Source organism: Bubalus bubalis, chromosome 3 (genome assembly GCF_019923935.1).
Source record: "Bubalus bubalis isolate 160015118507 breed Murrah chromosome 3, NDDB_SH_1, whole genome shotgun sequence".
Taxonomy (NCBI): domain Eukaryota; kingdom Metazoa; phylum Chordata; class Mammalia; order Artiodactyla; family Bovidae; genus Bubalus; species Bubalus bubalis.
Genome location: NC_059159.1, coordinates 130,324,613 through 130,468,791, shown reverse-complemented (window position 1 = coordinate 130,468,791; position 144,179 = coordinate 130,324,613). Strand labels below are relative to the sequence as shown.

Here is a 144,179-nt window from a genome sequence, read left to right as displayed (position 1 = left end):
ATAAGTTCATTTTTGACCAATCCATTTGTTGTTTCTAAAACTTATGATTGCTGGGGGAAGGAAAGGGGAAAGGGATAGTTACGGAGTTTGGGATGGACACATACAAACTGCCATATTTAAACTGGATTACCAACAAGAGGCTTCCCCGGTGGCTCAGATGGTAAGGACTCCACCTGCAATTCAGGAGACTCGGGTTCGATCCCTGGGTCAGGAAGATCCCTGGAGGAGGGGATGGCAACCCACTCCAGTTTTCTTGCCTGGAGAATCCCCTGGACAGAGGAGCCTGGTGGGCTACAGTCTATGGGATTGCAGAGTCAAACATGGCTGAGTCACTAACACACACACACAACCAACAAGGAACTACTGCATAGCACAGCAAACTCTGCTTAATGTTGTGTGGCAGCCTAGGTGGGAGGGGCATTTGGGGGAGAATAGACACATGAGTATCTATGGCTGAGTCCCTTTGCTGTCCACCTGAAACTATCATAGCATTGTTAATTGGCTATGCTGCTGCTGCTGCTGCTAAGTTGATTTAGTCGTGTCCAACTCTGTGCGACCCCATAGACGGCAGCCCACCAGGCTCCCCCGTCCCTGGGATTCTCCAGGCAAGAACACTGGACTGGGTTGCCATTTCCTTCTCCAATGCATGAAAGTGAAAAGTGAAAGCGAAGTGGCTCAGTCGTGTCCGACTCTTAGCGACCCCATGGACTGCAGCCTACCAGGCTCCTCCACCCATGGGATTTTCCAGGCAAGAGCACTGGAGTGGGGTGCCATTGCTATATACTCCAATACAAAATAAAAAACTAAAAAAATCCTAAGTGAAAGAAATGTATGTATGTGGTTCTAGGTGATCCAATTGAATGTTACTAACTATTAGACTTAACATTCTAGAGCCTCTATAAATGGCTAAGTCACATTAGGAGCTTCCCTTCAAGAATGCTATTCTGGACTGAACCACTTATCCCATGATGACGGGCATACAAAGGGTTAAAGACACGGGGAGAAGGGAAAATACATGCTTTAGCGGAGGGACTAAGGAAGACTTCAGGGAGAATGTAGGACTTGAGAAACACATGGGATTTTTGACACATGAGATGGGCTCAGGTGCAGAGAATGGGGTGAGGTTCAGGGAAAATGGGATGGGAGTGATTTTGGATCAGAGATCCTGAGCAGCAGAGAGGTGGAGACTCATGCGACATTTGAGGCAGAAGTGGACTGGTGACCAAATGGTTGGAAGAAGAATGAGAGGGCCTGGGGACACATGCCTTGTTGATGATTCTGTTCACTAGATGAAGAGTCAGAGAAGGCAGTGGCAACCCACTCCAGTACACTTGCCTGGAAGATCCCATGGATGGAGGAGTCTGGTGGGCTGCAGTCCATGGGGCTGCTGGGAGTCAGACATGACTGAGCAACTTCACTTTCTCTTTTCACTTTCATACATTGGAGAAGGAAATGGCAACCCACTCCAGTGTTCTTGCCTGGAGAATCCCAGGGACGGGGGAGCCTGGTGTGCTGCAATCTCTGGGGTGACACAGAGTCGGACACGACTGAAGTGACTTAGCATAGCATAGCATAGCATAGCATAGCATAGAGGAAGAGCAGAGGTTGCCGTCTTGCTTCAGAGTGGTAAGAGCCATTCTCAGATGTAGGGTGGAGTGATGGAGCCAGATCTCCAAGGAGAGGCATCCACAAGACTTCCTGCCTTGGCCAGTGATCTTGTGCATGACATAGACACGTCCCTTGCCTTATATATATCCCCTGGGGCTCATCTTCACATAATTTACCTGCTCCCTGCTTTGTTAGTAAAACAGGGTTTGACATTTTTCTGGATTAGCTGGAGGGAGCATCTTACACTCTGCAAATGCTGTAGTATTAGCATACCTGTATTTTGCTTGTTTCACAGAGTTATTATTTCTTGTATTACCAAGTATATGACTGAGCCTTCAATGGAAATGATGACTAGACTTGAAGGAGTTGATCAAATGTATATTTTGATATATAATCAATGATTGTAATAGTGTAACTCTAGAAGGCAATGGCAACCCACTCCAGTACTCTTGCCTGGAAAATCCCATGGACGGAGGAGCCTGGTAGGCTGCAGTCCATGGGGTCGCTAAGAGTCGGACGCGACTGAGCGTCTTCACTTTCACTTTTCACTTTCATGCATTGGAGAAGGAAATGGCAACCCATTCCAGTGTTCTTGCCTGGAGAATCCCAGGGACGGGGGAGCCTGGTGGGCTGCCATCTATGGGGTCGCACAGAGTCGGACACGACTGAAGTGACTTAGCAGCAGCAGTAGCAAGCAGAGGGAGCAGAGCTTCAAGAATCTAGAGCGGTATGAGACGAAGCACTCCTGGCTGGTGATCTTGGGAGCCCAGGGCACTCATCCTTCATCCACCACTCACAGTATCTATGTGACTATTTCATCTTTCTGTGTGCCTACCTGTCAGGAGAGAAGACTGAACAGGATGATCAATAAGAGATCTCCAAATTCTGGAAGACAGTTTTTATGTCCTGTCTACCTACTGTTGAGGACAAATTTGACTGCCCCTAAGGCTGATGCTTGCCCCATGCTCACTCAGACAGCGTGGGCTTCTAGAGCCAGATCATTCTGAAAAACAAACCAACAAGCAGCTTTCTTGAAACAACCCAGATTGCTTGCTTAAACCTGCGTGCTGTGTGTGCTCAGTTGCTTCAGTCATGTCCGACTCTTTTTGACCTTATGAATTGAAGGTCACCAGGCTCCTCTGTCCATGGGATTCTTCAGGCAAGAATACTGGAGTGGGTTGCCAAGCCCTCCTGCAGGGGATCTTCCTGACCCAGGGATCGAAACCATGTCTCCTGCATTGCAAGTGGATTCTTTACCGCTGAACCACTGGGGAAGCCCCTGGTTAAATCTGACCTTGTCTCTATTCAAGGTTGAATCTAACAACCCCTCCTTGCAAATAGATTCATCTGTCCCATTCTTTAGAATTCACATATTCTTATTAATATACAATATTTGTTTTTCTCTTTCTGACTTACTTCACTATGTATGACAGTCTCTGGATCCCTCCACTTCTCTACAAATGACCCAGTTCCCTTCCTTTTTATGGCTGAGTAGTATTCCATTGTACATATGTACCATGTCTTCTTTATCCGTTCACCTGCTGATGGGCATTAAGGTTGCTTCCATGTCCTGGCTATTGTAAATAGTGCAGCAATGAACATTGGGGTGCATGTGTCTTTTTGACGTGTGGACATGGTGGGGGGGAGGGAGTGGGATTAATTGGGAGATTGGGATTGACAAATATATACTACCATGTGTAAAATAGATAGCTAGTGGGAAGCTGCTGTAGAGAACAGGAAGCTCCATTCAGCGCTCTGTGATGACGTAGAGGGTTGAGATCAGGGTGCCAGGAGGGAGGTTCAAGAGGGAGGGGATTATATGTATACATATATATATACTTTATATATACATGTATATACGTATATATACTTTCTGTTGTACAGCAGAAAGTAACACAATATTGTTAAGCAGTTATCAGTTCAGTTCAGTTCAGTCACTCAGTAGTGTCTGACTCTTTGCGACCCCATGAATCGCAGCACGCCAGGCCTCCCTGTCCATCACCAACTCCTGGAGTTCACTCAGACTCACGTCCATCAAGTCAGTGATGCCATCCAGCCATCTCATCCTCTGTCGTCCCCTTCTCCTCTTGCCCCCAATCCCTCCCAGCATCAGAGTCTTTTCCAATGAGTTAACTCTTCGCATGAGGTGGCCAAAGTACTGGAGTTTCAGCTTTAGCATCATTCCTTCCAAAGAAATCCCAGGGCTGATCTCCTTCAGAATGGACTGGTTGGATCTCCTTGCAGTCCAAGGGACTCTCAAGAGTCTTCTCCAACACCACAGTTCAAAAGCATCAATTCTTTGGCACTCAGCCTTCTTCACAGTCCAACTCTCACATCCATACATGACCACAGGAAAAACCATAGCCTTGACTAGACAGACCTTTGTTGGCAAAGTAATGTCTCTGCTTTTGAATATGCTATCTAGGTTGGTCATAACTTTCCTTCCAAGGAGTAAGCGTCTTTTAATTTCATGGCTGCAGTCACCATCTGCAGTGATTTTGGAGCCCAGAAAAATAAAGTCTGACACTGTTTCCACTGTTTCCCCATCTATTTCCCATGAAGTGATAGGACCGGATGCCATGATCTTTGTTTTCTGAATGTTGAGCTTTAAGCCAACTTTTTCACTCTCCACTTTCACTTTCATCAAGAGGCTTTTGAGTTCCTCTTCACTTTCTGCCATAAGGGTGGTGTCATCTGCATATCTGAGGTGATTGATATTTCTCCCAGCAATCTTGAAAGCCTTGACTAGATGGACCTTTGTTGGCAAAGTAATGTCTCTGCTTTTCAATATGCTATCTTGGTTGGTCATAACTTTTCTTCCAAGGAGTAAGCGTCTTTTGATTTCATGGTTGCAGTCACCATCTGCAGTGATTTTGGAGCCCCCCAAAATAAAGTCTGACACTGTTTTCACTGTTTCCCCATGAAGCAATTATATCCCCCCCCCAAAAAAAACCCAAAATGAAAACAGCAACAACAATCCCTCCCTCCAAATCTGGCTCTGTGTCTGCAGTTAAAGTTGTAGGACAGAATACCTTTACAAACTCGAGGCAGAGGAAGGAGCTGGCACAAGGAAGGAAAATGCTAGGCAGGGAGAGAAGGAAGAGAAGGTTCTGGTGGCTACCCTTGGACTTTGAGAACTGGAGGTTGTGCAGCCATGTCAGTCTGACCTCTGAACCACATTCAGGGGCAAGTTGCGTTTCAATAGAGTGTGACTCATCCTCTCTTCTTTGCATTTTCCCAATGAAAATTTCCCTCCAAGACATCCGAGTAGCAGAAATGATTGCATAATTGCACCCCTGTTCTATTGTTGCCAGGCTCTCCAGTTGCTTTCACCATTTGCTCCTCCTCAGTACCTGTTCACTTTCCAGGGGGAAAGGCTGCGCAAGAAAAATATTGCTGAAAAGAGGTCATGTCCAGGGAGCCAGAGCAACGCAGTCTACATTGAGATCACACCTGGGAGTCCCCTCCCCTGCAGGATGTTGGCTGGCCCAGCAATGGATGACTCCACTAATTAGTTCACCCCTTGGCCCCTGGGGCAGACTAGCCTTGACCTTTGATCTTTGCCCTCCTCTTCTCCCCACAGGCCATGATTGCTAACTGTACATGGCCAAGCCAAATGTCTATGAGAAAGCCCCCTTCTTGGCATTCCCTGGAGGCTGTGTGACAAATCAAGGTTACCTTGAAAGGAATACAGGCTGGAGGAGGGCTGATCTATCCATCTATCAAGATGTGAGTCACCAGCATGATGTCATCTGAATCTCAACTTGATTCCGTTAATTTTGACTGTGTAAGCACGTAAACTACCAGAAGCAAATGGATCATGTCCAGACGCAGAGGCACCCGCACTCGGGCACAGACACCCACCTGGATGCCCTCATGCACTGACACACATGCGTGCACACATACACACACACATGCACGGATTTATTCATGGGTCTAATATGCCTGGGAACAGGTCCTATGATTGCAACAGCTGGATGTGGAGACGGATGGCTCTTCTGGGCAGTGTTAATGAGGGTGACCTTCAGGTGGAAATCTCTGGGCTGCCTGGAGTGCAAGGGAACATGAGACCTTGGCACCCCTCTCTCTAGAAAGCATGGCAACGCTTACACAATTAGGCTTAATTATGTCCCACTCTGCCTTCTCTGAATGTTATTCCATGAGGTCTGGCTTTCTCTCCCCATGTTTTTCACAGATGCTTTTCCTGATGCTCTAAACTCAACTGGACTCCTGCTACGGTGTTTGGAAGCCAGCCATGGAGGCCACCATAATTGCCAAAGTCCCGCTTCCTGGCATTATCTGAGTTCTCCCTGTTCCTAGAGAAAGTTAGTCTCTATTCACTGCCCAGTGGGTCTTTACAGCACATTTTTATGACTTTAAGGCCAGGCCTGTTGACAAAGGCCATCAGGGCAGCTGGTGGTGTGGCTGTAGCAGCACATAGCTGGGCCAGGAGATGCAGCCTAGAGACCCAGTGCTTCTCTTGGCCTTAGTTTCTTCCTCTAAAAATGGGAATAAGAAAACCTGCCCATGATGGATGGCAGAAATTAACTATGGTAAAGCAATTATCCTCTGTTTATAAATAAATAATATACCATTAATAAAACCCCCAAAACCCCACCACGCCTATGGAGCTGCCTATTGGCCACATGATAGAAGACACTAGGAGGCATGTGACTATGGTGTCCATGGAGGCTTTGGCTTTGGGCAGAGTGGTGATCCCACCTACTTGCTTCAGAGTTGATTTGAAGTTCCCAGGAGAGACATGAGGAGAAGGCAATGGCGCCCCACTCCAGTACTCTTGCCTGGAAAATCCCATGGATGGAGGAGCTTGGTGGGCTGCAGTCCATGGGGTCGCTAAGAATCGGAACGACTGAGCAACTTCACTTTCACTTTTCACTTTCATGCATTGGAGAAGGAAATGGCAACCCACTCCAGTGTTCTTGCCTGGAAAATCCCAGGGACGGGGGAGCCTGGTGGACTGCCGTCTATGGAGTCGCACAGAGTTGGGCACGACTGAAGCGACTTAGCAGGAGAGAGCCTGCTGCTCCTTGCTTTTGTTGACTTTCCTAGAATGAGCCCTCTGAGGTATCTGGCTAGGGTGTAATCCATCACCTGCCTCTCAGAGGAATCTCTTATCTTGCCCCTCCTGCTCAACCCTGCCTTCCTGATATCTGTAGCTTCCAAGAGGAAAGGACAGGTGGAGAGGCCCCAGCATTGGTGGCTTTGCTGGGACTGATCTGGGAAAAACTCACCCAACGGAAGGGCCTGAAGGAAGCAGCTAACTGAATGCAAGACAAACTTCATTTCAGGGTGGATGGGAGCAAGCAGGCCCCATCCTGGAAAAATGAGCATTTCTCATGCATTGGGCCACCCAGTGGATCCACCAAAGACTTACAACCTGATGTGATCATAGTCTGATGGTTAGCTGAGGCCTGGGACAGCAGGAACAGATGAAATTCTTTTTCCATAAGAATTTCATAGAATCTTTTAAATTAAATATTGTCTTGCTTGTGTGCTGCTGTGTACACACCTGTTGCCTAAGCTTTGGGAGTAGCAGGCAGTGGCCCTCATCACAGCAGTTAATGACATGATGGCAAATGCAATGACTATTTAGGTGGCATGGCACACTTGCTAGGAGGAAAACCTCTGTACTCTTAGTGCCTGAATTTCAATCCTGACTTCACTGCTTACTAGGCACATGACCTTCTCTGTATTAACTAGCATTTTGAACCACATTTTCTTCAACTGTGAAAGTGAACAAATCAGTACCTGTTCCACTAGGTTCCTATGGGAATTAAATGAAATAATGCCTGCAAAGTAGTCAAAAGTCCCTAGAACATCCTGGATAATCAATGAATATTAGTTTTTATTAATTACATATTTGAAGTTTTAAGCATTCTAAATAATAATTTGTTGTTGTTCAGTTGCTAAGTTGTGTCCAACTCTATGCGACCCCATGGACTGCAGCACACCAGGCTCCTCTGACCTCCACTGTCTCCTGGGATGTATTCAAATTCATTTCCATTGAGCCGCGGATGCTATCTAACCATCTCATCCTCTGCAGCACGCCCCTTCTTCTCTTGCTTTCAATCCTTCCCAGCATTCAGGGTCTTTTTCAATGAGTCGGCTCTTTGCATCAGTTGGCCAAAGTAATGGAGTTTCAGCTTCAACATCAGTCCTTCCAATGAATATTCAGGGTTGATTTCCTTTAGGATTGACTGGTTTGATCTTGCTGTTCAAGGGACTCTGAAGAGTCTTCTCTATTACTACAATCGAAAACATCAATTCTTTGGTGCTCAGCCTTCTTTATGGTCCAAATCTAATAATTTCTAAAAAGGTAGGTACTAATTTATACTTCACAAATGCTATCACAAGTATTATATAATTTTATCCCGAACAATAATCTTGTATGTAGGTCCCCAAATCTCTATTTTAAAAGGAGAGAGGGAAGAAGGGAAGGAAGGAAAAAAAATAATAAAGAATTAAATTACTGTTCTGTGCCAAGTATTAGGCTAAGATCTTTTCTATAAGGCAAATACTATTATTAATGTGATTTTACATGTGAGAAAACTGTGGATCAGAGGGAATAAGAAATTTACTCAAAGACTCAAGAAAGGATAAAGAAAAAGGGATAAAGAATTTACAGTTTGCATTTTACCCATTTCTTGTGACAGGTTATTTTATAATATGTACATTTCATCATCAAGATTGTGTCTATTAATTCATGTACTGGTTTTATAGAAAAATCAAAATATATATCTTTGATGTTAATGAAAGCACAAGCAATGTAATGCTTAAAGTGAAAAGTACAATTTTTTTGTTATGGTTTTAACAATGTTATATGCAATAAGTTTTCTGATCAAACAGAATTTCTGAATTATAATGAAGTCTCATGAAAATAATTTCAAATATATTTTTCACTTTAGAAATCAATTTAGGCATCATGTATTAGAGGAAGAGATTCTGTTATTATGACTAATTTTTAAAAATTTTATAAAAAATCAAATCACTAACTTCTTGCCTCTTGCCTCTTCTCCAAATGTATAATAATAGATTTACAATGGTAATCAGCCTTGTTTCCTCTCGGGATAAAGAAGTGGCATAATAATATGAGTAATGGTAAGCTGCTGTGTAGCACAGGGAGCTCAGCTCGGTGCTCTGTGATGACCTAGAGGAGTGGGATGGGGTATGGAGGGTCAAGAGAGAGGGATGTATGTCTGCATATAGCTGATCCAGTTTGTTGTAGCAGAAACTAACACAACATTGTAAAATAATTATACTCCAATAATAAAATAAAAAGGAAATACATATGAGAAGAGTAATTTTGCCACAATCATGTTTAGAAACTTGTTGAAGATGAGGTAGCTGCGTGATAATGCTGTCACTTGGATAGATCAGTCTTTCTTTTCGTAATTTATGGGATCGTCTCTAAAAAGAATCAGTAGTTGTTAAAGAAGATTGGATCCTAAGGGTTCTCACACTAGGAGAATATTTTTTCTTTTCTCTTTATTGTATCCATGTGAGATGATGGGTGGGAACTAAATCTATTGTGGTAGTAATTTCTCAATATATGTAAATAAAACCATTGTTCAGTACATCTTCAACTTATGTGGTTATGTATGTTAACCATTTCTTGATAATACCGGAAGCAAAGGTATAACCCTGTCTTACATCAGTCATGAAATTTAACTTGAAATGGATGGAAAGTCTTAAATGCAAGACCTGAAACCATGAAACTCTTAGAAGGAAATATAGGAATAAAACTCCATGACATGAGTCTTAATAATTTTTTTGATATGATACCTAAAGCACAAGCAATAAAATAAAAAACAAAAATGTTGGCTGACATCAAATTAAAGATTATTCACAGCAAAGGAAATGATCCAAGTGAAAAGACAATCTACAGAGTGGGAAAAATATTTGCAAATCATGTTTGATAAGAGATTGATATCCAAAATGTATAAATAACTCATATAATTCAATAGCAAGAACCCCAAATAGCCCAATTAAAAATGAGCCAAAAGCCTGAATAGATGTGTCTCTGAAGCAGATATACAGAAGCCCAAAAGATATTTGAAAAGATGCTCAACACCAATAGTCATTAGGGAAATGCAAGTTAAAACCACAATGAGATATCACATCAAAACTGTTAAAATGGCCATCATGAAAAAGATGAGATAACAAATGTTAGTATGCATGTGGAGAAAAGGGACTCTTTTACACTGTTGGTGGATGTATAAATTGGTGCAGTCACTATGGAAAACAGTATAAAGGATCCTCAAAAAATTAAAAATAGCACAATATCATGATCCAGCAATTCCACTTATGGGAATATATTCAAGGGAAACAAAAATACTAATTTGAAAAGATAGTTGTACCCCCATGTTCATAGCAGAATTACTTACAATAGCCAAGACATGGAAACAATCTAACTGTCCATCACTGGGTGAATGGATAAAGATGAGTGTTTATATATGTGTGTGTATATATATATATATATATATATATATATATGCACACACACAATGGAATATTATTTAGCCATAAAAATGAGGAAATCCAACCATTTTTGGCACATGGATAAACCTTGAAGGCATTGTGCTAGTGAGGTAAATCAGATAGAGAAAAACAAATACTGTCCAATCTCAGTTGCATGTGGAATTAAAAAAAAAAAAGCAAACCAGAGTCATAGAGAAAGAGATCAGACCTGTGGTTACCAGAGGCAGAAGGTGTGGGGAGCAGGGATGGAAGAAAGTGGTCAAAAGGTACAAACTTTCAGTTGCAAGATAAATAAGTCCCATGGAGGTAGTGTACAGCATGGTAACTATAGCTAATGCTGCTGTTCAGTGCATAGGAGAGGAGTCGGAAGAATAAATTCTGGGGATTGTCATCACAAGGAGAGCACTTTCCCTTTTTTCTTTCCTTGTTTCTTTTCTTTTCATTCTATCTACATGAGAGATGGATGTTGGGCTGAACCTATTGGGGTAATCCTTTCTTAATGTGTGTACAATTGCACTCATTTTACATGCTAGCAAGGTAATGACAGAATGCTTCAAGTTAGGCTTCAACAGCACATGAACTGAGATCGTCCAGTTGTACAAGCTGCATTTAGAAAAGGCAGATAAACCAGAGATTCAAATTGCCAACATTCATTGGATCATAGAAAAAGCAAGAGAATTCCAGGAAAAAATCTGCTTCATTGATGAAGTGAAAGCCTTTGACTGAGTGGATCACAACAAACTGTTCAAAATTCTTAAAGAGATGGGAATATCAGACTATTTTACCTGCCTCCTGAGAAATCTGTATGCAGGTCAAGATTCAACAGTTAGAACCAGACATGGAACAACGGACTGGTTCCAAATTGGGAAAGGAGTACCTCAAGGCTGTATACTATCATCCTGCTTATTTAACTTATATGCAGAGTACGTCATGCGAAATGCTGAGCTAGATGAAGCACAAGATGGAATCAAGACTGCTGGGAGAAATATCAATAATCTCAGATATGCAGATGACACCACTTTAATTTCAAAAAGCAAAAAGGAACTAAAGAGCCTCTTGATGAGGGTGAAAGAGGAGAGTGATAACGCTGGCTTAAAACTCAACATTCAAAAAGCAAAAATCATGGCATCGGGTCCCATCACTTCATGGCAAATAGCTGGGGAAAAAGTGGGAATAGTGATAGATTTTATTTTCTTGGGTTCCAGAATCATTGCCACCCTGAAATTAAAATACACTTGCTCCTTGGAAGAAAAGCTATGGCAAACCTGGACAGCATATTAAAAAGTAAAGACATTACCTTGCCAACAAAGGCTGTAATCAAAGCTATGATTTTTCCAGTAGTCATGTGAGATGGACCATAAAGAAGGCTGAGCACCAAAGAACTGCTGTTTTCAAATTGTGCTGGAGAAGACTCTTAAGAGTCCCTTGCACTGCAAGGAGATCAAACCAGTCAATCCTAAAAGAAATCAACCCTAAAGATTCACTGGAAGGACTGATGCTGAAGCTAAAGCTCCAATACTTTGGCCACCTGATGCAAATGTTGGGAAAGATTGAGGGCAGGAGGAGAAGGGGGCAACAGAGGATGAGATGGTTGGATGGCATCATCGACTCAATGGACACGAGTTTGAGCACACTCCAGGAGATAGTGAAGGACAGGGAAGCCTGGTGTGCTGCAGTCCATGGGGTTGCCAAGAGTGAGGCACGATTGAGAGACTGAACATCAACAATGTATGTAAATCAAACCATCATGCTATGTGCCTTAGGCTTATACAGTGATGTATGACAATGATTTCTCAATAAATGATGTCCTCATGATGTCCAATGCAACTTAACCCAATAGAGAACAGAAGTGGGGATAAGATATTTGAGAAGATTTTTCTCCTCTGAAGAAAACATGTATTTAAAAAAAAAAAAGTTAGAGCATTTGAGTTATATACCTCAGCATCCAGTTAAAGAACAAACTAGCTAATTTAAGTTTCTATTGTAAATATATTTTATTTATTGAGATAAAATTTATATTTAGTATTATAAATGTCAATAGCACAGTGGAATATTATAGAGATTTTAAAAGAAAAATGCCATACATAAAACTTCTGCTGTATGTTTTTAACTGGTTTTAAAATAAAATTGTGAGATGTAGAATTTTTAAGTAGCTTTAAAATGAGATGTTAGCAATTGATTCTATAGCTTTGTATTGGGGTTAGCAATTGATTTGTGCAAGTGAAAATTGATCTACATTATGTAAAGACAAATAAATGTGGGCAGAGGGTGAAAATCGACATAGGAGAATCTAGTGGGAGTTTAAGAGGCTATATGTGTCCTTTGCTGTGTCCTTAGTCGCTCAGTCATGTCCGACTCTGTGATTCCATGGACTGTAGCCTTTCAGGTTCCTCTGTCCATGGGGATTCTCCAGGCAAGAGTGCTGGAGTGGGTTGCCATGCCCTCCTTCAGGGGATCTTACCAACCAGGGATCGAACCCAGGTCTCCCGAATTTTCCCCCAGTTGTACTGAGACTCTTAAGACTCACTTTAGCCATCAGAGTTCACCTTACCTGTTAGTCATCCTCGAGACTCCTCCCCTTCCGCCCTTCTCCAGCTATTCACACGGCTGTAAACGGCTGAAATGGCTGCTGGCTTGTGTGAAGAATGCGGCTACGGTACCATGCTCTGCCACGTAGTTTGGTAGGTCACTCTCCACAGTGATTCCCTAGGGGCCGTTGGGTGTTCAGGGAGTGAAAACTGAAGTATTCTAGGAATGGAAGAAGATTCTGGGACCATTTAGCTTTGGAGAAGAGTCTTTACATAGAGGAGAAAGCAATGCTTCTCTATCTGGCCATGCAAGAGAATTTCCCCAGGGCTTTTTTTTTTCTCTTATTTGAAGGATAGTTAATTTACAATGCTGTGTTTGTTACAAGTGTACAGCAGAGTAATTCACACACACACGTGTATATGGGGCTTCCCAGGTGGCCAAGTGGTAAAGAATCAGCCTGCCAATGCAGGGCATGCAGGAGACGTGGGTTGGGTCTCTGGGTTGGGAAGATCCCCTGGAGAAGGAAATGGCAACCCACTCCAGTATTCTTGTGTGGAGAATCCCATGGGCAGGGGAGCCTGGCAGGCTACAGTCCATGGGATCGCAAAGAGTTAGACACAACTTAGCGACTAAACAATAACAATAACAACACACACACACACACACACACACATATTTTTTTCTTTTTCAGATTCTTTTCTAATATAGGCTACTACAACATATTGGGTATAGGTCCAACCCCCAGGGTTTTTAAAAATATGAATACCTGGACCCATTCTAGAAAATCTAATTCAACAAATCTGGAGTAGGGCATTGAAAATCTCTTTTAAAAAGATAAATATTTAATTTGGGGATAATTTTTGATTTACGGAAAAGTTGCAAAGGTAATTTATATTTTAATCATTTTTTAAAATTGTGAAATATAAATCACATGTGGGTAAGTGCCCCAAACAAAAAAAATATCTTGGTGATTTATCACAAAATAAACACTGATGTCATCAGTAAATAATAGGACCTGATCAGTCTCCAAAACCTTACCCTGTGATTCTACTCTTTGCTCCCCATCCAAAGTTTTACCACTTAAGCCTGAACCCCTAAATTTGTGGTTTAATTTTTCATCTTGAAACACTTAGCCCCATTTTACCTATTTTGAGCTTTTTACAAATGTAATCACACTGAATCCACCTGCCAGTGAAAAAGACGTGGGTTCGATCCCTGGATTGGGAAGGTCCCTTGTAGAGGGAAATGGCAACCCACTTCAGTATTCTTACCTGGAAAACTCCATGGACAGAGGAGACTTGAAGGCTGCAGTTCATGAGATCACAGGGTCAGACATGACTTAGTGACTGAACAACAGCAATCACACTATATTCGTTCTTTAGGGTCTGGTTTCTTTTACTGGACGAGATTCATTCATGTTATTATACATAGAATGTGTTCTTTTCCTCCGTTCTGTTCACTACACCATGCTATCCAATGCAGTAGTCATTAGGAGCATGTGGCTATTTCAATTTAAATTGATTAAAATGAAACAAAATTAAAAACCCAGTTCCTCTTTGGCATGAGCCACATTTTCATAGCCACATGTAAGAAGCTACCATATTGGACACAGTAGAACATAATATTTTCATCATCACAGAAAATGCTTTAGGACAGCTGTGCTGTAGAATATTCAATTTTCTGAATATATCCAAATTTACCCATTCTACTACTGATGGACATTTTTTTAGTTGTTTGCAGTTTTTGACTATTGTGAATAATGCTGAGAATATTTTGGTCTCTGGTGTGTGTGTACAAATATTTATGTTAGGTGTGTACCCAAGAGGAGGATTGTAAAGTCATGTGCTCAGCTTTAGCAGAAAATGTCACACTGTTTCCTTAATATTTATAGTATTGATAATTGCTTAAAATTAATACTCCTACCAGAATCTTTTTTCAAAAGCATCCCAGGTAATTTTAAAGTTCAATCAGGTTTGGAAGTGACTGGTAGTTTTTTTCCAAAGGAGTGGGTTTTGTTTTTATCTAAGAAAGAGACTTCTAACTAATGATGCAACTTGTGTAGCTGTAGAATGGACTCTCAGGAGAAATACCTTATCAGGTAATGAGTGCCCTGTCTTAAGAGGTATTCAAGTAATGCTGTACAACTCTGATACAGCTGCTCTGAAAATAACTCCTGGACTTAGTAGAAAGCTTTCCTCAGTGATGTAGAAAGTCCTTTCTGGCTCTCAAAGCCCCTGATTTCATACCTTTTCATAGCCATGGTTGGTGAGATACTTGCTGGACAGTAAAACTCATCATAGTTAGGCAGCAGGAGAGAGAAAGGTCTGGTTCCAAAGACTCAAAGATTAAATGCAGATTGGATTATTGTCTTGTGATATGAAACACCTCGTTCTCACTTAGACCCACTGTCCCTACCTTGGCTCTTGGGATAATGGGAAACTTGGCTACTCACTGTCAACCTCTTTTATATGTCCTCCTTATTTCTACTTTAATGGCTTTATTGGATATGAGCCTATTACTGTAACTGTCTCAGATCATTTGGGAAAGCAGGTGGGGCATCAGTCATTACACAGTAAAGATGCTGTCACTCTAACATTGCCTAGCAGTCTGCTTTCATCCATCCCTGTGCTCTCTCTCTCTCCACTAGTCTTCCTGCTGCCCCTGGAATTCTCTTCTACCCTTGAGGGGTTTAGAAATGAAGGGGTGTATTTTAAGTCACCAGAGGAATAATCCTCCCACCTTGGCACTCAAGATCCTGTCCTTTGGGACAGAATGACTTCCTAGTAACTCTCTCAAAGACTGATTGTTTCTTGTAAGAGTGCTGTTAGGGGATTTGGGGAAAAAGGTCTTAAATCTCCCTGGGTATATGTGAGTGCTGAGGTTTTAAAGGGAAAATGAGAGGTGAACAGAGCTGATACCCTGGGTCTCTGCTGGTCCTGTGAGTGGCCATGACTTGTGTTCTATTATACTGATTGTTGTTGTTGTTCAGTCGCTCAGTTGTGTTTGTGTTGTTCATTTTTGACCCCATGGACTGCAGCCTGCCAGACCTCTCTGTCCTTCACTATCTCCCAGAATTTGCTCAGACTCACGTCCATTGAGTTGGAGATGTCATCCAACCACATCATATCCTCTGTCATCCCCTTCTCCTCCTGCCCTCTTTTTGGCTGCAAATAATGTAATCAATCTGATTTTGGTATTGACCATCTGGTGATGTCCATGTGTAGAGTTGTGTCTTGTGTTATTGGAAGAGGGTATTTGCTATGATCAGTGTGCTATCTTGGCAAAACTCTGGTAGCCCTGCTTCATTTTGTTTTCCAAGTTCAAACATGCCTATTACTCCTTAACCAGTAGCAATGCTTTGCTCTGTATCTCCGCCCTGCTCATGGATCACCTTATTGGTAATTTCTTGGTAAAATCCACCCAGTTAGGATCCCAAACAACCTGTGAGTATAGCCAAAACTAGGACAACATAGACACAAGAACATGGTACTACCGGATGTTGGCACCTAGATGGAGAAGCTCTATACAGTCAGCAAAAACAAGACCTGGAGCTGACTGTGGCTCAGATCATGAACTCCTTATTGCCAAATTCAGACTGAAATCGAAGAAAGTGGAGAAAATCACTAGACCATTCAGATATGACCTAAATCAAATCCCTTATGACTATACAGTGGAAGTGAGAAATAGATTTAAGGACTAGATCTGATAGACAGAGTGCCTGATGAACTATGGATGGAGGTTTGTGACATTGTACAGGAGACAGGAATCAAGACCATCCTCAAGAAAAAGAAATGCAAAAAAGCAAAATGGCTGTCTGAGGAGGCCTTACAAATAGCTGTGAAAAGAAGAGAAGTGAAAAACAAAGGAGAAAAAGAAAGATATACCCATTTGAATGCAGAGTTCCAAAGAATAGCAAGGAAAGATAAGAAAGCCTTCCTCAGTGATCAATGAAAAGAAATATAGGAAAACAATAGAATGGGAAAGACTAGAGATCTCTTCAAAAAAATTAGAGGTACCAAGGGAACATTTTATGCAAAGATGAGCTCGATAAAGAACAGAAATGGTAGGGACCTAACAGAAGCAGAAGATATTAAGAAGAGGTGGCAAGAATACACAGAAGAACTGTACAAAAAAGATCTTCACAACCCAGATAATCATGATGGTGTGATCACTCACCTAGAGCCAGACATCCTGGAATGTGAAGTCAAGTGGGTCTTAGGAAGCATCACTATGAACAAAGCTAGTGGAGGTGATGGGATTCCAGTTGAGCTATTTAAAATCCTAAAAGGTGATGCTGTGAAAGTGCTGCACTCAATATGCCAGCAAATTTGGAAAACTCAGCAGTGGCCACGGGACTGGAAAAGGTCAGTTTTCATTCCAATCCCAAAGAAAGGCAATGGCAAAGAATGCTCAAACTATTGTACAATTGCACTCATCCCACATGCTAGTAAAGTAATGCTCAAAATTCTCCAAGCCAGGCTTCAGCAACACGTGAACCATGAACTTCCGGATGTTCAAGCTGGTTTTAGAAAAGGCAGAGGAACCAGAGATCAAATTGCCAACATCCGCTGGATCATTGAAAAAGCAAGAGAGTTCCAGAAAACATCTATTTCTGCTTTATTGACTATGCCAAAGCCTTTGACTGTGTGGATCACAATAAACTGTGGAACATTCTGAAAGAGATGGGAATACCAGACCACCTGACCCACCCCTTGAGAAACCTGTATGCAGGTCAGGAAGCAACAGTTAGAACTGGACATGGAACAACAGACTGGTTCCAAATAGAAAAAGGAGTATGTATGTCAAGCCTGTATATTGTCACCCTGCTTATTTAACTTATATGCAGAGTATAACATGAGAAATGCTGGGCTGGAGGAAAGCACAAGCTGGAATCAAGATTGCCAGGAGAAATATCAATAACCTCAGATATGCAGATGACACCACCCTATGGCAGAAACTGAAGGAGAACTAAAGAGCCTCTTGATGAAAGTGAAAGAGGGGAGTGAAAAAGTTGGCTTAAAGCTCAACATTCAGAAAACTAAGATCATGACATCTGGTCCCATCACTTCATGGGAAATAGATGGGGAAACAGTGGAAACAGTGTCAGACTTTATTTTTCTGGGCTCCAAAATCACTGCAGATGGAGATTGCAGCCATGAAATTAAAAGATGCTTACTCCTTGGAAGGAAAGTTATGACCAACCTAGATAGCATATTAAAAAGCAGAGACATTACTTTGCCAACAAAGGTCCATCTAGTCAAGGCTATGGTTTTTGCCATACTTTGGCAAAAATACTTTGCCACCTAATATGAAGAGTTGACTCAATGGAAAAGACCCTGATGCTGGGAAAGATTGAAGGCAGGAGGAGAAGGGGACAACAAAGGATGAGATGGTTGGATGGCATCACCGACTCAATGGACATGAATTTGGGTGGACTCCGGGAGTTGGTGATGGACAGGGAGGCCTGGCGTGCTGTGTGATTCATGGGGTTGCAAAGAGTCAGACACGACTGAGCAACTGAACTGAACTGAATTCTATCTGCTAAAGTTTTGAACCAAGGGATGAATCAGACTTTGTCCACTTAATTTTTTGAATGGAAGGGACCAGTCAAGCCAAGAGAGAAAATCCTAGGAAATAGACTTAGAGCATCTGGGGAGGCTTGGTGAATGTGCTAAGTCACTTCAGTGTGTCCAACTCTTTGCGATCCAATGGACTGTAGCCCACTAGGCTCCTCTGTCCATGGGGTCCTTCAGGCAAGAAAATTGGAGTGTGTTTCCATGCCCTCATCCAGCGGATCTTCCCAACCCAGGGATCAAACCTGCATCTCTTCTGTCTCCTACATTGGTAGGCAGGTTTTGATGACTAGTGCCACCTTCTTATTGCCATTGGTTAAAAAAATTTTTTCCCCCTTAGGAGGCTGCAAAAGAGAAGCTGTGATAAGATGGAACTTGAGAGATGGGCAAGGTCAAATGGAGAGCCTCTGTTTACTCCCTGTGGTTTTTAGCCTGCTCCCTCTTTCTGAGCCCTCAGATTTCCTGAAACTTCAGGAACAAAGACAATCAAGAGGTATGTCAAAAAAACGCCCTTGTCCCAGGAGACGCACTGGCCTTAATTAGCTGGTACCCACAGGATGTTCTGAAAATGAGAAATGCCTAGGATTATGATCTATCGAATGTCACATACAAATATGCTCATGTTCCCATTATGGATGTGTGTGTTGCAAAGTTGCTCAACCAAGTGTGACCCGTTTGGTGGTTTTAATTACAAATATCAATAAAATTGGTTGATATTTATGGGCACAGACCCTTCAGATCAGGAGTAAGGAAGCTAATTGTGTAAGACAGTGTTGTGATTGAACTCCGAGGGAGGCACGGGCTCCTGCTAGCTGGGTGCGATGCTGAGACAGCTCCAGTCTCCCTGTGTTAATTAAATGTGATGAAATGAATATTAACTTGTAAAAATAGTCAGGCATGGGCTGGGTTTGCTCGGTAGGTGAGGCTGAGGTGGGGGACGGCATTGCGGTGGATGGACTCAAGGCTGTTGTCTTTGAGAAAAGCAAATTTTGCTCGGTGGTTGTCAATCTTGGCTGCACATCAGACTGCCTGAGGGGCTTCTAAAATCTGCCAAGGCCTGGACTGCACTGCCAGAGACTTACCTGGGGTGGGGTCTCTGGGTTATTCTAATGACTGGTCAGGACTGAGAACAACTGATGTAGGGAAAAAAGTTCATGCTGACAAATGAGACTTTGAGCCAGCTGTGTGTCCCTGAGTCTCTTGCTCGCTGAGCCTTAGTTGTGCTTTGTTTTGTTGTCTGGAAAAGTGAGGTTAATCAAAGCTACATTGTATATCTGTGATGAAAAAACGAGATTCAAGGAGTGAAAGAACTCGGTACCTAGTGGAGCCTCAGAAGAAGGTAGTTTGTTTGTTATGACCTCTCAGTGCGCTTTCTATACTGGAAATAGAGTCTTTAGTCTCTTTAAATCTAATGAGATAAGGGTCTGTTCAAGAAACCCCAGAACCAATTCAGGAAACTCATCTTTAGAATTCCATCCATTTAGAACTAATCCTAATACCAAAATCTGCATTTGGATTCTCCTAAGAAACAGAACTGATAGGATCTCTCTATGTCTATCCCATCTCCACGTCCATATCTGCATCTCTATCGTCATCTCCATCTCCACAATCATCTCCATCTTCCCACCCACATTTCCATCTTCATCTATCTATGTATGCGTGCATACACAAACAAACACAAACATACCTAGAGAGATATTTATTATAAGGAACTGGCTCATATTATAAGTGATTATGGAGACTGAAAATGTCCACAATCTACTGTGTACAGACTAGAGACCCTGGGAAGCTGGTGGGTTAGTTCAAAGGCCTGGGCACTGAGGGCAACAGGAGATCAGTGTTCTAGCTCATGCAGTCAGGCAGGGGTGTGTGTGTGGGGGGAAGGATCGGGGGAAAGAGAATCTTTTCTTCCTCTACCTTTTTGTTCAATTCAGTCTACAAATTCAAATGATGATCTCTTCTGCATTAGCAACCTCACAGGCATATACAGAAATGACACCTTACCAGAGATCTGGGCATCCCCTGATCCGGTCAAGTCGACACATAAAATTAACTATCACATCATTCCTGCCTAAGATTCAAGTGCACGTGGGCTAGGATGATTCAGAATACTGCAGAGGCCTGGTGGTTTAAGCCAATGTGAATTCTTCGCTAAGTGCTGATGGAATTACCCAGGAGAAGAACTCAGTCCTTCAACTCTTTTGTTCTCCTTAGGAACAAAGGGACATGTGAAAGCAGGTGGGGGCTGGGAGTGGCGGAACCCTACCCTGTCTTCTGACTTCCAGCTCCTCCTGCTCCACTCTGGAAACTTGCCTTTTCTGTCAACTGTGAGAAAAGCTGTCATGCTTTTTTTTTAGGTGGCCTATGATGTGGTCCTGCGTTGGCAGTCCATGGGGTCACAAAGCGTTGGACATGGCTTAGTGATTGAATAACAACAGCAAATGATGTGGTCCCTTGAGAAGGAAGGAAAGATGGTGTGATAGACTGCTTCTCCAGGAGCACACAACGTTCATTTAATGTCATGTCTTCTCTTCTTGAAATCTACAGAATGCAACCAAACCACCCCCCTCCAAAGGCTCCATTGTTTCCTCTCTTACATTTGGTCACACTGTTCTTTCACCTGGAAAGTCCCTCTCTGCAACATCCACAACTCAGCACCTCTGAAAGCCCAGAAAAGAAATGCTGTGCTTTCCATGAATCCATTCTTGAAATGTGCTCTTGGGAAACTACCATGACAGTGTGTCTATCCCGTATAGTCACGGGTCTCATTCCTACCCACTAGACTGGATACTAATCAGGGCCGGATGGAGCAGAGGGAGGAGTCAAACTCAAGCGTCAAGTCCATGTGGGTCTGAATTTCATCCATGTCACTATTAGCTTTGTGATTCCAGGAGAATCATTCAGATTCTCTAAGCCTCTGTGTACTCATTAATTAAAATGAGAAAATAATTCCTACTTCTCAGGGCTGATGTGAGGATTAGTTTGATACATATTTATGAAAGAGTCTGCCAAAGAAAGGTTTTCATAGATGCCTGTGGAATGATTAAATAAATTGATATAAACTATCTGGCATGGATATTAACAATTTTTCACTTACCCTGTAGTTAAAAATTGCATTTCGGAATGGTGGTGGTGAGGAATATATGGATTCTTTTGAGATGTCAAAATCCCAAGGGATGAGTCTTAAGGTGAGGAAAGAAGTTACCTGGGGTAACACTCCTTTCACACTCATGCGTGACTTACATTCATATGATGATATCTGGCATGTGATTGGTGCTCTACAAGGGGCCGCTGTATGGCAGTTGTTAGGATAGTATTTGTATTAGGAATGGCAAGTTAGCATGACCCTGGATCCATTGTGTCCCACAGTTAGTGACAGCAAGTTGGTATTTCAGACCAGGTTTTCTGTGCCAAGTCCAACCCATTTCCTGTTGTATCACAGTCCTGGGCAGCCTGTCTTAGCCCAGGATCACAGCATCACTGAGCAGGACTTTGCCATTTGCCACCGTGAAAGCCCCCTCTACTCCTGGGTTTTCTAGAATCAAGCCTGGCTCCTTTCTGGCCAATCCCCACCAGACTCCATTTCCCTTATCAACCTGCAGATCACCTCTCATTTGTCATCTTTATTAGCTTTTAATCTCCCATCAGTTTAGTGCTGAGGTTTAAGAGTAGGATTAGTGGGGGGAGTTTAATTGGATGATCTTCCACGGCCCCTTGAACATCAGATTCAATAAAAGTTTATGAAAAGATAAAATCGCAAAGGGTTTTATAGCCCCAGACAGAGCAAGAGACTGGAGCGAGAACAAGGTGACTGTTTTTCAACCTCATATAATCCGTGTTTCGACTTGATTAAATGAGGAAGTGAGTTTTCCATCTCTTTCCCTTCCTCCCTCTTTTTCCTTGGGTACCATGAGCCTTTTCTGCCTTCTGTAAGCAAGAAGCCCCTTTCTGCCAGGCTCTCATCGCCTCTTCTTTGATTCTTTCTGACAGGAAGACTAATGAAACCTGGGTGCACCAGAAAATAACATTTATTTCATGCAGAAATATGCTGATCCACCACTAAAGGTGGCAGAAATGATGCATCTGATAGGAAAGAGACCAGTCTTCAGGAGGGGAATGTGAGGTCCAGGAGGAAGCAGGAAGGAAATTTGAACCATCTTGAACCCACCTTCTCCAGCCTTCCGTCCTCCATTCATGCTGTATCACTTCTTCCGAGGGTTAGGCAACCAGACAGTGAGGGTGGGGTGGGCAGCAGAATCATTTGTGAATGTGTTCATTTATTAACTCAGCAAACATTTGTTGCAGGCATGCTATGTGTCAGATGCTGTGCTAAACCCTGGGGATATCAAGGTGAATAAAGCGTGTTCTGCTGGCGGGAGGGCATAGTCTGTGGAGGAGATGGACAGTTTGAAAGGGAATTAATTTTGCTTTTTACAGCCTTAGAGATGGGTCTTGTGGGCTTCATGGCATGACTGTGATCTTGCAGCAGAGTTTGGCTGTCAGACCTAGGCTGTCAGACCATGATGCAGGGTTTTGCACAATAAAGGAAGAAATAACTGGGGGTTCCTAAAGGGAATCTGATGGGTGGAGCTAGGGGAGGGGGCAGGAAGAAGAGCCAAGGAGTGGCTGTTAGTCGGTGGACTCCCTGGGGGTGAAGATGTAACGGAAATTTCCTGGTGTGGATGGTCTAAGGACATTCAGAGTAGTCAATACTCATTAATGCCTTGTGGAGATATTTATTTTTTTATTCTGTTCATTCAATAAAAGTAAAAGCCCATAATCATGGGTGACCATGAAGTTGTAGCTTCCCAGGAATTCATAGAAATCTAAAGCTGGGTTTTGGATTTCCACTGGCCACAAATTGAGGTTTAAGCCAATGGTAAGTACCAGGAGACCCTCAGCGATGTGTGATTTACACAGCTGTTATTAACTACTAGGTGAAAGAAAGACGATGGTATAAATGAAAGGCAGCGCTTGAGGGAGTGAATGAGCAGTCCATCTGGGAAAGGGGTGTGCTGGGCGTCAGAAAAATCTTGATAAACAGAATGGGGATAGAGGAAGGGCACAAAGCACCTTACGATAAAAAAATAGCCAGGAGACAGGAAATGATAACAGTCACGGAGGTTGGGATACCCGAGGGAGTTACTAGGGCTGAAGGGAGAGTTGAGGCTGCTGGATGGGGTGATGGTGGTAGTGGTGGGGGGGAATCTTGGAAGACCTTTGATGCCTAATAAAGGAGCTCAGATGGTGGTGGTTGGTGCTGGACCACTGAAGAGGGTATGGGGGAATCAGAGTTACATGTTCATCTTAGAGCTATCACCTTGGCTCCGGGTAGACGATAAACTGGAGGGGAGTGGGGCTGGGGCCAGGGTGGCCAGGCCAGGGACAATAGTCCAGGCCCAAGCATAGGTGGTCACAGTACACACTGGGAGTGGACAGGATGGAGGCATGTTCCAATGGAAAGTGGAAAAGCCTTTGTAATTGGTTGAATGTGGGGGTGAACACAGAGGAAGAAGTTTGTGTTTCCATGGTCTCCAGACTGAATGCCAAGGTGGTGAGCTGTGTTATTCTTTTGCGGGAGGTAAGCAGGAGGATGTTCAGATGTGTTTGGACAGATGACTTTTTGTTGTGTTGAGATGTAGCTATCTGTTAAGCAGGCAGATGTGCTTAAAGCTATGTAGAGGGAGGAGATAGTCCTGGAGGATGTAGAGTGGTTAAAACGAAAGAGGGAAGAACAGATAATGATGAAGGGAAGGGAAGGAGGAAAAAAAAAGTGACCATGGATTTCTGACTTTGTCTCTGACAAAGTTCTAGGACCTGTCTTTTTCTACTACCTATGGATGGGGATTTTTTAAAAAGTCTTAACTGTGACAATAAAGGAGGATGATTCTATGTTGTCAGCAGACATATGGGGCAGGGGTGGAGTTCCAGGTGCATGTGTGTGTGCTAAGTCGCTCAGTCATGTCTGATTCTGTGTGACCTCAATAGACTGTAGCCCGCAGGGATCCTCTGTCCATGGGATTCTCCAGGCAAGTATACTGGAGTGGGTTGCCATGCCCTCCTCCAGGGGATCTTCCCTAGCCAGGGATTGGACCCATGTCTCTTACATCTCCTTCATTGGCAGGCAGGCTCTTTTACCACCAGCGCCATCTGGAAAGCCCAGGTACCTTGCTCTTAATGGTGGGGTCTGGTGAGGTGCACGCCCACCTGCTTATTCCTGAGTAGAACCCCATGGCCACAGAGTCTGTGTGTGGCTCAAAGTGAGAATAGCCTGGTGTGAGAGCTAGATGTTTGATTGAAGCTGTTAGAGTAGAGGTGGATTCAAGCTTTGTGGTGCTTCAGGCTATTGTGATCTTTTAAGAAAAAGAATACAGAATTTTGTGAATAAATTTGGATATTGAACTTTGGAATGCATCATGGACGTGAGAAGCTTTGAAGCTTAAGCTCTGTTAGCTTCATGGTGAGTTCCCCTTGACTTGGGAGACTTCCAAGAAGCCCAGGAGAGGCTCATGGGTATTGAATCTGTGTGCTGTGCTATGCTCTGTGTGTGTGTATGTATGTGTGTGCATGTACTGCATTGATGTATGAGGATGAGCTAGGAAAAGTGGGAACTCGGGACTGGGTATTTTAAAAATTGTGTTCCATCCAGCAGGGAGCTCACATGAAGATGGGTCCTAAGAATATGTGTCAGGTCCTTACCCTGGAAGTCAGCTGGTACGCCTATCTGAGATAAGATTGACATAAACTCTTGTTACATGTTTAGGAGCCCAGTGCTTTCCCCAAGACTTCTGCAAATCCCCGAAGGATGTACATTCTCACAGTCCCTGAGCCTGTTCTGTCACCAAATGAGTTGTGGACCCTCTCAGTGTTTTTCCTCCATCTCATGTTGACTCAGACATGGAACTCATGCTTTTTCTATGAGTTACACAGATGTATAAACACTCATTCACTCACATCCACAAGTCTTTACATAGGAGGCAGATTTTACTGAATAAAAGATGGATATATTGGAGTGAAAGTGAAAGTCGCTCATTCATGTCTGGCTGTTTGTGACCCCATACACTGTAGTCCACCAGGCTCCTCTGTCCATGGGATTTTCCAGGCAAGAATCCTGGAGTGGGTAGCCATTCCCTTCTTCAGGAGATCTTCCTGACCCAGGGATCGAACCCGTGTCTTCTGCATTGGCAAGTGGATCTGAATTACAAGCAGATTCTTTACTGTCTGAGCCACCATGGAAGCCTATATTGGAGTAACAAACAATTTAGAATTGAACGTTAGCCATCTCGAATTATCATTTCACTTGGCCTTCCCCTCTTCCTTCCTGCCTTTCTTTCTCTACTCTGCTCTTCCCTTATTCCCAACTCTTGTTCCTTGCAGTTTAATGGTATCTTTGATCCTTGTAACCCAGTGCCTTCTGGGACTTACTTTCCAAGCCAAGCGTATTAACTACTGCTGTGTAACAAACCACCCCCCCCCCCCCAAATTCTATGTCTTTGACAACAATCATTTATTATTTCTAATGAGTCTATGGATCAGCTGGGTGGTCCTGCTGACCTTGGCTGGGAACATTCATGTATAGATTGTCAGCTCGTGGGTCCTCTTGGTTGGTCAAGGATGCCTTTGACTTTCTTCCATGTGGCTCTCATCTACTCTCAGGCCAGTCCTTGACGTGTTCTCATGGTGGTGGATACGCAGGATAAAAAAGAGAGTGAAGAAGTGCAAGAATTTTTTCTAGCCTCTGCTTCCATCTCTTTGCTATCTTCTCATTCACATGGCCCTGCCTGGAGTCAGTGTGGGAAGCACTGCAGAAGGACATGGCTACTCACAGCATGGGAAGCTGGGGATGTTAGTGCAATCCATCATTCACACCATGTCTTCCAAGAAGTATTTTCCTCAGCAAAGACTGTTCCCTCTCTAGGAGGCATGCTGGTTCCAGCTGTTAAGACAATAGTTTGTTTCACTCTGCTACATCTGGTTCCTGCTTTGCATCTTATTACACAACAAAATAGCCCAGGGTATTAAGCTTTATGGGGGCTTAAGTGTTTCCACATGAAAGGCAAATATTTGTAGGTCATTGATTTATTTCTCTAAATCTTACAGGCGGATCTAACCTCTTTTTATTTTTAAGAGTCCTGCCTAAGTTCCAATGACTGTTGTTGTTTTTTAATTTTTACTGGAGTATAGTTGCTTTTTGGGCTTCCCTTGTGGCTCAGATGGTAAATAATCAGCCTGAAATGCAGGAGACCTGGGTTTGATCCTTGGGTCGAGAAGATCCCCTGGAGGAGGGCATGGCAACCCACTTCAGTATTCTTGCTTGGAGAATTTGATGGACAGAGGAGCCTGGTGGGCTACAGTCTATGGGGTCACAAGGAATCGGACATGACTGAGTGGCTAACTCTATAGTTGTTTTACAGTATTGTCTTAATTCCTACTGTACAGCAAAGTGAATCAGCTATGCTGCTAAGTCGCTTCAGTCATATCCGACTTTGTGCGACCCCATAGATGGCAGCCCACCAGGCTCCCCCATCCCTGGGATTCTCCAGGCAAGAACACTGGACTGGGTTGCCATTTCCTTCTCCAATGCATGAAAGTGAAAAGTGAAAAGTGAAAGTGAAGTCGCTCAGTGGTGTCCGACTCTTAGCGACCCCATGGACTGTAGCCTACCAGGCTCCTCTGTCCATGGGATTTTCCAGGCAAGAGTGCTGGAGTGGGGTGCCATTGCCTTCTTGTATACATATATCCCTTCTTTTTGGGATTTAGGCCACCCTTTTTGCTAATTGCTAAGTCACTTCAGTCGTGTCCGACTCTGTGCGGCCCCATAGACGGCAGCCCACCAGGCTCCCCTGTCCCTGGGATTCTCCAGGCAAGAACATTGGAGTGGGTTGACATTTCCTTTTCCAATGCATGAAAGTGAAAAGTGAAAGGGAAGTCGCTCAGTCGTGTCCGACTCTTAGTGACCCCATGGACTGCAGCCTTCTAGGCTCCTCCATCTGTGGGATTTTCCAGGCAAGAGTACTGGAGTGGGGTGCCATTGCCTTCTCCGAGGCCACCCTAGAGCATTGAATAGAATTCCTTGTGCTATACTGTAGGTTCTTCTCATTAATTACCTATTTTATACATAGTATCAATAGTGTATATATGTCAGTCCCCATCTTTGGAGAACAGAGGAAGGAGATAAAGCTGAAGTTACTTTGCCAACATTTCACATCCCTTAGCCAAAAGGAGACACTGAGGCAATGCAAAAAAATCCTGGTGATTCTGAATTCTAAGAATGCTTGGACTATACACATTCCACAAATTAGCACAAGGGCACACTGGACATCCATTGTCAATGCAAGTCTTGGGAAAGTCTCATTAAGGAGGACATTTGGGAGTTGGGAAGATGAGAATCAGGGTTTCTTCCTCACTGTTCTCATTTTATAGGAGAAGGTATAAGCTTGAGTATGGGGATTCTGTTCTGCATGCTTCCCTTCACCACATCCATCTTAATCGAGGGGTGTGTGTGTGTGTATGTGTGTGTATGTTAGAGAGAGAGATGGCATGCATATATTCATATGTCTATACACATATATCAACATACCTTGGGGCTTTCTGATGAGAGATATTCAGCTTTGACACTGCTTTGCTCTGCTTTGTGTTAAGCCAGACAATAAAAGAAATGATTAGGGGCTTTCAGAGCAAGTACCTGACAATAGGGAAAGGTGAATGTGGGCTGATTGAAGCTCCATTTCCCCACTTCCTGCTGAGCGGGGAAGGGCAGCCCAGGCTGATGCAGCACCTGCATTTTGCAGGACTAGTCCCAGGCTGAAATCTTCTCCTCACTTCTCCTCCTCTACTTCCCCCTCCCCACCCCAGGGCCCTCAGGGTTGGTTAAATTTAGTGTTCTGGTGAATCCAAATCCATGCGATTTCTTCCAGGACTGTGAATCTAAATGTCACCCTCACTGAACAATTGCTAACACATTGTGCTGATGGGGGTTGTTCAAAAGCTGTGTGACTGGGAGGAAAAGGAAAGAGGAGGTGAGTCTGGGGAAGGTGCACAGAGGAGGAAAGAAAAGAGATTTAGGGATATGATGAGTGTGATTTTCTTCTCCCATGGTCTCCCCCAAAACCAGCCCAAATGAAGAATTGATGCTTTTGAACTGTGGTGTTGGAGAAGACTCTTGAGAGTCCCTTGGACTTCAAGGAGATCCAACCAGTCCATTCTGAAGGAGATCAGCCCTGGGATTTCTTTGGAGGGAATGATGCTGAAGCTGAAACTCCAGTACTTTGGCCACCTCATGCAAAGAGTTGACTCATTGGAAAAGACTCTGATGCTGGGAGGGATTCGGGGCAGGAGGAGAAGGGGACGACAGAGGATGAGATGGCTGGATGGCATCACTGACTTGATGGACGTGAGTCTGAGTGAACTCCAGGAGTTGGTGATGGACAGGGAGGCCTGGCGTGCTGCGATTCATGGGGTTGCAAAGAGTCGGACACGACTGAGCGACTGAACTGAACTGAGGATATAGCTCCTGGAGCAAACCTTATTGAGTTGCAGCGCCTATATAGGAAACCTGAGAAATAACCAGGCATTCACTTTTCACTTCATGCATTGGAGAAGGAAATGGCAACCCACTCCAGTGTTCTTGCCTGGAGAATCCCAGGAACGGGGGAGCCTGGTGGGTTGCCATCTATGGGGTCGCACAGAATTGGACATGACTGAAGCAATTTAGAAGCAGCAGCAGCAGCAGAGATGGGACTGGTTGTTTGTTATAAAGCTCTCCTCCCCTTCTCTCAAAACTTAGGACATTCCACTTGGAGTTGAGTGGGACTGCTATTAGACTCGGAAATTCTCTTGAGGGATGTCTTGGGTTCAGGGGAGTTGGGGACAGGGTCGGGTAGGGTGAACAGCCATGAAGTGAAGCCACCTAGACCTTCATCTGTGCACAGCCACCTGTCCATTGTGTGACCAGGGATTTACTACTTCGTTTTTCTTATTTTGTTAAATGGGGACAAGTATCTGTTCTGCCCACTTTGCAGGATATTGTGATAACCAAATAAGATGATGTAGGAGGAACTCTTAAAAAGAGCTCATCTGGGCTCCATTTGTGGAAGAAACTCACGCCATGCCTGGCTCGAGGTGAGTGGACATTTCAAAAGCTAGGGAGGCATGCAGGCCCTCAGCTCTGGGGCAAGACTTCTGGGATAAAACCCAGCCCCACCCATGGCTGACTAGCTTTGTGACCTCAAGGAAGTCCCCATGTCCTTTGGGTGCCTCAGTTATGTAATCTGGAAAGAGAGAGAATAACCATCCTTACCTCTTAAGGTCATTGTGAGATTTATTTTTTTTAAGATTTTTTTTTTTTTGACTTGGACCATTTTTAAAGTCTTTATTGAATTTGTTACAATATTGCTTCTGTTTTATGCTTTGTTCTTTTGGCCAAAAGGCATGTGAGATCTTAGCTCCCCTACCAGTGATTGAACTTGCACCCTTTGCACTGGAAGGCGAAGTCTTAACCACTGGATCACCAGGGAAGTTCCCTCTTGTGAGATTTAAATGAGTTAAAGCATTTAAGTGCTTGTGTATCTGATGTACTTTGTCGCTTAGTCATGTCTGACTCTTTGTGACCCCATGGACTGTAACTCTCCAGGCTCCTCTGTCCATGGAATTCTCCAGGCAAGAATATTGGAATGGGTTGCCATTTCCTCCTCCAGGGAATCTTCCCAACCCGGGGATCAAACCTTCATCTCCTGCATTGACAGGCAGAGTCTTTAACACTGGGCCACCATTTAAGTGCTTGCTGCTACTGCTAAGTTGCTTCAGTCATGTCCGACTCTGTGCAATCCTATAGACGGCAGCCCACTAGGCTCCCCCATCCCTGGGATTCTCCAGAAAAGAACACTGGAGTGGGCTGCCATTTCCTTCTCCAATGCATGAAAGTGAAAAGTGAAAGTGAAGTCTCTTAGTTGTGTCTGACTCTTAGCGACCTCATGGACTGCAGCCTACCAGGTGCCTCCATCCACGGGAGTTTCCAGGCAAGAGATTTAAGTGCTTAACACATAGCAAATAATAAGCCTTCAGTCAAGACTGGCTCTTATGATATATCTTTCCTGGGGTATCCTGCTTTGGGACCACAGAGTCTGTTCTACAAAGATTTTCAGAGGATGATCTTGGGAACTGGAATTAACACATGCAATGTTCCCAGCCACACACTGGACCTGCCATCATGGTGCTCCAAGTGTGCTGTTTCTGTCCTCCTTTGTCACATTTGACCTCTCATTCTACTGACCTGTGGGCCTTCTACTGTGTGAGTGAGAAAGAAATGACTCAGAAAGACCCTGATGAGAAATGGTATCAGTGACCCATTGTTACAACCCCATAATATGCAATCCCATATTCTTCGGCCCTGCTCAGAATACTTCCTCATGCTTTTTGGCCTTGATAAGAAAGGAACCCATAATTGACAAGTACACATTGCTGTGTTTAAAACAGGCACACAACAAGGACCTACTGTATAGCACAAGGAACTCTGATCAATACTCTGTAGTGACCTAAATGGAGGGCTTCCTTGGTGACGCTAGCAATGCCTGGTGCCTGCCAATGCAGGAGAAGTAAAGGACGTGGGTTCGATCCCTGGGTTGGGAAGATCCCCTGGAGGAGGGCATGGCAACCCACTCCAGTATTCTTGCTTGGAGAATCCCATGGACAGAGGAGCTTGGGGGGCTACGGTCCATAGGGTCGGACACTACTGAAGTGACTTAGCACATGATCTAAATGGGAAAAGAGTTTGAAAAAGAATTGACACATATGTGTGTATAACTGAATCATTCTGTTGTACACCTGAAACTAATACAGCATTGTTAATCCACTGCACATGTGTGCTCATACATGCTCAGGTGCTCAGTAGCGTCTGACTCCTTGTGACCTCATGGACTGTAGCCCACCAAGTCCCTCTGTCCATGGGATTCTCCAGGCAAGAATATTGGAGTGGGTCGCCATTTCCTACTCCAGGGAATCTTCCTGACCCAGCGGTATGCCAATATAAAACAGTAAATAAATAAATATATTGTTTTCTAATCGTTTCTGGTTAAAAAAATAAAGAAATCAATAAAGAGCCAACAGCAGTCATCCTCCTCCACACAGAGAGCTTGGGGGAACTCACCTCTCTGGGCCTCAGTTTCCTCATCTGTTAAATGACGTCTTCACCAGGGACCCTTCTACCGACCCATGACAGCTTTGAATTCACTGTTCCCAGCAAATGACAGGCCCCGGCCCCTCTCCCTGTCTGTGTCACTGGTTATTTTACTTCCCTTTCTGTTTATTTCTCCCTCATGAACACACCAAGTGTTTCTGTCATTTCTGAGAATCCAATAAACTGCATTATTGGGAGGAGACGGGGAGTAACACACACAGGCAAAAATCTGTTTTCACATGAATGCTCAAGGCAGTCAGCCATGATGGGAAATGAAATGTGTGGAAAAGTACAGGGTGAATAAAGAGGGCTTTAGCAAAATGATGAGTCTTTATCGCTTGTGCCTGCACGTGATGCTGTGTCAATACGTTAGCCCAAAGGCTGCTGCGTGTCCCTGAGTGGCTTCTGCTGTGGAGGTCTTACTTTCAATCCCCCCAACAGGTTGCATTCTGATGCTGAAGGACTCTTGGCATTTACCAAGGATCCCTAAGGGTAGAGCAAGGAGAGGAGGGGCCGAGCCTGGCAGTGGGATTCAGATCAGGCATCCGGAGTCATTTTCATGATATAGAGGATGCTGAGACATGGTCAACACACTCTCCTCTGTCAACTGATGGAGTGGAAAGGACTCTTAAAACACAGCCCTGATGGCCCCAGATCACAGCTTCTCTGTTCAGTGTCAGCTTGGCTTAGTACCAGGTGCAGGGTACTTAGAATCAAGAACTGTGTTCAAGTTAACACTCAGATCCTGACACTCACTGTAGCTGGACCAGATGACAGAGATCAGTCAGCCCGTCTCCTGCTCCCAGTAAGTGTCACTGACCCAGGGACTAAAGCTCATGATTTTACCAAGAAGACAGTGCCTATATATTTTCACTCTAGACAGAGTTTTTTTTTTTTAAGTTAAAAGCCTTTATTTTCTAGAGCACTTTTAGGTTTAAAAAAATTGAGTAGAAAGTACAGTGAGCTGCCATATATCATTCCCTCTTTCCCTTCTTGGTTTTCTCTATCAACATTTTGCATTCGGGTGGTACATTTATTACAATTAATGAGACAATATTGAACCATTATTTTTAACTACAGCCCGTACTTGACACTCGCTTCACTCTTGATATTGTACATTCTATGGATTTGGAAAAACATGTAATGAGATGTATCTACCATTACAGTATCAGATAGAATAATAGTTTCATTGCCCCAAAGATCCCCTGTGCTCTGTCAGTTTATCTATCTTTTCTCTCCTTTGCAACCTCCTGGCAGCTACCAATCTTTTTACGTCTCTGGTAGTTTTACCTTTTCGATAATGTCATAAGGCTGAAATCATACAGCATGTCACCTTTTCAGATTGGCTTTTTTTCACGTACTCATAAGCATGTAAGTTTCCTCCATGTCTTTTCCCGACTGGATAGCACACTTCCTTTTATTGCTGAATAATATCCCATTTTCTGTATGTATCACAGTTTGTTTATCCATTCCCCTGTTGGATATCATATTTGCTTCCAAGTTTTGGCAATTATAGGTAAAGCTTCTATAAACTTATCTGCGGGTCTTTGTGTGGGCATGGTTTTCCAGCTCATGTGGGTAAATAGAAAGCAGTGCAATTGCTGGATGATGTGGTAAGAGTATGTTTAGTTTTTTAAGAAACTGCCAAACTTTCTTTCAAAGTGGCTGTACCGTTTTGCGTCACCACTAGCAACAGATGAGGGTTCCTGTTGCTCCGTGTTCTTGCCAACATCTGATGCTGTCAGTGTTTTGGATTCGGGTCATTCTAATAGGTGTGTAGTGGTGCCTCATTAACTTTATTTTCATTTTCATGATGACATATGATGCTGAGCAAGTAGGAACAATGTCTATATATTTTCCACTCTAGGAATAGTTTTAACAAGCTCATTTATCTTCCCTACCCCATCCCCAGTCAATAGAAAATTAGGGTGAGTCTGTGGCCAGGATGAGAGAAGCAGGCTCACAGCTGCTCAGAGCCTTGAGTCCTAGGTTAGGACTCAGAAGACCTGAACACTGGTCTTATCTTGCTTCCCTGTGCTGCTTGACCTGAAGTGTCACTTCACTTTTGGGGCTCAGCCTCCTCACCTGCAAAACATGACTCTTGTATTGGATCGGGGGTTTGAAGGGCTTCTTTTCAGTCAGCACCACCAGCTGGAATGAATGGGAAGAGGCACGCAAGGCTCTGTGTTGTGATGGAGAGGTGCTGTCTAGCCACACACCTGCCCTTCTTGAGAATGATCTCAACCTCACATCCTGTTTTCAATTCCATGCAATTTAAGTGACAACTGACAGTCTAGCAAAGAGAATGGGAAGACAGATGTTAAAACACAGATGCCGTGGCTCAAAAAGTTCCCTAGTGGGCAGCCTGTGTTGCGGAGTCACTCTATTCGAGTGTAAACATCACAGGCTGGACCATGAGCTCTGCCAGGAACAGAGAAATCTACCCATCTGTCCTCTGGTGCCCAGAGCCATGCATGGGAAGGTGCCTTGCTTATGTTTTCTGAGCATCTTGCAGATGCCAGGCATGGTTCTAGGCACCGAGGACAAGGTCGGGAGCAGAGACACAAAAGTCCGCATCTTCACGGCGCTTCCATAACAATCATGTGGGTGAATAACCAAAAAGACTAATCTGTGCTCTGTGTATTCTGTTTCTGAAAGCAGGGAGTTTCGTCCTATTTAGGAAAATGACCACTCTCTACATTGAAAATTAAAATGAATTTGGGGCCCTGGAGCACCTCATAGCATAGAGGTGCTGACACAGTGGCTGTGAAGGCTTCGATATGTTTTTCTGGCCAAGCAGATGGATGGCTGCAGCCTGCTGTGTCAGCCTGACCTCAGCCCAGGCCAGGTCCCCAGCAGGGCTCCAGGAGCCTTTGCAGTCCCAGGGGCTTCAGACCCCCAGTCCTCTGAGAGTGTAGGGGAGTCTGGGCAGGACTCCTTCCCAGTCTGATCCCGGTTTCCAAGAGAGGCCTAGGTTCTTCTGAGGACTGATGTCCCACAGCAAGCGAGCTACAAACAGCCTGTGCAGCCGCGGATGGTGAGGCTGCCGTGAGCTCTGGCCTGAAACCTTATCTCCCCACAATGTCCCAGGGAGATTATTAAACCTACTTGAAGACCCAGTCACTTTCCTAGTTTCAGAATTGTGTGTAAGGGGTGGAAAAAGTCTAAGCAAGCAAGGAGATGCTTATCGGGGTTTGTGTGCTTGGTGAACTCTTCCTTCCTAGCTGAGTGGTTTTGTAATGGCTTTCTTTGTGGCAGAAAGAAATAAATTTCCCTGTTTTTTTCATCCTGAACACTTGCTATGAGTAGTGGCCTTGACCCTGCTGGGAGGGACAGGAGGAGGGCTTCAGTCAACAGATGGACGGCCCCTCGAGGTCTGGACTATGCAGGTAGCTCCTGAGTTGCTGGAGGGTCTCTGGGCACTCATGTGGCCATCCCTGAGGACAGGACAAGTGGCTGGAAAGTGACGGGTAGGTTAGGATTGTGTGGTTGATAGGAAGTGGTGGTCACAGGGTGAGGAGAGCTGTAAGAGTTGGAAGCAGAGTTGGAAGGCACTGGGGGCACTCCAACCAGAAAAGCTAACAGCAGTGGAAGAGTTGGAAGAATTACAGCTCAGCATTGTGGAGGGGGGGGGGGGGGGCTATTTAGTGTAGAGTAAATGGCTCTGAAGCCTCCAGAATTCTCCAGGGCCCCTCTGAGAATACTCAATTATTAGCACTTTCACAGACATGATATCTTTTATTTGTGACAGTGGCTGGGTGATGGGACCAGAGGGGACCAAACTGCAGAGCATTTTGATTTGGGGTCCAGTGTCGTTTCCACTACACCTGAGCTGCTGCCAGTCACTGAACAATGATGGAGTCATAATGGAGTCAGGATGTATGGGGAATTACTTTCACCCAAATGATAGAAGGAAAGAAAGGAAGGAAGAAGAAGAAAAAGAAAAAGAGAAAGGAAGGAAGGAAGAACAGAATGAAAGATAAAAAAGAAAGAAAGGAAGGAAAGAAAAGAGAAAGAAAAAAGTGATAGGATGAGAAAGAAAGAAATAAAGAATGATAGAAAGGAAGAAGGAAGGAAAGAAAAGGAAAGAAGGAAAAAAAGAAAAGAAAAAACAAAAGAAAGTAAGCTTATGCTTAAGAACATCAGTTTCAGTTGTCTGGAAACTTTGCTCACCTGTTCTTTGATTTCCAACAAAGAGGCATCAATGAAGCATGATTGTGGTTCAGTGTTTGCAGTAAGTTCCCGGCAAAGTTATTACACCATGAGGCACAAAGCACACACCCAGCTAGCCCCCATAAACCACAAATTCAAGTGCACACAACGGGAGACAGCTGAGCACGTGGTGAAGATGCTCCTGCCGGTCTGTACCTTCACCTGGAGTAGGACTCTGCTAACAAGACGAGGCTGCCTCTTGCAACCAGGTGTGGGCCTGTGTGGCCCACACAGTCCATTCCCATGATGATGAGACTGATAAAGACAGTGGTTAATGCATGATGGTTTACTGTGTGGCAGGCGCTGCTCCCAGAGCTGTGTGCACAGTAGGTTATTTAGGCTTTACCAGGGCCCTCTGGGGGAGAAGGCAAAGGGACCCCACTCCAGTACTGTTGCCTGGAAAATCCCATGGATGGAGGAGCCTGATAGGCTGCAGTCCATGGGGTTGCACAGAGTCGGACATGACTGAAGTGATTTAGCAGAGGCAGCAGGGCCCTCTGAGGCAGGTCCTGTTTTATCAGCATCAGTCAAGATGAGGACACTGAGGAACAGAGAGACGTGCTGAAAGGGTTTGATGTCGTTGGTCAGATGACATCTGTCCTGGGCCAGGTGGAGAGATGGACTTCTACTTGAAGTTCAGCCAAAACTTGATTCCTTGGTCCATTGCTTCCCTCCCTCCTTCCTTTCATTTCTTCCTTCTTGTCTTCCTCCCCATTCTCTTCCTTCCATCCTTTTCTTTCATCCTGCCACATTTCTTGCTTGTCGACTAATTCCAATAACTGTGCGTGGTTCTAGGAATACAAGGATGAAAAAGCAGTGGCTCTTACTTTTAAGGAATTCAATATCTGGGCAGAATTCACAGCTTGGCAAGGAGATGCAGTTGTGGGTGTGAGGGGAAATGAATTAATCAGCCCATTTCCTACCAAGATGGAATAAATGATGGTTAGAGTGGAAGGGGAGTGTGGGCTACCTGTAGCTGGTAGGGAAAAACAGAAAATGGATGGTGATGGGAAAATATCAAAGGATTTCTTTGGATGGGGACTCCTTCATTTATTTTTATCTTTTGGCCACTCTTCACAACATGTGAGATCTTAGTTCCTTGATGAGGGATTGAACCCCTACCCCTTGCACTGGCTGCACAAAGTCTTAACCATTGGACCACCAGGGAAGTCCCTCAAAGTGTATTAAGAGTTTTGCAGTTTAATGCATGCTGGGCCTGCCATGGGCTCCTCTGTGACACTGTAGGAGTTGTTTTCTTCCACAGACACCAGGGACCTGATGGTGGTGAGGTGTGCAGGGCATGGACTGGTAACGACACTGCTCTGATGCTTGAGGCAGGCGGCGGGTGGAAGGACTGTGCTCATAAAGGAACTAGACTGAAACGGTAAACTTTTCATGTGAGAGAAGATGATGAGGGAAGAGAAATTCCCTCATGAGTCCACAGGGCTTTGGATAAAAGGCAATGTTTTAGGGAAATATAAGCTCCTTTTATCAGTTGGTCCATTCATAGATGCTTCTTAATCTTGGAGCAGAAACAAGGCAGTTCCTAAAGGCTGAGTAGAGGGGATAGGCACAGAGAAACAGAGCTGGGGGCCCTATCTATAGCAGTCCTATGGTCTGAGGCTGGGTCGAGGGGCAAAGCAGGGAGTTACCAGGTGTGAGCTCTCCAATGCCCCCAGTGCCCACTGTGCCATGCCTGGGGCAGGAGAGGCAGGCTGGACTGGGCTGGGCTAGCAGGTGGGCAAGTGGGGGTGGTGGTCCTTTTAATTTTTATTTTATATTTTGTCCATGCCACATGACATATGGGATCTTAATTTCTTGACAAGTGATAGAACCCAGGCCTCCTGCATTGGAAGTGGGAAGTCTTAACTGCTGGACCACCAGGGAAATCCCAGGGAAGGAGTCTTGAAGGAGGTGGACCTTAAGGGAAGAGTAGGATTGAGTTGGTGGCGGAGAGGATATTTTGGGCTGAGTTGCTGAGAACAGTTTCTTCAGGATCCCACAGAGTGGATGTGAAGAGAGGCTGCGGGAAACAGCAGATGGCAGGGGTGCCCGGGGGAGGGACACTGTGGACTGTCTCTCCCTCCTGGAACAGGTGGGTGGACCTGGGCCTCACTGACCTCCAGCGCTGGTGAAAAGGGTGTGAGGTGGGAGGTGGAGGCTGGGAAGTGTATTCAGGAGGGAAGTCTAGTCTGGTGGTAAAATAGTTACTATTTTGCAAAGACTGGAAGGAAAGATTCCCTTTCTTTGGGCCATTCTTGGAGAACAGAGCAGGGCTCAAGTCTGAATGAAGGTCTGCGGAAGCTCATGGCTCTGGTAGGAAAGCAGCATCTACTCTGTCAGTTACCGTACTGTCCCTCGCTTTCACTCGTCTGCGTGTGTTACTCTCTGTTGGTTAGTCTGTCTGTCTTTCCAGGCCTGGTTTTCTTTGCATCACCAATCACTTTCTGTTTTGGACCATCTGTATATGCTTCCTCTCTCCCCCAGGCTCTTTGCCATGTCTGTCACTTTACACATGCATGTGTGTGCATGTACACGCACGTAGCAGGGCTGGGAGAGGATTCTTGGTGATGTCAGTTTGACCTATATTTTGAGGACACGAGACTATTAAAGATTTAATGCTTGGACAATGGTTAGTGCACAGACCCCATTTTAGAAACATATGCAGAATGCTCCCACTTCTGTGTTAATGTGTGGGGGACTGCATTTGTGTGCATGCGTGTGTGGCATGTTTAGGTGTGCATGCGTGTATGTGTTTGTGTGTGCATGTGTGCATGCTCAGCGTCATCTGGAATGAAGCCATCCCAGCTGAGCACAAAAAAGAAGAGATAGTAGGGCTCTGTTCAAAAGGAAATTGGGCAATTTTTCCCTTTCTACCTTCCAAGAGCCGTGGGATAAGGGGCAAAGGAGCAATGTGTTACCCCTAAAGGAAGCATTTTCTATTCTCTTGGAAGATCAGCCAGTCAGCAGACCTGGGAGCAGGTGCCATTCCCAGCTCCCTGCTGGGTCTTGGTCTAGGGTCTAAACCAGTGTGAGACGTGGTCTCTTAGAGAACTTACACAGTATCTCTCTTTGTAGGAGACTGTGCTCAATGAGGGAAAAACAACAGTCCAGCTTCCTAACATATGGGTGAGGGGCCACCTCGGCCACAGGAGACAAGTCGGACCAGACAACTTTTCTAGAATCTTCTGGCTCTGAGGCTCTATGATGTGAAGATTCAGACCCTTCAGTGGGCATTTATACCCCCACACGCCCTGGCCCCCACGTGCCTTGCTGGCCACACCCTCCATGCTGCCCTCAGTCATATCCTTCTTGGAAACCCAACCTCTTGCCATTCCCCTCCCTTTTTACCCAAACCTCCTGCCATCCTTCCCCCTCCTTTTTTTACCCATCACCCAACTTCCTGACTTCCACACTCCCACCCAACTAGGGCCACTGACACCATCTCTCCTCCCTGTGGGTGCCCTGGCCTTGATCCTCCTGTAAACTGTATCACTCTAGACCAGTCATCAGTCACCTGAATAAGGCTTCCCTGCCCCCCAACACACTCCCCAGTGTACAGCAAGCTAGGCAAGACCTGTGTCACGGTTTCCCTCCATCTCTATAGTGCCTGCCTAGCACGGCCCTTTCTCACCCAGATGTTCCACAAACACCTGTTGGATGAGCGTGTAAATTCAGTTAAGTCAAGGGATTCAGAGTGAGCGTGATGTGTATGGGGAGAAGGGAATGGCACCCTACTCCAGTATTCTTGCCTGGCAAATCCCATGGACAGAGGAGCCTGGGGGCTACAGTCTATGGGGTCACAAAGAGTGGGACATGACTGATTAACACACACACACACAGTGTGTGTGGCTGGAAGAGTGAGAAATCTCCTGTTTTCAAAACAGACGTGATGTAGCAACTGAGTTTAATGCATAGTCCATATGACTTTCCTCTCATGGAGAATTTCAACCCATAGTTTTAGCCCCCAGGACCCTCCAGCCTCATTCTTGTGCCCTTTTTGACTGTAACTTGGTAGACTTCTGAATCCCGGTGTTGAGCTGTGTGATTTCCTGTCCTCAGTCTTATCTGGCATCGCTGGAGAGGAGCTGGTGGTGGGTCTGAGAGAACCCCGTGAGACTCCTGGCACTCCTAGGCCAGTGGTAGGGTGCCATCTTTTTGTTCAGAGCACACAGCATGGATGCATGGCGTGTCCAGGATCCCAGCCTGCTGGGGTGAGCACTGCCTTGGTCCTTATAACCTCGGGGCAAGAGCCTGGACCTTTCCGGTGTCCTATCTTGCTTATTTTTATAGCGATGTTCAGTGTGAACTAAAAATGCTGCTGAGGTCACCTCTTCCAGCCTGAAAGCAAACCTGGAACTCTGCATGGCCTGCCATGAGCTGCTCTGGCCCTCAGGGTTCTGAGTGTCAATAAGGAAGCTGGGTGGGGATGGGAATAGCTGGTGACTTACACCAACAGGTAGGTGCTGCTTCCATGGTGACATCAGGCAGATGCTGATTCCTGATGCCCTCTGCCGGGTGTGGGGACTGAGGGGTGCATGCCTGGGCTGGAAGGAAGGAAGGGAATGGGGGGCTGTCTCTCTCCTCTGTATAATAGCCTCCTTCTGACAAGGAGCTTCTGTTCTCTTCCACTGGAAAGCTTTTAAGAACGCTGAAAAGGACAGGCAATTACAGGAAGGTTAGGTGCGCCTGATTGGATGTTGTTACAAATCACTCATTGTCATACACGGGCGTTTGGAAAGGAGGCCATCGGGGACTGATTGCCGTTTAGGGTAAGTGATTTCTGTTTAGAGTGAGCGAGCAGATGAAGGCTTGGCTGGCTTTTGCTGTCCTTTCTCCTTGTTTGCTGCTGTGGTGATAGTTTTTCCTGGCAAGGAGGGGATGTTGGAGATGGGTGTACAAATGGGAAGGGGCTACAAATCAGCCTTGCAATCCCACCTCTGCCTCATCCTAGTCTCTATCCTACTGATGGGGAAAGTGAGTCTATGGAATCAGGAAGAGATGGTCCAGTTTCACATGCGGGTTGGTGGAGGTGCTGGACTAGAGCCTGTATCCAGACCTCAGGCCATGTTCTTGCTGACAGCAATGCCCCACGCTGATGGCCCTCACTGGGACCTGGTGTTTCTCTCCACCCACTGTGTATGTAGTTATGTGGTTTGGATATATCTCACGTGGCAGCCTTGCAACTCCAGGCACCACACCTAGCTGCACCCACAATCTGTTCCTCTGGATCCTCTCCTGTACTGTCGCTTGGGATTTCCCTTGACCTCATGATGTCCCCAGGAGGCAGGAGGCAGGGAACACAGCTGGACTGTCCTGATGTTCCTAATTCTAGCGCTCTGTCTCTTTCACTCACACCCCCTCCCTCCCATACCTCTTCTACTACTGTGTCTGGAACACCACTATCATGGGGGAACATCTTTGGATCTTGAAATCTATTCCATCTTCTGTTGTTGTTCAGTTGCTAAGTTATGTCCAACTCTTTTGCAGCCCCATGGACTGTAGCCCGACAGGCTCCTCTGTGCATGGGATTTCCCAGGCAAGAATGCTGGATTGGGTTCCCATCCCTATTCTCCAGGGGATCTTCCCTGGACCAGGGGTTGAATCTTCATCTCCTTCATTGGCAGGTGGACTCTTTACCACTGAGCCACCAGGGAAGCCCATCCCATCTTTAAGAATCTAAATGAACATGCAAGTATTTTGGGAAGGATTGCTCTGTAGCAGCCGGGTTACAATGAACTAATAGTAGAGGATTCCGCAGAGTAGGTGGAGGAAGGAAGAAATCATAAAAAAACAAAAAACAAACAAACAAAAAAACCAAAACCACTTTGTCAAATCCACAACAGTACGAGCACAAATTCTTCCACAGTTTTACAGAGGAAAATGAGACAGAATGGTCAAAGAACTAAGATTGTATGCCTCTAGTCTGCCAGTGTTGAGTATGGACTCATGGGTTGAATTGTGTCCCCCTCCAAGCTTTGCTGAAGCCCTGACCCTCTGTATCTCAGAATGTGATCTTATTAGGAAACGGGCTCTTTACTGAAGTAATCAAGCAAATATGAGGTCACTGCTGCTGCTGCTGCTAAGTCGCTTCAGTTGTGTCCGAGACAGCAGCCCACCAGGCTCCCCTGTCCCTGGGATTCTCCAGGCAAGAACACTGGAGTGGATTGCCATTCCCTTCTCCAATGCACGAAAGGGAAAAGTGAAAGTGAAGTCGCTCAGTAGTGACTGACTCTTAGCGACCCCATGGACTACAGCCTACCAGGCTTCTCCACCAATGGGATTTTCCAGGCAAGAGTACTGGAGTGGGGTGCCATTGCCTTCTCTGAGAATATGACTGGTATTCTTACATAAAGAGGAAGGGGAGGGATAAATTAGGTGTGTGGGGTTAACAGATACACACTACTGTATATAGGATAGATAAACCATAAGGTCCTATTGCATTGCACAGGGAACTCAACTCAGTATCTTGTAGTAACCTAATAATGGAAAGAAGCTGAAAGAATGTATATGTATATGTGTGTGTGTGTACATAAGAAAGTGAAAGCATTAGTTGCTCAGTCATGTCTGACTCTTTGCAACTCCATGGACTGTAGCCCGCCAGGATCCTTTGTGCATGGAATTCTCCAGGCAAGAATACCAGAGTGAGTAGCCATTCCCTTTTCCAGGGGATCTTCCTGACCCATGGATCAAATCTGGGTCTTCTCCATTGCAGGCAGATTCTTTACCCTCTGAGCCACCTGGGAATTATATATATATATATATATATATATATATATATATATATATCTGAATCACTTTGCTCTACACCTAAAACTAACAACATTGTAGATCAACTATACAATTTAAAAAAGGGATGAAAATTAGGAGACAGAGGCAGATATACACAGAGACAGACTGTGAGGTGACACAGACAGTGACATGTGAAAGCAGAGATCTGAGCAAGGAGGGCAAACGATGGCCAGCCAAGCACCAGAAACTGTAGGAGAGACCTGGAGCAGATTCTCCCTGACAGCCCTCAAGAGGAACCAACCCTTCTCACACCTTGATCATGAAGTTCCAGTTTCCAGAACCATGAGAAAAGAAATTTCTATTGGTGAAGTCCCCAGTTTGTACTTGTTAAGGTGGCCCCAAGACACAAATAAAGTGTCCTTCCTTCCCTATTATCTTTCTGTTTTTACCTCCCATTGTTTAACTGGACTCCACAGCCATATTTAATTGGGGTGAAAATCCCCTGGTTGTGTGACAAGTGTTAATGTTATCAGGATTTCTGATAAAACATGTCATGTTATGTTATGTAGTATAGTCTGGGAGACGATCCTAGCATCTCCACTCCCAAGCAAGGAAATCCATCCATTTAACCATTTGACAACCATTTGCAGGGGACTCAGCACCATGTCCTGTGATGGAGACGCAAGGACACACAAGACACTGCCCTGATTCTCAAGGAGCTCACAGAGTCTGGGGGGGAAGCCACTTGTGCAGGTGGGTAATTGTGGCATGATGCTGGGCTGTCATGGGGGTGAGCACAGAGTGTTGTTCTGGGAACAACAGAACATGGGAGAGGTCCCAGGAAGAGACGGAAGGAACCAGGGAAGGTGCCTGGAGAAGAGGCCATGGAAGCTGAGTCTTCAAGAGGCTTTCCAGAGCACCAAGTGGGAGAGGCTATTCCAAGCAGAGGGAGTATCATGAGCAAGAGAACAGGACATGTGACTGAGTGTGCACATGTGTGTACATGTGTATACCTATGTGGGTATGTGCACACATGTGTGTGAGATGGCCTGTATAGCCATGGACTGTCTATGTACACCATGCTAACCTCTGTAGGGCATGGCCAGCAGACTTGTGCATGAGCTGAGTGATGCTTGTTTCTAGAATGGATCTGAAATCTGATTCCGAGCCTCTCTCTGGTATGTGGGCTAAGTCTGGTTCTCTGTCTTCAGCCACCAGAGCCGGTCTCTATCTTGGTAGTGTTCTTTGCTTATACTTTTGGAGGAAAGTCTCTGGGATTCTTTTTCTGATAATCTTCCTCTTTTAGGGAACTTTCCTTTTAATTTCCAATTCTTTAAGCTAGGATACCCAAGTTTGTGCAAAAACTTCTTTTGCATCTCTAGACCAGTGTCTTCCCAGCATACACATGTCATCTTTTAAGCGTTTTAAAGAAAGATTTATTTGTTCACTTATTTTATTTTTGGCTTCCCTGGGTCTTTGCTGCTGTGCACTCAGGCTATCTCTGGTTGTGGTGAGCAGGGGCTACTCTCTAGTTGAGGTGTGTGGGCTTCTCAGTGCAGTGGCTTCTCTTATTGTAGAGTACGGCCTCTAGGGTGTGAGGGTTTCAGTAGTTGTGGTGGATGGGCTTAATTGCCTTGTGGCATGTGGGATCTTCCCAGAGCAGGGATCGAACAAGTGTCCCTTATACTGATAGGCAAATTCTTAACCTTTGGACCACCAGGGAAGCCCTTAACTTTTTTATTGGAGAAAGAACATTGATCAGTTGGGAAGCTGGGCACATCTCTTAACAATGCTTAGGAGCAATGCTGGCTACTTACTGCATTAATGTGAGAGGCTGAGTTGGAAGAATAAGAAAAAGACACAGGCTTGAAGCAATATTTGACTATTTGAAGCAATAGCTTAACACAAATACTTAGCAACTTGCAAAACACACCTGAAGCCCAACTTTCACATATGAAACATTCTCACAAAATCAGAGCAGGCTTTCCTGTACACATTGTTCAGCGATCAAGCTTTGAAAAGCCAGATGAAGAACGCTATCAGCATTGATGATCAGTGATTCAGTTCAGTTCAGTTCAGTTCAGTCGCTCAGTCATGTCCGACTCTGCGACCCCATGAATCACAGCATGCCAGGCCTCCCTGTCCATCACCAACTCCCAGAGTTCACTCAAACTCATGTGCATCGAGTTGATGATGCCATCCAGCCATCTCATCCTCTGTTGTCCTCTTCTCCTCCTGCCCCCAATCCCTCCCAGCATCAGGGTCTTTTCCAATGAGTCAACTCTTCACATGAGGTGGCCAAAGTACTGGAGTTTCAGCCTCAGCATCAGTCCTGCCAATGAGCACCCAGGACTGGTCTCCAGATACAATTTATTGTGTGTTCACTGTGATTGATTTTATGGAAATGGTTACTGGACCAAGAATGAGGAGACCCGATGCTGGTTCTGTAATGACCTTGGGCAAATCACTCCCATTCAATGGAGCCTCAGTTTCCCTATATGCAAAATGTCTTGTCTAATTATAACATTCTGTCATTTTTCCTTTGTGTGTTCCATCTTAAAGGCCCTGGAGATGTTAATTGTTCTCACACGGTCATTTGTAAGTCAGATAATGTGATTATGGCACATATGATAGAGTGAAATTCACCACCTGGTCCTTTGTGGCTAATAAGCTAAGAGTTAGGTCAAAGGCGTGTGTGTGTGTGTGTGTATGTGTGTGTGTGTATCAAAATCTCCCTCCTTTTCCTGAGGCTGGGAGCTATAGTGGAGTTCAGAGGTCAAGTCATATCACAAGGAATGACTATCTCAAAGAACGTGGTGTAAACAAGGGCATGGAATGAGATTGGAATCCTGGCTCCGCCACTTGCTAGCTATTAGCAACTTGCAAGTTACCTAACCTCTAGGAATCTCAGTTTCTTTATTTTCAGAATGGCTATAGCTGCAGAGTTGTTGTGAAAATCAAGTTGATTTATTCAACACATATTTGAGTGCTGACTGTATGCTAGGCATTGTTGGGGGCTGGTAATCCCAGATGAACAAAACAGACTGGATTCTTTTCTTTTAAGAAGTTTATCATTCAGTGGGAAAGACAGGTAATCAAGAGGTAAATAAATACACAAAAAATAATTAGGTGCTATAAAAACAAATAGAGTGTTAAGATGGAGAATAATGGCGGGAGAGGTTCCTAATTTATTTATGTCTTTATTTATCAAGTTTTCACTTTTTAGTCACGTTGAGACATGTGGCATCATAGTTTCTGGGTCAGGGATTGAACCAGTACTCCCTGCATCAGAAGCATGGATATTAACAACTGGACCACCAGGGAAGTCCTAAGAGGTTCCTAACGTAGATGGGGTTGTCAGAGATTTCTCTGGGAAGGAGGAGAAGTTGGCCACGTTGGCCTAAGGTGTTGGCAGGTGCACAGATGGGGACAGTCTAAGGAGAAGTAACAGTGTGTGCCCTTGAGATGTGAGAGACTGAAAGATATGGTGTGCCCACAAATGCCCTGCCAATGATGTGACGCTGTAAGGATATAGGAGATTCATGTTAAATTACCTGGTGCCGTGTCTCTGGCTGCCCTTACATCGTCCCCATATTTCTGCTCTCTGTCCCTTACACAAAGTGCCCCACTACAGTGTGTGCTGAGGACGACTGCCCGGATGTACTTCCCAGGGGGCACAGTGGTAAAGAATCTGCCTGCCAGTGCAGGTGAAGCAGGAGACACGGGTTTGATGCTGGGTCAGGAAGAGCCCCTGGAGAAGGAAATGGCAACCCACTCAAGCATTCTAGCTTGGGAAATCCTTTGGGCAGAGGAGCCTGGTGAGCTATAGTCCATGGGGTTGAAAAGAGTCAGACACGACTGAGCACGAATGCACGCATTGCACAGATGGCATTTTCTCCTTTGTGGGTAGATGAGTGTGGAGGAAGGACAGCGTGCGTGAGTTTAGCTTGTTCCCATGTGTGCCTGGGAGAGCAAGGAGGAAGGCTGGCCTGTCACCAGCTTGTATGAGAACATCACCTGGATCACTCGTCTCGGTGATTAAATTAAGCCAGTTTCACAAATAAAATCAGTTTGCAACTCCGAGTGGGGGACCAAGTGATCTGGCTTGCTTTCCTTGCTCTGCTTTTTCCAAAGATAAAAAGGCTTGCAAATTGTGACATCCATATCAAATGCTAATGGCACGGTGGGGACTCTCCAAGAGAACTGATAAACTTCTCAGACGGAGGGCAGACTATTAAGAGAGAACAGCTCCAGATGTAATTGTAGGTGCTCGCATCCAAGGAACGCTAACACTTTTGAGTGCTCAGAAGTGAAACTCCAGGAAATAAAAAGCCAGGGAGGCATTTGATCCAAAAGAAGAAAACAAAAGCAAGTCACCTTCAGTTTTCTCCAAGGATCTGAGCTCCAATGTGACAATGCTAGTAACAAAACAATACCATCTGAAACGCAGGTCATAACAAAACAACAGAGACACCTAGTCTAGAAAAGCAGTACGTGCAGCCCTCCTAAAGCTTAGCGTGTATGTGAGCTCAGTCGCTCAGCTGTGTCCAACTCTTTGTGACCCCACGGACTGTAGCCTGCCAGGCTCCTCTGTCCATGGAATTTCCCAAGCAAGAATGCTGGAGTGGGTTGCCATTTCCTCCTCCAGGGGAACGTCCCACCCAGGGATTGGACCCCTGTCTCCTGCATCTCCTGCCCTGGCAGGTGGTTCCTTTACCACTGTGTCACCTGGATATATCGGCAGGACTGAAGAAGGGAAGTCAAGTCCTAGACTGGGGACGTGTTGTGAAATATCACATGACTCTTCAGTCACAGCAGGACCCGGGATGGCAGCACCCAGGCCTTGGGTCCCCTTGTCCTTCTCTCCTCTGTACCATATTCCCCACCACACATCCAGGGCAGGTGGTGCTTGTTGTCTTCTCCATTTCATGGTGTGGGGCCAATACTATCCAGCATTATAGAGTCTGAGAATCAGGACATGAAACCTCAGGTGTGTAATTGATCCAGTTCTCCTTCTGACTTGTGCCTGTGCTCTCAAATGTGAACAGGCATTGGCATGTGCCCCCTGGGATAGGACCCAGGCACTGGTGTGGTGCAGCGGGCAGCTACATCCCCAAGCACGTGGGCTCTCGACTCTGCCTAACAGCCACAAATAACCTCATTAAAGTACCCACCTTAATGGGGAATAAATTGGAGGGTCAGGTTAAAGGAGTCCATGAGAGCAATATGCCAAGTGTTCCTTCGAAGGAGACTTGGTGGAAGGAGAGCTGAAGTCCTCATTTCCAATTAAGGTCATTTCCCGCCATGGCTCTTGGAGGAATTGATGAGATGAAGGGGTGCTAAGTAGGATGGAGCTGCAGATAGAAGTATCTACTCGACACTTCTTCTAGTGAGACAAAGGCTAGACATCAGCCCTCCTTGAGCCTTTGCTCGTCGCCCAGGACCAGCGCTGCCCAGCTCAGGGGCTGCATGGTCTCACTTGGGCTGTGTTCTGCTACACGTGTTTCTTGATTGTGCTCTGGCTGCACCAAATGGACTCTTTTCTGTCAGAATGAAGAAAGCCGAAGTCCAGTGAGTTGGTGGTCCCCTGCCCCCTACTCCCCACCTACCTTCTAGGGAATTAACACAGAGCCAAGGCTCATAGCCCTTTAGGCATCCTTTCCCACAGGTGTCTATCCAGGCGTGGCTACTCCCCAGTCCTGGTGCTGGGCCCCTGGAAGGCAGGCTTCTGATAAGACATGATTGCTTTCTGTCCCTGGTCCCATCAGGCCAGGGGCTCCTCTGCTATTTCTGTGCCATTTTTTGAGGAATGGGGATTATCCAGCTGCTTCATTGTCCTGCTAGAGCATGGAGTTGCTGCAAGAATGAATGTCACTCAGATATACTATTTCCACTCTATGTGCTCATTCATGCCCAACTCTTTGCCACCCTGTGGGCTGTAGCCTGCCAGGCTCCTCTGTCCATGGAATTTTCCCAGGCAAGAATGCTGGAGTGGGTTTCTGTTTCCTACTCCAGGGGATCTTCCTGACCTAGGAATCGAACCAGTGTCTCTTTCATCTCCTGGATTGGCAGGCAGATTCTATACCACAGGTGCCACCTGGGAAGCCCTCCTTTTCCCTCTGAGTTTATTCATTTCTGTAGAACCCATGCATCAGAAACTGAATTGTGTGTACCATCAACTTTAGATATTGACACCTTAACTCCCAATGAGACCATGTATATGGAGATGGGGCCTTAAAGAAAGTCAGTCAGTTCAGTTGCTCAGTCGTATCTGACTCCTTGCGACCCCACGAACCGCAGCACACCAGGCCTTCTTGTCCGTCACCAACTCCCGGAGTTCACCCAATCCCATGTCCATTGAGTCGGTGAAGCCATCCAACCATCTCATCCTCTGCCGTCCCCTTCTCCTCCTGCCCTCAATCTTTCCCAGCATCAGGATCTTTTCAAATGAGTCAGCTCTTCACATCAGGTGGCCAAAGTATTGGGGTTTCAGCTTCAACATCAGTCCTTCCAATGAACACCCAGGACTGGACTCCTTTAGGATGGACTGGTTGGATCTCTTTGCAGTCCAAGGGACTCTCAAGAGTCTTCTCCAACACCACAGTTCAAAAGCATCAATTCTTTGGCTCTCAGCTTTCTTTATAGTCAAACTCTCACATCCATACATGACCACTAGAAAAACCATAGCCTTGACTAGATGGACCTTTGTTGGCAAAGTAATGTCTCTGCTTTTTAATATGCTGTCTAGGTTGGTCATAACTTTCCTTCCAAAGAGTAAGCATCTTTTAATTTCATGGCTGCAGTCACCATCTGCAGTGGTTTTGGGGCCCCCCAAAATAAAGTCAGCCATTGTTTCCACTGTTTCCCCATCTATTTGCCAAGAAGTGATGGGACCAGATGCCACGATCTTAGTTTTCTGAATGTTGAGCTTTAAGCCAACCTTTTCACTCTCCTCTTTCACTTTCATCAAGAGGCTCTTTAGTTCTTCACTTTCTGCCATAAGGGTGGTGTCATCTGCATATCTGAGGTTCAGTTCAGTTCAGTCACTCAGTCGTGTCCAACTCTTTGAGACCCCATGAATTGCAGCACACCAGGCCTTCCTGTCCATCACCAACTCCCGGAGTTCACTCAGACTCACGTCCATGATCTGAGGTTAAGGAAGTAATTAAGGTTAAATGATTTTCTAAGGGTGGGGCCCTGATCCAATAGGACTGCTGTTCTTAGGAGAAAAGAGGCACTAGAGATTGCTCTTTTTCTCCTCAGAAGCACAGAAGAGTGGTTTTGTGAGGACGCACCAAGAAGGTGGCCATCTGCAAGCTGGGAAGTGAGGCTTCACCAGAAACCTACCCTCTGCACCTAGGCCTTGGATTTCCAGGCTCTAGAACTGTGAGAAAGTAAGTTTCTGTCGTATAAGCCTCCAGTCTGTGGCTCTTTGTTCTGTCATTCTGAGCCAACCAATCCACCATCCTCAGAGGGGATCTGGAGCATAATGTTGTCTGTTCTATGTACCCTTAAAATCTCTGATTCTTTTAAAATTTTTAATTAATTATTTTATTTGACTGTGCTGGGTCTTAGTTGCTGCATGTGGGATCTTTAATTGTGGCATGTGAACTCTTTAGTTTCAGCATGTGGGATCTATGTTCCTTGACCAATGATTGAACCCTGGTTCCCTGCATTGGGAGTTCGGAATCTTAGCCACTGGACCACCAGGGAAGGCCCTGAATATCTGATTCTTATCCTATCCCCTGGGTCAAACAGTGTGCTGCAATTTAGTTGTAAAAATAAGAATGGAGTCAAATGATAAATTTAGGAAAAAAAAATCACATTGATAAAGGATTCATAGCTGTAATATACAAAAAGCTCTTAAAAACCAACAAAAAGGTAACCAAACAGAGAAACACATAAAGGATTTGTATAGGCAACTCACAGAAGAGCAAATCTAAAGGCCAATAAACACATTTTAAAAATGCTCAAACTTTACTGCAAGTCAGAAAAATGCAAATGAAAGTAGAATTTTGAATTATCGCTTTACACTCAGACTGGCAAACAGGAAGACCAATAATATCTACCGGTGGAGGAGATGCAGGGCAGAGGGAATTTACACACACATTGCTGAAGGAAATGTAAACTGTTTCAGTCTTTTTAGAAAACAATCTGGCAATAGCTAGTAAAATTAAAAAATGCATATCCCCTTCTACCCAGCACTCCCACTTATGGGAATTTATTTCATGGAAATAAAAGTGGTGGTGAGTAAGAATATATATGTAAAATTGTTTCAAAGAGAGTGCTCATCAGTGGGGATAATTGAATAAATTACAGTACACCCATACTATAAATATTATGCAGACATTAAAAATGAATGAACTCTCAATCCAATAATTTGGAGAAATTTATACAAAGTGTGAAACAAGCAGAATGCAGAAAAGTGTGTAAAAATGATCTTTTTTGTAAAATAATGACAATCTTTCTTATATAAGTATATGGGTTGGGAGGAGAAAGGAAAGGAGTAAGCCTTTACAAGTCTCCCCCCACCAAGATACTGATCTCAAATAAACACACACACACATACACACACGCACACACACACACACAGATGATGTTTATGAGAAAATGAGCTTGTAGGATATGATTCTATTCAGTAATCCAGGATACGTCAAGACAGGAATGAAGAATGGTCTCCAAATCATTATTTCTGGGTTGAGAAGCTTTAGATAGCTTCTGTTTTTACTATATTTCTGTGTACAGTTTGGTTTTTCCAGTAGTCATGTACAGATGTGAGGGTTGGACTGTAAAGAAGGCTGAGTGCCAAAGAATTGATGCTTTTGAATTGTGGTGCTGGAGAAGACTCTTGAGAGTCTCTTAAACAACAAGGAGATGAAACCAGGCAATCCTAAAGGAAATCAGTCCTGAATATTCATTGGAAGGACTGATAACTGAAGCTGAAGCTCCAATACTTTGGCCACCTGATGTGAAGAGCCAACTTATTGGAAAAGACCCTGATGCTGGGAAAGACGGAGGGCAGGAGGAGAAAGGAGTGACAAAGGATGAGATGGTTGGATGGCATCACTGACTCAATAGACATGAGCTTGAGCAAACTCCAGGAAATGGTGAAGGACAGGGAAGCCTGGTGTGCTGCAGTCCATGGGGTCACAAAGAGTTAGACACAACTGAGTGACTGAGGAACAATAACAATGTATGGTTTGAACAAATTATAATGGGCATTTGTTTTTATAATAATAAAGTATTTTACTTTTTGAGGTATGCTTGATTAGCCCACCTCTGATAATTCCCTCTTTTTCTAGCCCAGCCCACTGCAGGGTTGCACAGAGGTCATTTCATTACTCTTCCAGGATCGGGGACATGGGAAAAATCACATATTTCTACTTTCATTTGCATCGGGGACATGCACTTTCTGAAGAAACTCAGGTTTGAAGCATCAAATCCCATCTCTCCCTTTCAGCCCCATCTCCTGATTTGGATCCTGATGACTAAGGAAGGTTTCAGGCTTTGGTGATATGTCATACAGGGTCCCACCTCCCACTCAGGACTCTTGTGCCAGCTTCCTTTGAAGCTCTGCAGGAGCCAGAGCCCAGTCTTCCTGGGGTCCTAGCCTGCTTTTCTGGATTCTGTTTCAATTTCCAACTCTCTCCCTCAACTCATGACCAGTGGTCCTCCTTAGTTAGGAATCCCAGGAATTCTGCTATCTCTTTGTCAAAAATGTCTTCTCAAAAGCTTTCCTTAATGCTCAAATTCCTTAATTTCCTCAATTCCCTTAATTTCAAATTTTCTGAATCATCTTTCAGAGTATTTTTTTTCATCTTTTTTACATTTTTTTACATCTTTTCAGAGTATCCCTTGGTTCACTTAGGTTTTATCTTCATGTGTGTGCATGCTAAGTCACTTCAGTCGTGTCCGACTCTTTGTGATCCTATGGACTACAGCCCGCCAGGCTCTCCTGTCTATGCAATTCTCCAGGCAAGAATTCTGGAGTGGGTTGCCATGCCCTCCTCCAGGGGATCTTCTTGACCCAGTGATCGAACACGCATCTTTTGTCTCCTGCATTGGCAGGTGGGTTCTTTGCCCACTTGCCACCTCGGAAGCCCTTTGTCCTCACATTCCTATGCTACTCCTGATGTACCTCCTCTACTAGGAGGTCCTGGCTGTTTGGACAGGGCTGGGAGGAGGATTCCAGAAGGTCTCATAAGGTCTCCCCAGGGTAGGGAGGTGGAGAAAACCCAAGCCAAGACCCCCAGGAGGAGCACAGAGAGGTGCCATAAAGACTGAAGACACACAGCAAAGTGAGAGACAGATATGAAATGTGAAAGTTTACAGTTGCCACATTAAAGAAAAAAAGAAAAAGAACTGAAATCAATTGTAATGATACATCTGATTTAACCCAATCTATCCACCAAATGCAATGTGTAATCAATATAAAGAATTTGCGGTGAGATATTTTACATTATTGTTTTCCTGCTAAGTCTCCAAAATTGGATGTGCATTTCATACTTCCAGTGCATCTCAATTTGGCCAGCTACATTCCAAGTGCTCAATGGCCTCATGAGATCAAAGGCTACTATGCCAGACAGCACAGAGTCAGATTACCTCTGAGGTCCTTTTCAGCTTTAACATGATAAGATTTTTTTTTTGGACATTGCTACTGTAGACCAGGGATTGACAAATCTTTTTTGTAAAGAGTCCGACAGTAAATATAGAGACTATAGTCTCTATCCCATTAACTCAATTCTGCCACTACAGTGCAGAAGCAGCCAAGCACAATACAAATTAAGGGTCACCAAGGGGGAGAGGGAGGGATAAATTGGGAAATTGGGATTGACACATACACACTACTGTATATAAAATAGATAACTAATATGCGCCTACTGTATAGCACAGGGAACTCTACTCAATACTCTGTAATATAGGAAAAGGATATGAAAAAAGAGTGTATATATATATATATATGTGAAGGGATGGACCCAAAGCAAAAACAACACCCAGTTGTGAGTGGGACTGGTGATAAAAGCAAGGTTCGATACTGTAAAGAACAATATTGCATAGGAACCTGGAATGTTAGGTCCATGAATCAAGGCAAATTGGAAAGGGTCAAACAGGAGATGACAAGAGTGAACATCGACATTCTAGGAATCAGCAAACTAAGATGGACTGGAGTGGGTGAACTTAACTCAGATGACCATTATATCTACGACTGTGGGCAGGAATCCCTTAGAAGAAATGGAGTGGCCATCATGGTCAACGAAAGAGTTCGAAATGAAGTACTAGGATGCAATCTCAAAAACGACAGAATAATCTCTGTTCGTTTCCCAAGGCAAACCATTCAATATCATGGTAATCCAACCCTATGCCCCAACCAGTTATGCTGAAGCAGCTAAAGTTGAACAGTTCTATGAAGACCTACAAGACCTCCTAGAACTAACACCAAAAAAAGATGTCATTTTCATTATAGGGGACTGGAATGCAAAAGTAAGAAGTCAAGAAATAGCTGGATTAACAGGCAAATTTGGCCTTGGAGTACAGAATGAAGCAGGGCAAGAGAACACACTGGGCATAGCAAACACCCTCTTCCAACAACACAAGATAAGACTCTACACATGGACATCACCAGATGGTCAACACTGAAATCAGATTGATTATCTTCTTTGCAGCCAAAGATGGAGAAGCTCTATACAGTCAGCAAAAACAAGACTGGGAGCTGACTGTGGCTCAGATCATGAAATCCTTATTGGAAAATTCAGATTGAAATTGAAGAAAGTGGAGAAAACCACTAGACCATTCAGGTATGACCTAAATCAAATCCCTTATGACTATACAGTGGAAGTGAGAAATAGATTTAAAGGACTAGATCTGATAGAGTGCCTGATGAACTACGGATGGAGGTTCATGCCACTGTACAGGGGACAGGAATAAAGACCATCCCCAAGAAAAAGAAATGCAAAAAAGCAAAATGGCTGTCTGAAGAGGCCTTCCAAACAGCTGTGAAAATAAGAGAAGTGAAAAGCAAAGGAGAAAAGGAAGGGTATAAGGATCTGAATGCAGAGTTCCAAAGAATAGAAAGGAGAGATAAGGAAGCCTTCCTCAATGATCAATGCAAAGAAATAGAGGAAAACAATAGAATAGAAAAACTAGAGATCTCTTCAAGAAAATTGGAGATACCAAGGGAACATTTCATGCAAAGATGGGCTCAATAAAGGACAGAAATGGTAGGGACCTAACAGAAGCAGAAGATATTAAGAAGAGGTGGCAAGAATACACAGAAAAACTGTACAAAAAAGACCTTCATGATCCAGATAATTATGATGGTGTGATCACTCGCCTAGAGCCAGACATCCTGGAATGTGAAGTCAAGTGGGCCTTAGGAAGCATCACTATGAACAAAGCTAGTGGAGGTGATGGGATTCCAGTTGAGCTATTTAAAATCCTAAAAGGTGATGCTGTGAAAGTGTTGCACTCAATATGCCAGCAAATTTGGAAAACTCAGCAGTGGCCACAGGACTGGAAAAAGTCGGTTTTCATTCCAATCCCAAAGAAAGGCAATGCCAAAGAATGCTCAAACTACCACACAGTTCCACTCATCTCACTTGCTAGTAAAGTAATGCTCAAAATTCTCCAAGCCAGACTTCAACAATATGTCAACTGTGAACTTCCAGATGTTCAAGCTGGTTTTAGAAAAGGCAGAGGAACCAGAGATCAAATTGCCAACATCCGCTGGATCATCAAAAAAGCAAGAGAGTTCCAGAAAGACATCTATTTCTGCTTTATTGACTATGCCAAAGCCTTTGACTGTGGATCAAAATAAACTGTGGAAAATTCTTCAAGAGATGGGAATATCAGACCTCCTGACCTTCCTCCTGAGAAATCTGTATACAGGTCAGGAAGCAATAGTTAAAACTGGACATGGAACAACAGACTGGTTCCAAATAGTACAAGGGGTACATCAAGGCTGCATATTGTCACCCTACTTATTTAATTTATATGCAGAGTACATCATGAGAAAACCTGGGCTGGAATCAAGATTGCTGGGAGAAATATCAATAACCTCAGATATGCAGATGACACCACCCTTATGGCAGAAAGTGAAGAACTAAAGAGCCTCTTGATGAAAATGAAAGAGGAGAGTGAAAAAATTGGCTTAAATCTCAACATTCAGAAAACTAAGATCATGGCATCCAGTCCCATCACGACATGGCAAATAGATGGGGAAACAGTGGAAACAGTGTCAGACTTTATTTTTCTGGACTCCAAAATCACTGCAGATGGTGACTGCAGGCATGAAATTAAAAGACATTTACCCCTTGGAAGAAAAGTTATGACCAACCTAGACAGCATATTAAAAAGCAGAGACATTACTTTGTCAACAAAGGGCCATCTAGTCAAGGCTATGGTTTTTCCAGTTGTCATGTATGGATGTGAGAGTTGGACTATAAAGAAAGCTGAGCGCCGAAGAATTGATGCTTTTGAACTGTGGTGTTGGAGAAGACTCTTGAGAGTCCCTTGCACTGCAAGGAGATCCAACCAGTCCATCCTAAAGGAGACCACTTTAGGTGTTCTCCTGGGTGTTCATTGGAAGGACTGATGTTGAAGATGAAACCCCAATACTTTGGCTACCTGATGTGAAGAGCTGACTCACTGGAAAAGACCCTGATGCTGGGAAAGATTGAGGGCAGGAGGAGAAGGGGATGGCAGAGGATGAGATGGTTGGATGGCATCACTGAGTGGATGGACATGGGTTTGGGTGCACTCTGGGAGTTGGTGATGGACAGGGAGGCCTGTTGTGCTGTGGTTCATTGGGTTGTAAAGAGTTGGACATGACTGAGCGACTAAACTGAACTGATATATACGTATGATTTACTTTGCTGTACAGCAGAAACTAGTACAACATTGTAAATCAACTATACTTGAATAAAAATTACTTAAAATTGTGTATATTAGAAAGCAACATCAGTAAAGTGTATTATGGACACTAACATTTATGTATACTTTTTATGTGTCACAAAATAATCTTGTTTTTATTTTTTAAAATTATTTATAAATACAAAAAGGCATTCTTCACTTGCAAGTCATACAAAAATAGGTGACGGATCAAATTTGGCTGACCTCTGGTTTAGACCAGTCCCCTAATTATAGAATTGGAATTGTTCATGCTTGTAGAGAGCGGGCTACCCAAAGTCAAGGTCAGCTAATACTATAGTTTACTAGGTTGTCTGCCTGTTTCTTTACTTCTTTTTTTTCAATAAATAAATAAGATAGTAGGTGTTCCTCTATGGATAAAAATACCACCCTCTGAATGTTTAAAGTCCAGCTAAAGATGTATTTATCATGGCTATCCTTTATAAAAAATATAAATTTATTGCAAATCCTCCCTAAGACTTCTTCCAGTTAAATCCAACTAAAAGAGGTTCAAATATTTCTGTTGGCAGTTTTTGTGTCTGCAGCATCTCTTCTGGCCAATGGTAAGAATCTCCAAGACTAATGTTTGCTAGGAATTCTCAAGCTCTAACAAGAGAATGAGGCCTCTGTAGGCTCTTAGAAAATACCGCCATACTCGCGGCAGCTGAATCTGGATGTATCTGTTAAATACCGAATGCAGAGAAAAGTTAGAGTTTAGCCTCCATTCAGTTGGCAAGAAAAACCTAATTGATCCTTCTTGGGCAGTGGTTTCCATCTCCCACCCTCAAATCCTCTTAGCAGGGCTGAGTTGGGCACCATGCTGGCTTTCCTGGTCCCATTTGTGATTGCTCCAGGATCAAGTGGCTTTCAGTCCACTTGAACTTCAAGTGTGTTCTGGGTAGAGATTTCAGCAAGAACAACATTTCATGGCCCTCAGTTCCTTCATCTGATTGTGTCCCAAATGTGTCTTGCATTTTACCCCCTGATCATACCTGGCCTTCCATTCTCAGGTGAATTTTCAAGTCTCTTCTTCCAGGAGCATAGGATCTTGTTGAGGCCTGTTTAAAAATATGATCATTACCAGTTAAAGATATCATGAAATGCTGAAGGCATAGTAATGTATTGCTGTGGTTGTTCAGTTGCCCAGTCGTGTCCTACTTTTTGCCACTTCATGGACTGCAGCACTCCAGGCCTCCCTGTCCCTCGCCATCTCTCAAAGTTTGGCCAAGTTCATGTTCATTGCATTGGTGATGCCATCCAGCCATCTCATCTTCTGATGCCCTCTTCTCCTTCTGCCCTCAATCTTTCCCAGCATAGGGGGCTTTTCCAATGAGTCGTCTGTTCATATCAGATGACCAAAATATTGGAGCTTCAGCTTCAGCATCAGTCCTTGCAGTGAAAATCATGGTTGATCTCCCTTGAGATTGATTGGTTTGATCTCTTTGCTGTCCAAAGGACTTTCAGGAGTCTTCTCCAGAACCACAGTTAAAAGGCATCAATTCTGTATTTGTGTCTCTAAATATTATGGTCTGTAGATTTTAAATTTTACATGAATTATATCATAATGTATTATATTCTTCTGCCACTTTAAAAAAACTTTGTTTAGGTTTTGCGTTCTACTTAAAATTATGTTTAAGAGATTTATTCATATCATATATTAATTTTCTTTTACTCCTAAATAGTTTTTCATTATATGAAGTTTCCAAAATTTATATGCCCATTATCTTGTTATGGGTGTGAGTTTGTTTCCAGTTTCTGCTGTATAAATAATGCTGCATCGAATATTTTTGTACACCTCTAAGAATCTAATATACACTTTTAATTGATTTCCTAGGTTTTAAGTACACACATCTTAAACTTTGCTGTGCATGAGTGCAAAGTCACTTCAGCTGTGTCCAGTTCTTTGCGACCCTATAGATCATAGCCTACCAGCAAGCTTGCTGTACGGTGCCAAATTGCTCTCTAGTGTGACTGTGCCAGTGTGTGTTAGTTAAACATTCCTATCTCTCCATATCCTCACCAACACTTAGCATCATGAGACAATCATTCTCTGTTGTTGTCATTAATCTGATGGATAGGACATGGTAGCATCTCAGATTGCGCATTTTTCTGATGTCAAGTGAGCTTGAGGTTTTGTTTTTTTTTTTGTATTTTAACTAGATCTTTTTCTTCTGTGAATTGCCTGTTCATATCCTTTGCTGTGTTTCTGTTGGGTAAGTAGACCATTATATATTTTGAAAAATGTAACTTGAGTTTGGTGATGTGGCTTGCAAAATCCTCTCAAGCTTTGGTTTGTCCTTTTCACTTTCGATACAATCTTTTGACAAATAGAAGTTTTCAGCTGTAACATGGTGATAAGCTGCAGGGCCACAGGATGGTGTGGAAACGGTGTACGGGCAAAAGCAGGGGGTTGCGGACATGTGTTTCTGTGACTTCCTTTCGCCTTTAGCTCATGGAACTTCTATGCAGATTAAGCAGAGCCATAGACTAGAGGCAAAGAAGGCAGCCTGTGTTCTCTGTTTAGTGATTTTTCCAGGCACTTAATGTACTCCTTTGAATCCCATGGTAATATTTGCAAAAAGCCTCAATCGTAGAATAACTTAATTAAACATTACTTACAAGAGTTTAATATTCATTATTTGGCTTCAATTACTGTCTTTGCCCCTCCCCTCTGTTCCCCCATTGGAGTGCTCCCTCCGTTTTCTCATTCCCAGGGTCTAATTAGGCTAATGGCTGGTGCTTGCAGTGACCTTAGGTCTGTTGAAAAACGAAACAACAGAAAAATGAAGCCTCCCTTTGGTTTGTCTTCCCCGATAGTCTTTGTGTGTGGCAGCCTCAGCTCCTGAATTCCATATTTCTTTTCTTTTCCAAATGCCTGATCCCACTTGTGCTGCAAGCGGAATTAATGCTGTGTCTTTGAAAAAGGCTTGGCAGCCAAACTGCAACAAACACAAGAGGGCTGGGGCTTTGGAGAGAGGGAGGAGTTGGAGAAAAACTCTGGACCTCCCAACACCTACCCAGCAGCAAAGACTCCCACTCCCTTGGCTGGCTGCTGGCAGGGAAAAGCTTTCAAAGGAGTGGGGCACATACACAGAGCAAGGCGAGTCTTTCTTACTCTTCTTTTCCCTGTCTTGGAGTTGACTAGCATCCAGGGCTCCCCTCTAAGCAGGTTTCTTTTTTTTAAAATTTCTTTTTATTTACTTATTATTTTTGGCTTCACTGGGTCTTTGTTGCTGTGACTGGGCTTTCTCTAGTCACAGTGAGCGGGGGCTACTCTCTAGTTGCGGTGCATGGGCTACTCATTGAGGTGGCTTCTCTTGTGGAGCACTGGCTCTAGGGCGTGTGGGCTTCAGTAGTTGCGGCACACAGGTTTTGTTGCCCGGCATCTTTTGTTGCCTGGAATCTTCCCAGACCAGGGATTGAACTGGTGTCCCCTGCACTGGCAGGTGGATTGTTAACCACTGGAGCACCAGCGAAATCTCTAAGCAGGTTTCTTCAATAGATTTGATGAGTCTTCCCAGCGGCCTGCTGCTGGCTGCATCTGCTGCCTCTGGTTCCAACCCCACAGATGGACCATGTTGCTACCAGGGCTCAGGGCTCATCAGGAGGGGAGGAGGCCAGGTACGAAGATGTTTTTTAATCTGGTTTAAAGGTCAAACCTATGCGCGCATACAGAGCCCCTTTAAGGGGGTGTACATGGAGCTGGGTGTTGTGGGAGATGCAAATATGGAAAGCTTTCCTCTCTGGGGAGACAGATAAGCACTGTCAGAACTGCACTCTCAGCCAGTTTGCCAGAGCAGTGAAATAAGCTTTATCAGAGAGTACTGGGATCCTTTGGCAGTGAGGGACAGGCTCTAATGGAGGCTGGGTGTGAGGAGGACTGTTTATCTGCGCTATCTGAGGCATGACCAAGGGGTAAGAAGGATTCTGAGTTTATCGCAGGGAGGGTTGGCATTCTCAGCCCTAAAAAAGGAGACATGTTGAAGGCATGCTGTGTTGGGGTGCAGGGCTTAATGCTACACATACCTGGAACATCAGGGGGTGCTTTGAGAAAGCAGGAGGGAGGGGTGCCTGGCAATGTGTGAGGGGATTCAAAAGTATGAGAAGGTTCTAAAGCAGGTTGGTCCTTGGTCAGTGCAAGCCTTGAAACGGTGTTAGGGCATTTGGTCTTTATGCTGGGAATATAATGAAGGTTCACACATAGGGGATGATGGAATCATACATAGGTTTAGAATCATACTCTTGACATGGTAAGCCAGGGAATTCATGAAGGGAAAGAGAGAGTCAAAGCACAGGAGAGATTTGAGCTAGAAGACTAGCTGAGAAATATAGCTCGTGTAAGTGGAAGACGAGAGGTATGGGATCTAGGTTACTTGGGAAGTAAATCCAGCAGGACTTGGTAACTCAGGGGATGTGGGGCTGGTTGTAGCTGGTCAGTCTTGACCATGAACCACACTGAAAACTCCCATGGGGAGGAAGGACCCACTGATGCTACCTGTAGGTCAAAGTTAGACAGAGCTACCCAGACAGAGGGATAAAGTCAGGGTAAGGGTGTGATAAAGCCAGAGGTCCAAGAGCCAGATCTAAGGAGACTGAGGCAACTCAAGCTTGATGCAGCCTATCCAGAGTCAGACCTGAGGGGGCAGGGTAGGGTGCAAGGAGAGGGCCTGGAGATGGTCCCAGGGAGGGGATGAGGGCACTAGGACCTCGGTCTAATTAGGGGTTCAGGACCCGGTTTCAGAACTAGTGAAGAGCCCAGAATGTAGCTGTGGCTCAGATTTCCCCCACTCTTTGTTGGATAGATTGCCCACCTATGGCTTCTTACATACTTATAGGCCAGGATCACCACAGATCACCCTCAATCAGGAGTCACAGAAGAACTCTAGAGCCCATCCATAGGCAACAGAGGATCCCACTCCCATAATTTTTTTTTTTTTGCAATTGCCCATTAATGTGTAAGATCCTGAGCAGGTAAGGCTTTGGATATATGGTTACTGTTGGGGTCACGGGTCAAGGTCAAGGATAAAGTGAGGGGAAGTCACTTGTCCCCAGGATACAGCAACTGAATGGCAGATTGGGACTATAATGTAGATCTTTGAACTTCTCCTATGGCTCTGTGTAACAGGACCAGAGGGCATCCTCTTGATTGCTCTTCGGTCTGGGACGCCTGGACCTGCCTGTACTGATGGCACATCTGTGGCTGAAGCGCACATTCAGGTGGCTCTTCGTTCTTGTGATTCAGCCCCAGAAGACTGGACAAATTCAGTATGGTGGAGAGGTGGTTGTAGGCAAATACAGTGAGTTCACAACTTGTCTGCCGTCTGCTAGCTGTTGTGTCTTTGTGTAAGCAGCTTAACTTTTTTGTACCTCAGTTTCCTCATCTGCAATACAAATAGCATGACCATACATCCCCACTAGTCTTGGCTAATATTTGTTGTCCTAGTATTATTAATGGTGCTCCTTTTCACTAGTTATTATTAATTATTAATGGTGCCTCCTTTTACTGTCAAAGTGTCTTTGACAGCATCTTTAGATGGTAAATCATATGGTTACACCAAAATGGGAGGTAAGATTATAAAAAACAAGTATATGAAAGCTCTTAGATTAGTGTATGATTATATATATATTGGATTTCCCTGCTGTCTCAGATGGTAGAGAGTCTGCCTGCAATGCAGGAGACACGGATTTGATCCCTGGCTCAGGAAGATCCCCTGGAGAATGGAATGGCAATCCACTACAGTATTCTTGAGAATTCTGAGAATCTTGAGAAATTTTATATACACATATGTATGTACATAAAATTTCATAATTACACTTTAAGTGACTTGACTAGCTAAATGCTTGGTATACTAATAAGTAAATAGTAAGCAGTTGATTGATTATTGATAGATACAAAGTTCCTAAAACGTAGCCTTTGTTGGTTTATTGCGGAGGCGATGCTGGGACAATTAGGATTAGTGAAAACAGGGAGAATTAAAAAAATATTTCTTCTTGTCACCCATTCCTCGACTCAAATGGAGCATTCTAATTTATAGGAGCTGTCAATCTCATTGCTTGTTCATCCTTTGGCTAGTCTTTTAAAAAAAAGAACACAAGTCTTAAAATCATTCTTGAAAAAAAATTCAACAACTCAAATCAACAACCACACACACAAAACCCAACAAAAAGACCCTTCGGCATATCAAGAAGATGCTGATATCAAAAGCTGAAATAGCTTTTCCATAATGCAATGAAATATATTAAATTCAATAGACATCAAAGGAACTTCGGGAGCAATTGCTGAATTTCCGAAGTAAACAGGGCTTTCAAAAGAAACAAAAACAGCGCTGGGATCTTGGGGGTGGGAACACATTTTGAGGGTGCAAAGCATGGAATCCCCAGGCTCTTGATCAAAGGGTGAGTTCTTTAAAGAGTGGTAATAAATGAAGCCTTGAAAACTGTTTTTGATCCCAAACTGCCCCAGGTACAGGGACTGACTGCAAATGACAAATCCATTTCCAAATAAGGGAGGCCGACAATTCTCTGTTTGCAGGCTTACATTCTGCAGGTTATTCAAAATGAGGAAATAATTCCAGACAAAAGGGATCCAGATAAGTAAAATACAGTCTCACGTGGGCTGCAAAGCAGCAGAGGGCCTTTGTGTCTGCAAGAGTTTAATGACAATTCTGGCTCCCTCAATCTTGGAGACATTAACTTTTTAAATTTAAAATGTGTGTGTGTGGGTATACCAGTCACTGTTGTGCCTGGGTACCTGCTGAGAAGAAGAATGGATGCTCCTTACAGGGGAAAACTATGACACGTGAATTGCTCTGTGGAGTTAATTCCATGTTTTCAAGGAGGGTGGGTATGTTCCTTGTGGAGTTCTTTGAGATCATAGACATAGATTCCTGGAAGCTGGGAGTCATCAAAACCACCTCTTGTGGATCACAGAAATAAAATGGAGAGCTAAACAAGTTTAGCTAAACAGTTAGCTATACTGGTGACTTCCCTGGTGGCTCAGACTGTAAAAGAATCTGCCTCTAATGCAGGTTTGATCCCTGGGTTGGAAAGATTCCCTGGAGAAGGGAATGTCAACCTACTCCAGTGTTCTTGCCTGGAGAATTCCATGGACAGAGGAGCCTGGTGGGCTATATAGTCCATGGGGTCACAAAGAGCCACACATGACTGAGTGACCGAGCACTCACAGAGCTGCCATGTATGAGGGTTCTAGTTGCTCCATATCCTCACCAACACTCATAATGATGGCCTCTATTTTTTTTAAATTAAAGTACAATTGGTTTATAATTTGTGTTAGTTTCAGGTATAGATCTGTTGGTCATCTATTTTATGTATTCAGTTCAGTTCAGTTCAGTCGCTCAGTCGTGTCCGACTCTGCGACCCCATGAATCGCAGCACGCCAGGCCTCCCTGTCCATCACCAACTCCCGGAGTTCACTCAGACTTAACTCTATTGAGTCAGTGATGCCATCCAGCCATCTCATCCTCTGTCGTCCCCTTCTCCTCCTGCCCCCAATTCCTCCCAGCATCAGAATCTTTTCCAAGGAGTCAACTCTTCGCATGAGGTGGCCAAAGTACTGGAGTTTCAGCTTTAGCATCATTCCTTCCAAAGAAATCCCAGGGCTGATCTCCTTCAGAATGGACTGGTTGGATCTCTCAGTCCAAGGGACTCAAGAGTCTTCTCCAACACCACAGTTCAAAAGCATCAATTCTTCGGCGCTCAGCTTTCTTCACAGTCCAACTCTCACATCCATACATGACTATAGGAAAAATCATATCCTTGACTAGACGAAACTTTGTTGGCAAAGTAATGTCTCTGCTTTTCAATATGCTATCTAGATTGGTCATAACTTTCCTTCCAAGGAGTAAGCATCTTTTAATTTCATGGCTGCAGTCACCATCTGCAGTGATTTTGGAGCCCCAAAAAATAAAGTCTGACACTGTTTCCCCATCTATTTCCCATGAAGTGATGGGACCAGATGCCATGACCTTATTTTATGTATAGTGGTGTATGTATGTTAATCACATCCTCCTAATTTATCCCTTCCTTCTTTGGCAACCACAAGTTTGTTTTCTATGTCTGTGGGTCTATTTGTTTTGTAAATAAATTCATTTGTATCTTTTGTTTTAGATTTCACATATAAATAATATCATGATATTTGACTTTCTCTGTCTGGTTTACCTCACTTATCATACTGATAATGACAGATAAATGGATAAAGAAGATGTGGTACATATATATGATGGAATACTACTCAGCTATAAAAAAGAATGAAATAATTCCACTTGCAGCGATATGAATGGACCTAGAGATTATCATACTAACTGTTTTTTTCTAGTCATTCCAATAGTAGTGTAGTAATACCTCCTGTGGTTTTAATTTGAATTTCGCTAGTGACTAATGAAGGGCTTCCCTGGTGGCTCAAATGGTAAAGAATCTGCCTGCAATATGGGAGACCTGGGTTTGATGCCTGGGTCGGGAAGATCCCATAGAGAAGGAAATGACAACCCGCTCCAGTAATCCTGCCTGGAAAATTCCATGGACTGAGGAGCCTAGCAGGCTACAGGTTCATGTGGTTGCAAGGGGTCTGACACTACTGAGCGACTAACACTTTCACTTTCAGTGACTAATGGTGTTGAGCATCTTTTCATTTGATTATTTGCCATGTGTATATCTTTTTAGTGAAGTGTCTATTTGATTTTCCCCCAGTTTTTAAATTGAATTGTTCATTGTCTTATTAAGAAAGTTTAAAGCTAGTGCTCATGGAAGGTATCTTTGTAAAAACATCAAACTAGAAACGACCTTAATATTCATTAACAGGTGAATGGACCAACAAATTGTGCCATAGCCTTAGGACAGAATTTACCGAACAATAAAAGGATGCATTGATATACATGGATGTATCTCGAGATAGTCATACTGAGTGACAAAAGCCAGATAAAAAAAGAAGTACATTCTATTTGATTCCAAAAATATAAAATTCCAGAAAATGCAAACTAATTCACAGTGACAGAAATTGTATCTGTGGTGGCCTAGGGATGGGATGAGATGGGTTGGTGAAAGATTACAAAGGGGCATGAGGAAACCTTTGGGGGCTAAATACATTACTATGTTGATTGTGGTGATGGTTTTAGGGGTGTCTATAAATGTTTGTGTGTGCTCAGTTACTTAGTTGCATCTGACTCTGGAACCCCGTGGACTTTAGCCTGTCACGCTCCTCTGTCCATGGGATTTTCCAGGCAAGAATAGTGGGGTGGGGTGCCATTTTCTCCTCGAGGGGATCTTCCCAGGCCAGGGATCGCAACCCAGGGATTGATCCTTCTGCATTAGCAGGTGGATTCTTTATCACTGTGCCACCTGGGAAGCCTGTATACAAATGCTAAAACTTATCAAATGTAAATTGTAAACATATGCAATTTATCGTAGTTCAATCACTCCTCAATGAAGCTATCATAGTAAAATAAAGGAAAAAAGAATTTTGTAATAAAATGCAGATTCCTAGAGCTCACCCAGAACTCTTGGATCATATAGGGTCCAGGAATCTGTGCAGAAAGTGAATGCCAGTTGTGCTGTAAAAGGAAAACACACTAGTTTGGGCATCCAATAAAAGAAAAAAAATAACCCACCTAGATTTGAATTCTCCATTCACCACTTACCAGCTGAGTGTGCCTGGAAACCAAAACCACACCCCTTCTCTGCATCTTAGTTTTCAGCATCTCTACACATGGAGTAATAACCAGAAAAATATTTTCCCAGTGCTCTTGTGAGGCTTACACTAAGTAACCCAATGGAAGTGCCTGGCACCAAGTGGATCTCCATAAATGTGGATTCATTTAATTCCCACTTTCCCAAGAACTCCGCCAAAAAGAGTGAGTGGTTAGCTCTGGGACTGAAGCTGAGGTGGGGGCTGGAGAGTGTGTGTCTGTGTGTGTGCACACGCACGGGTGCCTGGTGAGGCTGTCTCACTAGCCAGGGCTGGCCTGAGGGTCCCGGAGGATTCTGGGAAAGGATATTAGCATCCTGGCTGCCTCCGCGGACTTCGTGACTTCATGAATCCCCCACTACAGAGCATCAGGGCACAACCCCTGCTCCCACAGGGACTGCTGTGATTAATGTTTGTTTTCTCCTGCATCAGAGCTACAGGCTGGAAGCTTCTCTCCTTTCCTGCTGTTCTTTATCATATCGTTAACTGGTTAACGGGCTCAGATGGAGCAGCCAGAATCAGAGGCAGCCAAAGTGGGCACTTTTCTTCACTTCCCTTCCTTTTCCTCTCCCTTTGTGAGCTCTGTGCTTTCACTCCATTGTGTCAGAGGAGGGGCTACAAAGGCCCTTGGGAGCGCGTGCGTGCGAGAGTGTGACACACGTGCATGCACACACGCTCACACACACACACTCACTCACTCTCCTTCCATCCGGGGCCAAGGTGATGAATTGCGCGTTTGAAAGCCTCCTTATCGCGGTGGCGCACATGTGCTGGGATGTGTGTGCCTGCGTGAGTGTGGGAGGAATGCAGTGGGAAGCTCGGAATGGGAAAAATAGAGCTCCTTGTCCCTGCCCTCTTTGTCTAGATGAAATTTCAGATGCTGCTGGGTGTCTTGTCAGCAAGTCTTTTGCAAAATAAATGGAGGTAGTATTTATTTTAAAAAGCTGATTTGCTCAGTATTTAGCCCACAGAGAGGATGTGTACAAACATTGATGAAATGCCTGCTACTTCGTGCAGCTGGGGACTCTCAGTCCACTAAAGAAAAGACAGCCAAGAAGGAACTAAACAAGCCTTTATTGAGTGTCTACTGTATACTGCATCCTTTCATGCACACGATATTTCATTAATTTTTAGAACCTTGCATTTATTTTGCCTGGTGGCATGCAACTGAGTTAAAAGTACCCCCCCCCCCCCCATCCTCCTGTAAATCACCGATGATCTGATGTGCAGAAATGGCCCTCTACCAACGAAGCGTGGGCCATGGTGGGCAAGCAGTTGTAAAGCAGTGTCTTGGATTTATAGAGCGCTGTATTTTCCTAGTAAATCAGACACTTCTTTAAAAAAGATTATTTACTGGTTTCGTTAAAGATACACTCTACTTACTATTAGGCTGCAGGCTACACTACAGAATTAAAAGGGAAAAAAGGGCAGGCAATTAAATAAGTTCTTCTGTTCTGGAAACAGCTCTGTAAAACAAGATGCACTAATTCTCCTAAGACAAGAGCAGGCATGTGACAGAATTCTCCTGCCCATCTCTTTTTTTCTGGAGAGTTATGAATGTGGGACATTGGCCCTTCTGGAACTTTCCATCCTTGTTTAACATATTGCCATGCTCTCTTCCTAGCTGACTGCAGTGATAATTGTATTGGAAGGGTTCAATGCATGTACTTGTCAGAAAGGTTATTATGAGAGGGAGAGATTGAATAGGAAGCATGAATGGGTTGGAGATGAACAATCACGGGGTGAGTTAATAATATATATACGATGCTTTAGTGCATGTCTCTTCACCCTTGTTTCATTCTGACAGACCTCCTGTAACACAGGTAGGTAGTGGCAGTCCCATTTTACACAGGAGGGAACCGAGGTTCAGTTTAGAAAAAATTTAAAATGTGCTGAAGGTCAGACAGTAGTAAAACCAGAATGCTGGTATCAGGTGTTCTGACTCCCTCTATTCTTTCCTCAGTGCCTGGGACAGCATATTTTCTTTCTTTTTTTTTTTTTAATTGGAGTATAGCCAATTAACAAGGTTGTGACAGTTTCAGATGGACCGCAAAGGGACTCAGTCATACATATACATGTATTCATTCTCCCCCAGAAGAGGCATTCTATTTTCTGAGACAGAACTCCAAGCACATGGTTTGAGAAGGCTGAGCATTACAATATTTGCATCAGAATGATCCTGGCAAATTAAAGTGTTCCATCTTTACAAGGATGCCACACTTCTGGGCTCAAACCCACCAAATGTGAGCCATGGAAACCTCACAGCTGGGAGGCTATGGGTTGACATGTAGAGAGATCAAAATGAGCCAGAGTCTTGGCATCTCCTTCATCCCTGGAACCATCCAAGCAAATGCCATTTCTTCTTTTTGGTCACCAGATGGTCTCCCAGTGTAGACAGAACCTTAAAATACAACAGCCTTGAATCTGGTTACTGATTTATGTGTATCACGGGCTTTTATTTACCTATTTGAAAATTGGCATTTTGTCTTGGGCAGCCCTGCCCTGAACTCCTAGCCATGCTCTTTGTGACTTGGCAGCCAAAGTGAAAGAAGGAGAAAAAGATTAAAAGTTAAATCCTCACTTGCTTGTCTGTTGGCAAAAAGCAAAGTTATATTCCCACTTCATTGGAGTGATTCTGTCTTTGGAAGCCAATTTCATTAATATTTAATAATAGTGATAGCATCAATAATATTAATAGAATCCTTTCCAAATGCATGGAACTTGGGAGTTTGCAGAATGCCTACTGAACGGCTGCAGACATCGCACATTCAATTTGTCCACATTGAGCTGTTTGCTTTGCTGTTGCCTTCTTTTGGTGTTCTCTGACTCAGGAATTGTCCCTACCCTGGGTCCTGATCTCTACTGCTCTCTACACCCAAGCAATTTCCCAGTGATGCCCGTTCTTTCTCCGATTTTTCTCAACTTATCCATCTTATCCTCACTGGCAACTCCAAATCAACATGGAGCAGGACAGGCCCAGCCTTCTCCCATGGAAGTTGGAGAATGTTTTCATTTTTTACTTTAAAAAAAATTAAGAAGAAAACTTCTTATTTGTGTTGGGGTATAACTGATGAACAACGTGGTGATGGTTTCAGGTGGACAATGAAGGGACTCAGCCAAACATACGTGTCCATTTTCTCCCAAACTTCCATAAGAAGGGAGTTTGAAGAACATTTTTACAAGAGGTACACATGTTGAACCCTCTCAGTACCAAGTCTAGACCTGGACATACAGGCCTGGGTAACTTGGCTGTGGACACTGGTCTCTGGGTAGTTGGATGCTGCCATTTGGGATTTGAGATGCAGGAGACAGGAGGTGAAGTTTCCATCCCTGAATTGGGAAGATCCTCTGGAGGAGGAAATGGCAACCCACTCCAGTATTCTTGTCTGGAAAATCCCATGGACAGAGGAGCCTGGTGGGCTTCAGACCATGGGGTTGCCAAGAGTCAGACATGACTTAGCGACTGAGCACGCATTTTGGGACTTGAAATTTGGAGAAAGAGCTGCAAATAAGCAGGGAAAGTTTGAAGCTGATTGCAGTCAGCACCAGCGCTTCAGCAGCATCCATATAAAGGCAGCAGAGGCAGGGGTACCCATAGCCTTTGCAATGTTCTACCTGCAGCCCTGGGGGGAGCATCCTAGCTGCTTGGTCCCTTGAGTAGTTGCTTCTGATTCTCACTCATTTTCTTCTGTTAATTCTGTGAGCTACCTGGTAGCATTACAATAATTGTTTAATTTAACTGGGTTAGTTTCTGTTGCTTGCAACCAAGGCCCCTGACTCTGACATGCTTCTGCATAGAAAGCCCCTACTGTGTGTAAGACATTGTGTTATGAGGAAAAATAGGAAGAACATGGCAGCCTCGCAGGCTCTGTGAGCACACAAGTGCCTGCTGACTACTGTCTGGGACATAGTCGGGCGACATTGGTATGAACTTTTCATTAATTTGGCCTCACCCCCTCCAAACTAGTAAGAATAGAAGGAAGACTCAGAGACACAGCACTGAAAGCATTCGGATAAGAAAGGAAGTTTGCTTGCAGAGGAGGTTTTACAAAGACCAACTTGTCAAATACAAATTATGACATCTATTTAGAGGGGGAAAAAAAGCACAAGATTTGCAAAGTTACCAAGTTTATAGTTAGTCTGTTATTGGTGGACAAACAACAGTTTTATTATATGTTTATCCTGTGTCCCAAGAACATGATAAATCTTCAATTATCAGCTTTGAAAAATCAGGTATGAAACTGTTCTTTTAGTTATTTATAGGAGGGTTCAAGCCTTCCTTTCTTTTTGAAACTAGAACTGGACAGGGTAACCCTGTTTTTGTTCTGTTATGTATGGGTGTACAGTTGGTTCCTGCTGAGAAGGTAGGCAGTGTCTATCGCTGTGAACATTGAATTAGTGAGTATAGAACTGCTGCTCCCAGGGCAAATACAAGGCTAGTTTCCTGTCAACCGCTAGTCACAATATTTTCATCAACTGACCACTATGTAAGCTTAACTTAGGTGTGTTTCTGTTCAAAGACACCTTAAAAAAATATTTTTGATTAATTAACGTTGAATTCAAAGCCAACACACTAAATCTCATGTCTGAATGAAGCCTATCAGACACAGTTAATTTCTCCATAGGGTGAATCACAGCCTTCTTTGTACTTTAGAACCCTAGGCCACACTCTAGCACTATGCTTGGGGCCATTTTAGACAGCAAAATCACCACCCAAAAGCACAAAAATGCAAAACATGTGGAATTAGATAAATTTTTAAAAACATTTATTTATTTTGCTGCACTGGGTCTTAGTTGCAGCATGTGGGATCTTTGCTGCAGCACATAAACTCTTAGTTGCAGCATGTGGGATCTAGTTCTCCGACCCAGGATTGAACCAGGGGCCCCTGCATTGGGAGCATGCAGTCTTAGGCACTGGGCCACCTGGGAAGTCTCCTAGATAGACTTTAAAAAGAACCTTTGTTTATGGTTTTGGAGGTGAAACAAAAAGTGTGTGTTCCACCTTTGCTGGGGACAGATGTGTTGGACGACCTCTGACCCTCTGCATCATGGCTCCTTCATGCCTCCTTGACCCCAGTTTGGACACTGCTGCTGCTGCTAAGTCACTTCAGTCGTGTCTGACTCTGTGTGACCCCATAGACGGCAGCCCACCAGGATCCCACATCCCTGGGATTCTCCAGGCAAGAACACTGGAGTGGGTTGCCATTTCCTTCTCCAATGCATGAAAGTGAAAAGTGAAAGTGAAGTCACTCAGCAGTGACTGACTCTTAGCGACACCATGGACTGCAGCCTAGCAGGCTTCTCTGTCCATGGGATTTTCCAGGCAAGAGTCCTGGAGTGGGGTGCCATTGCCTTCTCTGCAGTTTGGACACACCCCCAGTTGATTCACTGTCTTTGGTTTTCTTTCCTGCCAGTCCCGCTGGGCTGTGGGGCAGGGGCGGCTGTCCTTCCTAACCTTCCTCTCCAGAGGGTCCTCTGAAACATGGTTCTGTTTCTTCTTCCTTCTCCCCATCCCTCCTCCTCCTCTCACCTTCTCCCGTTTACCTCCCTCATCTCCCCTTGTTCTCACTTGGCTTTATCCAAGTAGGCAGCCCAGTGGATTTGTACCAATAAGAAGCAATCAGAAGCAGCCATAATACTTGCAATCAATATATAATTGCATCAGGGTTATTCCATTACCTCGGGCTGTGCACGCTGATTACCGCCGAGGCCTCGTGATTCCAGCAGTCATTTCTCTCGGCTTCGGGGTTTGGTGGAGGAGCAGGTGGGAGGGCTGTGAGGCTGAGTCCAGGGCACCCTCCTCAGGCCCTGGAGAATGCAGGGTTTGGCAGGGTCCAGGTCAAGAGAGACACCAGGAAACCAGACCCAGGCTGAGAGTCTGCTGGGCTCCAGGAGGGTGGCTCCAGGGTGGCCTGTGGTCAGACAGCAGCATCCGTGAGATTAGAGAAGAAGGTGGCAGTCTGGTAGCAGTTTGGAATGATTTTCTTGGATAGAGGGTTGTGCCCCATCATGGACCCCTGTACCACACTAACTGATGTTTAATTTATATCCCATGTTTCAGTGCATATGTGCTAAGTGGTGTCCAACCCTTTTGAGACCTTATGGACAGTAGCCCACCAGGCTCCTCTGTCCCATGGGATTCTCCAGGCAAGAATACTGGAGTAGGTTGCCATGCCCTCCTCCAAGGGATCTTCCCAACCCGTATCTCTTGTGGCTTTTGCATTGGAGGCAGATTCTTCACCAATGAGCCACCGGGGAAGCCTGTTCCATCTTTCGGTACTGACAGTGTTTCTTCATATGCAACTTAACAGCAACTCTGTGGGCTGGTCATGGTAATTCCCATTTTACAGATGAGGAACCTGAGTCCCAGAGAAGGGACAGGGCTCACTGCCACTCAGCTTGGAAACAGAGAAGCTGTGACAAATTCAAGATGGACTTTAAGGTTTGAATTCAAAATTAAATTCAAGGTTTAGGGTGATTTCTAGTATCCAGAAACAGTCAATCCAACAAGCAGAAAACCCCGTTGCTTTTTTAGAGCACTTCCAAAGACATTGCATTTGGCTTTTTCAGCAATTGTATGAAAAAGGTAGCAGAGTATATGATGCCCATTTCACAGATAAGAAGAATGAGGTTCAGATTAGGATGATTAACTGTCTTGGTTTGCCTGAGACTAAGGAAATGTTCCTGGGATTTTCAGAGCTAACCAGGTAAGTTCCAGGGCAAGTTGGTCACCTTTGTTCAGGTAGAGAGCTCTGTTGATTTAGTACAGTGGCTGAGGGATTGGTGTCATTCCCATAGCTCTAAATTAAACGCTAGTGTGAGCATCCCTGGTAGCTCAGTTGGTAAAGAATCTGCCTGCAATGCAGGAGATCCTAGTTCATTTCCTGGGTCAGGAAGATCCCCTGGAGAAGGGCATGGCAACCCACTCTAGTATTCTTGCCTGGAGAATCCCATGGACAGCAGAGCCTGATGGGCTTCAGTCCATAAAGTCACACAGAGTCGGATATGATGGAAGCGACTGAGCACACACTGTACACTGTGGCCTGCTTTGTCGTTGGTAATAATAGCAGACTCTTATATAACTGTGCACGTATAGCATGCTCGGCACTGTTCCAAGAGCTTTATGAATAGTAACTCTGTGTTTGGGAATCTTCAGATAATTCTTTTGCACAGAAGAGAACTGAAGCACAGAGAGGTTAAACACTTTGTCCAAGAGGTTAAACACTATGTCTAGTGAGTGCAGGCTAGAACCAGGATTGGAATGTATAATAAGTCATATGTCTCCTAAGTCATAGGTTTCTACTGGCTCTTTAATTTTGGTTAAATGCTGAGACAACAGCAAGTATTGTCAGTATGAAATTAAAGAAAGTAAAACCGAGACAGAGGGTAAATTCTTGTTAAAAGAGTGGATAAATGAATGAATGAATGGGAAGATTCCTATAACTGCTAAGATTACAAAATAAATGATACCAGATCTCCTCATATATGATGACATACTAGTCAGCAATCAAAAAGAAACAACAAAGATGAAAATTAAAAAAAAAAACCCACAATATGTTGAGGAAAAGAAGCCTGATGCAAAAGCCAAGTTCCTATAAAATTTAGAGTTGATGAAGTTCAAAAATAGAGCAAATCTACAGTGATAAATTTCAGAATTATGGTTACTTATGGGAGGCGGGTACTGACTGGAAGAGGACAGGAGGGAAATTTCCAGGGGGATGGAGATGTTCCATGCCTTGATAGGGACACTTGTCACATGGGTGTGTATATTTGGTGATACTCACTGAACTTGTGCACAAGAGATCCATGCATCTCATATATAAATTTTACCTCCAAAAAAGAAAAAAAACTCAAAAGAACAGATGAAATGAAAGAGACAGGATATAAAACTAGAGGTGTCTGATCCTAAGGGTGTGGTCTATCTGCTCTTTGGATGTAAAGGACTTCCATCTACAGGCCATCATAAATTGGGGTCCAGGTGGGCCACCAACATTAGCATGGTGATCACAGGTGAAGGAACCATGAACGTCTGAAGCCAGTTGAGCTGCCTTAACTATGTGCCTTCTATGCGCCGTGCTGAAACAGCCCCTGCATGTGGAGATGGATTAGGTCCAGCCCCTGCCTGGAGCAGCTTCCAGCTGGAGAGGGGGCAGTACAAGGAAGACTGACCACAGGTAACAGCCTCATAATAGTCCTGGGCAGGACTCGCAGGAATGGGGATGCTGGGCATGTTACAGAGTGACAACTGTAGGGAATGAGGATGCAGTTCATCTACTCCATGTGGAATATGAGGTAGGAGCATGTTGTGTGAAAGAAGGCTTCCCTGGTGGCTCAGACGGTGAAGAACCTGCCTGCAATGTGGGAGACCTGGGTTTGATTCCTGGGTTGGGAAGATCCCCTGGAGAAGGAAATGACAACCCACTTTAGTATTTCTTGCCTGGCAAATCCCATGGATAGAGGAGCCTGGAAGACTACAGTCCATGGGGTCACAAAGAGTCAGACATGACTGAATGACTAACACTTGTGGAAGAAGCAGAAACTCAGGAACTGCAGTTGGGGTACCACTTGGGAACCGGGTCATCAGAAAATCTGATATCTGTTGAGTCTCAGGCACCAAGTCAGTGTGGTCTAGCTCAGCTTTTCTCCTTACCAGTGTGAGACCTTGGGTGGTTGCTACATCCTCTGTTCCTTGGTTTCCTCATGCAAAATAAGGATGGTGGGAATAATGACAGTACTTATCTCTGAGAGCTAAATTATTCAGTATATGTATACAGTTAGACATCAGAGTTACTGTAATCACAAGTCTTAGCAGTTTAGAGCTCTTAGGAAGTGGCAGTCCAGTAGTTAGGAATCTGTGCTTTCAGTGCAGAGGATGCAGTTTCAATCCCTGGTCAGAGAACAAAGATCCTACATGCCACATAGCCTGGCCAAAGGGGGAAAAAAAAAAAAAAATTAGAGTTCTTCTAACGGTGCTCACTGAAGGCACATTTGGCTGCCAGTCCTGGGCAGGGCTTTACCTGGAGATTGTGGTTAATTAGCTCTAGGGATGGGTTGAGGGGCATGCATGACAGGCACTAGGTGGGTCCTAATGAAAGAAATTCCATGGACGGAGGAGCCTGGTGGGTTGTAGTCGTGGGGTCACAAAGAGTTGGACATGACTGAGAATGCACCACCAGTGAAAGAAAGAACAAATTACTATTATCCCAATTCACAGGACAACATATGAAGGCCCAGGGAAGCAAACAGTTGCCTGAGACTGCATAGCCAGTTAGTGACAGACCTGGGGCTACATGTCAGTCTTCCTGCTCCCTTGTCAGTACTGCACACACCTGCTCAGACCTGCCACGCTCTGCAGCTCTCAGGACTCATCACCTGGCCCTGTGCAGGGGTGACCTTGATCAGGAACCAGGGCTGCCTGTCTGATCTTCGGTTTGTATCCTGTAGGGCATCCTGCCTGGGACTTCGCTGGTGGTTAGGCTACATCCTCATTACATTCTGGCTGGTATTTATGTCAGAGACACCTGTCATCATGTCACCTTGTCACCTTGATCACATATTTAGCTGTCAGATGCAGAAGCTCAGTAGCTGAGAATCTGCCATTTTTACAGAGCATGTTGTTCTTCACTGGGAGTCTCTGATCTTGACCCCAATCTTTGCTCTCGTTTTCATGTCTTCAGACCTGGCGGTTTCTGTATCAGCAGCAAGTGTCCCCTGTCCCATTTCCCAAAAGACAGAGAGAGAAAAGAGCAGGAGGAAGGTCTTTAGCTAATAACCAGGGTGGGGAGGGACAAGGAGCCTCCCCCCACCAGGAGACTGACAGGGCAGAGCTATGAGGAGTGGGTGTGGCAGCAGCAGGATGGTTGGCAGTGGAGATTCAGGGAGGCAGAAGCCGTGGCTGCAAAGGCTAGAGGCAGGGTTGGGGCAGCAGGCTGGCAATAGCTGGCCCAAATTCCTGCATGGTCTAGTGTGATGGGACTCAGGGCATGTCCCCCATGAGTAGCCTTCCTAACATTTGCAACAAGAAATTTCTGAGTACTGGACTCCTCTCAAAACAGAGAAAAATAAGGGGAGTCAATTCTCATCATTATACTGAGGCAGAATTGGTTGAGTTGGTTTGTTTCCAAACTCATTCATTCATTCACCCATCCATCTATCCATCCATCCATTCAACAGTGACTGACAAGTGATAAATATAGCTCCTGTTTTGCATCCAGAAATCAGAAAAAAATTTTGGCTAAAATGGAGATTAGAAAATCTTATTTGGGGTTGGTAACACAGATTTTATAACATTAGTTTCCTCCCTGTGAGATTAAGAAATGCCTTAATACATCATAATCAATAAGATACATGAAAATGGTGTATGGTACTATAGGAGCAGCACATTTAAGACCTACTCAAGCATGGCATTGGTAACAGATGTCCATTTTTAGCCAGAGGAACCAATCCACTCTTCTCTGCTGAATTTGAAGGACGTAGTTGATGGGGGAAGTCCTCTTGGACCCTGAGAAAGTGCCTTGGTTTTCTGTGAAGACTCAGTGAAGCCTCTGCCTCACTGACCTTGGGGCCCTGAAATTGGGACTAGTTGCTGTCACATGTCTTGTAGCGCCGTATCTAAGAAGAGGCTTTCACAAGTGTCCAGGTGCTGATTGGCTGGTGTACAGCCTTTCATGCATTTAGAGTTGGTGTTTCTGTCAAGGATGCCAGTGTGTGCCATGATGTGATTAGCGTCAGAGGTATTTGGTCTCTCTAAGGTCGAGCAATGTGATATTCTGTTGAGTATTGCTAGGACATGAGAGTGTGAGCCTTACAATTTGCTGTTTGTGTTGAAACTCTATACAACCTACTAGCTGAGAAGTGTGCAAGGCCCAGAGCAAACCGCATGTCCTCCCTGATGACAACCATTGGTCTGGGGGTGAGAGAGTCAATTCCTAGGCAGGTTGATAAGAAGTCCAGGGGTCTCTAGGAGGAGAGAGGGGTCTGGGGTTATTGAGGAGGAGAGAGGGGTCTGGAATTCTCAAGGAGGAGGAAAGGACAAACTTTTTTTTTCCCCTCTACATTTCTTAGTCTTAGTCACATAAAATGGTTTTCTCTTTAAGCCTGGAACTGATGATTACACAACAAACAAGGTTTAAACTCTGTACCGCTGCTAAGCTGCTAAGTCACCTCAGTCGTGTCCGACTCTGTGTGACCCCATAGACGGCAGCCCACCAGGCTGCCCCGTCCCTGGGATTCTCCAGGCAAGAACACTGGGGTGGGTTGCCATTTCCTTCTCCAATGCATGAAAGCAAAAAGTGAAAGTGAAGTTGCTCAGTCGTGTCCGACTCTTAGCGGCCCCATGGACTGCAGCCTACCAGGCTCCTCCGTCCATGTGATTTTCCAGGCAAGAGTCCTGGAGTGGGGTGCCATTGCCTTCTCCACTAGGGATTATATAACAACAATGTATCCTGCTTGAGGACAGTTTCTTTCCTGAAAACCGGAGTGGATCTGGTTCAGTTCAATTCAGTTCAGTTGCTCACTCTTGTCTGACTCTTTGTGACCCCATAAACCATAGCAAGCCAGACCTCCCTGTCCACCAACAACTGCCAGAGCCTACCCAAACCCATGTCCATTGAGTTGATGATTATCTAACCATCTCATCCTCTGTTGTCCCCTTCTCCTCCTGCCTTCAATCTTTCTCAGCATCAGGGTCTTTTCAAATGAGTCAGCACTTTGCAAAGTATTGGAGTTTTAGCTTCAACATCAGTCCTTCCAATGAACACCAAGGACTGATCTCCTTTAGGATGGACTGGTCCAAGGGACTCCTTGCAGTCCAAGGGGCTCTTAAGAGTCTTCTCCAACACACAGTTCAAAAGCATCAATTTTTCGGTGCTCATTTTTCTTTATAGTCCAACTCTCACATCCATACATGACTACTGGAAAAACCATAGCCTTGACTAGACGGACCTTTGTTGGCAAAGTAATGTCTCTGCTTTTTGATATGCTGTCTAGGTTGGTCATAACTTTCCTTCCAAGGAGTAAGCGTCTTTTAATTTCATAGCTGAAATCACCATCTACAGTGATATTGGGGCCCCCCCAAAATAGTCAGACACTGTTTCCCCTGTTTCCCCATCTATTTGCCATGAAGTGATGGGCCCAGATGCCATGATCTTAGTTTTCTGAATGTTGAGCTTTAAGCCAACTTTTTCACTTTCCTCTTTCACATTCATCAAGAGGCTCTTTAGTTCTTCTGCCACTTTCTGCCATAAGGGTGGCGTCATCTGCATATCTGAGGTTATTGATATTTCTCCCAGCAATCTTGATTCCAGCTTGTGCTTCCTCCAGCCCAGCATATCTCATGATGTACTCTGCATATAAGTTAAATAGGCAGGGTGACAATATACAGCCTTGATGTACTCCTTTTCCTATTTGGAACCAGTCTGTTGTTCCATGTCCAGTTCTAACTGTTGCTTCCTGACCTGCATATAGGTTTCTCAAGAGGCAGGTCAAGTGGTCTGGTATTCCCATCTCCTTCAGAATTTTCCACAGTTTATTGTGATCCACACAGTCAAAGGCTTCATGGATCTGTTAGGATCTTTCTATTGTTAAGTTCTAATCCTGTTATCCTAAAATATAAATTATGGGACTGGGTCTGGAAAAATTTTCACAAACTTGAGACATTCTTTTGATTTATTGTAATAACTAATTTAAAAAGTATATAATTCCCTTGCTAACACTAGCAAGGGAGGCACTTACCATCTCCCTTCTGAAGTCTATATCAGAAGCTTTCTCTGTCACTGTTCTTATTTTAATAAAACTCTGCTACACAAAAGCTCTTGAGTGATCAAGCCTGGTCCCTGGTCTCCAAGCTAAATCTTCTTCAGAGATCACAAATCCAACATCATTCACCATAAGCTATCATCTTGGGGGTTCGTCTGGGATCTTCAGGGCAAAGTAAGAACACCCAGAGCTGTAGCCTCTCTGCTTTCTTAGTATACACGTATTCTGCTTTACTTTACTAACTCTTTGGTGTGCTTGTGTGAATGAATGACATGCCCTGTATGAAGCAAGTGATGAGCCCTGCTCTGTGGTTTCTTGGTGCCTTGAAATGACTGAAGCAATGAACCAGTGAAGTTGCTCAGTTGTGTTTGATTCTTTGCGATTCCATGGACTGTAGCCTACCAGGCTCCTCTATCCATGGAATTTTCTAGGCAAGAGTACTGGAGTGGGTTGCCATTTCCTTCTCCAGGGGATCTTCCCGACCCAGGGATCGAACCCTGGTCTCCCACATTGCAGGCAGATGCTTTACCATCTGAGCCATCAGGGAAGCCCTGCCTTCAGTAGGGGAGCCTTATCTGGTGTTTATCCCGACCTGCCAATGCCAGGAGACACCCAAGGTCCCTGTGAGGGGAGTGACCAGAAATGGGAAAAGCGTGTGGACTAAATTTTCCTTTCTCAGTCAGCTTTTCCTGGTCTCTTCGACCATAGTTGCATGGGAAATTACAACTACTAACCTAATCTGTCAGGTCATAGACTTTCAAGGGACTTGTGATCCTTGCTGTTATTATGTACTTTTACTTAGACCCCATGTATGGAGGCGCTTAGCCTTGCTAGACTAGGCAAGCCTTGCTAAAAAGTTAGTAAGAGCACGTTTGGGAGCAGGGTGGAACTCTAGCTCCAGGAACATCTCTCAGGCTAGAGGTCACTCTCGTGGCTGCCTGCCTCAGGGGCCAGCGATCTGAAAGTGAGTCTCTGTCAGGGCTGTGTCTCCTCTCTATGTGCACAGAAGCACTGCTGGTGACCGTGAGGGTTTTGAGGACACAGATCGGGAATTGCGGCATCTGGTCAGATTGGAAATGCAATGAGCTTCTACCTTTGGTAGCGCTAGCTTTTAGCAGAACAGAGAAGACTCTCGGATGGCTTCTGTCTCATCTCCTTAGGTATTTCTTTTGTGGAAGCTGTGGAAATGAACTGGAAGGATTGGCTCTAGTAGCTTAAGGACAAAAATCACTCTTTCCTCGCTGGCCAACCCGCCACAATCTCTCTTGCTATCACGTATACTGGTGAGGTGACACTCTGAAGGGACATCTTGGTTGTTGTTCACCCGTTAGTGACTCACCACTTCTACTGCAGTCAGGACTGTACTCAGGAACATGCATAGGCACATGAAAGATGGATACTTCCCCTGGTAGTACTAGTTTGGGAGGCATTCCAAAAAGCTACTCTGCTCCACCCTGAGTGGCATCAGAGGAAAAGGGCAAATCAAACAAGGGTCTTGATGGTATGGAACTAAATCAATCTGGGATGCCATCATGTCTACCCCTGATGCATCTCCACCCCACCTCAGTGGTAGAACCAGGAGGGACAAGTAAGATGTCTGCATTGGTAAGGGACAGACTAAGTCCGACCAGGGAGGGAAAGTTTTGGTGGAGAGTCTGTCTACACCCCCATCTAGAGCGGGGAAGGACGCTTCCGGTGGAAAAAAGCCACAGCTATGGATGTGCTTTTTTCTCTTTTACAGATCAGAGATAGCAGTTCCAGAACAACTCCTTTAAAATGTATTAAAAAAAAAAAAAAGCTGGGACAAGTTTGATCCCCAGAGTTTGAAAAGACATGCCTGATCTTCTTTTGTGATACTGAATGGCCACAGTATCCTTTGGAAGATGGGGAATGCTGACCTGTTGAAGGATCTCAATTATTACTGTTTTACAACTAGACTGGCTCTATAGAAAATAAGGGAAATGGGTAGAAGTGCTTTATGTGTTGTTCTTTGTCTCTCTGTGAGACATGCCAGATTCGTGTCTTAAGGGTGTAGATTTGGGTGTGAAATCTTCAGCTGCCTCCTGTTCTCTTACTTTATCCCTGTATCTGGGGCTCCCAACTAAATAGAGTGAGTCAGAGCACCCTTCCAGAAGGGGTTGCTTCAGTCTCGGTAGAAATTCAGTCAGTTCAGTTACTCAGTCGTGTCCGACTCTTTGCGACCCCATGAATCACAGCACGCCAGGCCTCCCTGTCCATCACCAACTCCCGGAGTTCACTCAGACTCACGTCCATCGAGTCAGTGATGCCATCCAGCCATCTCATCCTCTGTCGTCCCCTTCTCCTCCTGCCCCCAATCCCTCCCAGCGTAAGAGTCTTTTCAGACAGTCCCAATTCATAGAAGTCTTCACAGGACTAACTTTATTACCTTACTTGGAGAGATGTAATGTATGTCTTGGGACAGATGCTGACTCCTGACTCGAGAGCTCAAGTTTTGGGAGAAGCTACTACTTTTGGAGATGAATGGCTTGAACATAAGGCAAAGGGAAGGAGGGGACACGAAATAGCCCTCCTCCCTATTGGGAGCCAAGCAGTTCCCACGACAGAGCCAGACTGGGACTATAACATGCCTAAAAGAAGGTGGGATAAGAACCAATTGCTAGATGTATTCTTGAAAGACTCAAGCAAGTGCCCACTAAGACTTTAAACTATGCTAAGTTGACTGACAAAGAACAGAGAGAGAAGAAAACTCCTGATAAATTCCTAGATAGACTACAAGAGGGTCTCTGCAACTTTACTGATGTTGATCCCGAAAGTACAGAGGAAGGAATGATCTTAAAGACAGATTTCTCACTCAGTCAGCTCCAGATATCTGCCTTTAAAAAACTGTACAGCTGGCTCAGATGGTATACCATGGTAAAGAATAAAAGGAGGAAAATAGGAAGAAAAAAAAACAACAACCTGGCAAAAGACCAAAGCCACAACAATGGCTGTTAGATCCACTCTGAAATAGCCTGAGGAAAAGTGCCCAGAGGAACCCAGGTGGGAAGGGGTGGGCTTGTTATTACTGTGGAAAGGAGAGGCATCTCTGGTGGGATTGCCCTCAGGCATCTAAGCTGCCCCTGGCTCCATGTGCAGTCTGTAAAATGACCACACCTGAGGAGAGACTGCCCTCAAAGGCATAGGCCCCAGGGGTCAGACTCGAAAGGCAATCGGGACTGAAAGTAGCTGGGGGTCCCCACACAACTTTTCATCCTAATTACACCTGTGGAGCCCTGGGTATTAATAACTGTGGGGGGACAATCAGTTGATTTTTTTTGGACACTGGGGCAACTTTCTCTGTGCTCATTGAAGCCCCTGGTCTGCTTTCGTCCCAATCCACTACTGCAATGGGACTGTAAGGATGAGCCAAGCGCTATTATTTCAGTCATCCTTTAAGCTGCAACTGGGAATCTGTGCTGTTTTCTCATGAGTTTCTGATCATGCCGGAGTCTCCCTCACCCCTTCTGAGGAGGGATATACTGAGCGAGGTCCAGGCTTCTGTTTTCATATGAAGCCTGCCCTTTCTCTCCCATTAATTGAATAAAATGTAAATCCTAAAGTGGGCAGATGGAAAAATTGTGGATTGAGCACAAAATGCTGTTCTTGTCTTTATCAAGCTCAAAGACCCTCACCTATTTTCACATCAAAAGCAGTATATCCATTAAAGCCTGAGGTGTTAAGGAAGGGCTAAAACCCATCATTGAGAATTTAAAGGGGCAGGGGCTATTAATTCCCTGTAACAGTCCATATAACACTCCTATTTTGGGTATAAAAAAGTCAAATGATAAATGGAGACTTGGTCAAGATATACAAATAATAAGTGTCTAATCCTTATACTTTATTGTCTTAAATTCCTAAATGAGCCAAATATGACTTTAAAATAATTGAGAGGATTCTTGGGCATTACAGGCTATTGCTGCATTTGGATTCTGGGTTATGGGGAACTTTCCCAGCCTTTATATAAACTTATAACTGAGACTCAGTAGGCCCAAACCGACAAGCTGGTTTGGTCCCCAGAGAATCAAAAGGCTTTTTAAGGCTCTTCAAACTGCTCTCTTATAGGCTCCAACTTTGAGCTTGCCTACAGGATCAGAGTTTAGCTTGTTACTGAAAAAAGACTATGGCCACAGGGCTTAAGGGTAATTGTTACTATTGTTTTGCTAATGCCTAAAGCTCCTAAGTTTACTAATGGGCAAAATCTTACTGTACTGACTTCTCATGATGCAAGTGGGAGCTTAAACTCCAAAGTTCAGAGTGACAATGGCTCCGTCTTTAAAGCTGCTGTAACTCAAGGGATGTCAAAAGCTCTAGGAATAGAATATCCCGTATACTGTTCCTGGAGACCCCAATCTTCAGGAAAGGTTGAAAAGGCTAATGACATTAAAAGACATCTGTGTAACTCAGGAAACACAAGACAGTTGGTTTAAATTTCTACCCATAGCTTTAATGAGGGCTCAAACTGCCCCTACGAAGAAGGGACTGTCTCTATGCCAGACTGTTTTTGTGCACAGATATTGATGCCTTTGAACTGTGGTGTTGGAGAAGACTCTTGAGAGTCCCTTGGACTGCAAGGAGATCCAACCAGTCCATTCTAAAGGAAATCAGTCCTGGGTGTTCATTGGAAGGACAGATGCTAAAGCTGAAACTCCAGTACTTTGGCCACCGCATGTGAAGAGTTGAAAAGACTCTTTCAAGAGTCTTTGAAACTCTTTGAAGAGTTGAAAGACATTGGAAAGACTCTGATGCTGGGAGGGATTGGGGGCAGGAGGAGAAGGGGACAACAGAGGATGAGATGGCTGGATGGCATCACTAATTCGATGGACATGACTTTTCGTGAACTCCAGGAGTTGGTGATGGACAGGGAGGCCTGGCATGATGCGATTTATGGGGTCACAAAGAGTTGGACACGACTCAACACTGAACTGAACTGAACTGATTGTCATAGATCCTGAAGCCTTAAAATTAACTATGTGACTCAGCTTTTAGCTTTTCAACAGACATTATCAGGAGATTAACTCTTGACCCAACCTTTGAGTCAAACAAGCTGCTGTTTGAGCCAGGAATCATGACAGACCTGAGAATCTATGTGGGTTTGCTTCTGCTGACTCCAAAAGTCTTGAGTCTGCTGTTTGACCCTCAAGACAGTGCCTTCCTGTCCTGGGTTCAATCCTATGCCACATTCCACAATCGACATAATTGCTGGGTCTGTGGAGCACTCCCTTCCTCATTAATTGAATACTTCCCGTGGTGGGTTTCTCCACTTCAAGGAAAGGACTTTTTTCAACTCTGTGATGACATCTAACAGTGCTAAGATGGACTGATGTAACTATGGACATAATGTAACTCAATTTTGATTAGGTTTTAACTTGGTTTAATGACTATTTTGCCTTACATCTGTAACTGTAAAATGGTGTTTGTTTCTAACTATTTGAAAGTTTTTAAGTTACAAATGGTTGTCCAGGCTCCTATGAGTGCCAGAGCCTCCTCCAGCTATTACCTGGGGCCCCTGGATCAGAGACCCTCAGTATGAAAATATGTTGCCTCAAAAATTTAGGGAAGACAGCCCTCAACAGCAGGAAGTAGTTATGGAACAAAAATGATGCCCCTTCCCCTTGGCAACATAATTCTCCTAAAAGAAAAGGGGGGAATGAGAGAGTCAATTCCTAGGTAGGTTCATAAGAAGTCCAGGGTTCCCGAAGAGGAGAAAGGGGTCCAGAGCCTTAGAGAAGGAGAAAGGGGTCTGGGGCTCTCAAGGAGAAAAGGACAAACATTCTTTTCTATTTTCCTTTGTCTTAATTAATACAACAATATATCTTGTTGTATCATGTTTCTCCTTAACAAGAACCTTCTGACTAATCCTGTCATCTTGAAATGTATATTATGGGAGTGGGTCTGGTAAGATCTTTCTATTGTTTTCTCTAATCTTGTTAATTTAAGATGTACGTTGTGGGAGTGGGTCTGAAAAAAGTATAAGGCCTTGATAAGGCTAGCTAAGGGGGCATTCTCTGTCTATGTCAGAAGCATTCTCTGTTCCTTTTCTTACTTTAATAAAACTCTGCTACACAAAAGCTCTTGAATGATCAAACCTGGTCCCTGGTCCCAAAGCTCTTCTTCTTTGGAGATCATGAATCTGACATTCACTGTAAGCTATCAAGGGGTTTATGCCACTTTTAGAAATTAATAAACAGAAGGAAAAGTGTTATGAAGAATCCAAGATAAAAAAGACCATAGAAATAAAAACAATAAGAAGAAAAACATGTTGAGATGAAGGCAGATTGCAAATAAGATGACTAAATAAAAATAAAATCAAAGGATTACTAAATCCAATAGAATAAATACAATTTATATAAAGGTAGTAAAGGCAGGAGTTAACACAGCTAAGACTCAAATCACTGATGAGAAGAACAAATTCTCCTTGTTTTCAGAGGGGGAAAAATAAGGAGATGAAAGTGATAAGGAGATAATAGGTATGGAGAAGAGAGAAGGAGATGCAATCTAGGAATTATAGGTATTGCTGAGGAATAAACCAGAACGACTTATTCAGAAGCAACAATCAAAGTCATAATTGAAGAAAATGTGTTTTGCAGAATGACCTAAATATGCAGGCAAAATAAATTTAAAGGGAACTGCTTCTACATACAGCCTGGCTAAATTTTTGAGTTAAAAGATAAAATGTTACAAGCACTCTAGAAGGAAAAATAATCAAACCGACAAAAAGAACTAGATGAATATATGTAGTTACAAAAATTAAAATATCTTTTAGGGTCTCTGCACACATCCAAGAGCAATTGGCAAGTATGTGGTACAGAGTCTGTACATCAAATCATTTCACCTTCCTCCTGGAAACCCTGGAAGACAAAGGTACCCAGTTTGCTCTAATTTAGTGGGCCATGGACCAGTTCTGGCTGATGGACTGTGGGCGGAAGTTACATGCTATTTCTTTTCTGGCTCCCAAAGACAGCTACAAGATTCGTTATTTTCTTCTCTTTCTTCTTTTCTCTGCCAGATGCAGAAGGTATTGCCTAGGATCCCAGGTGACAGTAGAAAGGGTCTGGGTTCCTGAATCATATCCTAAAAGGCTGACCCTGACTCCTAAAATGGCCTAAGTGTTAACCTCAGAATTTCAGTAGCTTGTTATAGCATTTAGCTTTCTCTAATATTATATTAAGGTCTACAGAATTTTGAGGAACACAGTCATGATTCATGTAATTTTTAAAATTTAGATAAGCTGTCATTTATGTGTGAACGTACCAGAAACACAATTTCAGAAATACAAATGTCCAGAATATGCAGAGATCTATTTCCTTCCTGAAAAAAGTACTGAAGAATGTACTCCAGTCAATAGAGAGACATATCTAAATAAAGATCTAAACATAAGGGGGTTATCAAGTAAAAGCCAGGTGGTAAGCACTGAAACAGATAACCATGGAGTAAAAGCTAAGTAGTTCTTGATAAGATAACATGGCTATAAAGAAGAATGAAAAGTAGAGAGTCATTTTGAAAAGTGAAAAAAAAAAAAAAAAACAAACTCAACAGAATTTGGTTCTAATACCCCATTTTGTTCCAGGAAAAATGAAGATATTGGGTGACAGAAGAGGAGAAAGTAGTAAAAAGCATCCTGGTTTCTTCATCTTAAAGGTAGAAGTAAATAGATTTATTTTTTATATTGATTATTAGGAAAATGAAATTGAAAAGTTATTTTCTAAAACCTAAAATTCCACTAAAATTTTTTTAATATATGCTTTCTCAAGCTACTTCAGGAAAACAATTCAAAGCAAATAATTCACACTCTTTAATAAACAAAAATTAAAATAAGAAAGAAAATTTCAAGGCAAAACAAACAAACAAAATAAGAAAAAGTAAGGAAGTCTCAGGAAGAAATAGTACAATGAATGACAATAAAAAACCCAGTTATATAATTTATGGCAATAAATAAAAGGTCAACCTGCCTATGAAAATACAGACTCTAAGATTAGGTGAAATAATAAATGTCTACTATATGCTGTTTACAAGATGTAAATTTAATACAAAATGATTGACAGGGGAAGATAAAAATACAAGGCTTGGTAAAAGATATTAGGAGGACACATACAAAGTGCAAGAATGACAGTATTAACAACAGTTGAATTGGAAGCACAAAGAATTATGTAACATGGATGGAACATAAAATCTAGAATAAAAATGTAGCAGTCATAAGCCACACAGAAGATAATGCCAAATAATTTAATATCAACATATTTTATGCAAAACATTAGAACTATGATGAAAAATAATAAAATATTTGTGGAGGAATGACAATGTATTTTTCTTAGAATTGGGCAGGTGAGGCAAACAAAAAATAAATGAGAATATGTTTTCATTGTCATTTGTTTCTAGAAATTTTTTGATTTCCCTTTTGATTTCTTCAGTAACCTGTTGGTTATTTAGAAATGTATTGTTTAATCTCCATGTGTTTGTGTTTTCTACAGTTTTTTCCCCTGTAATTGATGCCTAGTTTCATAGCATTGTGGTCAGAGAAGATGTTTGATATGATTTCAGTTTTCTTAAATTTACTGAGGTTTGATTTGTGACCCAAGATGTGGTCTACCCTGGAGAATGTTCCATGTGCACTCGAGAAGAAGGTGTATTCTTCTGCATATGGATGAAAGGTCCTGAAGATACAGGGGCTCTGTATCAACCTATGCCGGGAGCCGGCATATTGCATATTGAGTGAGGATCTGTAATAGCTCAACTGGAATTCTATCACTGCCTGGAGCCAGCGTGAGGCACTCCGCCCATGGCAAAGGTCATGAGGAAGGAGGCTGGACATACGCAAAGGCGGGATCGAGCCTCAGGAGTCCCCCTGGAAATCCTCAAGCATCTACCCCCATAACCAGAGCCTGCCTACTTTACTACTTTGTGCTCTCACCTACACCTCTGACTTTACGGGGGGCTGTCCCCCACCACCTCTTTCGGAGAAGGAGTTAACCTAGAGCTCCAGTTGATAAAAACTCCTAGGCATGACAAGAGTGTTTTAACCTACAAACTCCTCTGAAGGTTCTCTAGCCTGCCTGACAGGCTTGTCCGGCCACATGTGATTGCTCACAGCCTCCCAACCATGAGAGGCACAAGATGCTTTAAACCTTCTAAAAACAGGTTCTTTAGAAAAGTTAGAAAATTATTAGTATAAGTGTAATGGGCTGATTAGAAATTGTATTGGTGAAGGGTTTTTTCATTTGTTGAGCCAATGTTTACTGCTAAGTCTCCATATCCCCTGACCTTATACACATTAATGAATATATAGAAGAAATAAGTATTAACCTTTGATATAAATCACGTTAGACCTTAGGCTAAGTAAATTCTTTCCTTAACTAAAACCCACTACACCCTCACCCTATAGGAATGTAACTTTATTTGGGTGGCGTCTGTTTTAAGAATAATCACCCCTGGAGAAATAAGTGTCCTGGTTGACTGACCGCTGTCACAAGGAGAGGGTCGTAAATTGTCAGCAGGCCCCCTGGCCAGAAGATGATGTAACACCCCTAAGACCTCTGTATACATTTGTATGAAGCACCTGACTTTGATAAAAGTCAGGACTGCTGACCCCACGTGACTTTTGCATAACACCTCAGTGTATAAAAGTAGACCATGGAAAATAAAGAATTGGGATCAGTTCCTCGAAAGACTGGTCTCCCCATGTCTCTCTCTCTCTCAATCTGGTTGAGTCTCCATCTGGAGCGCGGAACCCACCAAGCTTACTAATTATGCCTGGGCTTCTAAGATCCGACCGGGGAGGCCTCAGTGTCTCCTCTCCTTCGGGAGAACGGAAGGACGCCTGCGGCCTACGTAAGTGGTGCAAGCTTCTTGTCTTGAAGTTTTATTGGTCCCCCGCGTAAACCAAGCTACTCAGCCTCTTTTCTCCACTGAATTTTCCTACTGAGCTATCCTTATTCTTTTCCTTAATTAACGTTTAATTAAGCAGTTGTTTCCTGACCCTCGCCTAGCCGTCTCTCCTTCGAATACCCTGGATCAGCTGGGGCTGGACCCCGGCAGGTGGCGCCCGAGACAGGATATTCCAAGGTAAGCTCCCTGCAATTAGGGTCATCAGCCCTTTTGCTCCCCCGTTCTCGGAACAACTGGGTCATCAGCTCTCTTGTTCCCCCACGGAGCAGTTTGGGTCATCAGCTCTACTGCTCCTCCCTCGGAACAGTTTGGGTCATCAGCCTTCTGTTCCCCCCCCGGGACAATCTGGGTCATCAGCCCAATTGTTCTTCCAGTGTTCGGGACGGCTAGGACCCCACTCAAGGGTGCCGCGGACCCCCCTGTAGGATAGACAGGGCGAGAGGAGTGGGAAGTGTTGAAGAGTTAGAGAGAAAAAACGGTTTCTAAAAAGGCTGACAAGAAAGGCCTGATCTTTTGATAGCTAAAAGCAAAATCTATTATACTTAATTTTCTGACATGGGTAACACTGAAACTAAGAATGGCAACTCTTTATACAAGTAATCTTGAAACTGTTAAAGAGGCTACTGTTAATTTAGATACTTGGGTGAAGGTAAAAAACCAACTAAAAACTTATCCTATAAATATGATTAAAAATGTTCTGGACTCTCGTCATGAGGCTGTGGGATAACCTATGGGAGAGGCTATAGCGGTGGATGGTAGTGGGTCTCCACCTTCTGCGCAGATCATATTTTCTGCCATTGATGAGGAAAAGGAGGGAGACTGTGCTCTACCTCCCGAGGAGTGAGAGGGCTTACAGGACGCTGCGGCCGGGCGCCCTGGTGAGCCCCCTCTCCCTCTACACAAACCTTTAAAAATTTATCCAACAATTTCTGATTTAAGGCGACTACTCCACCTCCGCTTGCACCTCCCAGGGCCTAAGAATTCCCCAGTTTACATCCAAAGCCTCCCAGAGCATTGCCTAAGGTTGAAAAAGATTAAAAGTTTTCTTTTAAACAAAGTAGCTTTTAAAGAATACACAATATACAGAGCCTGCTCCTTGCAAAAAACCCCCTCAGGGGGGCCTCACCCAAGCAAAAAAAAAAAAAAAGAGAAAAAGAAAAAAGTGAAAAAGAAAAAAGGAAAGAAAATAGAGAAAGATCTAAAGATAAAAAAAGAACTAAAGAGTGAAAAGGAGAGAGGAACGGAGAAATAAGGAATCAGGGAATGCAGCAAGATAGAAAAAGGAAAAAAGGAAGTTAGAAAAAGAGATACAGAGAGAAAGAGAGGGGGAGAGAGAGAAATAAAGTAAGAAGGAAAAAGGGGGAATGAAAGAGGGAAACAGGAAGGAAATGATAGAAAGTAAAAGAGAAGAGAAGAGGAAGGAAAAAAGATAGAGTGAGGGAAAGAAAACTTGAGAAAGATTTAGAGAAGAAAGAAAAAAAAAATCAGCAGAGGAGAGAGGAGAGGACTTAGAGGACACTGTGGCCTGACGCCCTGGCGAGCTACCTCCCCCTCTGCGCAAACTTTAAAAAAAACTTATCCACCACTTTCTGATTTGGGGCGATAGCCGCCGCCTCCGTTTGCGCCTTCCAGGGCCCAAGAGTTCCCCACTTTGCCCCCAAAGCCTCTCAAAGTGTTGCCTAAGCCTGAAAAAGATAAAAAGTTTTTTAAACAGTGGAGCTTTTAAAACAGACTGCATGCACAATATGCAAAGGTGCTCCTTGGAGAAAACCCCCTCAGGGGGGTCTCACCCAGGCTAAGAGAAAAGCAGAACGGTAAGGGGATTTAGCAACAATATTAACCCTTGACAAGCCGGTTACTCCAATTCCAATGGGAGTGGCTGGCCCCCTACCTGAGGGCATTGTAGGACTTGTGCTAGGGCGTAGCTCGCTTTCTTTTCAAAAAATTTCGGTGGTGCACGGTGTAGTAGATTCTGATTATATTGAGAAATTAAAATTTTGACCTCACCGCCTACTAAAACTGTGCAAATTAATAAAGGTCAAAGAATAACACAGTTTTTGCTTTTACCTTATCAGACAGGAAAAAATTTGACTTCTCAAGCTAAGAGCCACAGAGTATTTGGATTTAGTGATCTAGCTTTTTGGGTGCAGGAAATTACAGCTCCAAGGCCTTTAAAAGATCTTTTAATTCAAGAAAATAAAATGTCAGGGCTATTAGACACAAGAACAAACGTCTCTTAACATTGCTGGGAAAGACTGGCCCAGTTCCTGGCCCACGCATAGTACTGAAAATGAGTTGGTGAGATTAGAAAAAGTGGTATGCAGGGTGGGAATGCTGTAGAAAAAAAAGGGTGAGGGAGAGTTTAAAACCTTGAAGAGTAGTGAGTTCCCCATTGCTGGAAGTATTCAAGCAAAGATTAGATGGTTGCTTGTCATCTAAAAGGCTATAGACCAGATTTAGGTTACAAAATGATAACTGGAAAAGCTTATAAAGATGTTGTACAACACCTCTTTACTTGCTTCTCATATTTAAGTCTGCCGAAAGTTTAAAAAACTGCCCCTTTGAAGCGGAGAGATTGTTTACTAACTTTAAATGATTTCCAAAAATTATTAGGGGACATTAATTGGATACGCCCACATTCAAAACTGACTACTGCAGATTTAAAGCCTTTGTTTGATTACTTAAAAAGCGATCCTAATTCCAGTTCTAAGCGAAAGTTGACTAAGACAGACGGCTCTTGTTAAAGTAGATGAGACTTTAAATGATCAGTTAATTAGGATTAATATTACCAAAAGATGAGATTAAATTATTCTTGCCACAAAACATACACCTACAGGGTGCTTGTGACAAAAAGGCCCGTTGGTTCCATCTACCAGTGACCCCAAGAAAAATAGTTTTATCTTATCCCAGCTTGGTTGCACAATTAAGTATAAAAGGAGGAAAAAAGAAGTATGGAACTTTTTAGAAAAGAAGTAGCAAATATAGTAATTCCATTCAATAAGGATCAACTGCAAGTCTTTTACAAAATAGTGATGATTGGCAAGTTGCCCTGATAGATTTCAGGGGTCAAATTTTGTTTCATTTGCCCTCAAGCCCCCACAGTAGTTAAAAGTTCAAAAATGTTAGATTGGCAGTTTGAGGATACCTGTGGAACTTTCCAACCCTATGTAGTTCCTACGCTCCCCTTTACCCTATGGGGGAGGGACGTGCTGTCTCAAATAGGAGATACTCAGAGAAGGGTTTTTTCAATTTCTTAGTTATCAACAGGCGGTACAATTAACAATACTATATATATTATTATTATAAATACATAATATAAATATATTTGCCTACTTACAGTTTGCCTAATTAGGTATGGGTACAAATAAAATATAATAAAGGTATACTTAATTCTATTTATAGATCTATACTTAATTTGTATATAATTAATATGTATACTATATATGCATATTATATATATACTATATAATTAAATGTATATTGCAGTAATATAATGTGTGAGTGGCTGATATTAATTGGTATGGATTGATGCTGTGATGATATATGTTCTATATACTGTATAATTATATTATATATGTGTGACATATATTATTACAGTATATTGGTTTGTGTTGGTTGGTATTAGCTGTGTACGTATTGTATTGCTTTAATATATATTAATTAATAATTATAAAGATTAATTCAAGTATATTGATTTATATATATTAGATGTCAATAAGTTTATACTTGTTGCCATATATAAATACATATATAAATACATTTTGCATTTAGGCATATCTATATACCAAAATGAGATAAGGAGTTTATACATTTATTATTTAAATTTATACAGAGACCTAAACTAAACATTAGACCTAAATTAACATATCCCTAAATTTATGTTGTTAAAATGTAAATTTTAAAAATTTTAAAAATTAAATTGACAACTGCTTGACAATTCCTTTACCATAAAACCCCCATAGGTGTAATTGGGGTAGCCAGACAAAAAATTGGTTTTATGGCAAAACGGCCCCCCTAGAGTGGGTCCATCTTCCCGCTCAAACTAAAAAAGTAGTGGCTTCTTATCCAGGATTGATAGCTACTTTGATATTAAAAGAAAAAAGCGGAACATTAAATTATTTGGTAAAGAGACATCAGAAATTGTAATTCCATATAATAAGAAACAACTTGATGCTCTTCTAATGTTTGAAAATTGGCAGATTGCTATAGGAAACTATTTTGGTCAAATTTTTGCATCATTTACCTTCACATGTTTTGTTGAATTTCATATCCAGACATCCAGTTATTTTTCCTGTCAGATGTAAACAATCTCCTATTCCAAATGCCCAGATAGTTTTTACTGATGGGTCAGCAAATGGTAAAGCCTCCATAGTCACTAAAAATCACCAAAAGGTTTTAGAAACATGGGAAACTTCAGGTCAAAGAGCTGAAATAACAACAGTCATAGAGGCTTTTGCTATGTTTGCAGATGAAAAATTTAACTTTTATTCTGATTCTCAGTATATTGTCAGGTTGTTTCCACATATTGAAACTGTGGTTTTGCTGAAAATAAAACTACCATATTTCATTTGTTAAGTAAATTACAGCAACAAATTTGGAAAAGGAATAAAATATTTTTCATTGGACACATTCGGGCTCATTCCGGATTGCCCGGCCCTTTAAATGCCTTTAATGATTTGGCTGACTTGTTGACCAGAAATACAGTGGCTACGGCGATTGAGGAAGCCAGAGCCTCTCACTCACTTCATCATCAATATGCTACTGCCTTAAGATATCAATTCCAAATTCCCAGAGAAACTGCTAGGGAGATTGTGCGCTCTTGCTTACACTGCCCCACTGTTTATAATAGTTTACCTATGGGAGTTAATCCTCGCGGTCTCAAACCTAACGTACTCTGGCAAATGGATGTAACTCACGTCTCTTCATTTGGAAAACTTTCCTTTGTTCATGTAACTGTAGATACCTTTTCTCACGTTATTATTGCAACTGCTCGTACAGGGGAAGTAGTTAAAGATGTGATACAACATCTCTTTACTTGTTTTTCATATTTGGGCCTGCCAAAAGCTCTAAAAAACTGACAACGCTCCTGCTTACACTTCTACGTCTTTTCAGGAATTTTGTATAAAGTTTCAAATTAAACATAATACTGTCATCCCTTATAATCCCCAGGGACAGGCCATTGTTGAAAGAGCGCATCAAACATTAAAAATCCAAATTCAAAAACTAAAAGAAGGGGAGTTTAAGTATAGCTCTCCCCATCAAATCTCCCCATCAAACATGCTCTTTTCGTAATAAATATTCTAAATACTGATCTGGCTGGAACTACTGCAATGCTTCGTCATTGGTGCCTAGAGCAATTAAATGCAAAACCATTATTCAAATGGAAGGACCTCTTCTCAGGACAATGGGAGGGTCCTGACCCATTATTAACTAGCGGTCGAGGATGTGCTTGTATTTTTCCAGAGGACGCAGATTCACCAATTTGGGTTCCAGACAGGCCAGGTTCGAGGCACGCGCTTGCTCGCCCCGCCCACCAGGCAGCTCTCGCCTCCGCGCTTCCAGCCTCGCCCTGCACTCTCCTCGCTGCACCCCACGACCTAGAGCAAAGAAGTTTGTGCAGCAAGTGAGGGCCAGAGAGGAGAGCGCACCCGCAAAGTGCCATCCAGACCAGCGCAGCGCCCGCCAGCAGGGGAGACAAGATAAACATCGAGATCCCAGCGAGACTGACAGGGCTGCTGCAGCGTGAACTCCAACCAAAAAATAATTCTATTTATTCTGTTTTAGCTTGTCTACCCTTGCCTTATGTTTTCCTTTTTACTAATGACTCCAACAAACTTAATGTATTCATGAGTTATTCAGGTGGACCTAACGTGGTAACTTGTGAACAATGTATGCTTTCATCTTGTTTAAACCCTCAATGTAATGTTTGCTCCTTTGTGGTGTTACAATGCCCATCCTATCTTATGGTGCCTATATGATAGCTATGGTCTTGCCGTGTTACAGCAACTACAGGATTTAATGCGATCGTGACGGTTTGTGGGCCTACTTATTTTAGGAATATCAGCTTTAATAGCAGCAATTAGTTCTGTTACTGCGGCAGCAATATCATTGACTCAACAAGTGCATACTGCCCAATATGTTGATACTATGTCTAAAAATGTCTCTTTAACTCTAGCAACACAGGAAGTTATAGATAGAAATTTAGAGATGAGAGTAGACGCCTTAGAAGAGGCAATAATGCATAGTGGCACTGAGTTACAGGCTTTAAAGGTGAAGATGGCTTTGACATGCCACGCTGATTACAGGTGGATATGCGTGACATCTTTGAAGGTAAACGAGACAGATTATGAATGGGAAAAGATTAAAAATCATATCTCAGGTGTTTGGAATAGTTCTGATATTGGCCTGGACTTAGGGAAAGTTCATAATCAAATACAGACCTTGGAACACTCTCGACTGGATTTTACCGCCGCTGGAGCAGCTAATGACTTTTTTCATACCTTCTCTAACTTTATTTCTGGAAAAAATATTCTGTCTAATATCCCTAGTTATGCTGTCGTTGGTGCTCAAATCCTACTTCTCATAAACATTCTTCCTTGTATTGTCAGGATTCTTCGGCAGAGCATTCGGAAGCTCTCGACTGAGCTGCATCTGGCTGTTTTAAGAAATAAAAAAGGGGGAGATGCCGGGAGCCGGCATATTGCATATTGAGTGAGGATCTGTAATAGCTCAACTGGAATTCTATCACTGCCTGGAGCCAGCGTGAGGCACTCCGCCCATGGCAAAGGTCATGAGGAAGGAGGCTGGACATACGCAAAGGCGGGATCGAGCCTCAGGAGTCCCCCTGGAAATCCTCAAGCATCTACCCCCATAACCAGAGCCTGCCTACTTTACTACTTTGTGCTCTCACCTACACCTCTGACTTTACGGGGGGCTGTCCCCCACCACCTCTTTCGGAGAAGGAGTTAACCTAGAGCTCCAGTTGATAAAAACTCCTAGGCATGACAAGAGTGTTTTAACCTACAAACTCCTCTGAAGGTTCTCTAGCCTGCCTGACAGGCTTGTCCGGCCACATGTGATTGCTCACAGCCTCCCAACCATGAGAGGCACAAGATGCTTTAAACCTTCTAAAAACAGGTTCTTTAGAAAAGTTAGAAAATTATTAGTATAAGTGTAATGGGCTGATTAGAAATTGTATTGGTGAAGGGTTTTTTCATTTGTTGAGCCAATGTTTACTGCTAAGTCTCCATATCCCCTGACCTTATACACATTAATGAATATATAGAAGAAATAAGTATTAACCTTTGATATAAATCACGTTAGACCTTAGGCTAAGTAAATTCTTTCCTTAACTAAAACCCACTACACCCTCACCCTATAGGAATGTAACTTTATTTGGGTGGCGTCTGTTTTAAGAATAATCACCCCTGGAGAAATAAGTGTCCTGGTTGACTGACCGCTGTCACAAGGAGAGGGTCGTAAATTGTCAGCAGGCCCCCTGGCCAGAAGATGATGTAACACCCCTAAGACCTCTGTATACATTTGTATGAAGCACCTGACTTTGATAAAAGTCAGGACTGCTGACCCCACGTGACTTTTGCATAACACCTCAGTGTATAAAAGTAGACCATGGAAAATAAAGAATTGGGATCAGTTCCTCGAAAGACTGGTCTCCCCATGTCTCTCTCTCTCTCTCAATCTGGTTGAGTCTCCATCTGGAGCGCGGAACCCACCATGCTTACTAATTATGCCTGGGCTTCTAAGATCCGACCGGGGAGGCCTCAGTGTCTCCTCTCCTTCGGGAGAACGGAAGGACGCCTGCGGCCTACGTAAGTGGTGCAAGCTTCTTGTCTTGAAGTTTTATTGGTCCCCCGCGTAAACCAAGCTACTCAGCCTCTTTTCTCCACTGAATTTTCCTACTGAGCTATCCTTATTCTTTTCCTTAATTAACGTTTAATTAAGCAGTTGTTCCCCGACCCTCGCCTAGCCGTCTCTCCTTCGAATACCCTGGATAAGCTGGGGCTGGACCCCGGCAAACCTAGAGGGGTGGGATGGGGAGGGAGATGAGAAGGAGGTTCAAAAGGGAGGGGATATATGTGTATCTATGGCTGATTTATGTTGAGGTTTGACAGAAAAGAACAAAATTCTGTAAAGCAATTATCCTTCAATTAAAAAATAAATAAAGTTGGGAAGGTTTCCTCAGTTTAAAGAAAAATAAATGAGGATGTACAGTACATGAAAAATATAACTAATAACTTTTACTTAATAAAAATGCTTAGCAAACCTTTAACCCTGTGAACAGGTAGTAGAGCTTTCCTTCAACCATTCTTAGAAAAGAGACAAAAATGAAAAGAAAATCTCCTTAAATAGTGAAAATTGTTGTTTATGTAGAACTGGTTACTAACCTGAAGGCACATTGAAAACTAGAAACTGTTCAGTGTAATAGTTGTTGGGTCATAAGAATTATAAACTATTTATAAAGAAATAAAAATTGGAACATTTTATGTAAAAGTTTATAGGGAAAAGTCAAAGCTGTACAAAAGGGAAAAATCATAGGATAAATACTTTTATAATACATTAGAAGTAAAATGAAATGCTTAGTTAAATATTTAAATAAGCAGCACAAAGAACATAAAATAGAAGGAAAAAACCATAAGAATTGTCTTCAATTAGAATAGTAGCATGTAGATCTAGAAGTGTAATAGGAAAAAAGAGAAAAGAAATGTACAAAATTAGATAGTATTATAAAGTGGGTAGAACTACATTACAGATATTGAAATTATAGCATGTTGCATAAGATTAACACATTGTCTTCTATACTATTTACAAAAATTTTTGATGAAAAATAATGATTTTTACATGATATTGATCACAAAATTGGCTCAAAGTTGAGAATTTAAAGAAATTCCTAAAAAAAAATTGATGTAACATTACTTTCTTCTGAATGCTCTTGACTTTGTTGTTGGTCAGTTTAGTTGATCAAATTTCAAGAAATATGTAACTTTTAGAGGAAATTTAACCATTTCCAATCATATAAAAAGATGTAAATGGAAAACTTTCAAAATTATTTTGTAAAATCAACCTAACCCTAATAATGAAGCAAAGGTAAAAAAACACAATTCTATTTCTTTTATGTGTTTGAAATAACATTCCTTAAATAAAATGTCATCACATCACACTCATTGTTGTATTAAAAATTGAATGCTATAATGTGTCCACTTAGGCATTATCTCAAGAATACAAGAATGATTTAATGTTACAAATTCTATTAATATAATCCAGGAATCAGTGAGGCAGAGAAAATTTCAGTTGATGCCCTAAAGAGATTTGATGAAATAACAGCCCTTAAAAAAAAAAAAAACTCTTAGAAAATTTAATAAAAATTAATGTAATATCATTTACCTCAAACTAATAGTTCAATATTTTATGTGATGTTAAAATACCAAAGGGATTCTTATTAAAATTGTAAGAATATAAGGATACTTCTGTACTACTGTCACCTAACAATGGTCTTTACATTTGAGCTATACACGATAACAGACAGTAGAGCCATGTGATGAAATGCCATGCCATGGTGATGCTCAGCTGGGAGTGTTGTCCGCCTGGAGACAATTTGGTTATAAAGGCTGGTAGGTTGGTGAGTGCTACTGGCATCGACTATGTAGGAGCCAGGGATGCAGCTAAGCACCCTCTAAGGCACAGAACAGATGCCCACAAAGAATGTGCACTATTAGCTTTCTTGAATAGCCATAGTATCTCAAACCCAGTGTGTCAAAAATTGAGCTGTTACTACATGACTATACGCAGATATCACACAAAAGGTTGTTGTTCAGTCGCTAAGTCATGTCTGACTCTTTGAGACCCATGGACTGCAGCATGCCAGGCTTCCTTGTCCTTCACTATCTCCCAGAGTTTGCTCAAACTCATGTCCACTGAGTCATCATGCCATCCAACCATCTCCTTTATTGCTCTCTTCTCCTTTAGCCTTCAATCTTTCCTAGCATCAGGGTCTTTTCCAACGAATCGGCTCTTTGCATCAGGTGGCCAAAGTATTGGAGCTTCAGCATCACTCCTTCCAGTGAATATTCAGGGTTGATTTCCTTTAGGATTGACTAGTTTGATCTCCTTCCAGTCCAAGGGACTCTCAAGAGTCTTCTCCAGCACCCCAGTTCAAAAGCCATACAAAATATTTTAATTCTCATGAAATTCCTATAAATCAAGTGCTATCATTACTGCCTTTTCACATATGAGGTCACTGAGACATGACAGGATTTGTAGCAATTGTTCAAGGTCACATACATATTAATGATAGAGATGGGGTTTTAACCCAGGCACTCTGGCTACTTTGCTGTTGTTTAGTCACTAAGTCATGCCTGACTCTTTTGTCACCCCCATAGACTGTAGCCCTCCAGGCTCCTCTGTCCATTGGATTTCCCAGGCAAGAATACTGGAGTGGGTTTCTACATCTTTCTCCAGGGGATCTTCCCGACCCAGGAATCAAACCCACTTCTCCTGCATTGTCAGGTGGATTCTCTACCACTGAGCCCTCAGGGAACCCCAATATAGATACTTATTTCCCCCTCAACTGAAGTAATCTACTGTCATTAAGTGACTGTAGGAAGTTTGAATTCACACACACAGTAAGACGATTCATCCCAATTTTATAAAACATACATTTTAAAATAAAATTAAGTACAGTTTTGTTGTTAGTAGTGGTGGGATTTCTCGAGTGTCTCTAATGGATGTTTTTGTATTCAGAAAAAACAAAAATCCTATAAGTCACAAAAGGATGAATGGAGCTAAAAATTTTGGTTTCAATGTATTCTTTTAAAACTAAGAAATCTGAACAGAGAGTTGTGCTGCCTCTAGGTTGATAGGAACTGTTGCAGAAGCAATATCACTATTCAAATATATATATATATATATATATATATATATATTAGAACCCTTTGGGGCTAGGAAGCGTGACTGAAACTGGTTTAAACAAAGAGACATGAGTTGACTCCTGTCATTGAAAAGACTGGAGAAAGGGCTTTGTTAGCTTCAGGCAAGGTCTGATCTTACAGCTTGAAGTGTTTGACCTAATTGCTCTTTTTTTCTCTCTCTCCTCTTTCTGACCAGTTCTTGACTGCTTCCTCTGTCTTGGCTCTATTGTTGGCAGCCTCTCCCCTCTCTTTCACATCCATCAGGAATAGCCCATCTCTCTACAGTCTAGATATTTCCTCTGATTGGACCGCTCAGGTCACATAGATGTACTGATTCACCAGACATTGGTCTTGGGTCCCACTCCCGGAACCAGGGCTGAACTCAACTTCCCTGGTGTCCTATGGTTCCTCAGAGTAGGATGGTGGTCTTTGAGAAATTGGAACATTGACATCTATTGGGAATGGGTGATGGAATTTAACCAAATCAGATACACTACATTCAGGGACTCCAAGACTAGAACAACTTTATTAAATGTCTACTTACATGCAGTTATTATCTAATAGACATATCCAGGATGTTCCAGACTAGAGAATGTCACAGAAAGATGGATTTATAAGGGAAAGTTTCCTGGTAGAGGTAGGAGTAGAGGAGGGCTCCATCATGCCTTCAAGGGCACATGTGAGCTGGATAGACAGAAAGGGGAGGACCATCCTGGGTTTGTAAGAATAGCCTGGCCAAGACCATGATGGGGAACTGTGTGTATGGGCCTGAGAACAGAAATGAAGCAGCTGTGTAGAGGGAAGAGCTTGGTATGAGAAGTGTAATTGTTTAAGTCTTGGCTCTGCAGCTCTGTATCTCCAAATGGAGAAGAAATGCCCATGTGAAGTCTTTTTGTGAAGGATGTTCATATGCTCACTGTTACTATTTTGAATTATCAAGCTGCTTTAGTTTTCCAGCCTCATTTTCCACATCTGTAAAATGGACATTATAGCACAACCCCAGGATTGGTATGTAGATTAGATAAAATCATGTCTCTTGAAAGACTGCATACCATTAATTAGCAGATGCATGTAGGTAAGGGAAATTTCAGTGGGTCCAGAAATGTGTTCAGAGTGTAATAGCAGACCCAGGCTTTAAAAATCAGAGGAATACCAACATGTATACAATGGAATATTACTCAGCCATTAAAAAGAATGAAATAATGCCAATTGCATCAACATGAATTGACCTCCTGCTGCTGCTGCTGAGTCACTTCAGTCGTGTCCGACTCTGTGCGACCCCACAGACGGCAGCCCACCAGGCTCCCCCGTCCCTGGGCTTCTCCAGGCAAGAACACTGGAGTGGGTTGCCATTTCCTTCTCCAATGCATGCAAGTGAAAAGTGAAAATGAAGTCGCTCAGTCGTGTCCGACTCTTAGTGACCCCTACCAGGCATTGACCTAGAGATTGTCATACTGAGTGAAGTAAGTCAGACAGAGAAGGGGAAATATTGAATGCTATCCCTTTTATGGGGGGGGGGGGCGTCTAAAGAAAACTCTTTGCAATGCCATGGACTGTTCATGGAACTCTCCAGGCCAGAATACTGGAATGGGTAGCCGTTTCCTTCTCCAGTGGCTCTTCCTAATCCAGGGATCGAACCCAGGTCTCCAGCATTGCAGGTGGATTCTTACCAGCTGAGCCACCAGGGAAGTCCAATAAAAAGAAATGATACAAATGAACTTATTTACAGAACAGAAGCAGACTCACAGACTTAGAAAATGAACTTATGGTTTCCAGAGGGGAGGAACAGGGGAAGGGATAGTTAGGTAATTTGGGATGGATGTGTACACACTGCTATATTTAAAATAGATAACCAAGAAGGTCTTACTGTATAGCACAGGGAACTCTGCTCAAAGGTTTGTGGCAGCCTGGATGTGGGCAGAGTTTGGGGGAGAATGGATACATGTACATGGATGGCTGAATCCCTTTGCTGTCTACCTGAAACTATCACAACATTGTTGATCAGCTTCCCATGGCTCAGATGGTAAAGCATCTGCCTGAAATGTGGGAGACCTGGGTTCAGTCCCTGGGTTGGGAAGATCCCCTGGAGAAGGAAATGGCAACCCACTCCAGTATTCTTGCCTGGAAAAGTCCATGGATGGAGGAGGCTGGTAGGTTACAGTCCACGGAGTTGTAAAGAGTCGGACATGACTGAGCAACTTCACTTGCACTTACTTGCTATACTTCAGTAGGAAATAAAAAGTTTTTTTTAAAAAATTAGAGGAATAATTGAATTCTATCTTCCACTCCCCCATCACCCAGATGCACTGCCATAACTTCTTGGGATCTCAAAGACCTTGCTGTTTTCTCAAGACATGACTGTCAACTCACAAGACCATCAGAGTGGGGCCTCAAGGAAAAGACAGAGACAGTGGATTGCAAGCAGCTCAGCTGGGCTTCAGGGAAGGAGGGACCAAGAGAAGCAATGTTCTGAGAAGGGGCGGGAGTGCCCAAAGGGGAGACGAAATGACTTCTTAGGTTGAATCTGCCAGAGCCCATAAAAACCTCAATGTATGAAATTAGCTTGATTCTGTAAAATAGTTACATCAAGGCGCCTGTCAGGAAATCAATAGCATGCTGTAATTATGTCCATAAACATGCTGAAGAAGCAGGAGAGGTCAGAGGCAAGGGAAGGGGGTGCTGCTGCAAGGCTTTTGAAGACATGACTCATAAAGTTTGTGGACACTGGAGCCACGCTGGAGGCTAGCTACTTGCTTCGGCCAGTGATTAATCCAGGGAGAAGAAAATTCAATTTGGCAAACGTTTATTGAGCATCTACTTTAGGCCAGGCTGAGGGCAGCGCCAGTGGGTAAAGGCATTGAGTTGGTGGACTCACTCTCTCCATGCTGATCCTACTTTGGAAGTATGCAGAGTGAGAAGTTAGTGGAATTGACACAGGGTTAGGGGATAGTATGGACCTTTTAGGGAGCAAGAAAAGAGGCATTTGCTGACACTTGCTCACTTTTGGATTTGCAAATACAGTGGATTCTGCTCCTGAGTGTTAGGTCTGCAATCTCAGTAGCTGCTAGAGGATAATTATTTGCTCTGAAAATCTCCTTTCTTTAAAATTCAAATACCTATATTGCTTCATCTTCTCAAAAATATCATGATCTGGTTTTGATTTGCACTTCTCTAATAATGAGTAATGTTGTTGTTGTTCAGTTGCTAAGTTATCCCATGGACTGCAGCATGCCAGGCTTCCCTGTCCTTCACTAATCTGGAGTTTGCTCAAACTCATGTCTATTGAGTCAGTGATGGCATCCAACTATCTCATCCTCTGTCACCCACTTCTCTTCCTGCTCTCAATCTTTCCCAGCATCAGAGTCTCCCAATGAGGTGGCTTTTTGCATCAGGTGGCCAAAGTATTGGAGCTTCAGCTTCAGCATCAGTCCTCCCAGTGAATTTTCAGGGTTGATTTCCTTTAGGACGACTGGTTTGATCTCCTTGCTATCCAAGGGACTCTCAAGAGTCTTCTCCAGCACCACAGTTCGAAAGCATCAATTCTTCGGTGCTCAGCCTTCTTTATGGTCCAACTATTGCATTTGTATATGACTCCTGGAAAAACCACAGGTTTGACTATACAAACCTTTGTCAGCAAAGTCATGTCTTTGCTTTTTAACATGCTGCCTAGGTTTGTCATAGCTTTTCTTCCAAGGAGTAAGTGTCTTTTAATTTCATGGCTGCAATAATTGTCCTCAATGATTTCATCTTTTCATGTGCTGTTTGGCCATCTGTGTCATTACTTTGTCCACAAAGGTCCGTCTAGTCGAGGCTATGGTTTTTCCAGTGGTCATGTATGGATGTGAGAGTTGGACTATAAAGAAAGCTGAGCTCAGAAGAATTTACGCTTTTGAACTGTGGTGTTGGAGAAGACTCTTGAGAGTCCGTTCGACTTCAAAGAGATCCAACCAGTCTATCATTGGTAGGACTGATTTTGAAGCTGCAACTCCAGCAGTTTAGCCACCTGGTATGAAGAGCTGACTCATTTGAAAAGACCCTGATGGTGGCAAAGATTGAGGGCAGGAGGAGAAGGGGACAACAGGGGATGGGATGGTTGGATGGCATCACCGAGTCAATGGACATGGGTTTGGGTGGACTCCAGGAGTTGGTGATGGACGGGGAGGCCTGGTGTGCTGAGGTTCATGGGTTCGCAAAGAGTCGAACACAACTGAGCGACTGAACTGAACTGATGTCTTATTTGGAGAAATATCTATTTAGATCTCCTGCCTGCCTTTTGGTTGAGTTTTTTTTTTTTTTTGATAGTGAGATAAATGAACTGTTTGTATATTATGACCTATATGGAGGAAGAAGCTAAAAAATGAGCTGATATATGTAAATGCATAACTGATTGATTTTGCTGTACAGCAGAAACTAACACAATATTGTAAATCAACTATACTCCAATAAAATTTTTTAAAAAATAAATAAAAATTATGAGGTGGAATTTTTATCTTTATTTTATAGATGAAAAAATTGAGGTTCTGTATGATGAAGTGATTTAGTCAGTATCATGCTAAAAATCAGTGGACATTGATGTATGATTCACACCTTATTCTGCATTGCTTTAATTAAATTGTCATAGTGGCAACTAGACCGCACTAATGGCTGATACTTTTGTTGACTGAAAAAAATGCACAGCCTAAAAGTTGAGAGTTATGTATTATTTGAGGACTTAAACCCAGGACACAGTATCTCTGATGGTTCTGGGAGACTGCTTTGAAGAGGCAAGGGAGGAGTCAAAGATGTATAAGAATTTTTGCAACAAAGACCAGGTAATTGGAACTTTGGGCTTCCCAGGTGGTGCTAGTGGTGAAGAACCTGCCAGTGCAGGAGATATAAGAGAGCAAGGTTTGAGCCTTGGGTCAGGAAGATTCCCTGGAGAAGGAAATGATAATCCACTCCAGTATTACTGTCTGGAGAATCTCATGGACAGAAAACCTGGTGGGCTATAGTCCCCGAGGTTGCAAAGAGTCAGACACAACTGAATTAACTTAGCACAGCTGGAACTTCAGAAGATTATTGAAAAATAAAGAAGTCAGACATCTCAAGGAATTTAGCACTTTTCTATGTATGGGAAGATGCCCATTGAAATTGTTCTTTTGATAAGCACCTCTGCTGTCTGGGGCCAGTATCCTGTGTTTTCTCATTCTGAGTCTCCTCAGGATATGTTGTCTAGAGTGGCTGCAGCTGTTGACTGCTAGATGGCGTGCATCCTGTTTCTGTCCTGAGTTCCCTCAGGGCTCAGCCGTGGGGATGCTGTAATATGATGGCTTCATGGCTGCCACATCTTTTGTTTACTGATAGAGCAGACAGTATTTTTTGTTTTAATGGATATTTTTCTCAAAACATTAGAATGTGAGAAAGGAGGTGCTTGAAAGTACTTTTGAGTAGAAGAAATAGGGGATAAAGTAGGTAGGTCTGGGTGAGCTTTAGGGATAACAGGCTAGGCAAAGAGGGGCCAGGATTCATGAGGAGAGATGAACTGTGAGTGAGAATGGGGTACCCTGGGTCCTCTGGCCCTCCTGCCTGGCTGTGGGAGAGAGTCTCAAAACATTCTCCTTCATCAACTGCCTTGGACTCACCAGCTTTTGCCTGATGAGTGTATTAGAGGTAGAAATTATTTTTTCAGTATTTCACAGGAAATGTGCATGTTTTTCCAAATGCTGAGAAAAGTCAGCTGAGAAACTGGGAAAATGGTCGAAAGTATTATAAGTTTCTTGTGAGAATTGAAGCTCAACCATCAATGAAGACATGCTACTACTTTGAAAGAATCTGCTGACATAAAATCAAAAACAAGAGCAGGAGATTCTGACCCAAGGAGCTGAAGGTGAAGGTCAGAGTTTTGAGGGGTCAGGACAGGAGCAGGTAGGGAGTAACAGCAAAGTCCCATCAGTCAGCCTTGCTTCCAGTTTTTGCCGGGAGAGAAGAGTTATCTGCCACCCTGACTGGTGCTAATGCTAAGTCATTGCTGCAAATAAAATAAATACTAGTCAGCTTATACTCATGGACTACTTTATGGATGGTGTTCTAAGAAATAATAAGTTTTGGAAGTGAAATACAACTCTAAGTTGGCAATTTCAGCGTGTGATTCTGTGCGGTGCTGTTAGGAGTCCTTGCTAGGAAATCTGGATGTTATTTTGTTTCATTACTACCCAAAAATGTTTATGGCTTGAATATTTACTGTAGTTTAACCGTTTTTTGCAAATACTTGAACGGAGAAATGCAAAGAGAAGATTTTGTTGAGGAAATACTGCAACATTAAATTGGAAACGAATTTAAGAATCTGAATTAGCAGCAGCAGTAATGAATTCGAAGACCCACCCAAAATCAAATCAAACAGACAAAATGCTTTTGTCATTAAAAATGGAAAGGAGCTTATATAAAACAACCCTACCTCTCATCTTGAATTTGCTGCTACTGGACATACTCTAACCAATCTGACTGAGGTCAATGCAAGATGGGAGAAATTGTCTATGTCTGGAATGTGTGTGTTAGTTGCTTACTCGTGTCTGACTCTTTGCGACTCCATGGACTGTAGCCCGACAGGCTCCTCTGTCAATAGGATTTTCCAGGCAAGAATACTGGAATGGGTTGCCATTTTCTTCTCCAGGGTATCTTTGACCCAGGGATCAAACCTGGGTCTCCTGTATTGCAGGCAGATTCTTTGCCATCTGAGCTATAGGAAGTCCCATGTCTGGAATATTTGTCAGCAAAAGAGAGACTGAGACTCTTGTATAGGGCAATGAATGCTTGGAGTGTTTTAAAATTTTAAATATTAAAAATTATATATTGTGGTTCAGTTCAGTCACTAAGTCGTGTCCAACTCTTTGTGAACCCATGGACTGCATCACACCAGGCTTCCCTGTCTTTCACCAACTCCTGCAGCTTTTTCAAACTCATGTCCATTGACTTGGTGATACCATCCAACCATCTCATCCTCTGTCTCCCCCTTCTCCACCTGCCTTCAATCTTTCCCAGCATGAGGATCTTTTCCAGTGAATCAATCCTTCACATCAGGTGGCCAAAGTATTGGAGTTTCAGCTTCAGCATCAGTCCTTCCAATGAATATTCAGGACTGATTTCCTTTAGGATTCACTGGTTTGATCTTGCAATCCAAGGGACTCTCAAGAGTCTTCTCCAACACCACAGTTGAAAATAAAAAATTCTTCAGTGCTCAGCTTTCTTTATAGTCCAACTCTCACATCCATAAATGACTACTGGAAAAACCACGGCTTTGACTAGATGGACCTAGGTTGGCAAAGTATTCTTCTGCTTTTTAATAAACTCTCTAGGTTGGTCATAATTTTTCTTCTAAGGACCAAGCATCTTCAATTTCATGGCTGCAGTCACCATCTGCAGTGATTTTGGAGCCCCCAAAAATAAAGTCTGCCACTGTTTCCATTGTTTCTCCATCTCTTTGCCATGAAGTGATGAATCCAATGCCATGATCTTCGTTTTTTGAATATTGAATTTTAAGCCAGGTTTTTCACTCTCCTCTTTCACTTTCATCAAGAGGCTCTTCCTCTTTGCTTTCTACGGTATGGTTGGTGTCATCTGCATATCTGAGGTTATTGCTGTTTCTTCCGGCAATCTTGATTCTAGCTTGTGCTTCATTCAGCCTGGCATTTCGCATGATGTACTTTGTATATAAGTTAAATAAGTAGGGTGACAACATACAGCCTTGATGTACTCCTTTCCTTATTTGGAACCAGTCTGTTGTTCCATGTCCAGTTCTAACTGTTGCTTCTTGACCTGCATACAGATTTCTCAGGAGGCAGGTAAGGTGTTCTGGTATTCCCATCTCTTTCAGAATTTTCCAGTTTGTTGTGATCCACACAGTCCAAGACTTCAGCATAGTCAATAAAGCAGAAGTAGATGTTTTTCTGGAACTCTCTTGCTTTCTTGATGATCCAGTGGATGTTGGCAATTTGATCTCTGGTTCCTCTGTCTTTTCCAAATCCAGTTTGAACATCTGGAAATTCTTGATTAACATACTGTTGAAGCCTGGCTTGGAGGATTTTGAGTTTTACTTTTCTAGCGTGTGAGATGAGTGCAATTGTGTGGTAGGTTGAACATTTTTGGCATTGCCTTTCTTTGGGATTGGAATGAAAACTTTCCAGACTTGCTGGCATATTGAGTGCAGCACTTTAACAGCATCATATTTTAGGACTTGAAATAGCTCAGCTGGGATCCCATCACCTCCACTAGCTTTGTTTGTAGTGATGCTTCCTAAGGCCCACTTGATTTTGCATTCCAGGATGCCTGGCTCTAGGTGAGTGATCACACCATCATGATTATCTGGGTCGTGAAGATCTTTTTTGTACAGTTCTTCTGTGTATTCTTGCCACCTCTTCTTAATATCTTCTACTTCTGTTAGGTCCATACCATTTCTGTCCTTTATTATGCCCATTTTTGCATGAAATGTTCCCTTGGTATATCTAATTTTCTTGAAGAGATCTCTAGTCTTTCCCATTCTATTGTTTTCCTCTATTTCTTTGCACTGATCACTGGGGAAGGCTTTTTATCTCTACTTGCTCTTCTTTGGAATTCTGCATTCAGATGCATATATCTTTCGTTTTCTCCTTTGCCTTTAGCTTCTCTTCTTTTCTCAGCTATTTGTAAGGCCTCCTCAGACAACCATTTTGCCTTTTTGCATTTCTTTTTCTTGGGGATGATCTTGATCACTGCCTCCTGTACAATGTCATGAAACTCCATGCATAGTTCTTCAGGCCCTGTCTATCAGATCTGATCCTGTGAATCTGTTTGTCACTTCCACTGTATAATCATAAGGGACTTGATTTAGGTCATACCTGAATGGTCTAGTGGTTTTCCCTACTTTCTTTGATTTAAGTCTGAATTTGGTAATAAGGAGTTCATGGTCTGAGCCACAGTCAGTGCCTGGTCTAGTTTTTGCTGACTGTATAGAGCTTCTCCACTTTGGCTGCAAAGAAGATAATCAATCTGGTTTTGGTATAGACCATCTGGTGATGTTCATGTGTAGAGTTATCTCTTGTGTTGTTGAAAGAGGTGTTTGCTATGACCAGTGCGTTCTTTTGGCAAAACTCTGTTAGCCTTTGCCTTGCTTCATTTTGTGCTCAGGACAAACTTGTCTGTTACTTCAGTATCTTGACTTCCTACTTTTGCATTCCAGTCCCCTCTGATGAAAAGGACATCTTTTTTTGGTGTTAATTCTAGAAGATCTTGTAGGTTATCGTAGAACCTTCAACTTGAGCTTCTTTGGCATTAGTAGTTGGGGCATTGACTTGGATTACTGTGATATTGAATGGTTTGCCTTAGAAATGAACAGAGATCATTCTTTCATTTTTGAGACTGCACTCAAATACTGCATTTTGGACTCTTTTGTTGGCTATGAGGGCTACTACATTTCTTCTAAGGAATTCTTGCCCACAGTAGTAGATAAAATGGTCATCTGAATTAAATTCACCCATTCCAGTCCATTTTAGTTCACCCATAGGTACACATATGTCACCTCCCTCTTGAACCTCCCTCCCACCTCCCACCACATTCCATCCCTGTAGGTTGTCGCAAAGCATCCTGCATCATACAGTAAATTTCCACCCGCTATCTAATTCCATATATGTTAATGTGTATGTTTCAGTGCTTCTCTCTCAATTCATCCCACTCTCTCTCTCCTGCCCTCCACGTACACAAGTCTGTTCTTCATTGCTGCTCTGCAGATAGGTTCATCAGTACCATCTTTTTAGATTCCATATATATGCATTAATATATGACATTTGTTCTTTCTTTCTGACTTACATCACTCTGTATAATAGGCTCTAGGTTCATCCACCTTATTAGAACTGAGTCAAGTGTGTTCCTTTTTATGGCTAAGTAATATTCTATTGTTTATATCTACTTAAATGATTTTTATTTGGCATTTGTTTGTTTCTTTTAATATTTTTGATTATCAAGTATATATAAGAGATCTACAAGAAAGATAATTTTATGTATCATGGAAGTATATAATCTTGTCATAATATTTTGGCTTATAACAAAATTTAACCATGCATTTATTGTATATTTTAACAGAAAACTCTGTGATAATCCTACAACCCACAAACAACTCACTTATTATTATAGTGACTCATAATTATTTTAAAATACACAAAGTGCTATGAAAAATGCAGAATTATATGGTATGGGTGGTTTCCAAGAATTACCAGGAAGTCTGATTTCTTGTTCTCAAATCTTGAAGGTTACTATTAATTGGGAATTAGGAAACATTAAGGATGGGAGCTGGTACACCTTGTGTCCCCTCTTTTGCTACTGATTCTGACTCAAACCAGCAATCACAAACGCAACAGCAGACAGATAAAGCGATAGATAAAAGCAAGACTTGCAATTTGGTGCTATTAGTGGAAATATTCTGGGCTTCCCTGGTGGCTCAGTGGTAAAGAACCTGCCTGCCAATGCAGAAGACACATGTTCAGACTCTGAGTCAAGAAGATCCCCTAGAGAAGAAATGACAATCTACTCCAGTATTCTTGCCTGGAGAATTCTATGGACAGGGCAGTCTGGTGGACTACAGTCCATGGGGTTACAAAGAGTCAGACACGACTTAGCGACTAAACAATAATAACAAGTGGAAATGTTTACCATTAAAAAGAACTGCCCTACCAGAGGATTTAGAGCTGGGTGAGGCCCTGATTTCTGACTTCATTTGGTCTGAGAGTTGCTTATTGTCTATAGTCATCATGACCCATTTCACTTTCTCAGGCTCACAACTTCACTTGGGCCACTGAAATCAACATTGAGCAATGGATGAAGAGCCCCTGTCTGCAGCCCCTTCCTCCCTCTACTTCTGTACCACTTTTACCACTGCAACCTCATCATGCTCCTTTTAGGTTTGATTTCCTCTTCTGTGGAAGCCCATCCTCACTTTGCACTTTATTTGTGTTGTGATCATTTAGAAACATAATTCAGAATTTTTTGAGATTAACTACAACAGTCCTTTTCATAACCAGACACCTGATAGGATCAATAATGGGTGATGTAGGAATAAAGGTGTTAATAGCTAATAGCATTATACAGCTTAATTGTTATACTTCTGAGAGTGAAAGTGAAAGTGAAGTTGCTTAGTCATGTCCAACTCTTTGTGACCCCATGGACTGTAGCCCACCAGGCTCCTCAGTCCATGGAATTTTCCAGGCAAGAGTTATACTTCTATAAGCTGATAATAACTTCATATAGTACTACTGGGAGAGATGTCTACTCTTCTGGGGGTGGAGGGGTGCTCTGGAAGGTTTTAAATCTTTGTTTTCCTTCTGAAAATTGGGGATATGTGGCAGACATTGTGAGTCCCTTGGACTGCAAGGAGATCAAATCAATCAATCCTAAAGGAAATCAACTCTGAATATTAACTGGAAGGACTAATGCTGAAGTTGAAACTCCAATACTTTGGCCTCCTGATGTGAGGGCCAACTCACCAGAAAACACCCCGATTCTGGGAAAGATTGAGGGTAGGAGGAGAAAGGGGAGACAGAGGATGAGGTAGTTGTGTAGCATCACTGACTCACTGGACATGAATTTGAGCAGACTCCAGGAGATATTGAAGGACTGGGAAGCCTGGTGTGCTGCAATCCATGGGATCACAAAGAGTTGGACACAACTTAGTGATTGAGCAACAGCAACAAATTGTGAGTTTTCTATTTAGGCATCATTCCACCTTATTCCTGTTAACAAAACCCAGATTTTATTCAAGTGCTGGGGTAGAGCATGCTTTATTTACCCTACTCCTTCTCTAGGGGAAGAATGCTATGTAGATAAAACCAATCGAGAAAATTCCAATTTTTTTTCAGCCAGATCTGATTAGGGCTTGTGGGCTTGTGACTCTACTGTGGTTAATGAGATATAAGGGGATGTTTACTTGGAGGTGTCTGAAACCACTTTCTGCAATTTCTTAAAGAAATTGAGACACATAAAGAGAGACACTTTTTTCCTCCCATCTCTGACTGCAGCATGAGGAGAGGCAAGGAGCTGCCAGCTGCAGCCATTTTGTGCCCAAGAGGAGAGCTGCCAGCTGGCTGAGGATGCAGAAGCCTGGTGGTATCTTTGTGTGACTTTATTATTTCTAGCCCTGGAAATTCTGTCTTGAGACTTTGTGCGGAAGTGTTGATTACTTCTACCTGTGTCAGCTGCACTTGGCAGTGAGAAGAATCTCAAACTCAGATAGCCCTTGCCCTCTGGCAAGATGAATTTTGTGGTAAAACATGTAGAAGGACTTTAGAAAAGTTACAAACTCTATAAATTGAAGTCATTTATCTTTAGCGCACATGCCCACAAAGTATCAAATGGTGCAATTTCATGCCTTGTGACTGGTTAGCCAGGGAAAAATTGAAAAGTGGGAGGTCTTCCTAAGGTCTCTCAATTCACACCTGATAGCTAGCCCACTGCTTTGCTCATATACAAGGCTGAGTCCATCTTCTCTGGAGGCAGTGTGGTGTAGGTGGGGGTACCTTGCATGGGTTGCCAGGAGAACTGGTTTTAGGTTTCTCTCTGCAAGTAGTTAGCTGTGTGACCCCCTGGACAAGTTAAATAACCTCTTTTAGCCACTGATGTCTCTTTTAGAACTTGGGGATAATAGCCTGCATTCCTCTCAGGGTTCTGGCTGACATCAAATGAGAGAGGGTATAGTTTTCAAACTATATGCCAAAAAAGTGATGATGATTACTACAGACTGAATATTTATATCCTGACCAAACTTTTTTTTAAATAAATTTTTTAATTGGGGTAGAGTTGCTTTATAATGTTGCATTATTTTCTGCTGTACAACGAAGTGAATCAGCTATATACATACAAATTTCCCCTCCCTCATAGACCTCCCTTCCCACCACCATTCCATTCATCTAGCACCAGCATCTAGCATCTAGCATCCATCCACTGAGCACCCAGCTGAGCTCTAAATTCATATCTGGAAGCCCTAACCTTCAATGTGGAGATATTAGAAAGTGGAGCCTTTGGGAGATTTTTAGGTTATAATGGTGAAACCCTCATAAAGGCCCTAAAGAATTCTTTGTCCCTTCCCCCACAGAGGACACAGGGAAAAGAGAATGATCTATGAACCAGGAAACTTGATCTTCAACTTCCTTGCCTCCAGAACTTTGAAAAAGATGTTTCTGTTGTTGGTAAGTTCTCCAATCCATAATATTTCTGTTACAGCAGTCCAAATGGAATAAAACAGTGATGATGATAATGATGATGATGATGATGATAAAGAAGAGTTTGCTCCATCTGGCCATCAGTCGGATTCTAAAAATAACAAAACTTGAAGAAGGTGGAAGATGGACAAAAGAGGGTCACAGAACAAGTGAGAAATGTGAACTGTGAAATCTGAAACCTACAAGGGGAGCGGTCAACACAGCTGAGAGGAGCATTCAGAGAAATGTAGTAGCCTCTCCTTAAAGCAGCACTGTGAGCCTCCTGGGTTGGATCCAGGGCTTCCTTCATGCATTTTACTCTGACACATTCAGATGAGTTTCATTTCAAGCGGACATTTTAGTCTTAACCCATATCCAGTCTGAGTGGCTGTAGTCTTTCAATCCCAAGCCTCCCTTTCCTGGAGTTGCCTATGTGAACCAGTATAGCAGAGCACTGGATTCCAGCAAGCATCTTCCTTTTCTTTATTCTTTGTGAACATTCAGACATAACAATTCTTTCCTTACAAATGTACCTCTCTCTACAAAATCAATGAATTCCTCTAAGGACATAAATCAATTTTTGTAAATTGAATCATTTGTCAACGTGGTAGGAGAGCTTGCTAGCTACCAGAATTCTGTGGCGACCTCTTAGGTACAACAGCTAAATCAGAGAGGAATAAAAATTTGAGTCCAACTGAATCAGATTCTTCAGTGTAGAGTATGCTATTTGTCTAGGATATTTCTCTCCATTTCTCCTTCCTGGTCCTTCCCTCACCACCCTGTGCGTTCTAGATATAGACACATTGATTACTTATGATGATGGTCATGGCTGCATTCCAGCCTGGAGGACTCTTACTCAAACTTCAAAGCCCATCCCATTTATTCCCTCCTTTCTGCAACTTTCCTTGCTTATCCCATTATTAATGAATTATTTGATTTGTCTTGATCCCCAGAGAATTTTTAATAAATCTTCACTGTAGCAATACCATATTGGTAGAAGTATTAGTTATATGTCTGCCTCCTTCTGTTAGAATATGAGTTTTTTAAGGGTAGGGATCACATCTTAAATACATTTTTTATCACTTGTACTGGCACAATGCCCTGGGTACAGAAAAAGTAATCAATAAACATTTGTTGAATTAAATTGAATTTGTAAATTAGATTTACTTAAGGGAGAACACACCTGTATTCATTTCACAAAAGGATTCTAGGTTATATAAATAATTTTGCCAAAGGATCTCTTCAGAGGGGAAATCCCCTGGGCATTTGCAGCAGGATACAATTTCAAATAACCTAGATCCTTGTCATTTTTTGCAGGAGAACATTTCCAGCTTAAAGTGGGAGGAGGCACCATATCCAACAAGCTGCAGTCAACACCCGCTCACATTCAGGAATAACCTTTAAGACACAGTTCATAAGTTGCATAGTTTTATCCTTTTGCCCTTTAGCGTCTGAAGAGAACTGCTGGGCCTGCAACCCTAGTATGTGGGGGTGTTCAGGGCACAACGTGCAAGGCTGGGGGTGGGGGTGATGGAAGACCGATCCTGTTAAGGAGAAGCACACATGCTTTGCTTCACCTTTCTCAACCCTCATAACAGTCCATTTCAATTCCACCCTGAAATTGCCCATCTGTCATCACCCATTAAAGGTGTTTGTAAGCAACTGCAAAATATTGAGGCTGATGCATTTTGGCACTAATATTGCTATTAATATTGATATCCCTTGTAATGCCAGCATCATATTAATAATGCTCCTTGCAGACTCCTTAGACGTCTTCCTCTTCTTCACTCTTCTGAGCCTTAGCCTTGCCCTGCAGCTTATTTTTAAGGATTTTCAGAAGTTATTGATTACACAATAAAAGGGAGCAAGAAATCAAACCTGGCCTTTACTCACGTGTTGTATCACATGTGCTGGAACCGTCTTTTAAACTAAACTCGAGGATAGCTTTTGTCTTTAACCAAGACAGAGCATGCCACATTTTTGATCACTCATTTATTCCCTGGAGATTTATTGAGCACTGCTGTTTCCCTGGTTGGTGCTAGTGGTAAAAAACCTGCCTGCCAATGCAGGAGACGAAAGAGATGAGGGTTTGGTCCCTGGGTCAGGAAGATCCCCTGGAGGAGGGCATGGCAACCCACTCCAGTCGTCTGGCCTAGGAAACCCCATGGATAGAGGAGCCTGGTGGGCTATAGTCCATAGGGTCGCAAAGAGTCGGACACAACTGAAATGATTTAGTGTGCATGCACGCTGTTTCTTAGGGACTGTGGGAGGTCCTGGGGACCCAGAGATAAAGTTTGAGGGTATTGCCCTTCTGATGGCCAAGTCTGGGTGGGACCAGGGGGTAAGGACAATGCTATGATGAAATATAGAGCAGCACAGAGTCCCCCATCCCTTCTTTTGGCTTAATGCAGAGGCTGTATTCAGAAAAGCCTTCATGGAGTTCTTAAGCAGGGACCAGCCTTGTTATGGGCTGAATGTGTTGCCCTCCCCCTCCTCCCCCCAGTTGAAACTCCAAGAACCTCAGAATATAACTGTATTTGGAGACAGAGTCTTCAGAGAAGTGAGTAAGGTACAATGAATCACTAGGTTGAGCTCTAATCCAAATGACTGGTATAGCAGAGGAGATTTGCACAGACACGCACAGAAGACCGTGTGAAGACACAGGTAGAAGGTGGCCGTCCACAAGCCAAGGAGAGAGGTCTCGGAAAACAGTCCTGAAGAATCTTGATCTTGGACTTCCAGCCTCTTTGTTGTAGTTATTTTTCAGTCACTAAATTGTGTCTGACTCTTTGTGACCCCATGGACAGCAGCAGGATAGTGAAGCCTCCCCTGTCCTTCACTATCTCCCAGAGTTTGCTCAAATTCATGTCCACTGAGGTGGTGATGCTATCTAAACATCTCATGCTCTGCCTCCCCCTTCTCCTGCCTTCAATCTTTCCCAGCATCAGGGTCTTTTCTTTAAAAAAAAAAAAAATATTTTTTCACTTTACAATATTGTATTGGTTTTGCCATACATTGACATGAATCCGCCATGGGTGTACATGTGTTCCCCATCCTGAACCCCATCCCACCTCCCTCCCCATCCCATCCCTCTGGGTCATCCCAGTGCACCAGCCCCGAGCACCCTGTATCATGCATTGAACCTGGACTGGTGATTCGTTTCACATGTGATAATTTACACGTTTCAATGCCATTCTCCCAAATCATCCTGCCCTCGCCCTCTCCCACAGAGTCCAAATGACTGTTCTATACATCTGTGTCTCTTTTCCTGTCTCACATACAGGGTTATCGTTACCATGTTTCTAAATTCCATATATATGCGTTAGTATACTGTATTGGTGTTTTTCTTTCTGGCTTACTTCATTCTGTATAATAGGCTCCAGTTTTGTCCACCTTATTAGAACTGATTCAAATGTACTCTTTTTAATGGCTGAGTAATATTCCATTGTATACATGTACCTCAGCTTTTTTATCCATTCGTCTGCTGATGGACATCTAGGTTGGTTCCATGTCCTGGCTATTATAAACAGTGCTGTGATGAACATTGGGGTACACGTGTCTCTTTCAATTCTGGTTTCCTCAGTGTGTATGCCCAGCAGTGGGATTGCTGGGTCATATGGCAGTTCTATTTCCAGTTTTTTAAGGAATCTCCACACTGTTCTCCATAGTGGCTGCACTAGTTTGCATTCCAACCAACAGTGTAAGAGGGTTCCCTTTTCTCCACACCCTCTCCAGCACTTATTGCTTGTAGACTTTTGGATCTCAGCCATTCTGACTGGCGTGAAATGGTACCTCATAGTGGTTTTGATTTGCATTTCTCTGATAATGAGTGATGTTGAGCATCTTTTCATGTGTTTGTTAGCCATCTGTATGTCTTCTTCGGAGAAATGTCTGTTTAGTTCTTTGACCCACTTTTTGATTGGGTCATTTATTTTTCTGGAATTGAGCTGCAGGAGTTGCTTGTATATTTTTGAGATTAGTTGTTTGTCAGTTGCTTCATTTGCTATTATTTTCTCCCATTCTGAAGGCTGTCTTTTCACCTTGCTTATAGTTTCCTTTTTTGTGAAGAAGCTTTTAAGTTTAATTAGGTCCCATTTGTTTACTTTTGCTTTTATTTCCATTACTCTGGGAGGTGGGTCATAGAGGATCCTGCTGTGGTTTATGTCAGAGAGTGTTTTGCCTATGTTTTCCTCTAGGAGTTTTATAGTTTCTGGTCTTACATTTAGATCTTTAATCCATTTTGAGTTTATTTTTGTGTATGGTGTTAGAAAGTGATCTAGTTTCATTCTTTTACAAGTGGTTGACCAGTTTCCTACGGAATCACTTGTTAAAGAGATTGTCTTTAATCCATTGTATATTCTTGCCTCCTTTGTCAAAGATAAGGTGTCCATAGGTGCATGGATTTATCTCTGGGCTTTCTATTTTGTTCCATTGATCTATATTTCTGTCTTTGTGCCAGTATCATACTGTCTTGATGACTGTGGCTTTGTAGTAGAGACTGAAGTCAGGCAGGTTGATTCCTCCAGTTCCATTCTTCTTTCTCAAGATCGCTTTGGCTATTCGAGGTTTTTGTATTTCCATACACACTGTGAAATTATTTGTTCTAGTTCTCTGAAAAATACCGTTGGTGGCCTGATAGGGATTGCATTGAATCTATAGATTGCTTTGGGTAGTATACTCATTTTCACTATATTGATTCTTCTGATCCATGAACACGGTGTATTTCTCCATCTATTTGTGTCCTCTTTGATTTCTTTCACCAGTGTTTTATAGTTTTCTATATATAGTCCTTTTATTTCTTTAGGTAGATATATTCCTAAGTATTTTATTCTTTTTGTTGCAATGGTGAATGGAATTGTTTCCTTATTTTCTCTTTCTATTTTTTCATTGTTAGTGTATAGGAATGCAAGGGATTTCTGTGTGTTAATTTTATATCCTGAAACTTTACTATATTCATTGATTAGCTCTAGTAATTTTCTGGTGGAGTCTTTAGGTTTTTCTATGTAGAGGATCATGTCATCTGCAAACAGTGAGAGTTTTACTTCTTCTTTTCCAATCTGGATTCCTTTTATTTCTTTTTCTGCTCTGATTGCTGTGGCCCAAACTTCCAAAACTATGTTGAATAGTAGTGGTGAGAGTGGGCACCCTTGTCTTGTTCCTGACTTTAGGGGAAATGCTTTCAATTTTTTACCATTGAGGACAATGTTTGCTGTGGGTTTGTCATATATAGCTTTTATTATGTTGAGGTATGTTCCTTCTATTCCTGCTTTATGGAGAGTTTTTTTTTTTTTATCATAAATGGATGTTGAATTTTGTCAAAGGCTTCCTCTGTATCTATTGAGATAATCATATGGATTTTATTTTTCAATTTGTTAATGTGATGTATTACATTGATTGATTTGTGGATATTGAAGAATACTTGCATCCCTGGGATAAAGCTCACTCAGTCATGATATATGATCTTTTTAATATGTTGTTGGATTCTGTTTGCTAGAATTTTGTTAAGGATTTTTGCATCTATGTTCATCAGTGATATTGGCCTGTAGTTTTCTTTTTTTTTTTTTTTGTGGCATCTTTGTCAGGTTTTGGTATTAGGGTGATGGTGGCCTCATAGAATGAGTTTGGAAGTTTACCTTCCTCTGCAATTTTCTGGAAGAGTTTGAGTAGGATAGGTGTTAGCTCTTCTCTAAATTTTTGGTAGAATTCATCTTTGAAGCCATCTGGTCCTGGGCTTTTGCTTGTTGGAAGATGAGTCAGCTCTTTGCATCAGGTGGCCAAATTATTGGAGCTTCCGTGTCAGCATCAGTCCTTCCAATGAATATTCAGGGTTGATTTCCTTTAGGATTGACTGGTTTGATCTCCTTGCAGTCCAAGGAACTCTCAAGAGTCTTCATCAGCATCACAATTCAAAAGCACCAATTCTTTGGTGTTCAGCCTTCTTTATGGTTCAACTATCACATCTGCATGCAATTACTGGAAAAACCACAGCTTTGACTATACAGACCTTAGTCAGCAAAATGATGTCTCTGCTTTTTAATATGCTATCTAGGTTTGTCATAGCTTTCCTTCCAAGAAGCAAACATCTTTTAATTTCATGGCTGCAGTCACTGTCCACAGTGATTTTGAAGCCCAAGAAAATAAAAATCTGTCACTGCTTCCACTTTTCCCCCTTCTGTTTAGCATGAAGTGATGGGATCAGAAGCCATGATCTTAGCTTTTTGAATGTTGTTTCAAGCCATCTTTTTCACTTTCCTCTTTAACCCTCATCAAGAGGCTCTTTAGTTAAAGTGGTGGACAAGATGCTTCAGAGAGAAGATGTTAATGGAGAAAGACATCGACATTGCTCAGAAAGGAGTCTTCTCCATAAAACTTTGTGAAGGATGAAGAAAGTGAAAGTGTTAGTCACTCAGTTGTGTCTGACTCTGCGACCCCATGGACTGTAGCTTGCCAGGCTTTCTGTCCATGGAATTCTCCAGGAAAGAATACTGGAGTGGATTGACATTCCCTTCTCTAGGGGATCTTCCCTACCCAGGGATTGAACCATGGTCTCCTGCATTGCAGGCGGATTGTTTACTGTCTGAGCCACACACGGCAAATGAAGGATGCAGGGGTGACGTCAAAAGCTGCCTGGAGAAAATGTTTTTGATCACTTATGCCAAGGGGGCTAAGGTCATAGTGGAGAGAGCCAGAGAACAGATGATGAAAGTATGCTATTGTCTTCCCCATTATTGGTTAGTGGCTTTCTGTTAACAGAGTTCTTCCTGCCACCTTATCACCTGCACTTGGTGCGTGTGGAGATGTGGTATCAATCATCCACAATTTATGAACAAGGAAGCATAGGTTAAGAGAAGGCCCTCTTATCTGGGGGTCTGTAGGATCACCTTCTGGTAATCAACATTAAGGCTGACTGTGTCTGTTGAATGACCTCAAAGCAGGCTCCTTCTGTCCCAATTCTGCCTCACCTGACCTCCCCGGGCAGCATGCGTCTTGGCCTCCCATGGACACTAAAGCACTTATTTGACTCTAGAAAGGTCAGCAAAGGTCTGTCTAGTCAAAGCTATGGTTTTTTCAGTAGTCATGTATGGATGTGAGAGTTGGACTATAAAGAAAGCTAAGCGCCAAAGAATTGATGCTTTTGAGCTGTGGTGTTGGAGAAGACTCTTGAGAGTCCCTTGGATTACAAGGAGATCAAACCAGTTAGTCCTAAAGGAAATAAGTCCTGAATATCATTGGAAGGACTGATGCTGAAGCTGAATCTCCAATACTTTGGCCACCTGATGTGAAGAACCAACTCATTGCAAAAGGCCCTGATGCTGGGAAAGACTGAAGGCAGAAGGAGAAGGGGATTATAGAGGATGAGATGGTTGGATGGCATCACTGACTTGATGGACATGAATTTGAGCAAGCTCTGGGAGTTGATGATGGACAGGGAAGCCTGGCGTGCTGCAGTCCAGCATGGGATTGTACAAGTTGGACATGACTGAATGACTGAACTGAAGTGAGAAGGGTTTGAGAGCGAGCTTGATCCCTTATTTCACACAGGGGTAGGATTTTCTTACAAAAATGTCCTTGTTCCAGCAAGCTCCACTTTTCCCCAGCCACCCCTATTTTAAGTTCTTATGTTCCTCAAATGCCCTCTCTTTCTTTCTAAAAATTTATGTAGAGTTGATTTACAATATTGTGTTAGTTTCAGGTGTACAACAAAGTGAGTCAGTCATATATTTATACACACACACACACATATAATTTTTTCAGATTATTTTCCATCATAGATTATTATAAGATATTAAATATTATTCCCTGTGCTATACAGTAAATCCTTGTTGCTTATCTATTTTATAGATATATAAGATAGACCTGAACCTGGGTCTCCTGCATGGCAGGCAGATTCTTTACCATCTGAGCCAAATCTTATATATAGTAGTGCATATCTGTTAATCCCATATTCCTCATTTATTGTCCTCACTCTTCTCCTTTGGTGACCACACATTTGTTCCTCTGTCTATGAGTCTTTTTATGCCTTCCCATCCAGGTCTTGTCCTTCTGCCCTTGGAACACCCCATCTTCACCGAGTATCACCAAAGTAGGTCCCAACCCCAACCCCGAGCCTTACATGTTCTGCTAGCCCAGGCTCCAGACAAATGCCAGTGGGTCTTCTGGGCTCAGCCTTGCTACTTTAGAAGGGGGAGGGGTGGCAGAGACCAGGGAGAAGCCTAGGCAGCTGCAGCTTCAGACCTGCGTCCCAGCCTGTCCCTACCGCCAAAGCTGGCTGGTACCCCTCTCGAGACTCCTGAAGGCAAATGGAACTTACCTCCTTGAAAATAAATTTTCTTGATAAACTCTCCAGTCAAGGTTATGTGTGGAATTCTCCCACCACTCTGGGCAAAGCCAGCTCATGTATCCCTACTCCTTGAGAAATCATAACCTTGACCTTGTTTTGTTAAAGACACATTCTCCTTTTAATCTGGCCTGATTTTCATTACAAGATGTTTTTGCATTAACCCTGGGCCTTCTGTGGGTGAATGACACCATGTAAAGGATTTTTCTCTGCTCCCCAGATTTCTCTCTTGATAGAAGAGATTTCAATGCAACCCCCACAGCGCCCCCCACACCCCATATTTGCCTTTTCTGAAATAAAATTGTTGGGACTTCCCTGGTGGTCCAATAGCTGAGAATCCACCTGCTAAAGCAGGGGACATGGGTTCAATCCCTGGTCTGGAAATATCCCACAGGCCATGGGGCAACTAAACCTGTGCACCACATCTACTGAAGCCTGTGTACCTAGAGCCACTGCAGCGAGAAACCTGCACTCTTCTAAGAAGAGTAGCCCCTGCTTGCTGCAACTAGAGAAAGCACATCAACAAAGATGCAACACAGCCAAAAGTAAATAAATAAAAATTTAAAAGTAAATAAAATTGTTACTATACTAGGGCTTGTAACCAGGTTTTAGGGTTCAAATCTCATACTTTCTTGTCCATGTGTTTTGAAGGGATGTCTAGCTGTTAGCTGTGAATCTGGGTGAGTTTGGACTTGCTGACTGGCTTATTAAAGCCTGGCATCAAGGGGGCACTTGTTCATAAAATCAGACTATGGCATTTTTGTGTTATAGACATCAGACAGTGATCTAAGAGTTGGCAGTACAGAGACAATTGAAACAACATCCCTGCCTTCAGAGAAGGCACTTCAGAGAAGTTATATTGGGGCTGGGAAACATGTCAATTAATAAATGCAATAAAAAGTCGCAACAATTCCCTGAAAGTCCTGCTCTAATTTCTGCCCTTCAAGAAACCACCTTTCTCGATGACCCTCAGGATAGACATTCTGAGGGGCTCAGACAGTGGCTGGTACAATCCCTTCATTACAGATGTGGGGTCAGATACCCAGAGAGGGGAGGATATAAAGAAACACACATCTGACAGCGAGCGTGGCTGGTACCATCTGGGCATGATGACTTGCAGTGAGGGGAGTCGTGGCTTGTGTGGAGGGCAAAGCAGGGACCCATGGAGCAGCCCCAATTCTCCCTCCGAGGCTCGGAGCACCCCTGGGTTCTTCAGCTGGGACTCCCTCCCTTCTGGATCTCCATCTGTTCTCCTGCACCTCCGAGGTCAAGTGCAGTGCTTCTGGGGCCAAACAAGCTGTTCCCATTTACCCAAAAGCTCTAACCTCCTGGCTCCTTCTCTGGTCCCTCTGGGAGCAGCCCTGCCTGGTCAGCCCAGTTGGAGTCTCTTCTCAGGATGAATACTTCATCTTTGCCTCTGCCTTCCAACTCCTCACATCCAACCCGGGGTGTTGGCCAGTAGGGTAGAGCTGGCACTGTCCTTTATTTTGGCTCCTTTCCTAAGCTCCCTCCCTCACATCCCCAGGTCCCCTTTTTAAGAATCCAATGGTGTATGGGATTTCCCTGGTGGTCCAGTGGTTAAGAATCTGTCTGCCAGTGCAGAGGACATAGGTTCAATCGCTAGTGCAGGAAGATTCCACATGCTGCGGAACAACTAAAGCCCATGAATCACGACTACTGAGCCTGCGTGCTGCAACTACTGAAGCCCGTGCTCCGTAACAAGAGAAGCCTGTGCGCTGCAGCGAAGAGTAGCCCCCGCTCACTGCAACTAGTAAAAGCCCTCGCACAGCAGTGAAGGTCCATGAAACCAAAAATAAATTGAAAAAAGAAAAAAGAATCCACTGGTGTGGCCACACCGAGCTCTGCTCCCCAGCACCTATTAGCCTTATGCGTTCCCTGGCTGCATGGTGGCCGGGGCAGTTGTGAGCAGATGGCCATCAGCAACTCTGGTCTCCACTTTGTCTTCCCTTCTCAGGAGACATGTCTGCCATTCCCCCTCCAGCCAGCATGCTCAGCTCTCTCCCTTCCTGGGTGAGGGCCCGTGGGCCAGCATGGAGACATTTCCCTGTTGGTACAATTGGTGCTAATGCTGAGCAGACGGCTGCAGGCTTGATCCGAGTGACCCTCTGCACAGGCTGGATGACAGGGCCTCTCGCCTCTCCCACCCCTAGGCGAGGCTTGAGTCTGCATGTCACGGCATCTCCGGGCCTGTGGACATGGCCAGACTCTTTGCTTTGATCTCACATCAGCCCCCGGCTTTATTATTTTTCCAAGCACAGTGATTATCCCCCTAATCATACCAGGAAATGAAAAGCTGCAGACGTTTTCCACGCGGCGGCCCTGTCGATCTCTGCTGTATTATAAATGTGAAAGTTGATTGAACCAGGGAAACTATTTAAAGGCAGAATTTCCAGAGCGACCTTGATAAGAGGTAGCCTCTCTCAAGGCCCAGGGCAGCTCTGGCTGGCTGTGAATGCGGAACCATGGTAGGGGCTAGAGTGTCTCTCCCTGGCCCCCTCCCCACAGGTCTGAGTGGCACAGAAAGCCATAGCATGGAGCCTCAGGACTCACTCCAGGTAATCCCAGCCCCAAGTGGCACAGAGAAGACATGGGCTGATCCCCCCGAGATCAGCCCACATGTTCTGACCTTGTAGTTAGGGGATCCCTGATGACATCTGCTTCCCTCCTCACCTGCCTGGGAACTGACCTGTCTCTGTAGCCATCCTACTCTCTCATCAGGGCAGCGGCTTTCTCTATTGACCTGTGTATCCTCTACGCCTGATCTCCAGGGTGATCAGATGTCCACACTCTGAGTGCAGTGATAATGATGACCATGAGACTACATAGCTGATATCGACTCTGCTGTGGGTGTATGAGAATATATAGCTGATAACGACTATGCTCTGGGTGTTATAAATATCGCAACTAATTTCAGTTCATAACCAATCTCAGAGGGACTGCTTCCCAGTTTGTAATCTGTCCACCATCTCCTTTCCCCACACTCAGGTGACACTGTGACTGTCTTGTGTGTGTGCTCAGTCACTCAGTTGTGTTCGACTTTTTGTGACCCTGTGGATTGTAGCCCTTCAAGCTCTTCTGGGATTCTCCAGGCAAGAATACTAGAGTGGGTTGCTATGCCCTCCTGCAAGGGATCTTCACATCCAGGGATCGAACCCCTCTCTTATGTCTCCTGCATCATCAGGCAGGTTCTTTACCACTAGGGCCACCTGGAAAGCCCTGTGACTGTTTTATCAAGATCCCATTGCAGGGAAAGTAAAGGAGGAAGAAAGTTCTTCCTCTTCTGCCCTTTGTGGTATGTGTTCAGTTGCTAAGTATGTCTGACTCTTTGCAACCCCATAGACTATAGCCCGCCAGGCTCCTCTGTCCATGGGATTCTCCAGGCAAGAATATTGCAGTGGGTTGCCATTTCATTCTTCAAGGGATCTTCCTGACCCAGGGACTGAACACACATCTCTCCTGCATTGCAGGTGGATTCTTTACTACTGAGCCACCAGGGAACCCTTCTGCCCTTTAATCTGAAACAGAAATCTCTGCTAAGAGTGATTATGTATTCCCTTCTGTTTTCCTGTCTCACCTTTCTTTCCCTCTTCCCTCACCTTGTGTTTCCTGGGCATCTGCTGGTCTCCCTGGTTTGCCTAAGCTTTCATCCCTTACTTTGTGAACCTGCTTCAGATTCTCTCCAGATCCTGCCCTCTCAGACACACCAGCCCTGCCAGTCCTGCCACAGCCTGCCTGCGCTGCTCCACGCTTCCTCTGCTCTTCGGGTCCCGTCATGAATATCTTTAATTTCATCGCTTACCTCCTGCCTTTCTTTTTGAATGTTATGGATATTGTTTCCGTTGATAGCCTGCTCTTTTATACAAGTGTATTTGCTATTCTGTGGGCTTGGGATGGGACAGCCCAGGTATACATAAAGAAAGCAGTTTATAAAATAAACATCAGGAGGACTAGCCTTTCTCCCAGAAGCAATGGGGCTTGCAAGGCAGAAAGGAAGGTACACACATTCTCAAGGGGGAAGGGAAGCAGGCTGGTCCACCTGGGTCTACAGGGGCCCCCTGCACCATGGCCACCCTCATGTCTCCTACTTCCTTAAGCTGTTTTCCCATGTATACAGCTGGTTCTTGTTCAACACACACTGTTGAGCATGCGCTGTGTACCGGGCTCTGTGGAGCAGACAGAAAGGACAGCCCTACCCCTTATTGAGCTGGGAGAGAAAGGGGGTCATGCTGACAGCTTTTATGTGCCATGTGCTGTTCTGAGTGTCTGATGGGCAGTCACTCTTTGAACTCTTAAACCACCCTGTGCAGCGGGTAACGGTAGTATCATCTTCAGCATTTTACAGAAGAGGAAACTGAGGCACAGTGAGGTTAAGTACATGGCCTGTGGGTGAAAGCTATGGCAAGGCACAGGCTTGAGAGGTAGGCTTCCATCTGAGCCAGGGGGACGCTGAGCACACGCTGCCTTCCTAGGCTATCCTGCCTCTTATGTGTCATGATAATGACTTGAAAGAGCCAACACCGTGAGACACATTTGAGGGGTGCACACATGAGGTGCAGTTGGAGTTCCACAAAAATAGTTTTCCTGGGCTTGGGAGGGAGAGGGGGCTTCCTGGAGGAGGGGTGCTGGATTTGGGTTGTGTTGTTGTGTGTGTGCTCAGTTGTGTCCAACTTGTTGCGACTCTATCCGTGGGATTTTCCAGGCAAGAATACTGGAGTGGGTTGCCATTTCCCGCTCAGGGGATCTTCCTGACCCAGGGATCAAACCCACATCTCTCCTGCATTGCATGTGGATTCTTTACTTGTAGTGCCACCTAGGAGGCCCCTTGAGTCTCATGAAAGGGTGCAATTCAAACAAGTGAAGGGAAGGAGATATTTTAGACAGGAAGAAGGAAATTATCAGAGACATGGTTTTAGAGTAAGATAGAGATGAGAGAGAGTGTGCATACTCCTTGTGTGTGTGTGTGTGTGTGTGTGTGTGTGTGTGTGTGTGTTTAACTGCAGCGGGTATGAAGAAAGGACAAGGTTGCAGTCCATCCAATATATGCCCTGCCATTTTGTTGGGAGGAGGTCTGGCACGTCCATGTCCAGATTCTTATTCAGAGGACGAGCACTGCAGTAGGGAGGGCCTGTGGGCAGATGGGGGCAAATAAGCTGGATGACAGTGACTCCTCTCTGATCCCACCATAGACTTGCTGCATGTGATTTCTTCTGCTTTTCCTTGCCTCTCTAAATGTAAAGTGCCTGCCTGGTGCAGACTGTGCTCCCTAGCTTTCTTCAGCTGTCATGGTATTAAGTGTAAAAAAAAACCAACATGCATTTATTTTATGTTATTTACAAACTGTAACATTCAGCCTGAAAACAAATTGAGATTTCTGGGCAAAGAGGCAGCGTCTGATGTTGGAGTGAGATTTCTTGTCGTTCTGAGTCAGTCTGTTCTTGCAGATGCCTAGGAGAAGGCGGAGCCACCTGCCTGGTGGTGGGAGGGAAGGCTATGTGGGACAGGGGGCGGGGAATGGGGTACCCAGAAGGCAAGGTTGGACAGTAAAGCCTGGAGTGCTGCGTTTCCAGGATCTGGCTTACCCAGATCAGGAGAGCACCATCTGGTTGCAATTAATGAACAGCATGAGCAATGGTGATGCTCCTATCAGAGGGCCTGGGATGGAATGCAGCTTGCACCCAATAATGTGTGTTGTGTTCTTTGGTGATGCTCCCTGTGTCTCCACCCATCTATACTTCCTAAGAGATTCTGACCCACTATCTCTGGCACGACTCAGGTAACCTCCCATTTCTCATTTGGTGACTATAACCCTTTTCCCCAGTGGGAAGCCAAGAGGGGAGAGGAAGAGGAGATAGGAGGATTCATGTTGCTACAAAATTCTATGACTAAAATCCCAGAGCAAATGGTGTCCATCACTCCTTTTAGGTGTTACCCATCTTGAGTTCCAAGCTTTCCTGTGTTGCCATGAACCGTGACATCCACCTCTACCCAAACTCTGCCCCGCCCCCAGTCCTCCCCTCTCACAGAGGTGGGCTCCTGAGCTTGGCTCATCTACTCAGTGCACATCTAGGAGTTTTGGTGGGAGCTACTGGAAGAGAAGGATTTCCCTGATGGCTCAGTGGTAAAGTATCCAACTGCCAATGCAGGACATGTGGGTTCAATTGCTGGGTTGTGAAGATCCCCTGGAGAAGGAAATGGCAACCCACTCCAGTATTTTTTCCTGGAAAATTCCATAGGCAGAGGAGCCTGGTGGGCTATAGTCCATGGACTCACAAAGAATTGGACATAACTTGGCAACTGAACAATGGCTGGAAGAAAATGCATCATGTTCTCCTGGAATGGAACCAGTAAGAACCGTGGGACTGGAGCAGCCACAGACCACCCTGAAGGAAGACCCTGCCTGAGATGCCCCAAACAAATGGAGTTAACAGATGACCATAAGGGTCCTGGTGACATCTTTGAGCCCCTTGGTAAATCTGGGCATGAAGCTAGTGAATCCTCAGATTTCCCAGCTGGAGAGAGTCATAGATTCTACTTTCGCCTTTCAGTCAAAGTTCATGCCACTTGCATCTGTGAAATAGCCCTGAACAACATGGTGCTGACCATGTCTGGTGAATTGAACAGCTAATGGGGGTAGGGTGGAGAAAGTGGGAGGTCTGAACCCAAGGCTGCTTGTGACTAAGTTTTCAGAAAACTGTCCGTCTGATCCAACGAGTGGGGACAGACTATGGGCTTGGCCCTTCTGTGTGCACTCCTCAACTTTACTATTTATGATCAACAGAAATAAAGCTACAAAAGCTGGCAGGATCTTTGGAGACTGTCCCACACCTCATTTTATGGCTGTGAAACTAGAGACCCAGGAAAAAAGCATGACTGTGCAAGACTACACAGTGTGTTAGTGACTAATTCTTTATTTTAGCTTAAATTTTTGCCAGGGTACAAAGTTGCTGGGGTGTTGGGGCGGGACAGGAATGAATAGTTATGTATCCATGTTTGTGCCCGGGCTGGGAAAGCCACTAATGTGGATGCATTTGCTATGGAGGGGCAGCCTGCAGGGAGATGGCACTGGGTGGGGTGGGGGTGCAGCACGTACAGGACTCAGGGTTTTTGGGGTCCAACTTGATGAGAACTGTGTACCCACCTAAGATTCACTTTTAACGCAAGCCGCTGCTGGCTCTATTTTTATTCCGCTGCATTACTGCTGGGCTCCATCTGGTACTCATTGCCTCCTCCTGGCCTCTCAGCCCTCCCTGAGAGCAGAGTGCAGCTTCATTAATGACTGTAAGGACGGCTCAGGCTGTGGATCTGAGGGGAATTTCTGTGGGCTGGGGGCCAGGGAGGGCAGGGCCAGGAAAAAGGGGTCATCAGACAGGGCTCTGCTTGGAGCTACTTTCAACTCCCAAATGGTAACACTGGGCATTCACTTCTCTCAATGCCACTGTCCCTCTCTCACAATCACTCTCCAGGGAAAAGCAGCTCCTCCACCTGTGGCCTAAGTTAGTTGTCTCTGATCTTCTGGAAGAAATGACCATAGATACAAACATACACACGGATGCACAAACATGCACACACACACGAAACGGGCATACACACATGTACATACAAACACACACATATACACATACACACCACACACACAATACATATACGCACATAAACATATATGTACACACATCCATACAAATATATACACACACATACACACATGCAACACACAGATATATGCATACACACATACATATCCATACCCACATGAATATGCATCCATACACAAATATACACTTGCATACACATATACATAGATGTGTGAACATATAGCCACATACACGCACACACATACACATGCACACATATGCATACACATGTGCACTTATACACTCACTTACATGGATGTGGAAGGTGGAGATTTCCACTCAAGGCTGCCATTCCTTTCCCTTCTCCCTCTGGAGACAAACTCCAGGTGCAAGGCCTTCCTTCAGGAAGCAGCTGCTGGCAGATCCCAGGGCCTATCCCTAGGGTCCATGATGCATTCAAGAGGCCAGTAATTCCACTCCTCACCATGCTTCCAAGTGTCTCCCTCCTGGGGGTCTGGTAGAGCCTCCTCTGCATTGCAGACCACCCCCTGCCTTACAGGGGCTGGGGGCTGTGGGTCTATTTGTCTGAAGACATTAGGCATCAAAGGGCAGTGTGATACTCTCACTGTGTACCTTGGCTAAGTCCCTGTCCTTCTCCCTCTCTGGTTTCCTACCGACAGAGGCCAACTCCTGTTTGTGTTCATGGCTGTCTTAAAGTTTCTCCTAGTCTCTTCTTTCATTACTGCCTGACTCCTCTGTGCTGCCCCAGTTCCTGTGACAGAGTGTCCCCCTCTGAGGTGCAGGGGCGCTGGTGGCCCAGAGCTGAATGCACACTCACCATAGGAAGTGCCTTTGATGGTCTGAGCAGTGACCTTTGAGGCTGATAGCCCCTGGGGTGACTGGGGTGGTGGCAGAGAGGGTTCAAGTTAGTTGCATCAGATTCTGAATCCTGCATAATTAAAACTCAGATAATTTCTAATGGTCACATTCAAGAGCTGTTGGATTCTGAACCTTCTTCTGCAGTAAGAGTAGTGTGTGTGTGTGTGTGTGTGTGTACATGTGTTTAATATCTTCACTCAAAAAGTTATTCACTCCTTCTAAAAGTGGAGGCCGAGTCAGTGATAAATTGCTGACTCCTTCGACATGAATATTGCTCAATTATTCACAGATGTGTTTGGTCTGACAAAAGCCTTTGCTTCAGCACATTTCTCCTGTTAACCAAAGGCATTCATGTTAATGTAGAATCAGCTATCATTAGCGCAGACTTTCAACAGCTTTCAACTATTCAGTGTCTTCTTTCTTCACTCTATCATTTTCTCTTATGATTTAATTAGTGTGAGGCTGGAATCATGGGCTCTTAATTTATCCAGGAAGTTGAACAAACTGGATTTTGACACCTGCTGAATTCCCCAAGCGGGGCTGTCTGTTCTGTTCTTCACCCACTAAACTAAACTGAAGGAGGTTGGTTTTGCATCTTTCCGATACCTGCCCTGGGGAGACCTGTTGACCCTACCAGAATTCAAGATTTAATACAAAGTATGGTTCCACCACTTCCACTTCAGATTAGATTGAGCCAAAGGGGTCTTGCTGCTGGGTGGCTTTCATCCACTCGGGTGGTCCATGTGATGTAACATTCAAGGAAGGTCAGGTGCCTTAGAGACCACCAAAGGCAATGGTTTTCAAGCTTTCATTTTTAACAGTGTAAGGCTTCAAAGGAAATCTTATGCAGAATGCTAAATGTCCACAAGAGAAGAGCAAAGCTATTCTGGAGGAAACATGTGGTGTCACATGCTCTTTTTTCTTTCCAGACCCAGAAACTCATCCTAGCCTAAAGTTCATGATCAAAGCCCAACCATGAGATACAAGTGGGGAAAGGGAAGAGAGGAGGAGAAATATGGGGGTAGGGGATTAAGAGGTACAAACTATTATGTATAAATAAGCTACAAGGATGCATGAAGAATATCACCAATATTTTATAATAACTGTAAATAGAGTACTGCCTTTAAAAATTGTGAATCACTATATTTTGTACTTGTACTTTATATAATAGTATATATCAACTATACTATATATATACCTTACATAATATTGTATATAACAATACTTTGGCCACCTGATTTGAAGAGCCCACTCATTAGAAAAGACCCTGATGCTGGGAAAGATTGAAGGCAGAAGGAGAAGAGGGTGACAGAGGATGAGATGGTTCAATGGTATCACTGATTCAATGGACATGAACCTGGGCAAACTCTGGGAGATGGTGAGGGATAGGGAAGCCTGGAGTGCTGTAGTCAATGGGGTCACGAAGAGTCGGACATGACTTCACTCAGTGACTGAACAACAAAAAGTCAACTATACTTAAATTTAAGAAAGAATGCTTAACAGAAAACTAACAACTTTATTATTACTAATATTTGCAACCAATCATATATTTTTTGTAACTTTTTATTCCAAATTTGACCAAATTGTTTCTGTTAAGTCAGAAATATAGCCTAAATATGCTAAAAGTGCTTATTTGGATGTGAACTTTTATCCAAGATTTTAAAAAGTAGAGTCATTAAATTCAGAGAAAAACATTTTTTAAAAGGCCAACTCCAACCAAGAGAAGCTACGGCTGGACCAGGGTCAGATCCTAGTCATTGGTAGAAATGGACCCGGGTGCGGTTGCTCTTAGGGCTTCTGTCAATATTCTATTCACTCAGCCACTTCTTCAAGGCTCTTCCCAAATGCTACCTTCTTCATTAAGGCTCTCTCAACATTTACAATACACTTGTCCATTTTCCACTCAACAAATATTTGTTGAGCTTCTCCTACGTGTGAAGCACTGCTTTAAGTTCTGGGGAAGCAGCAGGAGACAGCAGATATGAAAATCTTTGCTCCCGTAGAGCTTATATTCTAGTGGAGAGAGAAATAATAAACAAATGGATAATTAGATAAGTGTTTCGAGAACAATAAAACAAGGGAAGGAAAGCTAAGGGTGGGATGGGATTACAATATGTGTTCTCTGATTTGAAAATGACACTGAAACACTGATGTGAAGGAAGTGCAAAGAGAACGCATGAGTGTCTGGTCCAGGAAAATGAAATAGGAAATGTGAGGATGTGGAGGTAGGAAGGTACCAAGAGAGCTGAAAAAAGATGGAAAACGCCAATGTAGGTAGAATAAGGGAAGCCAAAGGGACAATGAGGTCAAATCATTTAGTACCTTCCAGGACATTGTAGTGGAGAAGGAAATGGCAACCTACTCCAGTATTCTTGCCTGGAGAATCCCAGGGACAGAGGAGCCTGGTGGGCTTCCGTCTATGGGGTCGCACAGAGTCGGACACGATTGATGCGACTTAGCAGCAGCAGGACATTGTAGAGCTTGCGTTTGCTCTTGGTCAAATGAGGAGCACTACATGGGTTTGAGACAAGGGACCCTGTGAGATGACTTGGATTTTGAAATGATTATGCCTAACACAATGATAAGAAAAGATAAAGGGACACCCAGGCTGGTGGCTCAGTCAGTAAATGATTCGCCTTCAATGCAGGAGACTGCCTGAAGCACAGGAGACCTGGGTTTGATCCCTGGGTCAGGGAGATTCCTTGGAGAAGGACATAGCAACCCACTCCAGTATTCTTGCCTGGAGAATCCCATGGACAGAAGAGCCTGGTGGGTCCATGGGATCGCAAACAGTTGGACATGACTTAGTGACTAAACCACAAGGCAGGGAGATTAGTACACTGGGAGACCACACTACTGAAGTCATCTAGGGTAGAGTTGATGATTTGCACCCATATGGCAGGGAGGATGGAGACCAGTGTTTGCATTTTGGATGTATTTTGGAGGCAGAGCCAAAAAATTTGCTGAAAGATTAGTTGTGACAGTCAAAGAAGAGTCGCGGATGATTATGAAAATTTTAGCCTGAAAGGAAATCAGTCCTGAATGTTCATTGGAAGGACTGATGTTGAAGCTGAAACTCCAATACTTTGGCCACCTGATGTGAAGACCTGACTCATTTGAAAAGACCCTGATGCTGGGAAATATTGAAGGCGGGAGGAGAAGGGGATGACAGAGGATGAGATGGTTGGATGGCATCACTGACTCAATGGACATGAGTTTGGGTAAACTCCGGGAGTTGGTGATGGACAGGGAGGCCTGGCGTGCTGCAGTCCATGGGGTCACAAAGAGTCGGACATGGCTGAGTGGCTGAACTGAACAGAAAGATGTCATTAACCAAGATAAGGAAGACTGGAAGAAATGCGTGTTTGGTGTGCAGGGGTGGGTGGATATCAGAGGTTCAGTTTGGAAAAAGTCAACTTTAGGTATCTTTCAGCGGTCCAAGTGATGAAGTGATGTGAATATTCTGTCCAGTTGTGAAATCTCCAACCTTTCAATCCCAAAAACATTGTTGTAATTTTCAAAAGCTACGTGATGATATTCTATGCAGGGTTACAATGGATGCACATGTCTGAATGCTGTAAGGACAATATAAGCATCTTGGTTATATTGCTGGGAACCTTATTCATCCTGGTGTCCTCCACTACTTCAGCACTGTGCAGGGCAGATGGCCTGGGCTCAAGAAATGCTTGTTGTCATGAATTCAACAAGCATTTGAGAAGAGTTAGAGAATTAGGAGAGCAGTATGACATAGCCTAGCATCTTCCAAATTGTTTTCTGCTGAACAGTAATCCCTTGAGATATTCAATTAAAAAACAGATTCCATAGTCAAATAAGTTTGGGAAGCTGTTTATTCTGCAACCCTCCATTTGAGCATCACAAAGCACAGTTGTATATTCAAAGGGGTTTAAAAAATTCTCCCAAGCATATCTAAATGTCCACCTCAAAGTCTCCCAGTCACATCTGGCTACTCATCTCTAAGTTCTTCCTATAATCCGTACAATAAGTGTGGTAAGGATCTACAGTTGTGTCTGATTCTTTGCAATCCCATGGACTGTAGTCCACCAGGCTCCTCTATCCATGGGATTCTCCAGGTAAGAATACTGGATGGGTTGCCATGTCCTCTTCCAGGGGATCTTCCTGACCCAATGATCCAAAACACATCTCTTGAGTCTCCTGCATTGGAAGGTGGATTCTTTAGCACTGTGCTACCTTGGAAGCCCCTAGTAGTAAATTAGTGTTGTATAAATTACATTATAGAATATGCTAGAGATCAAATTGCCAACATCTGTTGGATCATCAAAAAAGCAAAAGAGTTCCAAAAAAAATCTACTTCTGCTTTATTGTCTACACCAAAGCCCTGGACTGTGTGGATCACCATAAAGTGTTGAAAATTCTTAAAGAGATAGGAATACCAGATTGCCTTACCTGTCTTCCGAGACATCTGTATGCAGGTCAAGAAGCAACAGTTAGAACAGGACATGGAACAACAGACTAGTTCCAAATTGGGAAAGGAGTACTTCAAGGATGTATATTGTCACCCTGCTTATTTAGTTTCTATGCAGAATACATGATGCGAAATGCCGGGCTGGATGAAGCACAAGCTGGAATCAAGATTGCTGGGAGAAATATCAATAACCTCAGATATGCAGCAGAGAAGGCAATGGCACCCCACTCCAGCACTCTTGCCTGGAAAATCCCATGGACAGAGGAGTCTGGTAGGCTGCAGTCCATGGAGTCGCGAAGAGTCAGACACGACTGAGCGACTTCACTTTCACTTTTCACTTTCATGCATTGGAGAAGGAAATGGCAACCCACTCCAGTGTTCTTGCCTGGAGAATCCCAGGGACGGGGGAGCCTGGTGGGCTGCCGTCTATGGGGTCACACAGAGTCGGACACGACTGAGCGACTTAGCAGCAGATATGCAGATGACACCACCCTTATGGCAGAAAGTGAAGAAGAATTAAGAGCCTCTTAATAAAAGTGAAAGAGGAGAGTGAAAAAGTTGGCTTAAAGCTCAACATTCAGAAAACTAAGATCATGGCATCTGGTCCCATCACTTTGTGGCAAATAAATGGTGAAACAGTGGGAGACTTTATTTTTTGGGGCTCCAAAATCACTGCAGATGGTGACTGCAGGCATGAAATTAAAAGATACTTGCTCCTTGGAAGAAAAGCTATGACCAATCTGAACAGCACATTAAAAACAGAGACGTTACTTTGCCAACAGAGGTTTGTCTAGTCAAGGCTATGGTTTTTCCAGTAGTCATGTATGGATGTGAGAGTTGGATTATAAAGAAAGCTGAGTGCCGAAGAATTGATGCTTTTGAACTGTGGTGTTGGAGGACTCTTGAGAGTCCCTTGGACTGCAAGGAGATTCAACCAGTCCACCCTAAAGGAAATCAGTCCTGAATATTCACTGAAAAGGACTGATGCTGAAGCTGAAACTCCAATAGTTTGGCCACCCTATCTGAAGAACTGACTCACTGGAAAAGACCCTGATGCTGGAAAAGATTGAAGGCAGGAGGAGAAGGGGATGACAGAGGATGAGATGGTTGGATGGCATCACTGACTCGATGGAGATGAGTTTGAGCAAGCTCTGGGAGTTGATGATGGACAGGGAAGCCTGGTGTGCTGCAGTCCATGGGGTCTCAAAGACTTGGACACAACTGAGCATCTGAACTGAACTGACTGACAGGATATGCTGGGAGATTAAAATAATGCTGGAATTAGGAACCTGAACACCTAAATGTGAGCATTCAGGGTGTGATCCTGGACAAATATCCTTACCTACCTGGATTCTATTTCCTCATCTGAAGAAACCAGACTAGGAGATTCTATGACTCAAATGTGTAACACACAAATCTTATTCATTCCTTTTATTTATGTTTCTCCCAGGAGTAAGGCTGGGTTTCAGCAACTTAGTAAAGACTCCATGGTTTACATTTAGCATCCAATTGTGCTCTTGCTGCTTACTCCACCCGCCTCTCAGTTTCCCTAAGAAAGTCCATGCTATGCTGTTGCATCTAGCTTCCCACGCTCAACATGAACTTGTATTTCTGTCCTTAATCTCCACTCCCCATTTCCCTCTCTAGGTAGTGTATTGGGATCCAGGGATCTTCTGCCTTCTCCTTGCCTCCCTCACCCTAAATATTTTGTGGAGGTCTGGCCAGGTGAGAGCTAATGTCTGCTGGGTGAGTAGGCACCGAGGGCTCATGTATTGTTACTCCTCTTCCCAACCCAGGGATCGAACCTGGGTCTCCTGAATTGCAAGCAGTTTCTTGTAAAGCTAGGAGCCTCAGTGGGAGACCTAAAAATTACACATCCTACAGAGGGAGATGATGAAAAAACATGTCCCTCTGGGCAGAGCAGAATAAAATGATGTATCTCCCCTGAGAACTTACCCAGAAACTCTCCACATGCAGATTTGCTGTCTGAATTTACATTACCTATAACATGAAAATTTAGTTTTAAGTATTTTCAGGTTAGTAGAGTCTCTAGGCATTTGGAAGAAATAAACACTCTCTGGGGACAAACTCCAAATGCATGTCTGGAGGATTCCCTCAGATAAAGATCCTATGAACACAAGCTCACAATAAGAAATCAGTACACACATGAGGTCACAAACCACCATAAGCAAGAGGCAGCAGAAACAACCAACTACACAATTAGAACCACAAAGACTGTAGATATTGGGATTGGCAGGTAGAGAATTTAAAGCAAAGATGTTTAATATATCCTTGGGATTAAATCAAAGGGCTTTAAAGAACAAATCAAGAGCTTATAAAAATTGACCAGGGAGATTTAAAAAGGGATCAAACAGATAATCTAGAGATGAAAGAACCTTTGCAATGAAATTAAAACTTAGTGAATAGTTAAAGAGAGGTTTGAAGTGAAGTGAAAGTCGCTCAGTCATGTCTGACTCTTTGTGACCCCATGGACTGTGCAGTCCATGGAACTCTCCAGCCCTGAATACTGGAGTGGGTAGCCTATCCCTTCTCCAGGGGATCTTCTCAACCCAGGGATCAAACCCAGGTCTCCCGCATTGCAGGTGGATTCTTTACCAGCTGAGCTACCAGTGGATAGTTAAAGAGAGGTTTAGTGAACTGAAATATAAATCTGAAAGTCATCTGAAAGAGACTCTTAGAGTCATGGATATATAGGAGGATCGAGCATCTCTGTTATTGAAATTTAAAAAGGAGACAAAAGAAAGAAGAGGGGAGAGGATACCCTGGATAAATAATAACTGAAAACTTTGTAAATTTGACGAAAGACACCAAAGGTTGAGCTCATTACATACATGCCCAGGTACAGCATAGTGACACTACAGGGCACCTAGGAAGAAGAGAACTTAAAACAGGCAGGAAGAAGACAAACTGCTGCAGGAGAATGAAAATTACACTGAACAGATAGCTTCGCAACATTAACCATCAAATTCAGAGACTGGGAGACAAGATCTTCAAATTTTGGAAAGAACGTACAATCTGCATAAGATTCTATATCTAATGAGCCTTAATTTTTAAGGATGACAAAAATAAATCTTCAAACAACCAAACACTGGGAGTATGTACTGACAGTGGGCTTCACGAAGGGACTTTCCAAGCATTCTGAACTTAAGACGGTAGAAAACAATTTCAAAAGAAGAGTGTGAGTACTAGAAGGATTGGTGAGCAAAGGAAATAATAGATGGGTAAATCTAAATCAGCATTAACATATAAAACAGTATCCACCTGGTTATAAGTTTAATACCAAAACTAGACAAATATAGTATAACAACAAAAAATTACAGGCCGGTCTCATTGAATATATGCAAAAATCCTTAATAGATTGTTGTTGAACCCCTCTATTGAAATTTTCAGTGTTGTTATTGTATTCTTTACCTCTGTCATTTCTCTGTTTTGTGCTTTTTGGTATTTTCTCTCTCTGTATTGAAGTTCTCACGGTGTTCATGCATTGCTTTCCTGATTTTGACGAGTACCTTTATAACCCTTATTTTGAACTCAGTGAGGTAAATCACTTATCTCTGGTTTATTAAGATCTGTTTCTTGAATTTTACCTTGTTCTTTTGTTTGGAACACACAAACAAAAGATTTATTCCTCTGTTTCTTCATTCTCTTGACTCTCTGTGTTGATTTCTACACATTAAATAAAACAATCATCTAGAAAACCCAATATTAACGATGCCTAATTTATGGAGCTAAAAAATCAGTAGAGATCCAAAATTCTGGACAATTATATGTAAGTCAGATGGGAGTGATTGTATTTCAAGTGTCCTAATATCCTTGTGTTTTGAGAGAATGGTAATTATCTGTGTGTAGGCACTGTGTCACAGTGCACAGTAATCAGTGACCTCACACTCGTGCTGACAGCATCCGACCTCTGATGCACCATACTCCTTGCTTCTCTATGCTTCGAGGACTTCTCCAAAGCCACGGGATAGCCACAGGCTCAAGTGCCAGTTCAGGGCAGAGGTTTGGGTGAGTTATTGCCCCTGGAGGCAACTCCTAGTTGATGGTGAATGCCCACACTTCCCATTATCCAGATGAATAATTCTCGAAGACATTGCTCATGCTTCTCAGAAAATGTGGCAGAATCAATCCCCTCCCTCCTTGGTCATGGCAGTGACCTTAGTAAAGACTCTTAGAAGGGCTTTTTCTCTTCCCTATCTGCACATTCTCTTACTCCTGCTCCTTTGGGTTGCCTGTCAAATATGCCATCTGCCTCAAAGACTTTGTCTTGGTTTCTGTTAATTGGAGAGCTCAAACTAAGATAAGTAACTTTTAATTTAAAAAATGTAACAACTGTTGAATTTAACTGTTTAAACAATAAAAATAGAGGGAATAATTTCTAAAACCAATATAAGAAGAACAAGAATGGAGGGAAAACTCAGTTTATCTAGAAGAAGGAAAAAATAAATTTTTTAAAATGTTAAAATAAGATGGTAGAGATGAACCCCAATAAATGAGAAATCACAATCAGTGTAAATGGGCTAAATGCTTCAGTTAAAAGATTAAGATTGCCAAACTCAATTACAAAGTATAATAAAGCAAAGCATATATGCCAAATATATGTCAGCTACAAAACAAATATCGAAATTCAAGGATATAGAAAGGCTGAAAGTGAGGATGGAAGAAATCAAACATTAGGAAAATACTAAAGGACACTTGGTATAATGTATATATTTCAGATATCATAGCCTTTAAGGCCAAAAACATTTTTAGAAATTAAAAAAAAAGAGCTCATTGCACATTGATAAAATAGTCAATTCACTATGCTACAATTCTGAATCTGAATGTATCTAATAGTGTGACTTCAAAATACGTAAAACAAAAATTGATCCATCTATAAGGACTAATTGACAAATTTACTGTCTAAGTGGGAGTTTTTAACATCCTGCTCTCAGACTGATGGACCAAGCAGATCAAAATCAATAATGACAGAGAAGATCTGAACTACCCATTTAACAAGCATGATTGAAGAGATATACATAGAACGCTATACCAATAATCTGAGAATACACATTCTTTTCAAGCACACATAGAACATTTATAAAAATTGATTAAGTACTAGGCATTTCAAAGAATCTAGTCTAACAGTCTACATTCTTAGCCAACAATGAAATTACACTAGAAATGAATAAAAAAAGAAGAAACTATAATAAAAATTAAAGAAACTCTATAACAAATATATGGTAAAAAACCAGTAATGAAACTACTCAAAAGCAGACCCTGTGGGATTCATCTAAATTGATGCCTCAGATAAAATTAGGGCCTCAAGTGTTTTTATTTATTATAAAGAAGTGAGGATAGAAAGAAACAAGCAACTAAACATTGAACTTTAAAGTGTAGAACATAAAGATAGAAAAAAACTCAAAGAAGTAAGGAAGTAAAGCAAAGGTCAGAAAAATAAGCAAATGGAAAACAAAGACTAAATAGAAAGAAGGAACAGGGTATATATTGCTCTTCGAAAATCTTAATAAAATTAACACACCTCTGCAAGATATAAAAGTGAGAGGAAAAAGCAAACAACTTTGGGAATGAAATGGGGCACAGCTATGTACTGAAGCAGTGGAGAGTGAAAAGAAATGAGATTATCATTTAAAAAATCATGCTAATAATTTCAAAAATCATACAAAATACATAAATTCCTTGGAAAATAAGAATCATGGACATTGACTCAAAAGTAAATGATTCTATAGCCATGAAGGGCATGGATTCAAATCCACAAACATCTCTTCAAAGAAGAGACCGGTCACAGACAGTTCTGTAAATTATGAGCTCTACAAACTTTTACAGGACAAATAATTATAAAGTTACATGATGTTTCAGAGAGTCAAAAAGAGGCAGGATATCTTGAATATTAAATCTTGACAAAGCCAGCACAAGAAAGGGAAGCTACAGGCCAGTTTAACTCAAGGCTAGTGTGTGATTCATTCTAATCAGTATATTAGAAAATTGAACCAAAAGCCCAAAATAATACTTTATGACCAAATTTATATTAATCCAAGAATGTAAGGGTAGTTAAACACTAGAAAAATATATGATTTTAAATTCCCACATTAGCAAATTGTAACAAACAAATCTGATATTCAATTATCAATTACCATGAATTATTCATGGTAAAATGTATTAGCAAATTTAGAAACTTTCCTTAGCCTCATAAATTATATCTTCCTGAAATCTATAGCTAACTTTTTATTCTGTGACAAACTATTAAAAGTATTCTTTTTAACATTTGGAGAAAGAAAAAACTCTTACCACTACTACTTCAAACAATATGCTAGAAGTTTTAGACAATGCAATAAGTCAAGAAAAATTGTGTAAGGACTAGAAAGGAATAAGCAGTATTATTAGCAGATAATATGATAAGAAGCTCAAAATAATCTATAAAAAATGATGATAATGCATAAGAGAATTTAGCAAGTTGGTTTTGATTAATACAAGTGTCAGTTGTATCTGCATAATTGGGAAAAATATAAATTCAATTAAAATGCTATTTGTGAGAAAAAATTATAAGGTACCTAAGGATATCAATGGCACCCCACTCCAGTACTCTTGCCTGGAAAATCCCATGGATGGAGGAGCCTGGTGGGCTGCAGTCCATGGGGTCACTAGGAGTCAGACACGACTGAGCGACTTCACTTTCACTTTTCACTTTCATGCATTGGAGAAGGAAATGGCAACCCACTCCAGTGTTCTTGCCTGGAGAATCCCAGGGACAGTGGAGCCTGGTGGGCTGCCGTGTCTGGGGTCGCACAGAGTCGGACACGACTGAAGCGACTTAGCAGCAGCAAGGATATTAAAACAAAGATATTTACAGCATGTATCATGTGCCATGCAGTATTCTAAGCACTCTTTTATATTAACCCATATAATTCTTACAAAACCTCTATGAGGTAGATACTATAAATTCGTCTCATTTTGTAGTTGTGGAAATTAACAGTCAAAGAGATAAAATGAGTTATACATATTGTGAAGTTAGTAAATTGGAGACTAGAGATTCAAATTCAGCATCTGTTTCCAGAGTATGTGTTTTTAACTACTATTCTACACTTTCTTTTCTGGAGAAATATCAAAATTTTATTGAATGATATCAACAAAGATCTAAATAAATAGATGAGCATATCATACTTATGACTAGAATGACTTAATGGCATAAAGATACCTATTATATCCAAATTGCTCCCTATAATTCAATGTAATTCCAGTCAAAATCCCAAAGGGGTTTTCATGGAACTTGCCCAGTTAGTTATAGAATTTATATGGATGAACAAAGAGTCAAAAGGGGTCAGTGTATTCCTGAAAAATAAGAACAAGAGAAGAGAGAAATACCTGCCCCATTAACTAACAACATAAAATATTAACACTATAAAAGTAAAGAATGTGGTTTTGGCACAGGAATAGACAAATAAACTGATGTAACATAAAAAAGAGCTTATAAACTGATCCATGCACACTTTGGGAACTGATGGGTGACAGAATGAACCAATGGGGAAAAGATGAGCTTTTCCATATGTGGTTCTAGTTATCCAGGTGGAAAACAATGAAAAGTATGACTAGTTCACACCATACACAAAAAATTAATTTTGGATGGATTAAAGGCTTAAATGTGAAAGGCAAAAGTTTAAGACTTTTAGAAGAAAATGTGAAAAAAATATCTTTATAACTTCTGGAAAGTTATTTCTTAAACATAACACTGAAGATCCTGTGATAAACAAAAAAACTGCCAAAGCAGGGTAAATTAAAATGAATAATGTCTACTTTGTCAATGACAACAGAAACTAAAAAACACAGTGCAAACTAAGAGAAGAGGTTAGTTGTTTAGTTAGTTAGTTAGTTAGTCACACTCATGACTGACACTGGTTCAGTGTCCAGAACATAATAAAGAACTTCTGTCAATGAATAAGGAAAAGACTAACAGCTCAAAAGAAAGAGAAACAGAATGTATGAGCAGAAATTTCACACTAGAGAGTGAATGGCCAATAAGCAAATAAAAGAATGCTTAGCCTCTATGGGAATCACGAAATGCCCATTAAAATCGTCTTGTGATATGCTTTCTTACTGTCTAGCTAAGCAAGCATCAGAAAGTCTGAAAATATCAAGTTTCATTGGCAAGGATGTGGAGCCAAGGAAACTTTCCTATACTGCTGGTGGGAGTGTAACTGATAGAGCCATTTTGGAAAACAACTTGGTATTACCTACCGAAGTTGAAAATGTGAATTTCCTATGATCTGATGATTCCACTTACACATATATGTCCTAAAGAAATTCTGCAAATGTGCATTAGGACAAAAGTATAAGAATATTAACAGCAGTACTACCTTTAATAACAGAAAACTGAAAACAACCCAAATGTGTCTCTCAACAATAGGATGAATGAGTAAATTTTTGGTATAGTCATGCAAAGGAATACTATACAGTGATAGAAATAAGTGAATTGTGACTCAGTGCTTCCCATGCAAAAATCTCAAAACAATAATATTGAGTCTAAAGAGCATTTGCAGAGGAACAAACAGGTTATATTCTATTCAAAGAGAGTGAAATTAGGGAAAACTAAGCATTCTTTCGGAGAAGGCAATGGCACCCCACTCCAGTACTCTTGCCTGGAGAATCCCATGGATGGAGGAGCCTGGCGGTCTGCAGTCCATGGGGTTGCTAGAGTCGGACACGACTGAGTGACTTCACTTTCACTTTTCACTTTCATGCATTGGAGAAGGAAATGGCAACCCACTCCAGTGTTCTTGCCTGGAGAATCCCAGGGACAGGGAAGCCTGGTGGGCTGCCATCTATGGGGTCGCACAGAGTTGGACACGACTGAGGTGACTTAGCAGCAGCAAGCATTCTTTTGCTTAGGAATTATAGATACATCTGGTTAAAAACTATAAAGCAAAGCAAGACAATGATAAACATAAATTAAAACAGTAGTTTCTTCTGGGGAGGAGCAGGAGAATATAAATTCGGGAGGGGCACACATGGGGTTTGATGATGTCCTTGACTTTGTGAAACACCTGAACTATAATTATTTTGTCTTGCTTGAGTGTTTTCCTTTTTTCTGCAGTTTCTCACTTCTCTGATTAAATTTTCTCTTTGCAACTTGGAGGCTGAAGAGGTGAAAGCTTTTCTAGAAAGAGTCAGGCACTGCAGCACTATTTACAATAGCTAGAACATGGAAGCAACCTAGATGTCCATCAACAAATGAATGAATAAAGAAGTGTGGTACATATACACAATGGACTATTCAGTTCAGTTCAGTCAGTTCAGTCGCTCAGTCGTATCTGACTCTTTATGACCCCATGAATTGCAGGACTCCAGGCCTCCCTATCCATCACCAACTCCCAGAGTTTACTCAAACTCTTGTCCATTGAGTCGGTGATGCTATCCAGCCATTTCATCCTCTGTCATCCCCTTCTCCTCCTGCCCCCAATCCCTCCCAGCATCAGGGTCTTTTCCAATGAGTCACCTCTTCGCATGAGGTGGCCAAAGTATTGGAGTTTCAGCTTTAGCATCAGTCCTGCCAATGAACACCCAGGACTGATCTCCTTTAGGATGGACTGGTTGGACCTCCTTGCAGTCCAAGGGACTCTCAAGAGTCTTCTCCAACACCACAGTTCAAAAGCATCAATTCTTCAGGGCTCAGCTTTCTTCACAGTCCAACTCTCACATCCATACATGACCACTGGAAAAACCATAGCCTTGACTAGATGGATGTTTGTTGGCAAAGTAATGTCTCTGCTTTTCAATATGCTATCTAGGTTGGTCATAACTTTCCTTCCAAGGAGTAAGCGCCTTTTAATTTGATGGCTGAAATCACCATCTGCAGTGATTTTGGAGCCCCCAAAAATAAAGTTTGACACTGTTTCCCCATCTATTTCCCATGAAGTGATGGGACCAGATGCCATGATCTTTGTTTTCTGAATGTTGAGCTTTAAGCCAACTTTTTCACTCTCCTCTTTCACTTTCATCAAGAGGCTTTTGAGTTCCTCTTCACTTTCTGCCATAAGGGTGGCATCATCTGCATATCTGAGGTTATTGATATTTCTCCTGGCAATCTTGATTCCAGCTTGTGCTTCCTCCAGCCCAGCGTTTCTCATGATGTACTCTGCATAGAAGTTAAATAAGCAGGGTGACAGTATACAGCCTTGACGTACTCCTTTTCCTATTTG

At 43.1% G+C, this 144,179-nt stretch overlaps 1 long non-coding RNA gene across 2 annotated transcripts; it reads left to right on the top strand.

Moving 5' to 3' along the window:
* Positions 1-37,573: 37,573 nt before the first annotated feature.
* Positions 37,574-114,567, top strand: LOC123332880. Of its 2 annotated transcripts, none has more exons than XR_006550036.2 (4): positions 37,574-37,690; positions 42,978-43,080; positions 112,607-112,700; positions 114,030-114,567. It is a non-coding gene; the product is annotated as an uncharacterized LOC123332880 (long non-coding RNA). The 2 variants fall into 2 exon arrangements; XR_006550035.2 differs by lacking the exon at positions 37,574-37,690 and adding an exon at positions 37,735-37,911.
* The last annotated feature ends 29,612 nt before the right edge of the window (positions 114,568-144,179 follow it).